Below are 128,132 nucleotides of genomic sequence, written 5' to 3' on the forward strand. Positions count from 1 at the left end.
TCACTGACACTTTTGTCCACTTGGTTAACAAGTACACTAACTTTTGAAAAAGCTTTATGGAGGGGCAAAATTGTTTGATTGTGGTTGAAATGATCATCATTTTTTTTAATAATTCTAGAAATCATTTTTCACACAATAAATACTGAAATGGTTTATGTTTATTTAACTATTTGTTTAGATGATCAAATATTTAAACGTAATAATTTGTATGTTTATAATGGATTTACATACTTTAATATTGAAAGTCTGGGTCTGGGACAAGGTTAAAAACAGTCAAATCTATTGAAAAAAGGACCTTTATATAAAAACAAGAAAAACATTTGAAATCTGTTTGTTTTAATAGAAATCAACGCTTTGAATATGAAAGTGTCTGAATTTGAAGAAACACCCATATAGGTCTCCTAAATACAATATGATAGTTTTGTGTGAGGACCAGAATTAAGTCATTATTCACTGAAAATTACACATTCTGATGAAAATGGCACATCCTGACTGGCTTGAACATTCTGCATAACATCTCCTTTTGTGTTTCACGGAAGAAAGTCTTACAGGTTTAGAAATGACTCATCATATGTTGAATGATGCTGAAACGTCTTAATACAATCTAGCACATCTGACTCAGTGACATTTCTTCATAACAGAACATTCTGTGACCGCTAAACGCCTCTGAAGCCGAAGTCTACGGTCTTCAATCCCAACAAGAAAATGCCATGTCACAGTCATTTGCTTTCTTAACACAATGGTCTACCTGTCACATGACTGAAACACAGTTTGATAAAACAGATCAAGGTGCAAGAAACCTTGATAACATGTGGACTATGTAAGTGAAGAATATGGCCCCTTTAAAGTCTAAACAGTGCTGTAGTGTTCGTGTATAAGAGACAGATGTGCTTATCTGTGGAAGGTCTTTCTCAACCTATTACATTACTGTGAGGTATTGTTACTAAATCAAGTGGAGTATCAATGGCATCAAATGATAAAAATCCCCCATTGCATCATGTCTATGAAAAATGTGATATCATCTGAAATTCATCTCTTAAAATTCATTTTTATTCCCATTGTCAGCTTTACGCTGCCTCTACCATTGTCATGATTTACCCACATATTAAATCAAAATCGTGCACGAATGTGCCGTATGTGAGGAATCTAGTGCGGATACCAACACAGAAGTGTGACCAGATGGCACATACATGTCTGACTCCACAGGACACACACACACAGGTACATATGCTCTCTCTCTCTCTCTCTCTCACACACACACACACACACACACACACACGCACGCACATGCACGGACACATGGAGTAATGATAATAGAGTGATAGAGAATCTACCCTCTCCATAAACAGTGTGGATGAACGGACCCTTTTCACTTTTCTGTGTTTGGAACTGGGAAGTAAACTACAGAGAGGGAGGAAATTTATTTTCTGAAATAGTTTTGCATTCCGTCACTATTATTTTAAGTTCCTCCGCAATACCTTTATCCATCCATTATGAACATTTTTACTACTGCATAATAAAAAAAGGTTTTACTACAGTAACCATATTTTAATCATGATATTCTTGGTAAAACCACAGTAATAATACAGGAAAGCCAAAATTATGGGGGAAAAAATCAATAAAAAAAAAAAAAACATGGTTACTTTAGTATTAAAACCATGGTTCATTTGTGGTTAAAATATTTTGTTTTTTAAACCATTGTTTCTACAAAAGAAATTCAACCATGGTTTTACTTAGGGGTGGGCTATATGACCAAAATCTTATATCACAATATGAATAATTTTATATCACTATATATGGTTCAATGATTTGATGCTAATTTTATTTCCAGATCTTTTAAATTATTCAAAAGTACATAAAATATGCAATTTACATTCACAGTTACTTGAATACACCTCTTCTGTGAAGCGCATATTTTACATTTCTGAGTTTAAAGTCATTTTTATATTTTTTCTGGGGTTTAAAGTAGAAACATTGCATGTGGTGTGACCGTCCAGAGACAGAAAAAAGAAGTCAAAGTATAATTAAATGCTGAAATTCTTGAAAAAAGAAATGCTGGCATGAGTTGTGCTGAATAATCTTTTATTATTATTATTATTTTAAAATAATAAGCAGTGAAACAATTGTGTTTTAAAATATGATTAATATTTATAAACACTTTTGTCCCTCAAATCAAGACTGAGAGTGAAGATTAAAAAAAAAAAATCCTTTTTTTTTTTTTTTTTTCTCCCAATTTGGAATGCCCAATTCCCAATGTGCTTTTTTTAAGTCCTGGTGGTCACATAGTGATTCGCCTCAATCCGGGTGGCGGAGGACAAATCCCAGTTGCCTCCACGTCTGAGACCGTCAACCCGCGCATCTTATCACGTGGCTTGTTGAGCGCATTGCCACGGAGACATAGCGCATGTGGAGGCTTCACGCCATCCACCGCGGCAACCACGCTCAACTCCCCATGTGCCCCACCGAGAACGAACCACATTATAGCGACCACGAGGAGTTTACCCCATGTGACTCTACCCTCCCTAGCAACCGGGCAAATTTGGTTGCTTAGGAGACCTGGCTGGAGTCACTCAGCACGCCCTGGGATTTGAACTAGCGAGCTAGTGAACTCCAGGGGTGGTAGCCAACGTATTTTACCACTGAGCTACCCAGGCCCCCCAAAAAATCCTTTTTGACGTTTTTAAGAAAAGAAAAATTTTGTTCAGGTCATGTGGTGTAACCCTGAGAAAACTTCTTGATATTTTGCACTTAAAAATGGATTTTTTTCCCCTGGAGAATGTGTCTGAAAACTTTTGCTGAAATTAATAATTACGTTTTTTATACTCTCATGTATTCAAGGTGCAAGGAAAGTATTTTAATAACTTTTACTTGATGGTTACATCACATGACATTTTTAAAGTCTTTATTTTATTTTTGTAGAAAAATTCTATAAAGGTGTTTTAAATAATTATGAAACCAAAATGGACACAAAGATTTAATTTCTAAGAACATCACACATTTGTTAAACTAGATTTTTATACTAGAATACCCTGGACAACCTTATTTGTCAATGACCCATATACGACAAAGTAATTTCTTCTGGAAAATCAATAAAAATTGATTTATATATTAATGACCATATTGTAATATCTATTTTTAGATAATCCAAGGAAGTGAATTAAATATTTTATAAATGAAAACTACTTCCTCTTATATAATTTCTCTTTATTTGGAACTTACAGTTTTTTTCAACTGCTTACATACAAAATCCTTACTTCTCACACAGTTTCTGAAACCTGACACTCAAACACCAGAACCACACACCAAACCTGCAAAACCATACACTAATTCTCAGCTTTCGACTCGGTTTTCAATTTCATAAAACACTTTTTGCAAAACACAACACGCAATTCTCTATGTAACACACAAAAATCTAACAGGAAGTATCTTGAGTTCCTTTTTCAAACACAACCAATCAAAATGCCACACTAATTCATCAGTGCCTCACACTAACTCCTCACATGTGCAAACACTCATTGCTTTACTTAACACCAACCAATCATGGCTTTAGAATAGGCCTATAAATAGGCCAAAGGTCAAGTTATAGGTTTTGAACAATGGATGCAATCAATGCAGACAGAGTAAGGGGAGTTGGAGGGAGAGCCAGAGGACGAGGAAGAGTTCGAATTAGAGGAGGAGGTGTTCAAAGAGGAGCGAGAGGAGGAAGAGGATGAGTCGGACGGGGAAGAGGAGGAGGAGGAGGAGGAGGACAAAGACCAGGAACAAGAAGAGTGGTCTCTGATGAGATTAGGGCTACTGTCATTGATCATGTGATCAACCACGGTTTAACAATGAGAGGCTGGACAGAGAGTCCAGCCTAATTTGAGTCGATTTACAGTGGCGGGTATAATTCGAACCTTTAGAAATGAGAACAGGTATGTAACTACTGTAATGTACACGTTCTAATGTACACATAATAGCTATTTCAGCATAACATACGGTATACTATAATACATATATTTTAGCACCCATGCATCCATTTACTGCAGTGCACTGCATGATGGGTTATCATACTGTACAACAGTACAGCTGACTGTAAGAAGACATTCTGACTATATTGTATAAAATAGTATATATTATGTTACAGTTTATGGCACACACTCTCACTGTTCTTGAATCTTCTACAGAGTGGAAAGGCGAAGGTTTCATGGTGGGCGAGGTCACATGTTCACTGAAGAGCAAGAGACCGCTATCGTGAATTTGGTTTTGACCAATAATGCTACAAATATTCGCCAAATACGCAATAATATCCTTAATGATGCCACAGTTTTGGCTAACATAAATGCTGTGAGCCCCTCAACAATACATCGTGTCCTCCAGAAAAATCAACTGAGAATGAAACAGCTGTACAGGGTCCCATTTGAAAGGAACTGTGACAGAGTCAAGAACCTTCGACATGACTTTGTGGATGTATGCATACCACACTTTCTCCAATATATCAGACTTGCACCTACCAAGTCAGGCTATTGGGTTGTGCATATACTGATCTACATATTCTTTTGTCTTTTACAGAGAATTTTGGAGATGGATGCCCATGCCATCGTCCATGAATACATTTGTGGATGAGGTGGGCTTCAATCTCAGCAAAACCAGAAGAAGGGGGAGAAATGTCATTGGACAAAGGGCCATTGTCAATGTCCCTGGACAACGTGGCGGAAACATTACAATGTGTGCTGCAATTACACAGAATGGTGTCCTGCACCATCATGCCACACTTGGCCCCTATAACACTGATCACATCATACATTTTCTGGATGCTGTTCATGATATGCTTGTTCAAGGTCTGCAGAATGAAGACCAGGCAAGATTTGTCATCATCTGGGATAATGTCAGCTTTCATCGCGCCCATCAGGTCCAAAACTGGTTTGTTACTCATCCCCATTTTTCTGTTGTCTACCTGCCTCCATATTCACCATTTCTAAACCCTATTGAGGAATTTTTCTCCACATGGCGCTGGAAAATATATGATCGTCGTCCCTATGTCAACATGACACTTCTCCAGGCAATGGAGGAGGCATGTGGAGACATTGACGCTGCCTCCATCCAAGGTTGGATACTCCATACAAGGAGGTTCTTTCCACGGTGTCTGGCAAGAGAGAACATAACATGTGACGTGGATGAAGTATTGTGGCCGTACCCAGGCCGGAGGAGAGATGGAGCCTAGATACACCCAACCATCTCACCCACCAACAAACACACACACACACACACACACACACACACACACACCATTCCTTTGGAATAATCACCTTTTTCAAAATTATGTTTGGTTTCTGTCCAACTACACATGGTTGATGTATTTCTTTTCTTTCATACTGTTTAATACTGTATTCACAACCACAAATGCTTTCAGTAAAAAAATGAATAGTTTGGTTTCAATTTGCTTTCGTGTTTACCGTGAATTTTTCAACCTCTCTCTGCCGGTTACTTTCAATCTTGTACAGAAATGTACATAGGAGCTCATGAAAGAAGAGCTTTAGGTTTCGAATAACTGTGTGTATATGATATATCCAAAAATATAATATTATGGCAAAGATGTTTGCAACGTAGGACAAATGTTTGCTTTTGAGATGTATTTGTGATATTTTGAATGCAGTGCTTCATTTTGCAAGAGATGTGAGGCATTTTATGTGTGCAATAAAGTTTTGAAAAAAGAGGCAAAGTTTTGAAAATGTAAGCAGTTGAAAAAAACTGTCAACGTAAAAAATAATAAATAAACACTCAGCTTGGTTTTAAATCAACCTTACCATTATTATACTACATACTTATACTACTGCACCGCGGTTTTTTTATGTAGTGTGTGAAACAGATTAACCTGCGTGAAACACAGATTCGCCCGTGTGAAACACAGATTCACTCGTGTGAAACACAGATTCATTTGCATGAAACAGATTAACCTGCATGAAACACAGATTCACTCATGTGTAACACAGATTCACTTGCGTGAAACAGATTAACCTGCGTGAAACTCAGATTCGCTCGCGTGAAATACAGATTTGTTCACGTGAAACAGATTAACCTGCGTGAAACTCAGATTCGTTCACGTGAAATACAGATTTGTTCATGTGAAACAGATTAACCTGCGTGAAACTCAGATTCACTCATGTGAAACACAGATTCACTCAAGTGAAACAGATTCACTTGAGTGAAACACAGATTAACTCACATGAAACACAGATTCGCTCGCTTGAATCACAGATTCACTTGCGTGAAACAGATTAACCTGCGTGAAACAGATTCACTCGAGTGAAACAGATTCACTCGTGTGAAACACAGATTCACTCGTGTGAAACACAGATTCACTCGAGCGAAACAGATTTACTTGCGTGAAACACAGATTCATCGCGTGAAACAGATTAACCTGCGTGAAACTCAGATTCGCTCGCGTGAAATACAGATTTGCTCACGTGAAACAGATTAACCTGCGTGAAACTCAGATTCCCTCATGTGAAACACAGATTAACTCACATGAAACACAGATTCGCTCGCGTGAAACACATTCACTCGCATGAAACAGATTAACCTGCGTGAAACAGATTCACTCGTGTGAAACACAGATTCACTCGAGTGAAACAGATTTACTTGCGTGAAACACAGATTCATCGTGTGAAACAGATTAACCTGCGTGAAACAGATTCACTCGTGTGAAACAGATTCACTCGAGTGAAACAGATTTACTTGCGTGAAACACAGATTCATCGTGTGAAACAGATTTACTTGCATGAAACACAGATTCATCGTGTGAAACAGATTGACTTGTGTGAAACACAGATTCACTCGCGTGAAACAGATTGACTTGTGTGAAACACAGATTAACCTGCGTAAAACACAGATTCACTCATGTAAAACAGATTCACTCGCGTGAAACAGTTTAACCTGCGTGACACACAGATTCACTCAAGTAAAACAGATTCACTCACATGATACACAGATTCACTTGAGTGAAACACAGATTCACTCGCGTTAAACACAGATTAACCTGCGTGAAACATAGATTAATTTATGTGAAACAGATTAACCTGCGTGAAACACAGATTCACACGAGTAAAACACACATTACCTCATGTGATTAACCTGCTTGAAACACAGATTAATTTGTGTGAAAAAGATTAACTTGTGTGAGACAGATTAACCTGCATGAAACACAGATTAACCTGCGTGAAACAGATTAACTCGTGTGAAACACAGATTAACCTGCATGAAACACAGATTAACTCGTGTGAAACACAGATTAACCTGTGTGAAACACCGATTTACTCGTGTGAAACAGATTCACTCGAGTGAAACCAGTGTTGGAGTCTTGATCTTGTGGTCTTGGTATCAAGACATCTTGAGACCACATAAACACGGTCTTGGTTTGGTTCTGGGTCTTGTTACTCAGTGTCTTGGTCTGGGTCTCGGTCTCAACACTTTAAGTCTTGGTCTGGATCTGGCTCTTGGTTTATGGTCTTAGTCAAGACCGCAGTGAATTACCAGTGCAATAAATGTGATAAGAATTTCAACCCCTAGTTGGCGTGGCATCTGAAACATTACTGAGAATTTGCAAGTACTTCTGATGGTCTAACAACACAAAGCAGTCATTAGTGATTTATGGTTATAACTGCCGTGTAAAGGCCATGATTTTACTCGCAGTAGCCGCGGGACCCAATAAGCGTTACGTTGTGGGAGTTGTTGGCGGGAGTAGGGCTGCACGATTATGACTCAAATTGAATCTCATTTCCCTTGATGTTGTAATATTGATCAGTTTTTCTCGATTGCTTAAACACATTTCTTGAAATTATGCCTCCTTTTCTCGAAACACAAATCCATAACTTCTCACCCAACTACCTATTTTCAGGTAAAAATGAAGCTCTCCACTCAAAACCATTCAATCTTGCTGAAAAACCAAACTTTGCCCTCAGACATGACACACAAGCCCTCAAAAACACACACACACTACAACATAGTCTTACACACCGGTGAGATACAATACACCAAACAACAACAAAATGATTCTGCCCCAGCATCCCGTCTTTGGTCTGGGACAGGCCAGAGAATCTCGTCAATATCACAGGCTATATTGGCCCTAGCCAGGCAGTGGGGGTAAAATCCTCTTGCATGCCTGATCCACCTCTGGCATGCATCAACTGAAATGTCTAGGCAGGCTTCTTCCCTGGCCTGGAGGAGGTGAACACGGATGTGAGGTTCTCGATCATACACTTTCCACCGCCATGCCGGAAAAAACTCCTCCATCGGGTTTAGAAAGGGAGAGTTTGCAGGCAGAAAGATGTTGGAAAACCTCAGTTATTGGTAAACCAGTCACGAACCAGAGCAGCGCGATGGAAGCTGACGTTATCCCAAACAACAACGTAGCGAGGCTGCTCTGGTTGTGCTGGCTTCCTCATAGTCATACCATGGACAAGGACATAGTCAACTAGAGTGGCACGAATTTCATCCGAGACTGCTTGTCTCTTTGCCCTTCCCCTTCCTCTTCCTTGTCGTCATCCTCCTCCTCTCTCTACTCCTCCTCCACCTCCTACTCTTCCTCTTCCTTCACCTCTTCCTCCACTCCCTACTGCTCCTCCTCCTCCTCCTCCTCCTCCTCCTCTCCAGTCTCCTCGACCTCTTCCTTCACGTCTCTCTGGATCCATTGTTCCAAAACTGAATGAACTGACTCGGGCCCTTTTATCTATCTATTGAAGGTTCTGATTGGTGTGTGATCAATTTTGACTCAGTGTTTCCACCTGGGTAATTGTGTGCTAATTGAGCTCAAGCTGTGCTGACTTGAGTGAACAATATTGAATGCTAGTGCTTTCTAAATGACCACATGATGTAGGCAATGAGAATTGAAGGGATTTGTGTTTAGAGTTTTGCAGTGACAGTTCAACAAATCTGACTCATGTGTCAAAACGGGAATAGTGTTTATAGTTTAGGGAAATGGGTGTGCTTTTTGATAAATGGTGTTATGGTTTTGAAATTTTAGTTCAAAAGCCTGGTTATAGTGTTTAAGCAATCGAGAAATACTGTAATATAAATGTATTGCATGCTGTAAAATGTATGTAGCTACACATCCCAAACAAGCTGTGAACTGTGTTCCTGAATTAGTTCATTGCTTTCTATAAATCAGTAAATCAAGACAGCGACTAAACGGTCAACTTCACATTGTTACTCTTAGTAGCATTAAAAACAACTGTTATACAAATTGTGATTATATTATATACAGAAAGTAAGCAAAGGATGCTCCCTTTATAATTACTGAAGCTGTTGATCACTTCAGTTCAGTGTGAACTCACTGGCTGAGTTCTGCACTCTCGCAAAAACTCCCGTTATAATTAATGAAGCTGTCTACACTGCACAATAAATGTCTTATTTACATCGTTTCTACCTTGTTGTTTATAATGTGATCATTCATGCAGCAGCAGAAGGATTTCTTCTGTGCCGGTGACTTATACGCCTCAGATTGGCTGTTGCTCAACAGACATGTCTGTGATTTTCAAAAATAAATATTGTCATTTTGTTGTATTAAAAATACATATGAAACACAATTCTCAGTTACCCATGGTTTTGGGAAGTCCGATTCATTTCCGTGAATCAATCCTTTCAAACTATTCTTTTCAATTATTGCGATTGTTTTACATCAACATTCGTCTTTCTTTATTTCGAGTAGAGATGGTCAGTGTTATTGTCAGTGAAGAACATTCTGTTTATGCATAGTTGTTTCAGTAGTTCGCAAGTTAATGTAATCCTGCCATCAGGATAGTGTAAACGTGTTTGGCTCTCTGTCCCTGGAAGAGGGCTCGAGGCTCGAGGCTTGACCCAAGCTTGAATACCCTCCCGAATTTGGTGAGTTAATAATGAATAGATGAGAGGAGTTGGGGTGGTGGAGGGATGCTGGAGGAATCGTCGCAGCATGGATGTAAGCATCTGTTTATTTACGCTTACTCTGGCGATGTGATTGGTCGGATTAAATGAACATGCTCCTCCTGAACTTTGTTATGAAACTCCATTTTGGTAGAAGTTTTCCAACAATAGTTTTCAATTAAATTTCCATCTCTCTTTGATTAGCAAAGAATAATTTGGCATTTAATGTTAACATGTGAAGCAGCCATCTGTGTTTTGAGAGTGCATATATGATGCAAAAAATCTTGAAGGAATTTTTCATAATTCTGAACCAATCCTAAAGCAATCAGATTAAGTATCCACTAAGAATACATTAAGATCCTATTGGATAAACTGAAATTGTATTATTTCTTTAACAATCTATTAGCATTCCTTTAGGATATATATATATATATATATATATATATATATATATATATATATATATATATATATATATATATATATATATATATATTATTATTATTATTATTATTATTATTATTATTATTATTCATTTTTTATTCCTGCAATAAAGAGCTATTTACAACACTTTTTTATGTACTCAGCTTTGACACCTGGGGTGGGGTGGGAATAAAAGGAATGGGTGTACATGCAGTGAATATCAGACCAATGCTATGCAGACCTCTACTGTGGTGGACAACCTAGGAGCTACATATTCTAGACTATCCACTACCCAATTCAATTCACTTCACTTTACAACTCCATTTCTGAAAAAGTTGGTACAGTACGAAAAATGCTAATAAAAACAAAAATGAGTAATTTGTCAATTATATTCACCCTTTGCTATATTGAAAGCACTACAACTACACATTATATCATGTTTTACCTTGTGAATTTTATTGTTATTTTGAAAATGTACAGTCATTTCAAATCAGATGATTGCAACTCGCTCCAAAAAAGTTGAGATGGGCAATTTAAGACTAATAACAATTTGACGAGTTAAAATAACATGGCAATGTGAAACAGGAGATGTTAAACAGGTGAGGCAATCGTGTCAAAGTATATAAGGAGCCTCCAAAAACAGCCTAGTCCTTCAAGAGCAAGGATAATTCAAGACTTGTCAATTTACCAACAGATGCTTCAGCAAATAATCCAGCACTTTGAGAACAATGTTCTCAAAAGACAAATTGGAAGGATTTTGGGCATCTATATAGTTAAACAATATAGTTAAAAGATTCAAGGAATCTGGTCAAATCTCGGTGTGTAAAGGGCAAGACAAAAACCACTTCTGAATGCGTGATCACTCTGATCCCTCAGACGTCACTGTCTTAAAAAACGCCAATCATCTGTAATGGATATCATGAACATGGGTTTGGGATCACTTAAGTAAACCTTTGTTAGTCAACACCACTCGCCGCTGCATCCACAGATGCAAGTTAAGACTTTACTATGCAAAGGAGAAGCCGTACATCAACACTGTCCAGAAGCGCTGCTGACTTCTCTGGGTTCGGTCTCACCTAAGATGGAAAGTAGAGCAGTGGAACTGTGTTTTTGGTCCACATTTCAATAGAAAAACACAGCTGTCGTGTTATCCGGGCCAAAGAGGAAAAGGACCATCCAAGCTGTTATCAGAGTCAGGTCCAAATGCCAGTGTCTGTATGGGCCAGGGTTGTGTCAGTGCCCGTGGCATGGGTAACTTGCACATCTGTGAGGGCACCATGAATGAAGACAGATATGTACAATTTTAGAGCAGCATATACTGCCATCAAGCACCGTCTTTTTCAGGGATGTCCCGGAATTTTCAGCAGGACAACTTCAAACCACATACTGGCCGAATAAGCAGAGAGCGTGGGCACTAGATTGGCCTGCCTGCAGTCCTGACCATCTCCAATGGAGAAAGTGTGGTGCATTATTAAGCACACCATACGGCAACGAAGACCCCGTACAATTGTGCAGCTGAAGACCTGCACAATGGATGAATGGGGGACAATTCCACTTTCTAAACTTAACAAACTTGTTTGTTAGTGCCTAAATGCTTAATAAGTGTTATAAGAAGAAATGGGGATGCTTCACAGTGGTAAACACTCAACTGTCCCAACCTTTTTGGAGTGTGTTGCAATCATCTGATTTGAAATTACTGTACATTTTCAAAAGACAATGAAATTCACAAGGTAAAACATCATATAATGTGTAGTTGTAGTGCTTTCAATATAGCAAAGGGTGAATATAATTTACAAATCACTAATCAACTATTGTTACTGTAGTAAACTCATGGTCAATTTTTGTAAGGATGGATAAAGCTATTGTGAGGGAACCCAAAATTGCGATAGAACACAAAACTATTTCAGAAAATAAGTTCCCTCCCTGTCCTCTAAGGGGTTCAATAGAATTTGAAACCCCATCTCAGCAGTAGTGACAAGTCTATCTAATTAATGCCAGGGTAATATAACACAAAAGATAATGTTATCATTTCACATTAAAGAGCACCTATTATGGTTTTTCAAATATTACCTTTCATGTAGTGTGTTATATAGCTGTTTGTGAATGTAAAAAAGTCTGCAAAGTTTCAAAAATCAAAGTGCACGACAAATGGAGTTATTGACTCCCAAAAGAAAGAACCGATTCTGAACACCTGAAACAAGTCGTTAGTAATTCCAGACTTACTTCCTGTACTAACCTATGTAATTTGGTAACAACAAACCCGCCTCTGGTCTTCACTGGCTGCTCGCGAACAGCTTTGACCCGCCCTCAAACACTACATTAAGCGGTAGACCAATCACAACAGACTGGGACATCTGACCAATCAGAGCAGAGTAGGCTCTCTGGAAGGAGGAGTTTAGAATGAATCCTTTAGAACGGATCATTGAACGAGTCGTTTTTGACACTGGGAAAAAAAGGTAATGCTGCAATTTAAATTATGAGCAAATTAAAGTGTTTTTTGACCTTGGATGCATGTATTGTTTGAGACCCTTAAAACAAAATTAGGCACGTTTAAAAACCATAATAGGTGCTCTTTAAATAATTAAAATACTAAAAAATATTAAAAAGTTAGATTTCTGTTGCTAAAAAAGGCAAAAAGGTGTCACCACAGTTTGTGTAAAGGGTCCGTAGAGAGTTGTTATTACGGTCACTGCAAGTTGTTGTGATGTCATTTCATAGGCGTTTCAAGAAACTGCCGTCGCATGACGCAATTCTTTCTGGCCATTTCTTATTTCTACCAACTAAAGTGCTCTGCCTTTGGAATATCATCTCCCTCTCTCTTTCTGTCTGTCTGCACGGTGTGTCAGTTTCAGGCCGCTGGCTGTTTCCATGTCTGACACTTTACACAGAGGCAGAATATGACAGGCACTTAAAGCAGAACTAGGAGCTGGTGAAAAAGGAAATTTTAAAGGGCTAGTTCACCCAAAAAATGGAAATTCTGCCATCATTTACTAGGGTTAAGAACCGAGAACCTTCCATTTTGAAAAGAAAAATATCAGAACCGAATGATTTTCATGACTTAACGGTCTCAAACGTGCAATTTTCCACCGATGTGGATGCAACACCGTGCTAAAATACTCTGACAGTGTCTTCTATGCTACCATTCAGTGTAACTGCCAGTGGCGGTCCGTGACGGAATTTTCAGAGAAGGCATATATAAATTAGTATCAAAAGATCAAACCAATAAAAGATTACAGTGGGACTAAATATAAAATATTATGATTTGTTTTGGGGGTTTTTGCTGGTAATTATGCTCCCGTATACATGCAGATGATGTAATCTCCCTAATATCTTAAAATAGTCTTGATAACTACAGATAACTCTTTCCACTCAACTCAACACTTGAAAATACATCAAACGAACAGAACAAATTATGCAGTGCCAGCTACAGACTACGATCAATGCAAACATTTATAAATAAATGGAGGGCCCCATTCCATGTACAGTAACATCTACTCACTTAATAGCCTACTGTATGTGTAGACGAACTCCATCCTCCACTGCTTCATTGCGTCAAATATATATATGATGTTTTTTAGATCTTCCAATAACTTTCAATCCATCGATATTTTGGCATATTTTGAAAGTTTCTCATCACCTGTCGCATTATCCACAAGCAGGCTTGATGAAACGTAAACGTGATACTGAAAGCTGATTGGCTTGAATGGCTACCTCTGATAATGATTGGTTATGAACGCGGCAGGAGGCAAATTTCATTTTGCCTCCGTTTGGCCTTTTTTGGACGCTTTTTGAACGGAAGCAGATGACGTTGCGCCATTTGAATTTCCATTTTGATTGGTCAGTTTACTAATGAGATGAGGCATTATGTCGTCAGCCTCCTCTGGCATTCATACCGATTCATACAGTAATTTAAACTCCCTTGTCTACCGCGCATGAAAGACAAAACATTAGAAAAACATATTTTTGCTTTAAAGGCATCTGAGTTGTGTATGTTAATAAGTAAACTGATTAAAACAATGCTTAGCCTCCATTGCCTCCTCTGACGAGCTGCTGCTGGGAACTGCAACACCGCTAGGGCTGTTACGATTATTAAATTTGGCTGACGATTCATTGTCAAACAAATAATTGTGATTGTAATGATTAATTGTCTGTTTGAGGGCTTTCACGATTAACTGTGTTACAAATGGTCATACTTCTTAAGGTGTCATTTACTCATATTTAACTTGGAATCATATAATAAAATAGGGATATGTGAATTCCTTCAAGGCTTTAAAAACTAATAATGATATATCAAAATATTTCCAAATACTTGAAAAAGTTGAACCAAAAAAATTTTTGGTCAACTTTAGTGCTGGTCCATTTTAAATTTACACTGTTGTTTTTGGAACCCAGCAAACCTGAATAGCTATTATACATGAACGTTAAATTAAACGTGAAACCGGAGCGCTTTGCGTTCAGTATTAAAATCCTTGTTCGTGTCTTTGCGGGTGTTTGGCGCGAACTTCCGCAGATGCCGCGGGCATCTCAGCACTTTCTTCATGTGCTCTTTAGGAGCTGCTCTTAGTTCGCTGTAGTGAGAACGTCGGACTTTAACTGAATGAAACACACAATGGTATTTCTATACTGTATTCGCTTAAAATTAACTTATTTGGACAGTAAAATGTGATTGGAATTTGAAGTGCACAATGGTCGTGTTTATCTACCGCAGATAGATAAACTATTTATGCTATTTATGTGTTTATAACCGCAGTTAAATCAAATTACCGCAATTAGGATATTTTTTAATAATCGCAGCAGGCCTAAACACCGCTAATGAAACAGCAGTGTGAAACATATAGCACAACCAGTGAAGCCAGATTCATGAAGGAATTACTCTAATTAATTGGTTCTTTTGAATCTAAAGTGCAAAACATAAAGTATGACCGGTATAGTCTGATTACAAGGATTGCTCTTATGAGTCGGTTCTTTTGAATCTACACCGCAAAATATACTGCGCAACCGAACAAATGAATCACTCCTTTTAAACATGCAGCGCTTCCTGCCAAACAAATACAGTAACTCTTATCAGCCTGTTCTTTTTAGTGAATCAAAAAACATTTTGCTGCAGTTTCCTGGTGAAATGAACACTAGAGGCGCTACAACAACTGTGCGTTTTATTAACTTTTACACAAATCACGGGTACTATGGCTGTTTAGGACTTTATAAACACTTATTTTTCACTCTATTACTCACACCCTGCTATGTTATTATATCATAGCACTTTTACTCTAACGAATCATTTGAAAAACAATACATTTTATCACTTGTATTACAGACCCACCTACTTTTATACACTTATTCCAATGTGAATAGACATCCACGGTAGCTCACCTGAAAGAGTGTTGGACTTTGGACTCGAAAACCGAGGCTCGAGCCCAGCAAAGGATGCTCGAAAGTGACACGAAATTATATTTTTGCTTCAGTAAATGTGCTTTTAATGTCGAATTTGCTTTTAGAACACTATCGTTAGGTTTAGGTGTTGGTTTAAGGTGATGTTTTCTGTTTTGTTCATCTCTCATTTGCTTTTAGAACACTATTGGTTAGGTTTAAGTGAAATTTTTAGGTTAGGGAGGTATGTTTTAACTAATTTAAATATCTATCTAATATTCACCTCAAAAATCTCCTCTGATTACAACATCATTTCACTAGCTTTTGGCACCCCACGCTGGACATTTCACTGGGAAACTGCAGCCAAACATGTAATGAAGCACGTCATTTTGGTTTGCAAAAATGTTACCATTATCATGTAAATTTCATGAGATCTCTGTCAATCACCATAAAGGAGGTCCACAGGACCCTGTTTCCACCTGGTATTAAGATGCATTTCGGGTGATCCGATCACATGTGGTCAAGTGAAACACATCACTGTTTACACCTGGTCACTTAAATGCGTCTTCTATGACCACCTGTGTTCGTATTTGGGGGGAGGGTCTCTGTTTCAAAAAGTGCAACAAAGTCAGAAAAGACAAAGAAAGAGTAAGAAAAAAAAACGGTGCACTGTTTCTCCCATATGCGGTTGAAATCTAATCCAATCACAAACGCAACATATCACGCAAAATTATCTGTTATTTTAGTGTATTATCTGTATTTAAGGAGCTTCTGGTGTTCAAGAAGCTCTCGTGTTTGCATATGTATCCGCTTTTTAAAACTTTCAGATCGGACGGTTATTTCATTTTTTTTTATCCCCTTTTCTCCCAATTTGGAATGCCCAATTCCCACTACTTAGTAGGTCCTTGTGGTGGCGCGGTTACTCACCTCAATCCAGGTGGCAGAGGACAAGTCTCAGTTGCCTCCGCTTCTGAGACCATCAATCTGTGCATCTTATCACATGGCTCGCTATGCATGACACCGCGGAGACTCACAGCATGTGGAGGCTCATGCTACTCTCCGAGATCCACACGCATCTTGTCACACACCCCATAGAGAGCGAGAACCACTAATCGTGACCACGAGGAGGTTACCCCATGTGACTCTACCCTCCTTAACAACTGGGCCATTTTGGTTGCTTAGGAGACCTGACTGGAGTCACTCAGCACGCCCTGGATTCGAACTCGCGACTCCAGGGGTGGTAGTCAGCGTCAATACTTGCTGAGCCGGTTATTTCCTTTTAAAGCCGCTTGTAATCGGCAAAGTTTAAACACTTGTTTTAGCGCAGCACTTGATTGACAGGTGAGGGGTGGTGCTTCACTGCTGCCAGGACGCATACAGGACAGATTAGCGTTTACACCTCAAATGCAATCTGGTCACATGCGTTTTTGACCACATTTGTATGTGGTTTCTGTGATCCAATCACAAAACTTTTAGACCCTGTTTAGACCTGTATTTGAGGCTGACCCAATGTGATCAAATCACCAAAACGCCTCTTAATACCAGGTGGAAATGGGGTCTTACGTTATGTTCCAAGTCTTCTGAAGACATACGATAGCTATGTGCAAGGAACAGAATGAAATTTATTCACTGATAATCTAACCTTCCGTCAAAGCTCTGAAATGGACTACAAAAATACTGCATTGATGCCACTGACACCAAACGTCATTGGTTCTCATGGCACCATATTTAATACTTTATAATAACTACAGCGGAGGAGAAGATTTCCAGTGGAATATTGACTTCAGTTTTTATCTGTTCTTCTCAGAAAGCTATAGATTGACTTTAGCAGACTTTTAATATAGTGTATAGTTTATGGTGCTTTTTTTTGTCATTTTTGAGCTTGACAGACCGAGTCCTCACGCATGAAAAGGAATGGCCAGGATATTCTTTGATAAAATCCTTGTTTTCTGTTCCACAGAAGAAAGTCATACAGGTTCGGAATGACATGAGGGTGAGTAAAAAATAATAGATTTTTCAGTTTTTGGTGAACTATCACTTTAATGAAGAATGCAGGATAAAATCAGGATACACCCACACACCTGTGCGCGCACACACACACACACACACACACAAACACACACACACACATTATGTTCTCTACAGTTCTTCTCTTGAATTAAAGGCATGATTATTTAACAGCGGTGAAGAGCTTTTCTTTTATCAAAGCAGAAAAGTGACTGGCTTTCCACTTTGATTAATTTCCACCAAATTTCCATACAAAAGTGAGCCTGTTCATTCAGTCTGATGGCAGAATGGCAGTTCAAAGACATAAAAGAGAGAAACAGCGGAGCGAGTGAGAGAGAGAGTGGGCAGATCTCCAGACCACTCTGAATGGTATATAGCTCAGGTCAATGCTACCGCAGATGGCGGTATTTTCAATTAAAGCCAAGAGAATTGAATAATATCCTAATAAACTTTACCGTTCTGCTAAATTAGTCACAACAAACTCACTTGAACCCAAACAACAAGCATTCTGAAGCACTCACGATTTGAGTTGCACATACTATTTTGATTTGGTGCGACATTTAGACATTACCTTGATGAAATCACAGAGTGAAGGCATTTCCTTTATGTGCGTGAGAACTGAAAACAGAAGTGTGAGGGAACCTTTAAAAGGGAAAGTGCACCCAGGGGGGCCTGGGTAACTCAGCGAGTGAAGACGCTGCCTACCACACCTGGAGTCGCGAGTTTGAATCCAAATTGGCCCAGTTGCTAGGGAGGGTAGAGTCACATGGGGTAACCTCCTCGTGGTCGCTATAATGTGTGGTTCTCGCTCTCGGTGGGGTGCGTGGTGAGTTGTACGTGGATGCCGCGGAGAATAGCATGAAGCCTCCACATGCGCTGCGTATCCGCAGTAATGCACTCAACAAGCCACGTGATAAGATGTGCGGATTGACACTCTCAGACGTGGAGGCAAATGAGATTCGTCCTCCGACACCCGGATTGAGGCGAGTCACTACACCATTACGAAGACTTAAAGCGCATTGGGAATTGAGCATTCCAAATTGGGGAGAAAAGATGAGAACCCCCCCCCCAAAAAAAGGGAAAGTGCACCCAAAATCTGCCATCGAGCTCCAAAAATGACAAAAAAGCCCCATAAGAGTTGTTAATATGACTCATGTGCTATATTCCAAGTCTTCTGAAGCCATTCGAAAGCTTTCTGTGAGGAACAGAACAAAATTTAGGTCACTATTCCCTGAAAATCTTCTCTTCTCTTCTCTCATTCCAATCTAATGCATCGCAAATGGTAATGACATACGCAACAACCAATGCTGTTCAGCATCACTGACATCAAACCTGCCGTGATGTATATTCATGCAAAAGTTCGCTCGTATGGCTTTAGAGGAATTGTAAATATAACATACAAGTCATCTGGACTACTTTTATGCCACTTTGTTCCAATACAGCACAGCCACGAGTGCATTTTTGCATGAATATTCTAGTGAACTCACCTCCCTGTTCTTCTCTTATTGTTTTTTTCTAGGTGATGTGTTCAGATGAGCTCAGAGCTTAGGCATCTATAGGCCAATTCTCTCTAAATGTTTGTTTTAAACGATTTTCTGTCCTGTTAAGTGGCTGAATAACTCGCTGCCTCCCACAAAACTGCTGATGGCAATAGTCAGGTGTGAAGACTCCATCGTATCCAATATGAAACCAAGAGTGTATTTAAATGCAGACATGACATTTCAATCTACACATGAAAGGACCCAAAATGTTCTGCTTTAAATTCTTTTGTGGAAGAAACTTTACTTTTCTCTTGGAAAAAGCTCTGCAGAGAAAATAAAGACATTCTGATACCAACACTATTGCTATGAATGAAAGTTGGAAGGGTGATTCACATGAAACCTATCAAGAAAATATCCTGGTCCAATTTTACTATAAAATCAAAATTTATATAGGTAATTATATTTTGCAAATAGAAAATGAAGCCTATTTTTTGGGTCATCAAGATTTTTAACATTGTGACATTATTTGCATGACAGTTACGCACATTTTAACCCCACAGTAATAAATAGAATAGTAATAGTAGAAAAACCAGACATGTTACAGAAATGAAAATTAGGGGGTAACATGTGCTAAAGTGTCCTGAAAAAAAATGGCACAATGCAAAAAATCTTTATGCTCTTTATACAGTAGGCATTAATGCAAAATTTGTTTAACGGCACTAATTTTTTTAACGCCGTTAACGCGTAATATGACCCTTTGAATAAACCGTAGTTCATGAGAAGCGAGTCAATTCGCGCAAACGCCGCTAAAGTCACATGCATTGACCGTTGGGAAAAAAGATGGTGGGAGACATTATGCTGATACCTGCGCCAAGGATTTTATCAAAGTAGCACAGCAGTAGAACGTGCCCGCAAAGCACAGATAGAGCTCGGAAATTTTTTACATGATTGCAGAGGCAAGACAGCTGCCATTTGAACACCTGCCTTGCACTGCGAGGTGCGGTAGGAAAATTGCGAGGCACGGTGGTTTAATCTCAAAACATTACCTACCCGTTTACGCGCTCAGTAGGTCATGATGCTGGTCTCGTCAGTGCCTTGTCCACAAATGTTTTGGCATCCCATTCAGCACACAACTGAATAAAACAGGCTGCATGACTAATATAAATGATTACTGCCAGAGCAATGCATATAGGTGTGAGGGACTTCAACATTTTACTAATTTTACACAAATAAAAAACATATTCCTCTCTCGCTTGCTTTTGCTTGCATGTCATTTATTACCCCTCCACCTGCGAATGATGCGAAGATCTATTTGGATTTTAATAAAGTGCATCGCTAAAAAGGTTTGCTCGCAGACTTAGTAGCATTAAACAGCACACGGAGCCTCATGAATGGACACGGAGTGGCTGTATCACACATTTCGTTGAGTGGAATATCGCACTACTGATATGCATGGTCACCAGATTACACAAAGTATAACATTAGGCAGAATATTTCCAATTTGTGCAAGTATAAATCTCACATCTATTATCTGGCAACCCTGAGCATAATAAACGCTTGTTGAGGCGCATTAGGTCCCAGTGATCTAATAAACAAATGTTTAGGATACATTTGCCTTGGTCTGCAATTGAGGGTGCTCTAATGTTGATTTGAGGGTGCTCATCGCCCTCAAGCACCCCCGTAGAACCGGGCCTGAAGCGGTGGTTCTGATTACCAGCTAACGGAAACCCTGCTGCTGTCTCCAAGTTTCTGTCACAGTGTTTCTATTTGATAGTGCACTAGCCAATGCAGAAGTTAGATACATTGCTGGAACCCTGCAGGTAATCTACACTGTCATTAACACATTTAATCCCACAGGTTACAATTGTGTCCAGGGTCTAAAAAGAGTTTTTGATGTATTTTGCACAGAGTTGTCAATTGTAAATGACTGTGTAGACTTTTTTGCATGAGTGATGCAAATAGTCACATGACCAGAGCTATTTAATTCCACTGTGCTCCTGGAAAGATTATATCTGTCAAAACTCCATAAAAAGAAGCAAATAAATCCTGTCATAATACACTTACAACTACCAAAGACATTGCGATTAGTCGCAATTAACTACAAAAAATAATGCGATTAATCACGATTAAATATTTTAATCATTTGATAGCCCTAATATATATATATCTATATATATGCGCCACAGAGCCACAGTGTTACTTACTGTATACTGTAGTTGACTCTGCATATTAAGAGGGATACGAGAATTTTAACATAGAAAAAAATTATTCACATAGGGCTCTATTTTCATGAGTGCACAAAGCGCAGCGCTATGTGCACAGACCATGATCTACATCTTATCTAATTTTTGTGAGAGCGCTAATTCTGAGTGCAATTTTCATGCCAGCACAAAGTGCAAGTTGGCATGGGTGGAAGTGTTTGCGCTATCTGTGGGTGTATTGTATGTTGATGAAGTGGCGCAGAGTGCAATTTGATATTTTCCTGAGAAATAGGTCATTGCACTAAGACGTTTCAGATGCACATCTATTCTCAGCGCAAAGCAGAGCATGTGAGCGGAGTGGAGCGAGTTGTCGCTCTGCTTAAATATTCCCACATGTGCGATCGCTCAACTCCAACAATCAAGTTCAAAAGTCAGCGCTCCGCTCCCCGCTCACGAGCGCTCATGAGCGAGAGCGATGTTGGAGCAGAGCAGCATGAAATGAGAAATACATTTCTTTGTCATCATTCTTGTTTATTTTTTTGCATCAGGTACAAACAAAATCCTGCTTATGACTTAAAGCATAGTGCTCCTAAATCAGCTTTAAGCTCATCTTTTAGAGTAGAATGTATTTTTACTGTTCTGTTCCAGAAAACATTTGTAGTGACCTGCCACTTTTTAGCCTCAAAAGATCCCATTATGGAAATTACTCATGGCTTAAATTAGAGTTAGCTAGAGGAAGGATCAGTCTCAACCCCAGCGTGGTGCGTCAAGAAGTCATCGTATGGCAAGAGAGATCAGAATAGATGTTTCTATGAATGCCACAGTGCATTAGTAGTTTTAGGATGACAGTAAACAGCCCACAGCAGATCGGGGTGTGAGATACCACACTTTGAAACAAAGTTTTATAATCTCATGAGGTTTAAAGATGGTGAGTCATTTTGACAATTAAAAGGTAAAAAAAAAAAAAAACATTCTCTGATGAGAATTTAACATGAAATCAAAATTGACCATTTAGTTTCTGAATACATTTTTCTTGTCTTATTCTGCAGGATTTGTCAATGCATGTAATTTAAGAGTCAAACTTTTACAATCTTTCATCAAAACGTAATGACTTTCTCTGCCTCTGAAACAAATTTTCTTTTGTGCTAATGTAATCATGGCTGGTAGAGCAGGAAAAAATAATATTGATAAACTAAACATTTGACATTTTCTAAGGTGTTCTAAGTTGTTGCTAGGGTGTTTAGGTTGGTTGCTAGGGCTTTGCTAGGGTCTTACTGGCACAAGTTGAAAGAATCCACCACCGGTCCCTCCTTCATTGTAAATCTATGGGATTTGTTGAGTGTTTTATTGTCCGCCAGGCAAAAATCATAAGTCTGATACTTTAGACAAGTAACAGCACACTTCTCCTCAACAAGCCGCATGATTAGAGGTCTCATTCATGTTCATAGTTGAAACATGCTTTACAAGTGGCTGAAGTTTAACACTAATGGTTAGAGGTTTGTCAGAAATAATGTCAAATTACACAAGTTAAATGCGTATTGTTTCATGTTGTCTTTAATATACACAGCAAAATAAATACAGTACACTAAAGGAATAACCTGGGTTCAATGCAATTTAAGCTTAATCGACAGCATTTGCGGAAAATTATTGATTACCACAAAAAATTATTTTGACTTGTCCCTCCTTTTCTTTAAAAAAAAAAAAAAAAAAAAGGAAAAAGGAAAAATCTGGGTCACGCGAGGGCGTGGCCGAGCGTTAGTCTGGGGAGAGAGAACGCGGTAAGGGTTTTCACCTGAGATGAATTGCTGCTGATTGTGTTTTCTATGTTCACGGTGAGAGGCAGGGAGATAAAAGGCTGCCCAAATCCCCAGAGAGGGAGAGAGAGCCGAGCCTGCATGTGTGTGTATGTGTCCGTGCAGCCCGTAGTGTCGAGTGTGACATTTTCTATTGTAATACTAAAATACCCTTTTGAGTTGGATCCGTCACCTCCCACTTCCTCCTTTCCCTCCTCCATGAACAAACCTATTACACTTGTACCGAAACCCGGGATTCAGAGGAAGAGGAGCCACTGTCATGTAGTCATCGCTACTGGAAGAAGTCTTCCGGTCCCTTCCCAGCATCCACCAAGGCTAACACCAGGCCCTCATGGAACTCAGAAGTGAGCAGCAGCAGCACTTTGAGGTGCTCCTTCGGGCCCAGGAAGAAGATCGGCAGGTGCTGCGGAGCTTGGTTTCCCAGGAGGGGGCAGTGTACCCCCATGTTTTGCTTACCAAGATGGGCCCCCAAGATGACCCAGATGCATATCTGGAGCGCTTCAAGCATACATAAGTCAGAAGCTCTCTCCAGCTGTCTCCTAATGACATCTGATGGCCTCAGAGAATTGACCCTATATAATGAAATACAGATATAATACTATTTTGTCGTGAAAGGTGGAGTTTTGGCAATTCAGGGCAAGACAGTCATACTTTGAGTCGGGTGACAAAGCAGGGAAGATGGCTAGATATATAAAGCAAAGAGAGTCATTTTCTACCATTCCCTCAGTGAAATCTGCTGGTGGTGAAATATAAACCTCAGCCATTGATATTAATAATGCTTTTAAAGAATTCTATCTTTATCTTTATAGTTCCACTTCTTCGTCTACTGATAAAGATATTAGACACTTTGTGGAACCATTAGAACTCCCTAAACTGACGACTGAGCAAAAACATTCTCTTGATTCTGAGATAACATTGGAGGAGCTTGGCGAGGTAATTAAGACCTTGCCTACAGGCAAGGGTCCGGGGCCAGATGGCTTTGCCGCTGAATGTTTTAGATCTTATGCTATGGAACTGGCTTCACATTTGTTGAAAGTTTATAAGGAATCATTAAAGAATGGAATTTAAGATTTTGGAAATATATGGGTTCGGGAATACTTTTATTGAATGGATTAAGTTACTATATAGACCTATTCGTCTTTGCAGCGGTACAAACAAATGGATTAATTTCAGATTATTTTACACTGAATAGGGGCACTTGGCAGGGTTGCCCTCTTTCCCATTATTGTTCTGTCTTGCCCTGGAACCATTAGCAGCTGCGATAAGAAAGGAAGATGATTTTCCAGGGGTGGTGGTGGGAGGTGTGGCGCAGATGATATTTTATTATTCGTCTCCATTATATTTATGCCTTGCCTCCACAGAATTATTAATTCCTTTTCTAAGTTCTCAGGATACATAGTCAATTGGCCTAAATCCGAATCTTTGGCTCTGACAGCGTACTGTCCAGTAACGGCTTTTCAGCCGGGTGCCTTCCAGTGGCCCAAACAGGGCATTAAGTATTTGGGCATTTTATTCCCAGAAAATTTGTCTGATTTAGTTACAGTTAATGGTGACCCCTTAATAAAATGTTTTTCGAGCGATGTAGGCAGGTGGGCTTTATAACATTTATCTATGATTGGGAAGATTAATGTAATTAAAATGAATTGTATTCCAAAATGTAACTACCTGCTACAATCTCTCCTTGTAGATGTCCCCCTCTCTTATTTCAAGCAATTTGATAACATAGCGAAGTCCTTCATTTGGAATGGTAAGCGTCCCAGATTACATTTCAATAAGTTACATAGGCCGATTGACAAAGGTGGGCAAGGCCTACCCAAGATTTTGTTTTATTATTATGCATTCGGTCTCAGACATTTGGCTCATTGGTCGCTTCCACCTGAGAGAGCCCCTCCCTGGTTTTGTATTGAACAGGAAGTTCTTGCCCCTATTTCGCCACTGCAAAGCCTTTCTATCAAACTAATCAGAGAAGTTAAGTTACACCCCATTACCTCGCATTTGCACTCGGTATGGACAAAAGTGTCCAGAGTGTTTAATTCGGACATTTATTTAAATGTTGCCTCAAGCATATAACAGAACCCAAAACTATGTATTAATAAGACCCCTATCTGCTGGTCAGAGTGGATTGTGAGGGGGGTTACTACACTCGGTGATCTATATGAGGGTGGAGTGTTGAGATCTTTTGAAAATTTGGTTCAACATTTTGGGATTCCCAGATCTCAGTTTTACAGGTATTTACAGCTGCGCCACCTGCTCTGTACTATTTTTGGGAGTAGCATACACCCCACTGAAGTGGCAGATACTATGGGAATGGTGATTACTGCTTTTGGAAAAGGTCATGAGGCATCAGTGTATTACTCTCTGTTAATTCAGAGTCTGGGGGACAGAGCTTTAACTTCTATCAAGAGATTATGGGAGAAAGATTTAAACTTGGTATTGGAGGAGGGAGTGTGGGCTAGGATTCTAAAAAACGTCAAGTCTGCATCTAGAGATGCAAGGGTGCGCCTTATGCAATTCAAGATTTTACATTGGACATAGATTACATAGATTTTATTGGACCCCCTCTAGATTGTATAGGCTTGGTCTTAAAGACACACCCACCTGCTAGTGATGTCAATCGGAGGATGGAGACACGGCCCAAGTTTTTTGGTGGTGTGTTGAGATCCAGGAATTCTGGTTGAAGGTTCAGAGTTTTGTGTGTGACGTGTTGGGCACTCGGGTTTCATTTTGCCCCAGACTCTGTGTTTGGGCGATGGGGCGGTCATCGATGTGGGGAATAGACTCATAGAGAGTTGGGTTCTGACCAGTGTGATGATCGCCAGGCAGATTATTTTGGGGGTTGGAGGTCGGCTGGGGCGCCCCCATTTCGTGAGTGGTGCACGAAGATGGGGAGGGTGGCGGCTTTTGAGGAAGTGTCATTTGGGGTAACTTGGATTTGTTTTTTGGGACATGTGGCAGCTATTTTGAGTTTCTGGAGGGCTCTCGGAGGTGACTGTGTGATTGTTGTATATATTTGTTTTTGTTTGTGTATTTGATTGTTTGATTGTTTTTTGTGTATATACTCATGTGTGACCACAGGGATGTTTGTTGGGGGTCAGGGCGGGGTTGGGGATTGGGAGGGGGAGGGGGAGGGGTGGTTGTGGGTTTTAATGTTGATTCTATGTATATATGTTTTGCTTTATTTATTGTAAGATTCAATAAAAAAAAAATTAATTACAAAGAAAGAACGCAATTGAGAAACAGCCCGGATCTCATGGACTAGATGTACGAGTTCAGACTACAACTAAATCCAAAACAACACATTACACATAACAGACTGTGGATTCCAGCTCTCACCTCTGTTTATTAAACAGGAAGTGTATGCTGCATGGAAAGCTATATCTACACACAAGCCAAATTTACACTAGAAAGGCTGTTTTTTACTGTAAAACTTGAATGAATCCGCCCTCTGTTTTCAAAAACTAAAACCTCTGGTTAAAATCACATGGGAAGAGATCTATGACACCTTACAGATTAATTTGAATGTCTCCACTCCTTCATATAAAACTCACACACAAACAAACACTGAAAAACAGCCCAGAGGCACAATCTCTAACATAAGACTACAGTATTTCTAGAACAAAAACATATCCAGGTCACATTTCACTCCAAATTCAAAAGGAAAAACATAAGAAATTATATTTGCATAAAGAAAATTAATCCTATTTATAGGACCATACGAGTTTTTTCACTGTGACATTATTTTCAAAACAATTAAGCACATTTCCCCCAAAATCATTAAATGGTAATGTATCTGGATGTTTACTTTTGCTCAATTTATATATACAATGGCAAGAAAAAGTATGTAAACCCCTTGAAATTAGCTGGTTTTCTGCATTAATTGGTCATAAAATGTGATATCATCTTCATCAAAGTAATCTTTCATGTCTTTATTGAACACATCCCATTAAACATTCACTGTTCTGTGGAAAAAGTAAAATAACCCTTGGATTTAATAACTGGTCGATCCTCCTTTTGGCAGCAATAACCTCAACCAAGCGTTTCTGGTAGCTGCTGATTAGACCTGCACAACGTTCAGAAGGAATTTTGAACCATTCTTCCTTACAGAACTGCTTCAGCTCAGTCATATTCTTAGGATGTCTGGTGTGAACAGCTCTCTTGGGGTTATTCCACAGCATCTCTATTGGGTTAAGGTCTGGGCTCTGACTGGGCCACTCCAAAAGGTGGATTTTCTTTTTTTGTAGCCATTCTGTAGTGGATTTACTTCGATGTTGGGTGCTGCATCACCCAACTTCTACTGAGCTTCAGCTGGGGCACAGCCCTCCTGACATTATCCTGTAGGATATCTTGATAAACTTGGGAATTAATTTTTCCCTCGATGATGACAAGCGGTCCAGGCCCGGAAGCAGCAAAGCAGCCCAAAATCATGATGCTCCCTCCACCGTACTTCACTGTTGGGATGATATTTTGTGGTGCTGCGTGTTCTTCCCAATCAATTCAACCTTTGTTTCATCAGTCCACAAAACACTTCCCAGTAGCGTTGTGGAGTGTCAAGGTGGTCTTTGGCAAACTTCAGTTGTGCAGCAATGTTTTTGTTGGAAAGCAGCGGCTTCCTTTGTGGTGTCCTGCCATCGACACCAAGCCTGTTTAATGTTTTTCTTATAGCAGACTCATGAACAGAGATGTTAACCAGTTCCAATGATTCCTTCAAATCTTTAGCTGTCACTCTAGGGTTCTTTTTTACCTCATTGAGCATTCTGCGGGGTACCCTTTGAGTCATCTTGGCTGGACAGCCACTTCTAGGGAGAATAGCCACAGTACTAAATCATCTCCATTTATAGAGAATTTGTCTAACTGTGGACAGATTAGTATCTAAGCTATTCGAGATAACTTTGTAAAGCAACAATTCTTGATCATAGGTCTTCTGAGATTTTGTTTTTGTTTTTGTTTTTTGCAGGGCATGGTCCACGTCAGCAGATGCTTCTTGTTAATAACAAACTCAAAATATTTTAGTGCTTTTTATAAGTCAAAGTAGCTCTAACCCACACCTCGAATCTCGTTTCATTAATTGGATGCCAGGTTTGCCAACTCCTGACTCTAATTAGCTTTTGTTGAAGTCATTACCCTAGGGGTTCACATACATTTTCCACAACACTGTGAATGTTTAATGGGATGTGTTCACTAAAAACATGTTTGTGTGTTTTTAGCTTAAGCACATTGTGCTTTGTCTATACTTGTGACTTTAATGAAGATGAGATCACATTTTGTGACCAATTAATGCAGAAAACCAGCTCATTCCCAAAAGGTGTCAAGATTATTATTCTGTTCTATTTTTACACAGAGATAGGTAGGTCTATTACTAAAATCAGTTGACTTCAGCACCGCTTGTTGCATTATATGCCATTGGCGAGAGTCCAAAAATTGGAAAATAAATGTTTTCTTTGTTTTTCCAAAGTTGGAGTGCAAATAACTTCAGTTTAAGTATTAAAGAAATCTTAATATCCTTTTAGATCCTGGTTTCTGAACAAACTTTTTTGTTTTGTATCTTCATTTTTAAGGCATTCTATATGGTAAAATTCCAGAATTTGGGGCTCTCAATGTGGCTCTGTGCATAAAGTTTAAAATTGTACACATTTTCAATAGTCAAAAACCAAATGTGTGTCACATAGTTTGAAGCTATTTTTTTTTTTTATCTTTCTCCAGAATTTTTTTTTTTTTTAACAAAATAAAAGATTTCAGCCTGTGAAGTTTCTGAAATTTGGTTAATTTGACATGAAATAACCCTGTTGAATTTTTTGTAATTCCCATTTTCTCTCACTATATTCTCTAAAATGAGATTAGATTAATCACTAGATTTTAAAATGTAAATGTAAGCATAAATTATTATGAAAAATATAGCAGCAAGCAGAAATACCAGGGTCAAGCCAATTATCGGCAGCATGAGCAGCGAAAGAAGCGTCGTGATACATTTTAAGTTAGAATTCTGATGAATGCTATAGGAGTTAAAGATAAAAAACAAACATTATGGCCATACTTCTCAAGATACATTACTGTTCTATTTCTGTGTACTAGTTGCACATTAAAATCTCTATCATCAGCAGAACAAAAGTGCTTGCTCTTTTGGCTATTAGTACATTGATAAAGAGCGTTTAGTCAAGACTGTGCAGAGGGTGTTAAGTGCAAGATTGCACACTACACATTGTTTTGTGCATTCTCAAGCACTTTGTAGGATTCTTTGGAAAAAATTGGCAACAACAAAACGTTTACATAAAATCAAATCATGGCCAACCATGGTATCATTGTTATCTGCATGACCCACACAATCTAACAAGACCAGTCTCACAAAAATGCAAACATACAGCCTCAAGTCCATTTTGGTGTGCTTAATGTCAAATTTGTTGATGATTGGCCAGTGGCTGCCATGTTTCTCAGAATATGCAACTGTCCTCATGATCAGTGATGGCAACTCCCACAAAGACACTGCATACAAATTTTGAAATTAATCAGACCAATGTTTCTATATTTAGAGCCACTTTCATATTGTTCCCTGTTATAGTGCCACCAAATGGCCAAACCCCGCAACTTTTTCTGTGTATTCTCAGGTTGAGCTCTGATATAAGTGTGTCAAATTTGGTGAAAATATCTAATTTCACTTAAGAGGTATATCAATTTACGTAAAAGCAGAGACCACTTTTAAAATTCATCTTAAAAATTCAGTTAAAAGAAATTTATTAATGACGCTTCTTATTTTGGTGGTTTTGTTCCGATTGGACGAACGGCTTTGAAGCAATTCGCTAAAGTATTTTTGGAACTATTTTCGAAGTGGCAACAGGCCATAAGGCGAACCATAGCAAATATGGTATCATTGCGCTCGGCAAGTCCTCCCGAACTTAACGAGACCAGCCCTGTGAAAATAGACCAACGCCACTAAAAGTTATAAGCTCACAAATTAAATAAAATTAAATAATTTTTTCACCACTAGGTGGCGCCAGATCCAAACTTCTCAGGCACCTTCAGGGCATGGTCCTGATGACACATACCAAGTTTCGTAATGATACGCCAATGCGTTCATAAAATACAGCATTTTGCACCAAAATTCAAAATGGCTGACGCCCAAAATGGCCGACATGGGAAAATTGGTTATCGTTTGACTCGGAATGTTTCACTGACTCTAAAGAGAACAGATTTATAATTTTTGGCCAAAGCATTCAAGAGTTATAAGCCAAAATAGCAATTTTTGCTATCTCCTGACCAGTAGGGGGCAGTGTGGCGAAACGCTGCAGGCACCTCAAGGCATGATGTCAATGACACATACCAAGTTTTGTCACAATCCGTCAAAGTGTTGCGGAGATACAGCATGAAGTCCATTTTGGCGTGCTTGCCGTCAACTTTGTGAAAAAAAGTGATACATTTTGTGTAGCTCTATCTCACGATCACTTAAAAAAAAAATGGTGGAAATCGGACAAAAATTGTAGGAGGAGTAGCGAAAAAACATGTTTCCTTAAAATTCAAAATGGCGGAAAATCTAGTTGGGCAGAAATCGAAACCAAGGTATGCATTCGACTTGGCGTAAGCTCAGGAGTTTCGTCTCTAGGACTTACAGTTCAAAAGTTATTAGCGTAAACATGAGTGAAACTTTGACCTGTTGGTGGCGCTAAAGTGTTTGAGTTACAGACTCCAAATTTCAGGGCTTGACCCCTAATAAAGTCACAATGCAAAGATTTTCTGTAAGCAAAATATATATATATATATATTTTTTTTTTTTTCTTTTTCTTTACTATTGTTTTGGTGGGGTAGGGTGAAATATGACCTGAGCATGTTCTTGACAGGTATTAGGGAAGGGACATTTAATTTGTAGAAAGAATTTGATTGGACAAAAATCTGAGTAGTCCAAGATGTGTCATCATTATTTATGGTCCATCTAAATGAGGTAGAATATTCTGCAGTCGGGACTCTGTTCTTTTGTGCTTCGGCCGGAGTCTGTTGTGTACAACTGTGCATGTCTTTGAAAAGGTTGCAAGACTGTGTTCCTCATAAAGGTTCCTCTGGCTTGTTAAGGGCGCATTCTGTGCCTCGTTAAGGTAGTTGTGTTCCTGCACTCATCAATGCACTGGCTGATAGATGAGACACGTACAAAACTTGCATCAAAAACTTGCTTTTATTCATGTTTGTTTCTCTCTCCGTCCACCCACGCAGCTCATCGTTTACAATTCAAATGAAAAGGACAAGAGAGACTGAAAGAAGGTAGAGAGGTTGCCATGGACAACATATTGGTTTTTCATTAACAATTATTCAAAATATTCTCATTCACCCTAAAATCGGAGAAACAAAGAGACGCAGCTCGTCTACAGGAGATGCGATATCAAGTGCGTAAGCAAGTGTTTGCAGGTGTGTGTGTGGATCAGATTTTGCCATTATGTAACCAAATGTCCCCATAAGCAGGGTTCAAGTTGAGGGGGGATGTGTTGCAAGAAATCCCCCATGTTGCAAGAAATACCAAAAAGTATCCCCCTTGTAAAACCACCATCCCCCCTTACATCCCCTTTAGATCAATTGTGTCATGTATTACTCAGAACTAATCATGCAAGTAAAATATTTTTTAATATTTTACATTTTTAAATAAAGGCGATTAGCCAGTCAGAATTAGAGTTCGGCATGTGTGGGTTGCCAGATTTCTATAGGTGAAATCCCTCAATTAGATCTTGACACTTGTACAGTTTGGAAATATTCTCCCAGGCTGACGCTTTAGTCACGCAATCTGGCAAACTTGAGCGCACGAGGTCTCTCTCAACAGCAAAAAGACGGCAGTTTTCTGAAAACACTGGCAAACAGGTATGTCGGAGTTTAGCGATGATTTGTCCTTTCTAGTGTTCACGTGAAACTTACACCACTGAAGGTAATACAAGTTTTCAAAAGTTTTGCACACTTTCAAAAATGAGAAAACAGTTCAAGAAAATATTTTGTCTTTCATTAAAAAGAAGAGAACAGAAGGTAAGATATTGCTATGACGAGTGTACAGTTACAACATGTACATTTTTTTAATTCAACCAATTTTCAGGGTTTTGCCCAGAAAACTCAGCTACTGGGTTTTCGTCTCACATTTGCTTTTGTGACACTATCGGTTAGGTTTAGGGTAGGAAGGTAGGTTTTATGCATTTAAAACTCAATAGAGCATTAACCTTAAAAACCTCAACTTTTTGGGAGCACATTAAACTCGCTTATAGCTCCCCTCAGTGGACATTTCACCTTGAAAACTATGGCGAAATGTGTAATGAACCATGTAATTTAATTTTGCAAAAATGTTGCCACAGTCACGTAATAATGGCTGTTAGAACGATAATCTGATGCTTGCTAAATAAAGTGACGCGCGCGATTCAAATCAAACTGTTTGCTAAAGGAAACTTCTGCCGTGACTCACGCAACACGTGCGCAGAAGATATGCAAGGAACAAAATCATGACAACGTATTTTATTTTTTCTGAGAGGTGCAGTTATACTTTACTGACATGATGAATAACCTGTACTGTTTGCAAAAAAATCGCTTAATTAATCCACTTTAATAGGAAGCAGAAATTCATAGATGTGATTTTAAATATGTTTAAAATAGGTTTTGTGTGTGCAGAAATTGCACGTAGACATTTAATCACACATTTAGGCTACTGTAATTACAAAAGCTTTTTGTAATATATTTGCAATGTAAACAATAATTTCTGACTTGTACATTCACAATTGACCAAAATACAGAAGTACCAGGTGTTTAGACTGAAGTTGAGGACAAAATCCATTAGTATTTTAATGCAGCCGAAGCTCAAACAGGATCCGAAAATGTCGCATCTGGAGATGGTCAGAACTCCACGCAGCCCCGAGCGACTCTCCGTTGGAAATTAATGACTTCCGGTCTATCGTCTGTCGTCTGTCGGATGCAGTGAAAAGGCTCAACCTGGAAATCCTCTCGTTTTAGATATCTTATGGTGACTTTGCCAACAAGAAAACTTGTAATTTTATACATGTATAATTTATTTTGTTAGTAGGCAGTGCTTTTTATAATTTATTGCTTGATTCAAAAATTATTTGTGTTTGAACAATAAAAAGTTGTGAATTACTTTATTACTTTATATTAATATTATAGCACTATTATAGTGTAGCACTGTTAAATATCCATCTAAAAACATTTATATATTAGCCCCACCACAAACCCAAATTGGTTAAGGGGCCTTAAAATGTTTCTGTGCCCAGGGTCCAACATTTGGTGCAACGCCCTGATCATCATGACAGAAAAACAAACATTTTATTACATTTTCTTTTTCTGCACTTCTCTGATATTCTTCTCCTAATCCCTCTGTTTTGCTTTCTCCATCTCTCACTCACTCTCAGCGCTCTCTCATACCTCTTCTGCCTGCTCTACAAATCTACACAAATTAGTTCAACTAATCTCTTCATAGCTGCTTATTACTGAGAGGAGACAAGAGACAGAGAGAGAGGGACAGAGAAAGAGAGACAAAGAGACAAGAACACTGATGCTGAAATGTGGGAACTGTATTTATGTCCTTGAGAACTTAAGTGAAGGTTACACTCCACGAGATATAAACACAGTCATTACTGAAGATGCATCTGTGTTTGCTTGTTTTTTCTGTTTATTAACAGGTAAGTCAGGGTGAAAATCTTCCTCTCTTCCTCTTTATGTACTGTATGTTTGTGTGTGTGTGATGTGTGTGTGAGTGTGTGTGTGATGTGTGTGTGTGTGTGTGTGTGTGTGTGTGTGTGTGTGTGTGAGTGTGTGTGTGTGTGTGTGTGTGTGATGTGTGTGTATGTGTGTGTGTGTGTGTGAGTGTGTGCGATGTGTGTGTGTGTGTGTGATGTGTGTGTGTGTGTGCGTGTGATGTGTGTGTGAGTGCGTGTGATGTGTGTGTGTGTGCGTGTGATGTGTGTGTGTGTGTGTGTGTGTGATGTGTGTGTGTGTGTGTGTGTGTGTGATGTGTGTGTGTGAGGGTTAGGTTTAGGGGTAGGGTTAGGAGATAGAATCTATAGTTCGTACAGTATAAAAATCAGAGTCCTCATAATGATAGCTGCACCAACATGTGTGTGTGTGTGTGTGTGTGTGTGTGTGTGTGTGTTAAGTTTTACACCATCTACCATCTTAATTAAGTCTGGGACATATTCCATGTCCACAGCTTTGGGGATGAGGCAGTAAAAGTGCTTACCCCCAGAACCACCAGCATCTGACACACACACACACACACACACACACATATACACACATACACATACATCCAAAATCCTCTCGAGGCTTCGAGATCAGACATAGAGTGGGGGTGGGGGTGTTTCTAGAGTCATAGAATAGAGTGGGATGAAAGGAGATCGAGTGGAGTGGGCGGTGTGTGTGTGTGTGTGTGTGTGTGTGTGTGTGTTTGATCTCAGAGGATAAGAAACACGTTAAGGTGTAAGAACTGAGACATAAGGCTGGAGTGTTAACAGGGCTATTATCGTTTACTAAAAACAAAAACGAAAGGGCGATAAAGGCGAAAACTATGGATTTGAAAACATTTCCATGACTTGAAATGAAGTAAATGAAAAGTGTAAAAAAAATTCAACTCCAATAACATAAAACAAAAATAAATAATAATTTTCATAATTATCTAACTATATGGCAATGCCGTCATCCTGCAGATGGCGATAAAGCATGTGGCACAGGTTAATTCGATGTTTGTGAAACTGATGAAAAGTGTAAATGATGTTGTGCAAAATCTATTTCAGTAAAAAGAAGCATAGTATATCAGTTAGGGCTGTCAATCGATTAAAAGTTTTGGTATGCCGATAAATTAATCGAATTAATCGCATACAAAAATATTCGCTGAGCGCCCCTCAAATATAAATAATTCAATATATAATGGTTAAAAAATTATAAATATTTATATTTAAATAATTAGAAATAAAAACTAATTATATAAAAAATAATAATACAGATAATTATTATGAATTACATTATTTTGGCACAAGTGAACCATTAAAAAAGACAATACAAAAAGTTGCTTTAAAATCCAATATATTGTTTATTAGCATATTATTGAACATAAGCCTATCATTGGTGTACAGTTCACAGCAATCCATTTTGCAACTGAATTTGTCAATCAGTCTGAGATTTATTATAACAGCTTGTCTAATGATGCGTCAATGTACACCTGCACCAGACGGATGCTTTTGGAGCATCTTGGTTGTGTCGCGTCATATACATACCGTTTTTAGGTCGCTGTGTCAAGTTAAACGAAGTCTGAAACTTAGAAAAACACGTTTTGAGATCCCTGCGTTTGGATTTGCACTCCATCGCGTGTTCTCATCTTGTGCTGTCTGTTGTCGGTAAGAGTGGTTTATTCTCTGTATAAGCTGCTCACTGCCTTTACAGCGAGTTTCGCTCACTGCACCCTGGAGAAAACAGGTGGTACACCATGCTTGAATTGCTCTGATGGAAAAAATATTCCTTATTACGGTCCGGTGACATGATTAATTGCGTTCATTGTTTTAACGCGTTATTTTTGATATAATTAATCGCACTGAATTAACACATTAAATCGACAGCCCTAATATCAATATATAAAAACGAAATCGAAATGAGTCCATTAAATGAGCAAAAAATTGAAACAATATATTGCTGAAAATAAACAAAGTAAAAAAGGGTAACAGAGAGATCGTACAAACACAGAGACACATAGTCCGTGATGTAAAAAAAAAAAAGACAGATGTTTTATATTCACAATCTTATATTTCTACTTTCATTTTTCCTCTTTACACACACACATACACACTTTGCAGACATCTTAACACACCATTCCCATCTGATACTAAGAGAGACCACACTGACAGAATTTATATGAAGCTTATGAAACAGACACCATGCACATCACACCTCTAAGCTGTCATGTGTGCGTATGTGTGTGCTTCATCACAACTGAATCTCCAGCGCCTCGGCAAAACAAATTATATTTGACCCGAGTTGTGAATCTGCATTTTGAATTAAATGCGATGAGAGAGAAAGACTGGGTGTCACGAATGATACAAAGACATTAAAAAGACAACACATCTTTCTATTGCGTTGTCTTCACTGGCTGCACACATAAAAGGGGGAATTCACTAAAAATGAATTGTGCCCAATAAAAGTGTGATTATCTGCGTGTGCTGCACCTGATTCACTAAAGCAATGTTTCCAAACCTTTTTTGCCATAAGTGTCCCCCCAGCACCATCAGTAAGGCTTAAGTACCCCTTCATATATATATATATATATATAGTTTATATATTAAAATAATTTATGATGTTTATTTATCAACAACAATGTGCATCTGGACATATTGCTAGGTTATAACAATCTTTTCCATCATTTGATAATTATTTGATTAATTAAAGTTGATATGATAAATCTGGCGGTAATATCGCAATCAGTGTTGGGTGTAATCCAATTACAAAGTAATCAGTTACTGTAATCTAATTACTTTTATTTTTAAAAGAAGTGTAATGCATTACATTTTAAATCATTGTAATCAGATTACAGTTTCTGGCTTTCATTTAATTTAATTACTTTTAAATACATTACAGGGTTAAATATATGATTTATGTAGAATACATGAATTATGGCCCCATAACGAGTCATTGTGAAGGAGAAATGTGCTGAGTGTACGAGTTCTGTTTAACGATGAACAAGAAAGAAATATAGACAATATTTTGAATTTGTTGAGCAGAAAAGAGTTTTAGAAAGCAACTTAAAAGTAAAGTAATTAGTAATGTGATTACTTTTTCAATGAAGTAATTAGTAAAGTAATATAATTACAATTTTAGTTAAATAATTTGTAGTTTGTAGTGGATTACTATTTTTAAGTAACTTACCCAACACTGATCGCAAGGTAAATAGCGCCAGGCAATTTTTGTGAATGAAGCACAATCTATAATAAGCCTAATTTACACAGAAAGAAGGCATGTTTGTGCGGAAAGGAATGACAATGATTTAATTTAAATACTCAAGATGCAGCGCAGTTTCAGTGCTGGCTGCGCCTGTTTAAACGCGATTGCGAGCGGTTAGTGAACGAGACACTGAAATACCACGTGCAAAAGTGCCACAACTGTTTAGTGAATTCGCCCCACAATGTGATCACAGTGCAATCCGATTCACGAACGAATGACTCTTATGAGCAGGTCAGAATGACTTACAGACTTCAGAGTTATTGGTTTGAATCAGTCTAACAAAATACTCACTAAATTCATCAGAGCGGTTACTGAATTAAAAAAAAATGGACTTACTGACTGAACGATTAAAAATTATGTGACTGGGGCAATATTTTTGCAAAATAATATTACATAGTTCCTTACCTGGGCATGACTGCTGTGTGCATTTTCCATTTCCCTTTTTGATTTGTAACTAAAAGCACTTAATAAACATGCATTATGTTTCCAGGAGTGTTGGTTATTCATGTTTTTGAGACGTTACAGACATTACATCAGAAATTAGCATAATTAATTCTGATTCAAAGTAATGTCCAGCATCATCCAATCACTGCCAACCATGTTAAAATAAAATGATACATTATAAATTCTGAATCTATGTACTGATTATCATTGTCTCATGTCTGTCAAACATGTTGAGTGATCCAAACATCATCTGCAGCCTGAAACTGAACTTTTGGTCGGATTTTAGGAGTGAATGAACTTAGCTGCATAGAGAGCTAGAGGATGCTCCCTTGCTCCCTATTTAGTGAATGACTTAACCTCCAGTGAGCTGTCTGTCTGCACTGGTCTCAGAACAGTTTGAAATGCACCTTATTTTCATCCTAACTCCATAAAAAAGCCTCTGAAAGCAAACTGTTTTAGCTGGATGAACCAATTGACTCTCAATGTGATAATGCACAGTAAATATAGGATTTTTAAGAAAAGAATGGGCTAAAGCACACATTAGTGTACATTGTGTTTAGCAGCATGGCATTTCGTGATAAATCACTCAAATTTTAAAAATGGCATATCGGATGAAACTACAGACTCTAATCTTTTGACTCAAATAGGTTTCAATGTAAAAACTTAATTAGGTTTCTTAACAGATGCAGTTTTGTTGGAATTTCTCCCAAAGACAAACTCCGCTGTGGTCGACGCTATGTTGTTTTGTCACATGACAAACCCTTAACACTTTACTGACAGCACACAGTCTCCTGAACTGAGATCAGTCAGTTTAAATTCATTTAAATATGTGTTGCATATAGCAAAGCCAAAATACAACGTCAACGCATCCCTACCCTAAACCCTAAAGCTAAACCTAACCAATTGTGTCATGAAAAGCAAATGTGAGATGAAAAACACAACCACGTAATTTTATGGTGCTTCTATGACACTTTCAGCTCATGTGTCGACTCACGTGCTCTTCAGGACTCTTACCACGGTCCCTTACATCACAAGTGTAACGCTCTATCAGTTAAGCTACCACGCAATTTGATGGCACTTGAACAAGCTTGTAAATGTAGTTGGTCATGTAATGCAAACGTTCAAACAACTCATGCGCTATAGTAAAAGTGTTTAGATGTCATAAGATAGCATTGTGTGAGGAACAGGGCAAAAAGTGTTTATGAACTGACAGTCTTCCCCTTTATTTGTGATTTGTGTGAAAGTGAATAAAAGTTATTGTTTTTGTAGCACCTCTAGTGTTCATTTCACCAGGAAACTGCCTCGATACGAACAACTAGTCATGAAAAAAGGATAATAACGTGTTTCTATGAGAACATGTACTCACCCTCTGTGTGGATGGCAGATACGTAGGTCCAGTTGTACCACTTCACTATGTCCACCATCGCTCTGGCCTGCTGGGCGTCTGATGGCACAACCCTCATGAAGTATTTATAAAGTGATTTATCACTGAGGTCCATGCTGGTGGCGGAATACGCAATCTGCGGAATATTAAACAGCTGCAGCAAATTCTGCACTTGAATGGCCACTGAGCTTGAGCCCGGACCAATCAGCCCCACGATTGGCTTCTTCCCTTTCATGGGCGTGGCTCCTGGGTCCGCACACTTGGTCCCGCCCCCACCTCCAGCCTCCTCGCTCTCATCGGCGGCGACGAGCGAGTCCCGTATGAATTCGATGCTCTGCTCCAGAGCAACTGCAGAATGCCAGCAGGAGTCTCGGATCTCACAACCGAGCGTGACGTTGGGAAGGATTTTTGGGTCTGCGTTGATTCGGTCTAGAGTGTGCATCATGGCCTCGACACGCTGGATGCCATACTGCTCCCGAACGGCCCCGCATTTCCGCTCATGCACTTTGTCAGCCGGAGGCTGGTGGTGCACTGAAAAGAGGGCGCCGATGATGATGTCACCGGGGATGTGGGCCACGACACGCCGCTCGTTGGATTGGGCCGCCGTCACCAGGGATGTCAGTCGTAATAGCAGCACAGCAAGACTGAGGGTGTACAAGGTGGTCATTCTGGAGTAAAGAAGAGCAAAAGGAGCTTTCTCTTTGTCTCGCTTGTCTCCTTTCCCGAAACTCACGTCCACTCACATTTGTACCAAAGTTACAATCAAGTGACAGTGATAATAAGACGAAGTACCAGCACCAGTTGCTTGCACCTGATGAAGTCAATGATGCTAAACATCTGCGGTTCCTCTAGCTCCTTTTCCAAACTTGTCGTACCTGACTACACAAATGGGAAATTGTAGAATCCTACAGCTTTGAACTGTTCTTTCATTTGTCCAAGAGCTTCTGCGATGACCCTGAGCAGGTTGCTGGGTCGTTGCCGTGGCAACCTCAGGCTGGGGACAGCATGCGATGAGAGGCCTCATAACCTTGAATGAGAGAGAAGATGGACACAGTAATATTATTATATACACACAAACACGTAAAATCTGGGAAATGTTGAGCCCTAAATCTGCCATTCATACGAGACAAATGAGCACTGTTGGGCGATTCTCATAAAACCTGTCAAGAAAATGTTCTGGTCCTATTTTACTCTAAAATCGAAAGAAACAAATGTTTGTGACATTATTTTTATGACAGCTACGCACGTTTTACCCCCAAATTTGGTGTATTACTGATCTTCCAAAGCTGTCTGATGGCTTGTGTGAGGAACTGATACAAATTTAAAGGGATAGTTCACCCAAAAATGAAAATTCTCTCATCATTTACTCACCCTGATGACATCCCAGTTGTGTATGACTTTCTTTCTTCTGCTGAACACAAGCAAAGGTGTTTAGAAGATTATCTCAGCTCTGTAGGTCCATACAATGCAAGTATATGGTGACCAGAACTCAAACAATCATATAAAGGCAGCATAAAAGTAATCCATACGACTCAAGAGGTTAAATCTATATCTTCTGTAGCGATATGATAAATGTGGATGACAAATTTTTTTTTTTTTTTACTATCAATCTCCACTTTCACTTTTAAAATGTGAAAGAATGTGATAGTGCAGATTTATAGTAAAAAAGGACATAAATATTGATCTGTTTCTCACCCACACTTATCATATCGCTACAGAATTTATATATTTTACCACTTGAGTTGTATGGATTAATTTTATGCTGCATTTTTGGAGCTTTTGGAGTTCACCATATACTTGCATTGTATGGACCTAAAGAACTGAATTCATCTAAACACCTTCACTTGTGTTCAGCAGAAGAAAGTAAGTCATACACATCTAGGATGGCATGAGGGTGTGTAAATGATGAGAGAATTTTCACTTTTGGGTGAACTATCCCTTTAAGTCTTTATTTAATGATCATGGTCCCCGTCTGCCGTAACACTCAAATCCTGACCCATGTTCATTTAAACATTCAAAATTGCCGCTTCAACAAGCGTTACCACAGCTTTGACGTCAGATATGTCAAATGCCATTGTCTCTCGTGTGCCTTGTGACCGATTGCGACATTCTTATGTTCTGAACGAGATGTGGTTTCACGGAGAGGAAGATTTTCAGTGATTAAAACTTTCAGTTTCACTCTGTTCCTCATACGGAGCTATCGTATGGTTTCAGAAGACATTAAATGTAGCATTTGGAATACTTTTATAGTGCTTTTATGTCATTCTTTAGAATAAATTATTGTGACTGTACTTTGATTTGCTTGTTATGTCTCTAATGGCAATTTTCCACTGCACGTTACAGTTCAACTCGACTCGACTCTGCTCGCTTTACTTTTCTGAGCTTGCTTTTCCACTGCAGTTTAGTGCCGCCTCAACCTGGGTGGGATTATAGGCTGATCGTCATAGTTGCGTCACCCCATCCAGCTCTCGTTGGATCCTCTCCTTGGCTACTAACGAGAGGAACATCTGCACCTCGTTTATTGACCACAGCGTGGTTTTGCGCACAGCCATTTCTTTTTACAATTCGAAAGTCGCGTGAACAAATGATACTGCTATCGCTGTTGCTAACTTTAATACTAGCGGGTTGATGTTCCATGTCGCAAATCCAGTGACGCTGGTAGTGACTATTCTCTCTGACCAATCAGTGATCTGCAGGGTTTTGATGTCACATTTAGTATCGTCTCGGCTCGCTTGGAACCTCGACCGAGGTGGTACTAAAAAAAGTACCAGGTACTATCCACAGTGGAAAACCCCCAAAAAGCGAGCAGAGTCGAGTCGAGCAGTACCGTGCAGTGGAAAAGCCCCATTATATTGTTAAGAATTAGTTAGGTTTAGGCATAGGGGTGGAGTTAAGTGCTCAAAAATATCTATATAGTGTAATGTAACTACAATTATTGTGGCTAAATTTACCTGCCTGCTATATGTTTTATATTGTTTTTATGTGGTTAGGTCCAGGTTCGGGGTTGGGTTAGGGGATCTAAAATATTGATATGCTAGTATAGCCACTATATTTATAAGTAGTAATAGAACGATATATCGGCCAGGCCGATTAATCAGACGATATTTGGCCGTTTGGCTTGGTTGATTAACAGAAGTGTTAACATTCCCTTTTGTCAGTTCCAAAATCAACCAATAGATTTGTCAATGGATGGTCAACACTTTCTGTTTTCAAGCTTTTTTCTTTTAAGTTTATGCAAATTTGAGTACATATTGCATAAAATGAGTGTACATATGATTTGCTATTTTAAATGTTTGTCGCATTTTTATTGGCCATCCTGCTCTCTAGATATCAGTTTGGGCATCGGCAATTGAAGCAATAAACCAGAAAATTGCTGAGCCTATGACAGAATCTTCCAAACTGAAGTTAGAACGAAATGACAAGGACGTTTTCACGATGCAGACTAAAAGTCCTACAGTGACGTCTGTGTCATGAGACTGCCCTAGGTTGACGTATCTTTTCTTGTTTATATCAAACGCTGTGTGTTATATTATTCTGTTGCAAACTCATCTGTCACTTGGTAGAAGTTCTCCAAATTAGGCAGATGGAAAAATGGACATTGCATGAAATGACCTTATCCTCGAAAACTGAAATATTAATATATTTCAGTGTTTCATTTTAACCCTCCTACTGCGTTTGGGTCATTTTTGACCAGGAAGAGGTATATACAAATTTTTAAATACCACATAGATTTTAGTATGTGAACCAAACTTTGTGACTTTGTCAAAACTATAAAAATACACATAATAATTTTTTTTTCAGATTTTGTAATAAATTTCAGAGATATAACTATTTTTTAAAAATCTGTTGCGTTCGCAGGTCAATTTTGATCAGGGCATCAATTGTGGCTTTACACGTGATATTATGTAGATTTTTTTGTATTTCTATGAATTAGATTTTTGCTTATAAACACTTCACTTACATTAAACCTCTTTCCCATACTCTCTCACACAGTTTTTTTGTCTCTCACTGGGACTACACATACAGTCACACACAGACACAAACACATTCCTGCACAAAACAGACATGACAGACATAACAAACATAACAAATAAACTAAACCAAATGTATTACTGTCTAAAGGGGGTGTGGTGAGAGCAAAAGTTCATGTACACATTAGTCTTAATAGGGCTTGAAAGAGGAAATTGTCCAGATTTTACTCTGCTGTCATCTGATGCCGAACCAGCTTACAGCAAACTCACTCATCAACATTCAGCAGTTAATACAAGTAAATAGAATACATTTTGCATTAAAAAAAAAAAAAACATCGTAAAGATGTATTAATGTTATATAGTTGAGTTGTAAAGTTGTTTTAAATGATGTTTAGTTGAAAAATAATACGTTGGTTTCATAACTTTTGACCACCAAGTTGTATTGAGCAGTTATGAGTAAATGGAAATTCATTCAAATTACTAGTAATTCTCATATTAGATGTTAATATAAATTGTATATTATGCAATATTTAGATACAATTTCCCAGAGATGTTGGTAAAAAAATATGTCTTCACATGTATCACACTGGTTTTGCTTCAGTTAATGTATATTTAGAAATGTCAAAGAATTTCTACATTTTATTATTTCTAAAAAAATATGGCATATTAATTAATAACCTTTGTATTTGTCAGTTAACATGCCAACAATATCAATATTTTTACAAATGTAAACAATTTAATAAAGAACTTATTAATGACTTACAATATAGTTTTGATGAAAACCATCAGGTTATAAATGATTTATAAGCTTGAATTGCACCGTGTCAAAACTGACCCGCGAATGCAAAAGGTGCAGATTCTGAACACAATAGGAGGGTTCTTTTACACATACACTTAGCACTGTGTTGGCTCGCCATATGATGTCAAATGTAAAATCTGCGATCTGTAGAAAGCCCAGTTGAAAACGACAGCATTGATGTCCTGTATGAGTGTGCACTAGGTCAGAAAGTGCAATTGATGTGACAGTGTTGTTACAAGGCTGTCAACAGAGGTTCAAGATTGAACGAATGAGGTTTCAACACCCCCAACACAAACAAACCCACACAAACCAGTTATATCGCCTGTCAGACTAATCCATTGCAGGTGCAGACCAAAGATGAGGCGACAATTACAAAAGGACTCTCTCTGTCTATCTCAGAACATTTACAGGATGAATAGACTAACATCGAGTGGTTTTTAATGAGCAACTCATTTGGGTCTCTTTAGAGCGATATCATCAGTATATATAAAGACCAGTCCCTTATTTAGCTGAATCTAAGGGACAGTTTTAAATGCCAAACCGCAGAGTGGAGCCCGGATCCTTGTTTAAATGTGTTCTGTGGGGTCCAGTAGAGACGGTACTCTGTCATGATGAAGCTGTTTCGCTTTCGAATGAAAGATAGGGACAAGAGCAATGAATGGAGGGGAAAATAACTAATGCATCATGGTGACCCATGCATAATAGAAACAGTAGGGGGGAAACAAACACCTTGCCAATTTCAGGCAAACATGGAAAGCACATTGAAAATCAGGCTGGTATTTAAGGAGCACTTCACTGAAATTAATCTGAATATCAGCCTGAAAGGGCAGAGAGAGCACCACTCAAACCCTCGAAGATAAACGGTAATCAAACGGGACGACCTTGTTGATAAACGGCAGCGCGAGCTGGAGATTTGCGCTGTCCGCGGTGCTGAAACGCATCTGACACTGCATTGGCCAAAGAACTCCATGTGCTACAATGCACCTAATAAATTACCTCCTTTACCCCCTCAATCTAATGCAAAGAGATTTTCAGACAGCCATTGCAAATGCAAGGCATAAAACACAAGCAACATTTCTAATAACTCATGTGCCATTGCATATTATTGCAATGCACTACATATTGTGCATTTGCAAATTAACATATAACATGCTCAATACGTCATATGGCATTGCATATTTTGCAATGCAATACGAACATAAAATCCCCAATAAGCCATATTGGTGAGCATGCAAACGAGATGCTCGCGCACTCGAAGTCGAGTTTGTAGTGGTTGATAATCTGCAGCGCGAGCAAAGAACTCTCGATCAGTCCTTCATTCCAGAACATCACAAACTCAAGCGGAGAAAGTGTGCTACCCGTTTCCATTCACAGGTTGTCTGTGGTGATGTGCGGGTGATGGTCCTTACCTGCCCGGTCCCCGTGCCACTATTCACTAAGGTCACGGATGGCGCGTGCCTCTCACAGGTGTAGTCTCGGAGATTTTGAGTCGGTCTAGCTCGGTAAACGGTGGGACAGCTACTGACACCGGAGAGCCACTGATCTAGTGTCGTCTCGTCGTCTTCTCACGCACTAACACTGCTGATGCGTGATCGTGCACACACACACACATCCTGGCGCCAGTCCGCGACTCACTCCCCCTCCCACCCGTGAACCCCGAGACTGGCTGCATCCAACCCGCCTTGGCACCTCAAAGTGTGCGCCTCTCCTCTAAACGCAAGACACATGTTCTACTGATGATTTCACTGATTATTATCTTATTGCATTTTATAGGTGCGCTTTTAATGGGCAAGTGACTGGCCGGTCATGCGCGCGCCTTTAGAGTTTTTGGAAGCTGTGCTGTTGTTGTGAATGAATCAATTAGGTTTGAGCCCCATACAGTGCAGGTAACGGCCCGTTAGAGAGTACGTGATTTAAGGACAACAGTTTCCATTTTAAATACAAACCCCTGCTGTACCCCACCTAGAGAGCTATAACCTCCACCAACAATCCAGGAGAAGACCACCACACCACCTTGTGGCATTTTAATCGGAACTGAAATTAAAGTAATCCAAGTTAAGATCACTCCACAGCATTTCTGGCATAATGTTGATTACCACAAAAAATTGTTTCGACCTATCCCTCATTTTCTTTAAAAAAACAAAGAAGAGGTCGTGGTCACAGTGAGGCACTTACAATCAGTGGCGTAGCCAAGGGCTAGTAGACCCAGGCCCACCCAGAATTTTAGAGATTATTCTTGGACTTCAAATATATATTTATAAAATAGTTTAAAAAATGCATAAATTCTGATTTCAGAAAGTGTGAAAAAACTGTTTGATTGCACCGCTTGTCTGGGGGGGGGGGGAGAAAAGAAACTGGGCAAAAACTTGGACCATTCATTTTTATTGTGGCCCACAGAAAAGTAATTTCCTGGCTATGCCCTTGTTTATAATGGAAGTGAATGGGGCCAATATTTGGAGAGTTTAAAGGAATATTCCAGTTTCAATACAAGTTAAGCTCAATCAACAGCATTTGTGGCATAATATTGATTACCACCAAAAATAATTTTGACTCATCCCTCCTTCTCTTTAAAAAAAAGCAAAAATATGAGTTACAGTGAAGCACTTACAATGGAAGTCAATGGGGCCAATCAGTAAATGTTAAAATAATCACGGTTTCAAAAGTATAGCCACAATACATAAACAATATGCATCTTAACGTGAATTTAGTGTGATTAAATCACTTACTAACCTTTCCTGGGTAGTTATATCCAATTTTAATACTTCGTTGCCATGACGATGTAATCTCAACAAACCCTAAAACCCAATATAACTGTAAAAATGAAGATTTAAACAACTTTACAGCTCAAATAATACATGAGTTTTAACAGAAGAATTAATGTAAGTGCTTGTATAAAATTATAAGCTTCACATTTCTGTCTTTAAACCCTCCAAAAATTGGCCCCATTCACTTCCATTGTAAGTGCCTCACTGGAACTTCCATTTTTGCTTTTTTTAAAGAAAAGGAGGGAGGAGTTGAAATAAAAAATTATTTGGTAATCAACATTATGCAACATATGTTGTTGATTGAGTTTAACTTGTATTGAACCCTAAATGTTCCTTTAAAAGGCTTATAATTGCTTATAATGGCGGAACGGATGCTTATAATTTTATGAAAGCAATTTTTCTTTTAGATCTTGTGTATTATTTGAGCTGTAAATCATTGTTTTAATGGCTGTTTTAGGGTTCAGGGTGTTACATCTTCATGGCAACGAAGTTGTAAAATTGGATATAACTACACAGAAAAGGTCAGTAAGTGATTTTATCACACTAAAATCGTGTTAACGGGCATATTGTTTGTCTTATGGCTATACTTTTGAAACAGTGAGTATTGTAACATTTACGGATTGGCCCCCATTCACTTCCATTGTAAATCCCTGACTGTAACCTCAATTTTGCTTTTTTAAAAAGAGGGACCAGTCAAAATAATTTTATGTATAACCAACATGAGTTTAACTTTTATCGAACTCGGAATATTCCTTATCGGAATATAACTCTATAAAATGTATTTAGTATATTTATACAAATTATAAATACATATATATATATATTTAGTTAGCCTATGTCTGAAAGAAAACAACTTCGGAAGGAGTTCACAGAGCCAAATGAAGGCTTTGAATATCTTTGAAAATCTCATCAAGAAGCTAATAAAGGACAACAATACATACATGTAAACTGTGTTATGTGGGTTGTGTATGTATATAGACATATAGATATACTATATATCGGCTATATCGGAAGAAAACGTTTTGCAGTGTTCTTTCACCCACCTCATCGGCAAAGTTTCTTTCTGGTGTATATTTCAGGCCAGCATGATGTTTCTGAGGCATTCCGTCAGGCGGCGATCTGGGAAGAAGAGAGCATCAATTTGATTAATCCACGTTTTACCATTGCAACAGTAGCGGAGTCCGTCACGTGCCGCCGCCCTCGAGCAGAGCGCCAAAACGGTGCTTAATTTTCCCGCGCTTTTTCACGTCACAGATTAAAACACCAAACGACGCAAGTAACGCGACTCGGTCATCGATATATCGTGTTTAAACACTTCTAGCCTTATCGTACATCATATGTGCGGGCACGGGTGGATATAGCGGTAGCCGGTTTACAGGATGGGGATTTTTAGCCAAAGTAGATTTGGGCTTCGCGCGGGATTAAGTGCCCGCCAACTGCCCACGGGATTAACGGCCATTAAAAGGGTAAAACCACTCGAGCAGCTTCCTGTGATGTTTACCAGGTCACTGAAAGCCTTTCTCATAAAACTATATCTTTGGCTTTCACACACTCAAAGACATAATTTATAACCTCTGTTTCTCACATATTCAAGATACACATTTATCCCTCAACCAGCGGAAAAGATCATATTAGACAAGCATAAATTCTCAAACTGGTCTCGGTTGGTTTGGTGCTCCTCTAGCCGATGAAAAAACTTGCCAAAAGATTCTTGTCAAAGACTTTCCTGTGGACAAAAATGTCATGAGTTTTGAATAATGTCCCAAAATGTAGACTAGCATCCAAAACACAACATATGCGACCAGCAGTGCTAATTCAGCCTAATTCAGTCAAGACATAAAATACGCTACTTTACCATTTATATTCTCTAATCTCACATTTATGCCAAGCATTTTTCCAAAACACATATTCATGTCTGACTACAGAGGTGTTTGAGCCCTGTATGAGATGGATTAAAGCAGAAAATCTGGCCCCATATTTGAATACGTAAACATCTAAAAGGAATAAACAAAATGCAGAACATTAAACCCATGCTAAACCCAACCAGCTTTCAAATCTTACCCAACAAAAACAAACAGTGAAGCCATGTGACGTAATGCCAATGAAAGTTAGCATGTTTAGCTTGAAAGAGGGGTTAAGGAAGTGCAATTTAAGATGGATAAAAACAGCCATTGGGATACATTTAGACAAGGGATATCTATATAATCAAAGTAGATGTTCAAGTGAAATGTTGAATTGTGTACTTAGGACAAAGGTATTTTTCATACATGTCAGGTTGGGCCAAAATTGACATTTTGTTCACATTTTTGCTGCTTTATAACTGTTTTACGCTTTACATTCTGCTTAAAAGACTATGATAGACTATTTAATGGCAGCTTAGCTAATATAGTATGACAACATGCCCCACTATTACAAAAAGTGTGATGATATTTACTCAAAACTTAAAATACAAACAATATTGTACAACAGAAAATATGTTGGAACTGACACACAAGTATTAACATGTACTCCATCTCAACTCAGCCCCTGTGGTGGAATGTTTATAACAGCATTATGCTCATTAATTACAGAATTAAAGCAAAAAGCAAAAATGGAGGTTCCAGTGAGGCACTTGGAAGTGAATGGGGGCCATTTTTAGAGGGTATAAAGGCAGAAATGTGAAGCTTATAATTTTATAAAAGCACGTGCATTATGTCTTCAGTTAAAACTTGTGTATTATTTGAGTTGTGAGGTAGAAGTACCTACCGTGTTATTTGTACATTTTAGTAGTCTATATACAGTATATAAGTTATATAAGTTCATTTTCAAATGTTTCCGTAACCATAACCAATACATATTAATGCATATTTTAACTTTCCGGCTGAAAAAGTATGCAACAGTACGCCAATACTGGGCACGCAACAGTGCACGGCCACTTTTTCAGCCATTTTGGTTTGAATGTGTTTTTCCCATTCAATTCTTCCACAGATATTTCTTCAAACCCTCCATGAAAGAGTTGTAAGCCATGAACCAAACCAACCAGCTCTGATGTGAATCACAACATCACAAACTTAGATTTGAAGCATAAAAGTATTCGGACAAAAAGACAAAGGTACAAGACTGTTTACTTAACATCTTCAACGAGGGAATGAACTACAATCCCTTGAGGCTTTGCTAATTATGTAAACAAATTATAAAATGATGGAAATATAATCAACAACTTCGATTGTTTATATATTTTAATATACACAAATACTGTATATAAGTGGTTTGAGAGTGTAGGGTGACTTGATTGCGTCATTCACAGTGCATCATGAGAGTGGGCGGAGCTGCAGAGCTCTTTTGCTGCGTTTCTGTGATTGGTTTATTTCTCTTCAGGATTATGGGTAGTGTAGTTATTCACTGGGAATTCTGCTATTTAACTTGTTTTGGGGGTTTGTTTAATGAAGAAAAAATTACTTGGACTGATGGCTTGAACAGATGCATGTACCATTGATTAACAACCTCGCAGCTCAATGGTTGGTCTGTATTTAAAGATTTAAAAGTTATCATAAAAAATCAATGATTACTATGAAGTAAATGTGTTTTACTGTTGCGCTCTACTAACAAGGATGTAACCACATATTCTAGATTGGGAGGGACCAAATGTAATAATTTAAGAGTCACACAATCTTTGATGAAAAATGAAAGAAAGAAAAATGAAAGAAAGAAAGAAAGAAAATAAGATAGACAGAAAAAGAAAGGAAAGAAAGAAAAAGGGAAATAAAGAAATAAAATAAGAAAGACAGAAGAAAAGAAAGAAAATAAGAAAGAAAGAAAGGAAAGAAATAAAATAAGAAAGAAAAAATAAAAAAGAAGGAAAAAGGAAATAAAAAGGAAGAAAAGAAGGAAAAAAGAAAAAGAAAGAAATTAAAAATAAAATGGAAAAATAAAGAAAGAAAAAATAAAAGGGAAATAGAAAGAAAGAAAGAATGAAAGAAAGAAAGAAAGAAAAAGAAATAAAATAAGAAAGATAGACAGAAAAAGAAAGGAAAAAAGAAAGAAAAGAAAGAAATATAATAAGACAGAAGAAAAGAAAAAAGAAAGCAAAATAAGAAAAAAAAGGAAAGACAGAAATAAAATAAGAAAGAAAGTAAAAATAAAAAAGAAGGAAAAAAGGAAAATAAAGAAAGAAAAAATAAAAGGGAAAATAAAGAAAGAAAAAATAAAAGGAAGGGAAAAATAAAGAAAAAATAAAAGGGAAATAGAAAGAAAGACAGAAAGAAAGATGAAGTACAGCAGTGTGCACATGCTGAGAGAGATTATCTTTCAACAAATACGCACGACGAAACCCATAAAAATGATTGTTAATCATGTTATTTTATACGTTTTAATATAACATTGACATAATCTCTGTTGCCATAGAAACACTGATGATATATAAAGATTCCTGCATGTGAAGTGCTGTTACCAATTAATGATGGTGATAAGGAACACAGCGATCTCATCCCTCTATTTCTCACCTTGTTCTACCTGCAACACTTTTATTTCATTTTAATTATTTCATTTTTCACATTTTTTCCCCTTTCCTCTTAAAATGTGGTGGCAGGGGCTAGTTAATATCAGGTCCGGGGCAAGCTGTCACATGTGTTTTACATTTGTTCATTTTATGTGAATTTCCCTGAAAAGTATTTTTAGGCTATTTAATGGCAGGATGTTATTGTGACAACTTACACCATGTAGTTTGACAATAGCAATACCTGCTATTAGGTCAACGTGTTTTTAAATATTTTTTTCCTGGGCAATAGCAGTGTAAATGTTCAATTGCATTTCGTAGTCAAAACTTTATGGTTTATGCCTATACAGAAATTAACTAAAAAACAAACCCACCCTAAGAAATATTCACTGGAGTAAAAAGTGTGACAACTAGCCCCGGTCTCTCTTATATACAGTAGGTATATTTTTATTGCCATATTAATATGTCTCTAAGCTGTAGTGAAGAATGAAGTTACATTAAGACCAAAGTTAAAAGTCACATAACCTGCAAGTTTCATTCAACCCACTGAACTAGTTTAATCTGTAAAGACCTTACAAAGGTTCAAAAACAAGTTCACGACAGGAGGTCCAACATAAAGGACTGTAGTAAGCTCTTGCGACCTTCTGTGTTTATTCTCTATGAGTTAGGACTATGGATGAAAGAGAAAGAGAGCAAGGAAATCATTAAAAGGAAATGAATGAATGAATGTCAACTCTATTCAGTGAGTATCTTGGCTTTTGTCCAGATAGCAAAAGTTCATCTCACACTGCCCACTGGTGGCCACTTAATGTATGAATTCAACTCAAATTTTGGTGTTATTCTTCCACCACTTGTTATTTGAATGTATCTTTTTTTCATTGGAGGAACACAAAAGGAGATATCAGGCAGACTGACAGCCTCAGTCACCATTCACTTTCATGCAATGAAAGTGAATGGTGACTGAGGCTAACATACGGTGAAAAGGCGGGAAAACGCAGGTTGTCCGATTCACTAAATCTTTATTTGTGATCTACACAACAAAATTCCATATCTCTTCTAAACTTGTTTTCTTTGCTTTTAATTAATATAATTCTCTTAAATATGCACTCAACTTGATGACATTATATTAGGGTAAATGTGAACCAAACAAGTCTATTCAACATCATGTATGCTTTGCATGCAAAACTTTGAAATTAAGTGTTAATTTAAGCATTTTTGAGCATGATAAGAAAAGGGGGAGACTTAATAGTGTTTAATGATGTTATTTTGGGATTAAGAACTGATTCTGTTACACTGGGCTACCATTGTGGTGAAGAGTACATCTTTTGCTTGGGATGAGGATGGGTACACAAACACTAAGCTGTGTGTTGCTTTACTTAGCATTTAGCATGCTAATGTTGCTATTGCTAACTAAAAGTTATCTAACTAGCATAATAACTTTAAAACATGAATCAGTAACATGACACAAAAAAACAATTTTTTTTATTTTTATTTTTTGGAATGCCCAATTCCCAATGCGCTCTAAGTCCTCATGGTGGCATAGTGACTCGCCTCAATCCGGGTGGCGGAGGACGAATCTCAGTTGCCTCCACGTCTGAGACCGTCAATCCGTGCATCTTATCATGTGGCTTATTGTGCATGTTACCGCGGAGACATAGCACGTGTGGAGGCTTCACACTATTCTCCGCGGCATCCACGCACAACTCACCACACGCCCCACCAAGAGCAAGAACCACATTATAGCGACCACGAGGAGGTTACCCCATGTGACTCTACCCTCCCTAGCAACCAGGCCAATTTGGTTGCTTAGAAGACCTGGCTGGAGTCACTCAGCACACCCTGGATTCGAACTCATGACACCAGGGGTGATAGTCAACGCCTTTACTCGCTGAGCTACCCAGGCACCTTGACACAAAAATATTAAGTAAAACTGAAGAAATAAACCATGTTAGGGACACGTATAAAATCTACTTAAAAAGGCTACTTAACCTGTTCAACTAAATTAAAACTAAAAGGGGGTGCTATATCGCAGAAAATGTTTATGCTTAAAATGCTCAAGTCTCCGAATACATAAGTCAGGCATATGAGGTATCATTTGAAAGCTTAGAATCTGAACTTTTCGTAGATAACCATCACTTCTACATTTATGTTACAGAAATTAACCCTTGTGCATCAATAAAAAAAAGTTACTCAGAGATCCTTAGAGGACAAAAATGTTCGTATATAAAAACTGCCACAATAATATTATATATTAATATTATTTTCTACTTTCAATGACTTAATTTTTTTAACCAACATCAGTTCTGATCATAACTACCAAATATTCATTCATTTCCAGGATTTTAACCCTTTAAATAGTTTGTTTACATAATGCCACTGTTGTTTTTTACACACACACACACACACACACACACACACACACACACACACAATTTTAGCTGCATCATTTATTCAATTGGCCTGCAGTGCTCTATAATACAGCAAACAGAAAATAGGGAAAAAGCATGTATTTGCTCCATAGGCTAAACATGAGAAAAATGGTGCCATCTGGTGGAAAATATTAAAAATATAAATTTTGAAGCCAGGGCTCTGGAATGAAAGCATAATATCATAGAATTCATGATTTTATGCATTAATAGCACTGCGATCAAATATTGCAGTTTTAATGGGTTTCAAAGGGGACATTTTTGTCCTGAAGGTCCTGAGTGTGACTGTTTTGTGTACACAGTGTATTATAGATGTATTATATGAACTGAGGTTGAAATATCAAAATTCCCCCAAAAATACACACCTTTGGCAAACTTATGCCAGTGGCATTAACACAGCCAAAATGATCGAAAAAACAAAAATGAAAAAGATAAAAATGTCCCGAAGGTCGCACAATGGTTAACAAAATAAGGCCTTAAAACATCCGCGTCACAAATAAGCGCCACCTAGTGGTTATGTGGTAGAAATATTAATATGACTATAAAAGTCTTTGAAATAGCACTTAAATAGACAAATCATATATCAAATTTTGTTTCACTAATAACACAGTTTAAAAGATTTTCAAAAGAATCACAAAGTGAAATACGATATTTGTAAGACATCAAATATGAACGTCTCTTTTATGCACCGATAACTGCTGCTGTAAACCCCAAATAGCTACAAACTTTATATCTGCTTTTACCTTAGGCAGTTCTCTAAAATAATGAGCCATTGTTTACTTGTCTGTGAGCTTGCTTGTGGGAATAATCCAATGTTATATCTTAGATGTCCAGAACAAAATGTGCATACTGGACAAATCATCAGAAATATATGTTACTGACTATTAATGATAGAATGTTACACATTATCACAAAGGAGAGGATCTCAGCTTTCTACTGACACCTAGATTGAGCTACCTAGTCAATGAACGAGCACATCTTTTAAGGCTAAAATGCATTAAGTGCCACCTACATTTCAGATTGGCATTTTGTGATGGAAGGTGGTAGAGGAAAAAGTCATTTTTCTAGCACTTGATGCCATCTAGTGGAATAAAATAAGACTATTTGGAGGGAGATGGGGTGAACAGAACCAGAATTGCATGCTTACAAAGTTAGGACAACAACAACAAACAAAAAAACATTTAAGTTTTTTTTATTCATCATCAGATTCTCAACTTATACAATATTATTTATGAATAATTTGAGTCTTTTTTTTATTATTATTCCTTAAACAATTAGACCAATTTTTGGCAGTTAGTCCACAGTATGTGTGAATGGTGAGCTTTTAAATTTGAGTGTGAAAAATTGGGGACGGCAGCCCAAAAAAACGTTATTCTTTTATGTTGAAATTACATGAACAAATTATGTTTTCTGACAAAGAATTAATGAGCTCATCCAACAGGAAAAATATGTTGATGTAACTTAATTGATACATGTTGAACTGATGTGGACTACATGATTAAATCATGTAAATTCAAAGCTTTTGTTTCAGCATACTGCCTAAAATCTCTTGTGTTCCACAGAAGAAATACAAGTTTTATCTAAAAGGTCTTGGCAGTTTTAACTTCCCAAAAAACATTTCCGATGTAGAAGAAAAGTTTGCTTTATTTTCTGAACCAATATAACAAAGAGGCCCCTGTAATTATATGGTGACACTTAAGTCACACTTAAAATGTATTAATGTCTATGCATTAGATCAAACCAAATTACATTTATAAAAAACAAAAAAAACAATGACAATAACAAAAAAGGGGGCCTGGGTAGCTCAGCGAGTATTGACACTGACTATCACCCCTGGAGTCGTGAGTTCGAATCCAGGGCATGCTGAGTGACTCCAGCCAGGTCTCCTTAGCAACCAAATTGGCCCGGTTGCTAGGGAGGGTAGAGTCACATGGGGTAACCTCCTCGTGGTCGCTATAATGTGGTTCTCACTCTCGGTGGGGCACGTGGTGAGCTGTGCGTGGATGCCGCGGAGAATAGCGTGAAGCTTCCACACGCGCTACGTCTCCGCGGTAACGCGCCCAACACGCCACGTGATAAAATGCACGGATTGACGGTCTCTGATGCAGAGGCAACTGAGATTCGTCTTCCGCCACCCGGATTGAGGCGAGTCACTACGCCACCACGAGGACTAAGAGCGCATTGGGAATTGGCCATTCCAAACTGGGGAGAAAAAAAATTACAAAAAGAAGTTAGGTTGTTAGGTTTCAAATTATGAAACCTGGTGTAGTTCACCTGAAATTTAAAAAAAATTAAAATTCCCAATCCATATTACTTTCTTTCATTCATGGAGCATAAAAGGAGTTGTTAGGCAGAATAATGCCTCAGTAACTGTTAATTGTCATCTGACTGAGACTGTCAGTCCCTAACATTCTACCAAACATCTTTTTTGTCATGTGGGTTTGGAATGACATGACGGTGAGTAACCAATGACTGAATTTTCATTTTTGGATGAACTATCTCTTTAACTATAGACATGTTCCACTAACGCTTGATAACCAGAAACTTAAAGTTTATAATTACTTTTTGTCTGTATGTCAGTATATATATATATATATATTGTTTTAATAATTTCAAACCTAACAGACTTCTTCTGGGAAATGTTTTGCTTGAAAAATGTGCTTGTGCCATATGTTTTTAAAATAAATACCATTTGCTTTAATTTTCTGGTTTCTAATGCAACAATCATACATTTTTAAGTGAAATGCACAAAATATTGATTTTGTAACAAACCCTGGTGTAGAGAGTGAGAGAGAGAGCCCACGGCAGTAGTAATCCTGTGACGCTCATTCCAGTGCTGTGGAATGGATTATCGGGACCTCGTGCCCACTATGCCAACATGTGATGAACTTATGATTCCCCAAACAGCACATGACACCAACATATGACACACACATATAAGCCAATAGGGTATATCACTCATAATAATACCAAAGTAATACCATAGTAGCACCATGTAAATGGTGATCATTCAGTCCATTTGATACCATCACTTTACCATGAGATCTTTCACAAAATAGAAATCTTGAATTCAATGAATCTCAATCTGCATTAATATAAAAGTACTGAATGGACATGACCATTTGCCTATAATTTTAAGGCTTTGCCTTGAAGAAAATGAGAATAAATAAATAAATTATAGCCCACTTTTCAATGTTTTGGTGACGATACATTTCTTTAAAAAATGCAGAATTCAGGTAGTAATTAAAACAAAGCATTACAAAGCAATGTTTCATCTGTCAGTTCAAAGGCCAACATTACTAACTCTGTTGACTTGGCTGATTTGTGTTGGTTAAAACCGATCAATTTAGAAGAAAAAAAGAGTTTCTTTCTGCGTTCTCTCCAAACTGTAAATGAAATTATCTGACGCTTCACTCAAGTGCATACATTCCACAGAGTCTCGAGACAGAACTCGAGCGGGATTCAGTGATTAGATCTCAAGCATGTGATACACTGAGTGTGTGTGTGTGTGTGTGTATGTGTGTGTGTGGGCAGGTTTAAGTGGTTTACGAGGACTTTTTCTAGGTTACAAACTGGTAATTACAAGGGTATTATGCTATAAATGTGGTTTATGAGGATATTTCTAGTGTCCCCATAATTCAAATTGCTTAAAAAAAAAAAAAAAAAAAAAAAAACATACTAAACGATGTTTCATTGAAAATATAAAAATGCAGAACGTTTTTTGTGAGGTTTAGGGGTAGGGGTAGGGTTAGGGGATAGAATCTATAGTTTGTACAGAATAAAAATCATTATGTCTATAGAGAGTCATCATAATGATAGCTGCACCAACATATATGTGTGTGTGTGTGTGTGTGTGTGTGTGTGTGTGTGTGTGTGTGTGTGTGTGTGTGTGTGTGTGTGTGTGTGTGTGTGTGTGTTTTGAGAGGTAAGAACCCAATTTAAGTGCTTAAAAAGAGCTCTGTTACTACATGTGTTACAAATTCTGTCCCCAAAAGTTGAAATATGATACATGTCCCTTTGGGAACATTTGGAAACATCTTCATAAAGTAAATGATTGATAAATTGGCCAAAATTAACTAATTTTGTGGCACTTTACCATAAGGCTGTATTAGTGATATCATTAGGTTTCATGAACCAACAATAAACAATCATTTTTAAAGCATTCATTAATCTTGGTTAATGTTAATTTATGTAAATACAATTGTTCATTGTTAGTTTATAATGCATTAACATAAATTACATAAAGGTGAAAAGTTGTGTTTTAGGGGTAAAGTTAGGGTTTGGGTCATTCTGGGATTTGGTAATATTTCAGTCCCCCAGACTTTTTAAAGTGGTGGTTCACTAAAAAGACACTGATATGTCCATTATAATGAATTACAAGAATTATTACATTAAAACAATCTTTGTCATAAAAGAATATCTTCTTTCTGTCTTAAATCAAGTATTTTGACGTCCCTGAGGCACTGAATTTGTACCTAGAAATATTTTTTTTAAATGTGCACACTTTTTATACTTTTTGTCATTAATGAAGACATGTATTTGTGCTCTTTTGCTGAGAAAGATATTTCACCCAAAAAAAAAAAAAAAAAAAAAAAATGCATGATTTTTTTTTTTTTTTTTTTTAAGTCTATGAAGTTTTGTCCCTCAGTTTGTCCAACTAAACCCACAATTTTCAGCACATTCAATTTTTTGTTCCACCCATATGTGACATATTTAACCAGAAGTGACATAATTTCAGCTTTCTTCAACAGCGTGGTCCAGGAACAGGTAAGCAATATCATAACTTGTATTCATATTTTCAAGTGTATTACAGTCAGATGGGTATTGTCAAGCTTAACATCTCAACCCCATCACATGAAATGAAGATATTAAATCAGTACTTTTCAAAATTATATTTTAATCCATAAATGTATATATAATTGATTAATTTCATGCATTCTACGTGGACTTCTGTACTACACTTCACAAGGAACAGTGGCTATTTTGAGCAGCAAAAAACACAACTCCATCACATTTTTCACTGCACACCTGTGATGGGATTGATTATGAATATTGTAACAAAAATATGGAATAGTCAATATATTATATATTACAAATTCTATATATTTACTTCAGTGAAACATGGTGTTAAAAATATGTGATTGCAATTGTGAGTGCAACTTGTGATGGGGTTGAGACAAGAGTGACAATATTTAATCATTAAAATGGGAACACAATTAAAAATCAATGTATTGTTTGCTGACATGTTGCATGACATTTTAAGGGCTAGCAAACAAAAATTGGGGTTTAGGTTAAAAATCTGAATTAAAAACATGTTTTACAAAAAAATAATGAGACCACAGATGAACAATTTGCCTATTTGTAGCTCCATCACATAAAAATAAGCAAATAATTCATAAATGTTATATTTAGTAGTCATTATATAAGGTATGAGGGACACATGAGTAGGCAGCTGTCTATTTTATAACCAGTATTATGTATAATCAATTTCAAACTACTGCCATTATGTCCGTGACGGGGTTGAGAACAAAAGGTGTCCAAATCACAAATAAATAGGAAATAATAAAAGGGCTTTGATGCCTGAGGTGGGCAAATATGATTTGTTGGAGATTTAATATGTGCCTAATATTGTGGATTATTTTGACAATTAATAAAATGTAGTTCATAAAAATATTACAGAATCCCAATAATGACCCAAATAAATATATAAATATAAACTGTTTATGTACACATATAATACAAGTCTATGGTATGTCCTTATTTAGACAAAATTGCCCCCAAAATTTAGCTAAATCTGACACAGTCCTTCCTTTTGGGACATTTGAAGAGGTCATCATTGAGGAAAAAATATTCATACATAAAGTAGTCTATTTTATTTTATTTTGTTATTTTTATCCCCTTTTCTCCCAATTTGGAATGCCTGATTCCCACTACTTAGTAGGTCCTTGTGGTGGTGTGGTTACTCACCTCAATCCGGGTGGCGGAGGACAAGTCTCAGTTGCCTCTGCTTTTGAGATAGTCAATCTGCGCATCTTATCACGGGACTCGTTGTGCATGACACCGCGGAGACTCGCAGCATGTGGAGGCTCATGCTACTCTCCGTGATCCATGTGCAACTTACCACGCACCCCATTGAGAGCAAGAACCACTAATCGCGACCACGAGGAGGTTACCCCATGTGACTCTACCCTCCCTAGCAACCGGGCCAATTTGGTTGCTTAGGAGACCTGGCTGGAGTCACTCAGCACACCCTGGATTCGAACTCGCGACTGCAGGGGTGATAGTCAGCGTCAATACTCAATGAGCTACCCAGATCCCATACATAAAGTAGTCTAAATGTTGTATAATTATTCTAAAAATGCACAAAAAAAATAACTTTTTATTTTAGTGTTAAAGGAATATTCCGGATTCAGTACAAGTCAAGCTCAGTTGACAGCATTTGTGGCATTTTATTGATTAACATAAACAATTATTTTAACTTGCCCCTCCATATCTTTACAAAAGCAAAACTCTGTGTTACAGCAAGGCACTTATAATGGAAGTGAATGGGGCCAATCTGTAAACATTAAAATACTCACTGTTTCAAAGGTATAGACACAAGACGTAAACAATATGAGTGTTTGTATGATTTTAGTGTGATTAAATCTCTTACAAACCCTTTCTGTTAAAAGTTATAGCCAATTTTACAACTTTGTTGCCATGACGATGTAGTCAACAAACCCTAAAACCCTAAAAACGACTGTAAAAATTACGATTTAAACAACTTTACAGCTCAAATAATACACGAGTTTTAACAGAAGAATTAATGTAAGTGCTTTTATAAAAGTATAAGCTTCACATTTCTGCCTTTAAACCCTCCAAAAATTGGCCCCATTGACTTCCATTGTAAAAGCCTCACTGGAACCAACATTTTTGCTGACGCAATAAATTTTTGTGGTATTCAACATTATGCCACAAATGCTGACGATTAAGCTTAACTTTAATTGAACCCAGAATATTTCTTTAAATACTTCACATTTATTCTGAATTCATAAACTTTACACAAATCAGTTTAAAGAGAATTTGTCATACAACTGAGTGCCTACAGTATGTTCTCTTTTAAGTGTGTGTATATGTGGTTATGTATGTGTGTAAGTACGTGTGTGTAAGTGTGTATGGGATGGAGAAAGGGTAGGACGCAGTGCGTAAAGAGAGAGAGAGAGAGCTGGAGAGAGTTTTCCCAACTCTCCACCTCAACTCTCCACTATGCGTTTTCGGCGTGTCTAATGTGTCTCACCCTCTTTAGATAGCTGTCATGAGGCTGCTGTCTGTCTCTCTGCTCTTTTTCTTCATTCAGTTTCTGAGTCTGTCTCTCCAGCAGTTCCCTCGGCCATGCACCACTCCAGAGGTCCTGCAGAGCAAGCAGTGCTGTCCGGTGTGGCCTCGTGACGGATCGGTGTGCGGGGTGAGCTCGGGTCGAGGCTTCTGCCAGGATGTCACGGTCTCCGACCTTCCCCACGGGCCGCAGTACCCCCACACCGGCGCGGACGACCGGGAACGGTGGCCTCTGGTGTTCTACAACCGAACATGCCAGTGCGCCGGTAACTACATGGGCTTCGACTGCGGCGAGTGCAAGTTCGGTTACTTCGGAGACAACTGCGGGGAACGGCGAGAATCCGTGCGCAGGAACATCTTCCAGCTGTCGGTAACGGAGAGGCAGCGGTTCATCTCGTACCTGAACCTCGCCAAGACCAGCATCAGCCCCGACTACGTGATCGCGACGGGCACGTACGCGCAGATGAACAACGGCACGAGCCCCATGTTCGCGGACATCAGCGTGTACGACCTGTTCGTGTGGATGCACTACTACGTGTCCCGTGACGCGCTGCTCGGGGGTCCCGGTAACGTGTGGGTTGACATCGACTTTGCGCACGAATCGGCGGCTTTTCTGCCCTGGCATCGCGTGTACCTGCTGTTCTGGGAGCATGAGATCCGCAAACTGACCGGAGACTTTAACTTCACCATCCCGTACTGGGACTGGCGTGACGCGCAGGACTGTCAGGTGTGCACGGATGAGCTGATGGGCGCGCGCAGCCCTCTGAACATGAACCTCATCAGCCCATCCTCGGTCTTCTCCTCGTGGAAGGTAAATAACTTTCACTAAACACAGTCTTTATTCCAAGTAGCTATATCTTGTGGTACAATCAAACGCATTTGTACATAATGTTAATTAATTACCTAAAAAAGAAAAAAAAAAATTGCGTTTATTTATAAAAGCTATTACAGTGAGGCACTTACAGTGGAAGTCTATGGGGCCAGTCAATTAAGGCTAAAATATATACTGTTTCAAATGTATAACCACAAGATGTAAACATTATACATGTTAGCACGATTTTATTGTGATAAAATGGCTTACTAACCTTCACTGTGTAAAGTTATATCTAATACTAGGTTTACAGGTTTACATGACAACAAAGTTGCAATATTGGATATAACTTTAGTAAGCATATAGCACACTAAAATCATGTTAACACATATAATGTTTACATCTTGTAGTTATACTTTTAAAATAATGTGTATGCTAACGTTTATGGACTGGCCCCATTGACTTCTATTGTAAGTGCCTTACTGTAACAGCAATTTCTGCTTTTTTGTTTTTTAATAAAAGGAGCGACAAGACAAAATTATTTTTGTGGAAATCAACATTATGCCACAAATGCTGTTAATTGAGCTTAAATGGTACTGAACCTAATACATTCCTTTAAAACATCGAAACAAGGTGTAAGCTTAAAGTCAAAAGGTAAATATAAACTTATATATACAGTACTGTGCAAAAGTCTTATATCTTCAGCTTTAGTGTGTCAATAGGAAATATAATTGTTAGACTCCCAAACATTACTTTTGCAAATAGAACAGGGAGCCCTGCAACAGATGTCATGGCCCCCACAGAGCCCCCCACTGAACATCGTGTCAGTCTGAGATTACATAAAGAGACAGAAGCAATTGAGACAGCCGAAATAGATAGAAGAACTGTGGCGAATTCTCCAAGAAGCATGAAACATCCTATCTGCCAACAACCAAGAAAAACTGTGTCCAGGTGTACCTAGGAGGATTGGTGCTGTTTTAAAGGCAAAGGTGGTCACACCGAATATTGATTTAGCTTTTTTATGTTTACTGGACTTTATATGACATTAAGTGATAAATGAGAAAAAGATATTTGTCATTATTTTTGAAGACATCCTCACTATGCAACATTTTTCACAAGTGCCTAAAACTTTTGCACAGTACTGTATGTATCTATATATATATATATATATATATATATAATGACAGCCAAAAGTTTGGAATAATGTACAGATTTTGCTCATATGGAAAGAAATTAGTATTTCTCATCAAACAAAATCCTCCACGTGCAGCAATGACAGCTTTGCAGATCCTTGGCTTTCTAGCTGTCAGTTTGTCCAGATACTCAGGTGACATTTCACCCCACACTTCCTGTAGCACTTGCCATAGATGTGACTGTCTTGTCGGGCACTTCTCACACTCCTTACAGTCGAGCTGATCCCACAAAAGCTCAATGGGGTTAAGATCCATAACACTCTTTTCCAATTATCTGTTGTCCAATGTCTGTGTTTCTTTGCCCACTCTAACCTTTTCTTTTTGTTTTTCTGTTTCAAAAGTGGCTTTTTCTCTGCAATTCTTCCCATAAGGCCTGCACCCCTGAGTCTTCTCTTTACTGTTGTACATGAAACTGGTGTTGAGCGGGTAGAATTCAATGAAGCTGTCAGCTGAGGACATGTGAGGCGTCTATTTCTCAAACTAGAGACTCTGATGTACTCATCCTCTTGTTTAGTTGTACATCTGGCCTTCCACATCTCTTTCTGTCCTTGTTAGAGTCAGTTGTCCTTTGTCTTTGAAGACTGTAGTGTACAGCTTTGAAGGAAATCTTCAGTTTTTTGGCAGTTTCAAGCATTGTATAGCCTTCATTAATCAAAACAATGATTGACTGACGAGTTTCTAGAGAAAGCTGTTTCTTTTTTGCCATTTTTGACCTAATATTGACCTTAAGACATGCCAGTCTATTGCATACTGTGGCAACTCAAAAACAAACACAAAGTCAATGTTACGCTTCATTTAATGAACCAAATAGCTTTCAACTGTGTTTGATATAATGGCAAGTGATTTTCTAGTACCAAATTAGCAATTTAGCACGATTACTCAAGGATAAGGTGTTGGAGTGATGGCTGCTGGAAATGGGGCCTGTCTAGATTTGATCAAAAATGACTTTTTTCAAATAGTGATGGTGCTGTTTTTTACATCAGTAATGTCCTGACTATACTTTGTGATCAGATGAATGCCACTTTGGTGAATTAAAGTACCAATTTCCTTCCAAAACAGCAAAATCTGTACATTATTCCAAACTTCTGGCCACCAGTGTATATTTATGTATATCTTTAAGATTTATGCGTTACAGTTGTATGACAAATTTCCATCAAATTCTTTAAAAAGTGAACATATTATAAATTCAAAATAAATGGGATGCATTTTGTTAAAATTAGTAAGTATGAACTTTTAAAACATAGTAAACAAAATGTATAAGCAGTAAACAATACTGTTTGGTAAATGGCAAAGTCATTTTTTTGTTTTGACATTACTTAAACTAACTTACATTTACATTTATGCATTTGGCAGACACTTTTATCCAAAGCGACTTACAGTGCCCTGGATCCCCCTGGAGCAACCTGGAGTTAAGTGCCTTGCTCAAGGACACAATGGTGGTGGCTGTGGTGATTGAACCAGTTCCGTGCTTTAGTCCACTACACCACCACCAACCTGATACTTCTGCAAAGTTATGCGTATTTAAATAGATCTAATTTAAACCATTTGTTTAAATCTTATCAGGGATATATATATATATATATTTATTTATTTATATTTTTTTTTGAGTGACACACTCCAAGTCACAACACAGTCCTGAGATTTGTTATTGAAGTTACAGTATTTTATGCAATTGTGCCAACCCCCAAATGGGGAAGGTTGGCACGGTGTTAAAAGGCTAGTTTTGAGAGGGGAGCAACAAACAGAAAATATCTTTTTATTTTTTTATTTTTACAAAAATAACCCATTTGTCTAGTTTTTTACTTTACTGTAATAATACAAGAATCCAGACATATAGCTGAAAGTGTTTGAGAAAGTTTTTAGAATTAAATGCATAAAGTTTTTAGTATTATTATTATTATTATTATTGTTCAATTAAGTTTTTTTGTAATGATTATTGGAAACAGCATTTTCAAAGCATTACAATAGTTTATATGCAGAATAAATACATAATAAATAAAAAAATCTTAAATCCTCTCTATACATTTCAGTGTTTGGTGACTTTTGAAAGATTCTTTCAATTAAAAGAGCTCATTAGCAGTCTTGTTTTGGGCATGTGACTGGGATTTGGTCCTGAGTATTTCATTAACTTCATCCAGGATCACACATCTTGTGCACTGAGCTCATAGCCGCGGGAAGTAGGGGTGCTGAGGGTGCTGGAGTACCCCCTGTCGGCATTCCAGCCCACCATGCGAAGTGCTGGCGAACAGTATATGCATTAAAAATGTATGACAATTCATTAATGTTATTTGAAAACCGTCGTATTCTGTGTTAATCTCGTTAACGAAAGGAATGTTTAGGTATAGACGACAAGAAAAGAAGATTGACAAAAATGCAATGATTTTAATTGAAACTTTTTTACTCTTTACCAAAATGTGAGGAGAAAAAAATAATACTGAAAGAAATTAACAGTGCACTAACAATGTTTTCATATAGAATATTCAAGAAAGAATGTATTAAGTAATACAGATATACTGTTCCCCGCTTGAGCTGCATGAACTGAGCTGATCACCAATCACCTGTCTAAAACACGGAAAATGAATAACAGTCCCTAAAACGATTAACAACACCATATCTTCTAAAAAGATAATGCTAATACTAGCTAATACTTTATAGTTTTTAAATGCTATTTCAGAAGCGCAGGTTTTCACAAGGACAGTTTTCATAGCCTATGTTATATATTTTATTATCATTAATCTAAATCTGTTCGTAGAAATATTTCAATACATTTTTATAATTTTTTTTTAAATGTATTAATAACTGGCTAAAGTTTTTTATATTTAACTGACACGTTTTTTTATAGCGGTTTAAGAGCTCTATAGGTATTATAGTGCAAGTTTGATTTTACAGTATGTCTCCAACACAGCATTCCCCCACCCTGCTCTGCACCTGACCTCCCTTAAGCAGTTCTGATGTCACACATTCCTTTAAGAACGTTAAGTTTGAGGAAGAAGCTCATGTGACGGAACAGTGACTTCACACACCCATGCGCTCATAAAGCTGTGATTGTATTATGTAGCCTCGAGCACGTAACACTAGTGACCTGAAGTGAGATCTCTGTCTCCTAAACCCCCTTTAACTTCAGCACTGACCTGCTTCTCTGAGCCACAAGACTCACACTTTAATTTCGTAAACCCCTCTCTGAACGGCATTTTGAGACTCTAGTGTCTTGGATTTTTAATTGTATTTTTTCCCCTTTTCGCCCCAATTTGGAATGCCCAATTACCAATGCGCTCTAAGTCCTCGTGGTGCCGTAGTGACTCAATCCGGGAGGCGGAGGACGAATCTCAGTTGCCTCCGCGTCTGAGATCGTCAATCCACACATCTTATCACGTGGCTTGTTGATCGTGTTATCGCGGAGACGTAGCGCGTGTGGAGGCTTCACGCTATTCTCCACGGCATCCACGCACAACTCACCACGTGCCCAACTGAGAGCGAGAACCACATTATAGCACCAACAAGGAGGTTACCCCATGTGACCCTACCCTCCCTAGCAACCGGGCCAATTTGTTGCTTGGGAAGCCTGACTGGAGTCACTCAGCACGGAGTGGTAGTCAGCGTCAGTACTCGCTGAGCTTTCCAGGCCCCCCTTGGATTTGGCTTCTAACACAAACCTTGCATTGGGCTATGTATTGATGTGTTTTCCACCCATATGTACTGATGAATGCTCACACACCTGTGCAGGTGATCTGTTCACAGCCCGATGACTACAACAATCGTGTGGTACTGTGTGACGGCTCGCCAGAGGGGCCGTTACAGCGAAACCCCGGTAACCATGACCGCAACCGCCTCCAACGGCTACCCACCTCCGCAGATGTGGAGTCGGTGCTGAGCCTAACAGAGTATGAGACGGGGTCGATGGACCGACGGGCCAACCTGAGCTTCCGGAACGCTCTGGAAGGTAACCCAACATAGTGTTTACATTGTTCAGATTTGAAACAACATAATGGTGAGTAAATGGTAACAGAATCTTCATTTTTGGATAAACTATTCCTTTAAGTTGGTACTTGATATCAGTTGCAATGGGATGAAATTACACAAGTGCATTGGGTAAAGAAGCTCAAATATGTAAGAACGTTCATTTCGTAAGGATTATTGTATGAATGCAGTACCATAATATCAGATAACTGGTTGACCAGTATGGGTTTTTCAATGGCTGATTAATATTACATTTACATTTATATATGGATCATGAAATTATTATATCAGAAAAACCAATATCTTTGGCTATAAAGGAATTGTTCACCCAAGAATTTAAATTCTGTGATTGTGACACACTTTAACCCTGTTTTTAAAGATTTTTCTGATTTTCTGTAATTAAAGGCTTATAACATTTATAACATTATATACCTCAGGGTCTAAATCAAGTGGCTTGAAAAACTGCTTTTGTTTTGTTCCCAATCATGTCACCTGTAACTGATTAAAATTTTGTGTTGATTCAACAAAGCAATCAAAAGTTATAGCATTGCAAATATAATTTAGCTAAGTGTCCAAAAGCCTCTCTAAACAAATAAAACATAATAATTGTACATATGAACTTATTACACATGCAAAAACAACAATGACTAAAGGTTTGCATAGCATGCAGACACGATTTTAGTAATGAGTTTCATTCTGTGCCATCTGAGTCATCATTGAGTCTGTATCATGTACTTGGTGCCATCTCCTGGTGGCCATATGTAATTAGAGTGACTGATCACATGACTTTCTGCCCAAATATGGAGGACTATCACCACTGGTTGGAGCAATCTGAGCAAACATTTGTTTTAGCGTTCCATGATGCTTCGTATGGGTTATCTAATGATCTCTGCATCCAATTACTTTGTGTGTGGGCTCATTTTAAAGATAATCGCCTCCTCTAAGCAATGGTGTGATATTTTATGTTGTTGTTGTTGTTTTTTCCTGAAGTTATAAGTGAAAACGCAGCATATAAGCAACACCTTACCGTCAAAGACACATACTTAGATATTACTCGCTAAAAAAATAGGCTGGTTGTATTCTACTCTTTAAAGGCTTTCCAACAACATATGACACATAGCTATTTGATGAGATGGATGTTTTTACCTATTACAATAATATGAAGAGTGCAACATTTTTCTTCTTATTTGTCTGCAAATTTCAAAGCACTTGTTCAGTTTTTGTCATAATGTGTACATATATTGTAAAGTACAGCTTCTAAGCTTTAAAATGACACCTATTTTGTGTTGGTCAATACTGTAGTTATTCATATTTTGATAATTATAATTTTTTCCACACAGGCCCGCTCCGAGCTTAAAGGGATAAAATATCTCCTTTTGTGTTACATCATACCCGTTTTGTACTGACAATAATGACAGTAAACAATGACAGTGAAATTATTCGGTAACACTTTCAATGAAGCCCATATTTATAATGCATTGTAAAGTTATTATAAAGTCACCTGTGTGTTTGTGGTTGCAGGTTTTGCGGATCCTGAGACGGGATTGGCAGTAATGGGTCAAAGCAGGATGCACAACGCCTTACATGTCTTTATGAACGGATCCATGTCTTCAGTGCAGGGATCTGCCAATGACCCCATTTTCCTACTACATCATGCATTTATTGACAGGTAATTTATCCACATTTCTTTTCACATCATTAAGGTTGCAAACATTTGAAGAAGGCGCACATCTCCTATTGGTAATTTACATATTTTGGAGTTTTTTCCTTGCCGAGTGAACTGACTTGACTTAAGGGACTTTGACTCAATGTTAAAGACATGTTTGTTGTAACAGAACTGCAAACACCCTAATCTTTGCATTAACTTTGAGATGAGTCATCATTTCTTGATGTTTGTCTTGTTGCGTTGTGTCTCAGTTGCATTTGTTTGTTTCAGTATTTTTGAGCAGTGGCTGAGGAGACATCAGCCTCCCCGGACACATTACCCAACAGCCAACGCTCCAATCGGACACAACGACGGATATTTTATGGTCCCCTTCATCCCTCTGTACAGAAACGGAGATTATTTCTTATCCACCAAAGCTCTGGGATATGAATATGCATATTTACTAGATCCCAGTGAGTTATTTTATTTTACATTTTTAATATAGTTTTTCTTTATGTTTTATTAGTTTATATAGTTTTAGTATGCCACTTTATGTTTGACCGTGACATTTTTCAGGGCCATTTAGTGTTTTCGCTATCTATTGACTTGTGAAGGCATAAAATTCTATAATATATTATCAAAATATACAAATAATATTAATTCATGCTCATTTTCTTTTCTTTCATTTTGGAAAATGTATTTAAGTTTAGCTTTTTTTCCCAATTGTGTTTTTGTGTGTGTGTGTGTGTGTGTGTTTGTTTTTCAGTTAATGAAAATGTTTATTTAGTTTTCTTTTTAGTTTTCATTTAAGAAGTGTTTTTAGTAAAAATGTGCTTAATCGCTTACTATGGAAGTGAATAGGGCCAGTCCATAACCATCAAAAAAAAAAGTTTACACAGAAAAGGTTAATACTGTAAGTGATTTAATCATACTAAAATCACGTTAACACACATATTGTTTATGTCTTATAGCTATACTTTTGAAACTGTGAGTATTTAAACATTTACGGATTGGCCCCATTCACTACCATTGTAAGTGCCTCACTGTAACCCAGATTTTTTTTTAATAATAAATAATAACTTTTTGTGTTGATCAACATTATGCCACAAATGCTGCCACATGAGGTTAACTTGTTTTGAACACAGAACCTTTCTTTAACGTAAATAACACGTTTTCTTCAGCTTTCTCTCGTCTTGCTCTGTGTGATCTCATCATGTATGTTCTCTCTCTCAGGTCAGCGGTTTGTGCAGGAATTTTTAACTCCGTATCTAGAGCAGGTGCAGCAGATCTGGCGTTGGCTGTTGGGAGCAGGAATTCTGGGAGCGCTCGTGGCAGGAATTATTGCAACAATTATTGCAGTGGCCTGTCGTAAAAGGCAGAGGAGGCAAAAGGTGTCAGCATACGGAGAGAGACAACCACTACTGAACAGCAGTGAAGAAGAAGGCTCAGCTTCATATCAAACAACACTGTGAACCAAACACACACACACACACACCACACAAGCGTGTGTCAGCAAGGACAGAGATACTGTACCAATGGGAAAAGACACAAAAGCCAGTAAACAAATGGGACTCAATTGTTTTGCCGCTAAGCTAAAGTCATGTGATCTCGTCCCAAACTCTGGTCAGGTGAATTTCACGAAAAACTTGTGCAGGTCATATTTCACCCAAAATATAAAAAGACAAAACAATACATAAATGAATTAAATAAACATAAATAAATAAATTAACTGTATTTTTCTGAGAAAAAAAAGGTGAAGCATAGACATTGTCATGATAATTAAAGGAATAGTTCACCCCAAAATGAAATTTCTCTCATCGTTTACTCACCTTATGCTATTCCAGATGTGTTTGACTTTCTTTCTTCTGCAGAACACAAATAAAGATTTTTAGAAGAATATCTCAGCTCTGTTTGTCCATACAATGCAAGTCAATGGTGGCCAGACCTTTGAAGCTCCAAAAAGCACATAAAGGCAGCATTAAAGTAATCCATTCGACTCCAGAGGTTAAATCCATGACTTCTAAATAAGAGGATTTTCATTTTTGGGTAAACAATTCCTTTAAGCAGCCCTCCTGTAAAACAGTTATGAAACTAATATATTTAATTAAATTAAATATATAATTACTTATTTTATTTTTTTGCATTACAGCAGAGAACATGGAGGGAAATAATATATATATTATTTCATTTAAAGGTGCAATACGTAACAATTTTCATGTAATATTCACCCTTTTTTTGCCAATGTGTGAACGGCTTGTAATGCAACTTAAAAAATGAGCCCTTCCCGGACTTCCTAGTTTGTCTATTAAAGCCTGTAGACTGATTTTCATGCGAAGGGAGTGGGTCGCTTTTGCCGGGAAAATCCAAAGGATGTGACGTTTATGCACGCTCCCGAGAGCCTTGCCTCTGTGCTTCTCTTCCGCTATTCAACAGCGATAACAAACTGTAACACTATGTAACTTTATCTTAGAGATGGAATCCAGCAAACATCCAGCTCCCAACACAACACCGACTCCTACACAAACTCTGAGTAAGCCAAAAACAAAAAAAACATTTATCTACTGAATCCCATCTGGCTAAACGGGAACGTGATTGTAGTCGAGTGAAAACTAGAGTGAATATCGGCAGGGCATTTGATGCCTGGAGGGACCTTTTGTTCGGTTTTGGGGATCAAAACTGACCCTGAATTGGCGTTCTTCTTATTGGACAGGTAAGCTTGCATAACTGCAAAGCATGTGAAATATAGTGCCATAAGGACTGATCTGTGTAATTTTAGCTAAACTACAATAACACATGAAATGAATGCTAGACAATGTTCAAGATAATGCAAATAGCTCCATTCATTCGTGTAACGTAACTTGGTTAAACAGAAAATATTTACAATCTATTATTATAAAACAATAGCGCATCGATATATCAAAATGACAGTTGTGATGGAATCACATCAATACTGAATTGTGTCAACATATTTATAATGTACAGTCTATTTTATAAACAGCTGCTGTCATCATCCACCAAATTTAGCTAACAGCTATTGATAAAGCTGGCTAGCTAGCTAACGCCAACATAGGCTATCGTATAAATGCAGTCAATGTATCATGTAAAGAAAAGTGATTACTTCAAACTACAGTCTCGCATAGTCAGACCTATATCCACACTTTGTTTTAGCCCTGTTCCAGCACTGGAGAATCAAATATAATATACAGTCTCAAAGTTTGTAGTAAAACAATCATAACTGTGTAATTTTAATTCATGATATCGGTGAATCACGTTCAGTCTCTTTGTACGTTACGTCATTGTTTTGGTCGATGTTCGCTCGCTCGTGTCCCTATGGAGTGTGTGCGCGAACACGAGCAACAGGTAGCTGGCTGCAGTTCACTTAACGGCCACAGGTGTCATTAATAACAAGGGTTTCTGAATCTTACAAACTGCACCTTTAATGGACTGAAGGATTCCAAAATAAAATATTAGTAGAACAGTTATGAAAATATTTAATTAAATTCAGTACAATGAATACATTATGTTTAACAAATGTATTTTACTATTCAAATATTTTTTGTTTGTTTTTTTGTTTTACAGCAGTAAACATTGGGAGACATTTTATTTTATTTTTTTACGAAACAACTTTTACAAAAGTGTCACAAAAATAATGGCACAATGCAAAACATCTTAATAATCGTAAAATATTATATAATATATTTATATACATTTTATAATATATATGGAAATACGACATTGTCACTTAAATGTGACAATGCAAAAAATCTTGATCCTGAAATATTTATTTATTTATATATATATATATATATATATATATATATTCAGACCCCGTCATTTTTTTTTTTTTCACATTTTGTTATGTTGTAGCCTTATGCTAAAATGCTTTAAATTATTTTTTTTCCACATCAATTTTCACTCCATACCTCATAATGACAAAGAAAAAACTGATTATTGATAATTTTTGCTATTGATAATCTTTGCAAATTTATTAAAAAGAAAAAACTGAAATATCACATAAGTATTCAGACTCTTTGCTATGACACTTGAAATTTAACTCAGGTGCATCCCATTTCTCTGGATCATCTTTGAGATGTTTCTACACTTTGATTGGAGTCCACTGATGGCAAATTCAATTGATTGGACATGATTTAGAAAAGGCACACACCTGTCTATAAAAGGTCTACAGCTGAAAATAAATATCAGAGCAAAAACCAAGCCATGAGGTCAAAGGAACTGCCTGCAGAGCTCAGAGAAAGGATTGTGTCAAGGCACAGATCTGGGGAAGGCTACAAAAAATGTTGGCTTCACTGAAGGAAGTTTGGAACAACCAGTCCTCTTCCTAGAGCTGGCCGCCCAGCCAAACTGAGCAATCAGGGGAGAAGGGCCTTGGTAAGAGAGGTGACCAAAAACCCGATGGTCACTCTGGTTGAGCTCCAGAGATCATGTGTGGAGATGGGAGAAACTTGCAGAAGGACAACCATCACTGCAACACTCCACCAATCTGGGCTTTATGACAGAGTGGCCAGACGGAAGCCTCTCCTCAGTGCAAGGACACATAAAAAAAGCACCTAAAGGACTCTCAGATTGTGAGAAACAAGATTCTCTGGTCTGATGAGACGAAGATTGAACTGTTTGGCCTCAATTCTAAGCGTTATGTCTGGAGGAAACCAGGCACCGCTCATCACCTGCGCAACACCATCCCAACGGTGAAGCATGGTGGTGGTAGCATCATGCTGTGGGATGTTTTTCAGCGGCAGGGACTGGGGGACTGGTCAGGGTTGAAGGAAAGCTGAACACAGCAAAATATAGAGATATCCTAAAAGAAAGCCTGGTCCAGAGTGCTCAGGACCTCAGACTGGGCTGAAGGTTCACCTTCCAACAGGACAATGACCCTAAGCACACAGCCAAGACAATCTAAGTGTGGCTTAGGGACAACTCTATGAATGTCCTTGAGTGGCCCAGCCAGAGCCCGGACTTGAACCCAATTGAACATCTCTGGAGAGATCTGAAAATGGCTGTCCACCGATGGTCCCCATCCAACCTGACAGAGCTTGAGAGGATCTGCAGAAAAGAATGGCAGAAAATCCCCAAATCCAGGTGTGCAAAGCTTGTTGCATCATACCCAAAAAGACTTGAGGCTGTAATCGCTGCCAAAGGTGCTTCAACTAATTACTGAGTTAAGGGTCTGAATACTTATGTCAATGTGATATTTAATTTGTTTCTTTTTTTGTGTGTGGATTTTTTCCCCCTTTTAAACCAATTTGGAATGCCCAATTCCCAGTGCACTTTTAAGTCCTCGTGGTGGCGTAGTGAATCCCAGTTGCCTCCGCATCGGAGACTGTCAATCCGCGCATCTTATCATGTGGCTTGTTGAGCGCATTGCCACGGAGACATAGCGCATGTGGAGGCTTCACGCCATCCACCGCGGCATCCGCGCTCAACTCACCACGCCCCCCCACGAGAGCGAACCACATTATAGTGACCACGAGGAGGTTACCCCATGTGAATCTACCCTCCCTAGCAACCGGGCCGATTTGGTTGCATAGGAGACCTGGCTGGAGTCACTCAGCATGCCCTGGGATTCGAACTAGCGAACTTCAGGGGTGGTAGACAGCTTTACCACTGAGCTACCCAGGCCCCCCTCATTTTTTTCTTTTTATTCTGGTTTTTGCTTTGTCATTATGGGGTATGGAGTGTAGACTGATGTGAAAAAAATACATAATTTATAGCATAAGGCTGCAACATAACAAAATTTGGCCTGAATACTTTCTGAATGCAATGTATGTATATTATATTATATATATATATATATATATATATACACACACACACACACACAAACTAATATTTAACATTTCGTTTATAAGACAAATCAAAGTATGAAAAAACTGTAGATCCAATGAAATCATTGGCAGTTGAAATACAATAACAGTGCAGTACATTTTGGACATTTACAAAAACTTTGTTCATAATAAAATATGAATGATAATAAAATACGTCCAAAGTAAACAGAAACCATTATTGTGCTACTTCTCAAAATACAAAAGAAATAAATATTTGAAATAAATGAGAAATTTGTAAAAAATACTTCAAATATGGTTGATGTACACTTTATGTAATGGGTGGATTTGTGTGGGATATATGAAAAAAATAGACCAAATCATTGAAAAACAAAATGGAATAGCCAATAAAACAGGTTAGGAACAACATGAGGGTGAGTAAATGCTGACAGAATTGTCATTTACAGGTGAACTATCCCTGTCAGAGAGGATAACAGGTTATGAATAAGTGTTAAGGTCTTTCAAGTGTTTGGTTTATATAGACAAACTCTGAGGCACAAATTTTCCCTGAATAAGACTGTGCAAGATTTCCCCTCTTGTTATACAGTTTACCAGCTTTCTGTCCCCTTTTTCGAGGATTTATTTTAAGATGATGCTGTCCATAAAATTCAGATGTTTATCTCTGGTTCTACAGTGTAACTGTCCTTTCTTGTCTTCATCCCTCTTTTGGCATTATTCATTTGTTTTTCGTTTGCAATACCTCAGCTGAACGATTCTTTGTTGTACTCGAAGGCAGTTCCTGAGTGTATGTTTGAATTGCACAGAGAGTGTAATGATTTAGAAATTCCTTTAGGTCCACAGCAGAACACTCCCACTCTTGTACTGCAGGACACACACATGTTTGAGTATTACAATCATTAAATTCAAACAACCAGCCAATAATGGCAACGTATCCTCCACACTCACATCCGATTGGCTCTCCCTATCTCCTGGAAAAGGAGTTTCCACTTTGGTCGACCGATCTGAAGCCTGGAGCTCAAGAAACGGTAACGTTCCTCACTGATGTTCTTCAAAAGACAAGAAATACTTTCAGATTAAAAATTAAAGTGATGAATGCACTGAAGTTTGTAACTTGGGTTTAAAGGTTTGTTCCAATCCCTAAACTTAAGTATAAAGAAAACTACTAATAACACAATGAAATGGTTTAAAAAGTCACCTGTAATCCCTGAGTGTTACTGAGGTAGAGCTGAACATTCAAGTAGTCTGGACGATTGTCCTGCCACAGCTACAGAGAGATTAAAAGTGGGATATTCATTATTAAATGTAAATATAAAGTATTAGAGAAACAGATGGCATTATACTGTAACATGTCTGCTGGGTTAAATCAGCCAGTAGGTGGCGATACAGACCTAACCATTTTAATTATTCAGTAGAGGGGTGTGTGTGTGTGTGTGTGTGTGTTTTACCCTCTCATGAAGGCTGCACAGTAGATCAGCAAACCAATAGAAGGACTGAAGTTCTCTGCACACCCAAACAAAATACAGCCTCCTCAACTTATACTGATGCCAGTTTTCACTGTAACACACACACACACACACACACACACACAAGACTATGCACATTAGAGAGAGCTGAATGTGTTTAAGACTCAGGGAATTGTATTAATCACATACACCTATATGAAGTCTGTGTTCTGAAAAGCAATACTTGCATACTGCATTCTGTACAGTACAAATAAATACTGCCTGCTATTAAACTACATTATATACTAAATACTGTCTACTATTACTGTAAATGATAGTATATGCTGCATACTGCCTATTAATAAACTACAGTATATACTAAATACTGTCTACTATTACTGTAAATGATAACTACAGTATATACTAAATACTGTCTACTATTACTGTAAATGATAGTATATGCTCCATACTGCCTATTAATAAACTACAGTATATACTAAATACTGTCTACTATTACTGTAAATGATAACTACAGTATATACTAAATACTGTCGATTACTGTAAATGATAACTACAGTATATACTAAATACTGTCTACTATTACTGTAAATGATAGTATATGCTGCATACTGCCTATTAATAAACTACAGTATATACTAAATACTGTCTACTATTACTGTAAATGATAACTACAGTATATACTAAATACTGTCTACTATTACTGTAAATGATAACTACAGTATATACTAAATACTGTCTACTATTACTGTAAATGATAACTACAGTATATACTAAATACTGTCTACTATTACTGTAAATGATAGTATATGCTGCATACTGCCTATTAATAAACTACAGTATATACTAAATACTGTCTACTATTACTGTAAATGATAACTACAGTATATACTAAATACTGTCTATTATTACTGTAAATGATAACTACAGTATATACTAAATACTGTCTTATTATTACTGTAAATGATAGTATAAACTGCATACTGCCTATTAATAAACTACAGTATATACTACATACTGTCTACTATTACTGTAAATGATAGTATATGCTGCATACTGCCTATTAATAAACTACAGTATATACTAAATACTGTCTATTACTGTAAATGATAACTACAGTATATACTAAATACTGTCTACTATTACTGTAAATGATAGTATATGCTGCATACTGCCTATTAATAAACTACAGTATATACTAAATACTGTCTACTATTACTGTAAATGATAGTGTATGCTGCATACTGCCTATTAATAAACTACAGTATATACTAAATACTGTCTACTATTACTGTAAATGACAGTATATACTGCATACTGCCTACTTTTAAACAACAGTATATACTGTTAGTAACGGTAATAGTAGACCATATTCAGTACAGCTAGTGGAGTTTAAAAGCTGGCAGTTTTCACACAAGAAACCAAGCACCCTCTGCTGGATGCTAGGGAACGACAACCGCATACTGCCTACTATAAAACTACAGTATGTACTGCATACTGCCTTTGCCAAATGTAGTACAGTAGGTAATATTTTATAATAATACATTTTATTGATAATGTGCTTTTCTCATACCCAAAGCGCTACAACAGAGTACAGATGTATATTAAAAGAAAAATGGAAAAATAATATAAATAAATAAAACTTTATGCACACAGACAATTCACATACTGTGCACAGTATAGGAACTACATATTTTCTTTCAAAAATAGCAGGTAGTATGCCATTCCGAGCATACCTGAAGTCTATTATAGTTAATGGGACTGACCGGTTAGTTGATCACTCACAAGAGAGCTTGCAGAACACAAGCGAATGGTGTGACTCCAATCCCTCCCGCCACACACAGGCTGACCTCATAATTAAACACGTCCTCTGACGGACTGCCAAACGGACCATCCACATGCACTCTGGGGTGAGACAACGAAGAAGTGAGAAACAATTAGATGAGACACGCTGTGTGTGGGCATATTGGCCATGTTCAGGATAGCGCACTTATTGCATTGTAAACTGTTTTTAATCTATTTGATAAATTTAAAAAAATAAGTCAACTATTCATTAAAAATATATACATAAAAAAAAAAAAAATTATATATATATATATATTTTTTAAAGGAAAATTTCACCCAAAAATGAAAATTCTTTCATAATTTATCCACCCTCACACCGTTCCAAATCCATGTAACTTTCTTCTATGCATCTTTTTTTTCTCCACAAAATTAAAGTGAATGGTGTCTGAGGCTGTCATTCTGCCTAACATCTCCTTTTGTGTTCCACAGAAGTCATACAGGTTTAGAATAACATGAGACTGAGTAAACAGTGACAGAATGTAAATTTTTGGGTGAACTATCCCTTTAAGAAGTATATATGTGAAATGGTATGCAGTATGCAATGATAAAATGTTTTGAACAGTACTATGCTCCATTTTCGTCACATGACCTCACCATGTTGCATTTTTGATTCAGTGGCATACAGTTATCATCTCAGAAATAAATATGATTTTTCCGTTTTAATCCAATTTTGTGTAAAAAAATAAATAAAGAGCTGTCAGAATTAATGTGTTAACGCATGCGATTAATTAAAAAAGTTTAATGTACATTTTTCTTAATCGCGATTAACGCATTTACCGTTAATACAGCATAAACACTTGCGTAAAGGGCGGAACCTTTGTAATGTGTCCGCCTGGAGTCATTACACTGATGCACATGCCACAAACAGACACAATGCCAGGGCCCTTCTACCAAGACAAGCCTACAAGCGTAGCATAAAACAGCACAACGCAGTGGTCCCATAGACATTCTATGGGCGATACTGTCGTAATACTCTCCAATGATAGAGCTGCGGAGGTTATTATCTTACAAAATAAAAGAATCTCTGACAGCGCTTCCCTGTCAGTGATAAAATGGAGAAAGGAGCTCTTAGTGCTGTATGATGTACAAAACAAGCCCAGATGAGACTTGTAAGGCGCATTTTAATTACCGCAGAAGAAAGTCTAGTCTTAACTCTCACCAAAACGCAGAATGAGACGCTTTTGTCTGGAAATGCTTTTCATGGGGAGTTCAAAGGGGCACTGACGCCCTGACGCGAATCATGAAAGCAGCTTCATGATTGCTGTAACAGTGCAGATACCCACAGTCTACCTGTGAGGATCCTGTCACATTGTCAGTCATGTTTATAGTGGTGACAGGATCCTGACACTCATGTTCTGTGTTTGTGTTTTCATGATTGAAGCACAGTGTCTGGGTCCTGACTCAGCCTAGTTTGGTTTATGTTCGGGGTCGGGATTCGGACACTCATGCTCCATGTCTTTTGTGAGCGCATGGCTTTGGTTTCGGTCCTCTTGCCATGCACTCTTCTGTCAGTCTTGTGTGATGTGTGAGGGCTGTGTTTGGTTCCCCATTACCATGTGCACCTCTTGTTTTAGTCTCGTGTGTCAGCACCATGGCTTTGTGTTTTGTCAGTCCAATCAAATAATCAAATCATGAGATTAAAATTGTGTGATATTGCCTCAGGATCATTCATCATTGCATGGCATAGAAGGATACAGTATTACTACAGATAATGTGCATACTGTGCACAGTAGTTATACTGCAAGTTACTATAAGTATTATGGTAGTATGCCATTGTTTTCTGACACATTGTATCAGAAAACACTACTGGCTGCAAAATTCACTTAAGGCGGTCAAATTTTCCAACCAAACAGATGCAAACTTTGTTACAACTCGTATAGGAAACAAGCAAACACACACTTGCATGCAAAAGCAGAAAAGATACACTCATGTACAGTAGATACACACATGCACAGACACGATATACACAGGATGAGGATGTGCAGTCATTTCCCACTGTAAAGACAAACATAAAAGAGCAGCTGCAAAACTGTGAGGAAATGATGTTTTAATTCTGATTGGACACAGAATGATGTTAAATACACCTGACACCCCACCCACACATGTGCACATTTGAAAAAACTGTTGTTATTACACGGTCAGAAGGTCGTGACATTTCACCTTAGTATATTGTGTGCTGGATACTGGGGGATCACAACCTAAAAAAGCTCTGACATTTTTTTTTCTTCACAAACACACAGCAGACTTACATGGGATATCTCCTCTGTGGCATCATGGGAAGGATTTCTGAGCTGTTTGTCTGTTGAAGAAGCAGCTGAGAAAATCTTGCTGATACAGAACAGAGAGAAAAACCACATACTAGAAACAGCTAGATATTGAGGTTTGTTCAAATCCATAATCCGAAGTATGAGCACCAGTAATAGCGAAGCATGCAAAGTCACTAAAGAAAAAAAAATGCAGAATACAGATAAAAGCAGACAGTGTGTCTGTCTCTGTGTGTGTTTGTATTGGAGGAGTATTGCTTTTGTAAAGTGTGTTTTCTTTCCAGGAACAGATCATGCCTGTAAAGCATGACATCATGGAAAGTGTATGATACAAGACTGAACTGAGCCAACAAAAATGTGTGTGTCAGCAGGACAGCCTTGGAAGTATGCAAACAGTGTACACATTTTTACACAAGTCTTTGAATTTAAATCTGGAACAAAGTATTTAATATACTGTGAGTGTGTGTGTGTTTGTGCTCACATGTCCAGTCTCCCAGAACCCTGAGATGAATACCAAATGTTTCATTCTTCTCTGTTGGACACTGCGGAACAACAACAGTTTAAAACAATGTAAGGAAACAACATACTGTAGATGCTTAAAGGGACAGTTCACCCAAAAATGAAAATTCAGTAAATGTTTATTCACCCCTGTGTTGTTATAGCCCTATATGTCTTTCTTTCTTTTTCTTAACACAAAGGGAGAAATTGCAAAAAAATTGTGCTCAGTGATGTCATACAATGGCAGTTTATGGTGACTGCATCTTCAAGCTTCAAAAGAATGCAAAAGTATAATTCAGAAGTCTAATAAATTATTCCATGAGATTTTGGTGTGAAACAAACTGAAATCTAATGTATTATTTAGTGAAATGTTCACTGACCGTTGATCTCCTGTGCGAGTTCATGATAGGGCACAAGAGCAACAGTACATGCAGCTCCCTCGCGACATTGGGGCGTTCAAGTGAAAACTCATTTTGTTTATCTAAAAACAGGTCCTCCATAGCAATAGCAACAACAGAACACAACACAGCTGCATGCAAAACAGAGAACAGAACTTACTAAACATGTCTGAAGAGTCTAGTAGAAGAAATGATACATTTCTATGCCCAGCCTTATTTATTTACTTTTTTTAGTTTTTGGACCGGTGCCAGTTCATAGTGGACGGAGTTACCCACGCAATGCCGTAAATAGACAAAAACTCTGAATAAACATAGGAAAAATACCATTTATCTTGTGTCATTTGCCTTCAGGTTAGGAAACGGTGTGACTGTGGGTGCCTGTAGCCTCTTTGTTTCGGAGTATTCCATTAAAAAAAAATAAGGCTGAGCATAGAAATGCATCAATTCTGCTACTAGAAACTCTTCAGACATGCTTATTAAATTCTGTTCTCTGGTTTTTGAGCAGCTGTGTTGTGTTCTGCTGTCGCCATCGCTATGGAGGACCTGTTTTAAGATAAACAAAACAAGTTTTCGCTTGAACGTCCCAATGTCGTGAGGGCGCTGCATGAACGGTTGCTCTCTTGCCCTATCATGAACGTGCACAGGAGATCAACTGTCAGTGAACATTTTCACTAATAATACATTCGATTTCAGTTTGTTTCTGGCCAAACCTTATCGTATGCTTTCATAACAATCATGATTCTCATAGAATAATTTATTAGACTTCTGAATTATACTTTTGTATTCTTTTGAAGTTTGAAGAGTTGGTCACCATAAACTGGCATTGTATGACATCACTGAGCACAATTTTTTTCACAATTTCTCACTTTGTGTTAAGAAAAAGAAATAGTCATATAGGGCTAAAACAAGACAGGGGTGAGTAAACAATGACTGAATTTTCATTTTTGTGTAAATTAATCCTTTAATACACATCTATGTATTATAGTTTAGACGATTTCACAGTAGGCGTGGACACCCAGTGCAAAAAAAAAAAAAAAAAAAAAAAAAAAAATCACTTTTTTGGACACACTTCACTTCTAGTTGATTTTGTCATAAAACTTAAATAATAATAAAAAAAGGTTTCTAAATTCAAATTACACTTCAAAGGAAACTTAAAAGTAATTAAAATAATGAAGTGGTCACAAAATCGCATACAATCACCTCCCCAAATTCCAAAATGTACAGACTAGCTCGACTTGTTGGCCCCTTTTGCTGTGACGTAAATATCGCAGTCTACAACAACAAATGAAAAAAATAAATAACAGATATAAATTAAGAACATAAATATCATAATAAATATTAGGGCTGAAACGATTAGTCGACGTTATTGACCATGTTGACAATAAAAAAATATATATATATATTTTAATTGTCGACAAAAATTTCCATCGTTGAATAGCCATTTGATCTCATTTAACGCAACATGAGATCACATTAAACTCTAATGATGGCGCGCAAGAGGAGCACCGACCAGCTTGCGCCTGATAGAGATCACACAGCTCACAGTCCAGACGCACTCAAAACTTTCCAAACAGCTTAAGGTGATGTATATCGCAAAGTATGAGGGAATTATACAAAAATACCAAATAAGTAAATTCAGAAGTACTCTCATTGTGAAATAAAGCAGAGCCGGAGCTGCCGTTCAACTGAAGCAAAACTTGCATGTCAGAGCATCTTAAAGGAAACACCCCGGTGTTATATCTTTAATGCATTCTTTATTAAAGGTCAAATAAGGAAGCAGGTCATGTAAATAAGTACAAACTCCGAAACTGGCATTTCTCTGTGCGGTCAGCGCCTCTTCAATGAGTCGCGTGAAGTGACCTGATCTAAGGGGAAGAGTTTGAAACTGCATCATTGCTGCAGCTAGATTATAACGTGATGGTTCACAATGTAGTGATTAGTGAATCATAAAATATGTGTCACGGTGTGTATCTTATAGTGAAGAAAATCTGCGATATGCAGCTTTATTAAGAAGAGAAAGGTTTGTTTTTGTAAGATAAAGATGGATCGAAGTGAACAAAAAAAGTGAGAGGGGGTATTCTTCGCCCATTATACACTGCAATAAAATAAGTTATTGATTTGTTGTTGTTTTGGCTTGTTTTAAAATATAAATATCTAAAACTCCTTTAAAATAACATACATTTACTTTAGGAGCTATACTGCAGAAGAATGTTGAATATAGTATTAAATATTTTAAAATATCTAAAAATCTTTAAAACAAGATACATTTACCTAAGAAGCAACATATAGGATATTTATGCTTGCTTTCAGAGAATCTTGAATATAAGTATATTTTGATAGTATATTTTACTGCACTAGTAAAAAAAAAAAACACTTATTCACAGACGCTTATATTCAAGAGACATTCTTATGTTGCTTCTAAAGTAAATGTATCTTGTTTTAAGGATTTTTCTATATTTTTAAATGGAAAACAAGACAAAACACTTGATAAAGATTTTTTGCAGTGAATTCTTTACTGAATTAAACTTAATAAAAAAAGTGTTTTTCCCCCTTTAATTCAGTGAATGTCATTTAGAGGTATTTTTAAATATGATTTTGTCCTCTTTATTGTTAGTAAGCACGTTTAATACAACCTTTTAAGTAAAGGCACAAGCTGAATAATCGATTAAAGAGCTAATGATTAATCGGTGCAATAATCACCCGAATAGTCGAATAATTGTTCTAATAATCGTTAAATTAGTCAATTATCAAAATAATAGTTTGTTGCAGCCCTAGTCAATCCAATATCATTATATCACAATACTTTTTCTCATGATCTTGTATTGATACTTAAAAGGTACATTCAGTACAACTTTTATCTTTGTGTCATCTTGGACTTTCACAGTCAGCCACGTTTACTTTAATCAATAAGTGAAAGTGTCAAATAACAGGGCGGTTACAGAGATTAAGTAGTATTTGGCTGGTCATGTGATTCTAAAATGGCAGCCCCCAGGTGCGGACCCTCTCCATGTAGATTAAAACAGCTTTTAAAAGGTTACCGATATGACTCGACTCTTCATTTTAATGTGACGGTATCAAATTTTCACATCACGATAGTTGCTGAAGCTTTTATCACGGTATACTGCATCATCACGGTATTGAATTACATTACAAAAATGGGTAAACAAACTTTGTTGTTCTCTCCATAACAAGTTCAAAAACTTTTTTCAATACCAAACTGGCCTTATAAATTAACAGATAACAAAGAACTTTGAAAAGAACCCTGAACAAAGCTAAATGAACAATTAATTACACAAAAAAAATATATATTATATACAGTATAAAATGAACAAATGTACAAAGTAAACAAATATTTGAAAATAAATATTAAGTCAAATAGTCAGTCACCGTCTTAAAGTGCAAAGCTGCAAACATGCAAAGTCCCTTATGAACAATCACTGTTTAATTATTTATTAAATTTACAAATAAATTCAAATTGTGATTTATCGCAATATATCGAATCAAGATGTGTACTGCAATACGTAGGTGCCAGGCGATACCCAGCCCTAATAAATATAAACATAACAATAATAATAATTGAAATGTTAATAAACCATTATTTTCAGAAAGTAAAGCACAAATACCATAAATTTTTAGTTTGATATAACGACTGCAACACTGGTCGTTGCAGATTAGTTCGGACAAAAACTAAAAATTCACACACAATTATTTCTTGTCGCTTCACCGCATTTTGTCTGGTTAGGACACATTGTAAGCTAACCCAGAAAAGGAAATCTGACAAAAGTTTTGCTAACTGTTCTAAAACTATAGCTAAGTAAAACACACACAGCAGGGATTGTGTGAGGATTAGGTGCAGTCATGCATTTCACGTAAACAGACCCCTGGGGGCAGAAATACTATAAGCACATGCGGCGTGTGTGTAAAAACAGAGTTCCAATAAAAAGGACTTGGCAAGAAATGCAAACTTTGTAAATCTAAATGTGTTTTGCGTTGGAGAGTTCTTTTGTTAAAATTCTAAATCAAAACATTTCTCTGGGCAGTTCTGAAATGACTTTTTGGAAAAGAGTGCAAGTTGATACTACAACAACATTCATCACATTACATCATCAAATTTCCTTCAACCCTGTGTGAAGACAAAAAAAAAAATGACAGTACATGTTCAAAAAACACATACACACCGTGGTGAGAGTGAAGGGATGGTTTTCGAATGAGGACACACTCGGGCAGTTCAGCAGGATGTACTAGAGGAAAAACCACACAACACACAATTAAATACACAAAAAGCCCACAAATGCACATTAACATTCCAAAAAAAAAAAAATAAAAAAAAAAAAAAAAAAAAAAAAAGTGTCCTGCATCATAAACAGTCATAATTGAATTTTTTGAAATCATTTTACACTAGTGCTCTCAGTCGATTAAAATTTGTAACCACGATTAAATCGCAGATTTTACAAGTGCTGAAATTTGAAACTATATATACACTTTTCTTCTCAAAATTAATTTATTTCCATCTTAGGAAAGAAAACTAAACAATATGTAACAATATAATGCTTTATTAACATTTTCCAAACAAAGCCTTCCACAATATAAAGCTAGAAAGGCACTAAAATAGCACAAATTCAAGTAACATTAAACGTTTCCCAAATTCTAAGTGGGAGTTTGACTAATTGAAATAACTAGTTTCCCCATAGGTTGCATATGAATCACAATGGGCATTAAATCTCTTAAACTGTCATCCTCCACAAAATTAATCTGCCATTAGACTGTGGCTATCCGCTTACCTACAGCAATCGTGAAGCTGCGTTCATGATTCATGTCAGAGCATTAACACCGCTTTGAACTCACCATGAAAAGCTCTTGCAAACAAACACGTCTCATTCTGCATTCTGGTGATAGTTAAGATTTGGTGTGCATCTTTGGTAAATTTATTTTTATTTGTTTTATTTATTTCTCCCCAATTTGGAATGCCCAATTCCCAATGCGCTCTAAGTCCTCGTGGTCACGTAGTGATTCGCCTCAATCCGGGTGGCGGAGGATGAATCTCAGTTGCCTCCGCATCTGAGACCGTCAACCCGCACATCTTATCACGTGGCTTGCAGAACGCGTCGCCACGGAGACATAGCGCGTGTGGAGGCTTCACGCCATCCACCGCGGCAACCATGCTCAACTCACCAGGTGCCCCACCGAGAACGAACCACACTATAGCGACCACGAGGAGTTTACCCCATGTGACTCTACCCTCCATAGCAACCGGGCCAATTTGGTTGCTTAGGTGACCTGGCTGGAGTCACTCAGCACGCCCTGGAATTCGAACTAGTGAGCTAGCAAACTCCAGGGGGTGGTAGCCAGCGTATTTTACCACTGAGCTACCCAGGCCCCGCATCTGTGGTTATTAAAACATGCCTTAAATAGAAATCAAGTATTTTTCAGCCTATCACAAGTCCCATCTGGGCTTGTTTTGTACATCAACTAGTGTTAAGAGCTCCTTTCTCCATCATTTTATCACTGACAGGGAAGTGCTGTCAGAGATTCTTTTATTTACAGAGATAACAACCGCCACAGCTCTATCACAGGACAGTGCATAACAGTCAACTAGCGTGTTACGACGGTACCGCCCATAGGATGTCTATGGGACCGCCGTGTTATGCTATTTTATGCTAAGCTTGTAAGCTGGTAGAAGGGCTCTGGTGCTGTTGTGTATCTGTTTGTGGCATGTGCGTCAGTGTAATGACTCCAGGCAGACACGTTACCAAGGTTCTGCCCTTCACACAAGCATTTATGTTGTATTAACAGTAAATGCATTAACTTTAATCACATGCGTTAACGTGTTAATTCTGACAGCCCTATTTTACACACTTTCTCTAGCCCTTAGAATGAAACAGGCTGTTTCACTACTGTTCCTTTAAGACTTAAATATGCAGATGAGCTCTGTTCCAACTGGCTAAGCTCTTTGCACTTTGCTGAATAGGAAATGTGGGTGGTTATAAGTTCATGGTCGTGATGTCATAATTATGATGATTTCTGATTTAGTCGTTTTTGCAGTTTTGAGTTGTGAATGTTGCAGTAAGTCTCCATAATACATCTAAGTTTTTAATATAAGAGACCCATTTATTTGTAGCTGTTCCCCAGCTGTGGTGTCTATGGTAATGATGTGAAGGTGGAACCAAAGACCCTTTCAAGCCAAGTCAGTCCACTCAATGTTGGTACTATTTAGCAATCTGATTGCGCTGGGAACAAGTTATAGACTACCAAAGATTAGGAGTAATTGTTACAAATACTCGTTTGTTCCCAGCACAATCAGATTGTTAAACAGTCATATAGGAACTTTTTAAAAAGTTAAATGTTTTTATATTTATATGTTTGTATATATATCTACTCTTATCTATTTAGAAATGGTATTGTGTGTGTGCGTGCTATGTGTTGTTGTTTATCTGTCTGGCTGTTATACTGCAAACAAATTGCCTGTAAGAGATCCTTATAAAGACTGAAATGAACTGAACTCAGCAGCCATCATGAGAACACTCCCAGGAAGCAGTTTTTTTTTAGATGCAAGCGGCATAAAAGTACAGCTCTTATCTGCTTGAACTGGGAAAGTATGGAAATCTCCAAAACGGTTGGTCAAGATTACAATTAAATTATATTTTAAATCAGCAGCTAAATCTGGCAATGTTGGTATCATAAATTGTGCTTCCTCATCTCAGATCACGCTACAGAACGCTATTTTTCAAGCTGATCCAGCTAATGCCCATGTGCGTTCTCGAGTTGATTGACAGGCGATGTCTGTATCTACAAGGTAATTGGCCATTTTACCTCTAAGTAAACTAAGTTCTAAGAAGTAAGCGGGACTTCCTTTTCTATACCCGCCATATTGGGTGTTCCAATTTCTCCCATTCATTTTAATACAAGTGCTCCGTCTCAGCCTAAATAGTCTCTAGTGGAGCTCACCTGTCCAGGGCGGGGCTTAAAGCAGCTCTTCAGCATGCGCACTTCTATGACATCACATGGATGGCTAACGACTGAAACTATGGTAACAGGAGCTGCGCTGCTTCTGATGTAACGATACAACCGCTCTGCACAGTACAGACAGAGAGGGGCAGAGACCCACAGCCATGTCTAAAAAACAAATACACAATCGTCATGTTATGTTCATGTACATACAAAACTATAAAAACAAAAACATGCACAGAATAAAGGAACAAACAAATGATCGACCAATCAACGGATAGAATAAAAGGCTAGAACACAACAAAAATGAAGAACAAAAACTAGAAAGATTGCTAGATAGTGTGCTAGACAGAACGAACGCTAGAAAGAGTGCTAGATAGTGTGCTAGACAGAACGAACGCTAGAAAGAGTGCTAGACAGAACGACAGAACGAACGCTAGAAAGAGTGCTAGACAGAACGACAGAACGAACGCTAGAAAGAGTGCTAGACAGAACGACAGAACGAACGCTAGAAAGATGGCTAGATAGTGTGCTAGACAGTGTGCTAGACAGAACGAACGCTAGGAGTGCTAGATAGTGTGCTAGACAGAACGAATGCTAGAAAGATTGCTAGATAGTGTGCTAGAAAGAACGAACACTAGAAAGATGGCTAGATAGTGTGCTAGACAGTGTGCTAGACAGAACGAACGCCAGAAAGAGTGCTAGACAGAACGAACGCCAGAAAGAGTGCTAGACAGAACGAACGCCAGAAAGAGTGCTAGACAGTGTGCTAGAAAGATTGCTAGATAGTGTGCTAGACAGAACGAACGCCAGATAGTGTGCTAGACAGAACGAACGCGAGAAAGATTGCTAGATAGTGTGCTAGAAAGAACGAACGCTAGAAAGATGGCTAGATAGTGTGCTAGACAGAACGAACGCAAGAAAGAGTGCTAGACAGAACGAACGCGAGAAAGATTGCTAGATAGTGTGCTAGAAAGAATGAACGCTAGAAAGATGGCTAGATAGTGTGCTAGACAGAACGAACGCTAGAAAGATGGCTAGATAGTGTGCTAGACAGAACGAACGCTAGAAAGATTGCTAGATAATGTGCTAGACAGAACGAACGCTAGAAACATTGCTAGATAGTGTGCTAGACAGAACGAACGCTGGAAAGATTGCTAGATAGTGTGCTAGACAGAACGAACGCTAGAAAGAGTGCTAGACAGTGTGCTAGACAGAACGAACGCTAGAAAGAGTGCTAGATATTGTGTTAGACAGAACGAACGCTAGAAAGAGTGCTAGATAGTGTGCTAGAAAGATTGCTAGACAGAACGAACGCTAGAAAGATTGCTAGATAGTGTGCTAGACAGAATGAACGCTAGAAAGAGTGCTAGATATTGTGTTAGACAGAACGAACGCTAGAAAGAGTGCTAGATAGTGTGCTAGACAAAACAAACGCTAGAAAGATTGCTAGATAGAACGAACGCTAGAAGGAGTGCTAGACAGAACGAACGCCAGAAAGAGTGCTAGACAGAACGAACGCTAGAAGGAGTGCTAGACAGAACGAACGCTAGAAAGAGTGCTAGATATTGTGCTAGACAGAACGAACGCTAGAAAGAGTGCTAGATAGTGTGCTAGACAGAACGAACGCTAGAAAGAGTGCTAGACAGAACGAGCGCTAGTACGAGTGCTAGACAGAACGAGCGCTAGTACGAGTGCTAGACAGAACGAACGCTAGAAAGAGTGCTAGACAGAACGAACGCTAGAAAGAGTGCTAGACAGAACGAACGCTAGAAAGAGTGCTAGACAGAACGAACGCTAGAAAGAGTGCTAGACAGAACGAACGCCAGAAAGAGTGCTAGACAGAACGAACGCTAGAAGGAGTGCTAGACAGAACGAACGCTAGAAAGAGTGCTAGACAGAACGAACGCTAGAAAGAGTGCTAGACAGAACGAACGCTAGAAAGAGTGCTAGACAGAACGAACGCTAGAAAGAGTGCTAGACAGTGTGCTAGACAGAACGAACGCCAGAAGGAGTGCTAGACAGAACGAACGCCAGAAGGAGTGCTAGACAGAACGAACGCCAGAAGGAGTGCTAGACAGAACGAACGCCAGAAGGAGTGCTAGACAGAACGAACGCCAGAAGGAGTGCTAGACAGAACGAACGCCAGAAAGAGTGCTAGACAGAACGAACGCCAGAAGGAGTGCTAGACAGAACGAACGCCAGAAAGAGTGCTAGACAGAACGAACGCCAGAAAGAGTGCTAGACAGAACGAACGCCAGAAAGAGTGCTAGACAGAACGAACGCCAGAAAGAGTGCTAGACAGAACGAACGCCAGAAAGAGTGCTAGACAGAACGAACGCCAGAAAGAGTGCTAGACAGAACGAACGCTAGAAATATTGCTAGATAGTGTGCTAGACAGAACGAACGCAAGAAAGATTGCTAGATAGTGTGCTAGAAAGAACGAACGCTAGAAAGATGGCTAGATAGTGTGCTAGACAGAACGAACGCAAGAAAGAGTGCTAGACAGAACGAACGCGAGAAAGATTGCTAGATAGTGTGCTAGAAAGAACGAACGCTAGAAAGATGGCTAGATAGTGTGCTAGACAGAACGAACGCAAGAAAGAGTGCTAGACAGAACGAACGCTAGAAATATTGCTAGATAGTGTGCTAGACAGAACGAACGCTAGAAAGATTGCTAGATAATGTGCTAGACAGAACGAACGCTAGAAAGATTGCTAGATAATGTGCTAGACAGAACGAACGCTAGAAACATTGCTAGACAGAACGAACGCTAGAAAGATTGCTAGATAGTGTGCTAGACAGAACGAACGCTGGAAAGAGTGCTAGATAGTGTGCTAGACAGAACGAACGCGAGAAAGATTGCTAGATAGTGTGCTAGAAAGAACGAACGCTAGAAAGATGGCTAGATAGTGTGCTAGACAGAACGAACGCAAGAAAGAGTGCTAGACAGAACGAACGCTAGAAATATTGCTAGATAGTGTGCTAGACAGAACGAACGCTAGAAAGATTGCTAGATAATGTGCTAGACAGAACGAACACTAGAAACATTGCTAGACAGAACGAACGCTAGAAAGATTGCTAGATAGTGTGCTAGACAGAACGAACGCTAGAAAGAGTGCTAGATAGTGTGCTAGACAGAACGAACGCTAGAAAGAGTGCTAGACAGTGTGCTAGACAGAACGAACGCTAGAAAGATTGCTAGATAGTGTGCTAGAAAGATTGCTACATAGTGTGCTAGACAGAACGAATGCTAGAAAGAGTGCTAGACAGAACGACAGAACGAACGCTAGAAAGAGTGCTAGATAGTGTGCTAGACAGAACGAACGCTAGAAAGATTGCTAGACAGTGTGCTAGACAGAACGAACGCTAGAAAGAGTGCTAGACAGAACGAACGCTAGAAAGAGTGCTAGACAGAACGAACGCTAGAAAGAGTGCTAGACAGAACGAACGCTAGAAAGAGTGCTAGACAGAACGAACGCTAGAAAGAGTGCTTGACAGAACGAACGCTAGAAAGAGTGCTAGACAGAACGAACGCTAGAAAGAGTGCTAGACAGAACGAACGCTAGAAAGAGTGCTAGACAGAACGAACGCTAGAAAGAGTGCTAGACAGAACGAACGCTAGAAAGTAGTGTGCTAGACAGAACGAACGCTAGAAAGAGTGCTAGACAGAACGAACGCTAGAAAGAGTGTGCTAGACAGAACGAACGCTAGAAAGAGTGCTAGATAGTGTGCTAGACAGAACGAACGCTAGAAAGATTGCTAGATAGTGTGCTAGACAAAACGAACGCTAGAAAGATTGCTAGATAGTGTGCTAGAAAGAACGAACGCTAGAAAGAGTGCTAGACAGAACGAACGCTAGAAATATTGCTAGATAGTGTGCTAGACAGAACGAACGCGAGAAAGATTGCTAGATAGTGTGCTAGAAAGAACGAACGCTAGAAAGATGGCTAGATAGTGTGCTAGACAGAACGAACGCTAGAAAGATGGCTAGATAGTGTGCTAGACAGAACGAACGCTAGAGAATCAGATAGTGCTAGACAGAACGAACGCTAGAAAGAGTGCTAGATAGTGTGCTAGAAAGAACGAACGCTAGAAAGAGTGGCTAGATAGTGTGCTAGACAGAACGAACGCAAGAGAAGAGTGCTAGACAGAACGAACGCTAGAAAGATTGCTAGATAGAACGAACGCTAGAAAGATTGCTAGATAGTGTGCTAGACAGAACGAACGCTAGAAATATTGCTAGATAGAACGAACGCTAGAAATATTGCTAGATAGTGTGCTAGACAGAACGAACGCTAGAAAGAGTGCTAGATAGTGTGCTAGACAGAACGAACGCTAGAAAGAGTGCTAGACAGTGTGCTAGACAGAACGAACGCTAGAAAGATTGCTAGATAGTGTGCTAGAAAGATTGCTAGACAGAACGAACGCTAGAAAGATTGCTAGATAGTGTGCTAGACAGAACGAACGCTAGAAAGAGTGCTAGATAGTGTGCTAGACAGAACGAACGCTAGAAAGAGTGCTAGATATTGTGCTAGACAGAACGACAGAACGAACGCTAGAAAGAGTGCTAGATAGTGTGCTAGACAGAACGAACGCAAGAAAGAGTGCTAGACAGAACGAACGCTAGAAATATTGCTAGATAGTGTGCTAGACAGAACGAACGCTAGAAAGATTGCTAGATAATGTGCTAGACAGAACGAACGCTAGAAACATTGCTAGACAGAACGAACGCTAGAAAGATTGCTAGATAGTGTGCTAGACAGAACGAACGCTAGAAAGAGTGCTAGACAGTGTGCTAGACAGAACGAACGCTAGAAAGATTGCTAGATAGTGTGCTAGAAAGATTGCTAGACAGAACGAACGCTAGAAAGATTGCTAGATAGTGTGCTAGACAGAACGAACGCAAGAAAGAGTGCTAGATAATGTGCTAGACAGAACGAACGCTAGAAACATTGCTAGACAGAACGAACGCTAGAAAGATTGCTAGACAGTGTGCTAGACAGAACGAACGCTAGAAAGAGTGCTAGACAGTGTGCTAGACAGAACGAACGCTAGAAAGATTGCTAGATAGTGTGCTAGACAGAACGAACGCAAGAAAGAGTGCTAGATAGTGTGCTAGACAGAACGAACGCTAGAAAGAGTGCTAGATATTGTGTTAGACAGAACGACAGAACGAACGCTAGAAAGAGTGCTAGATAGTGTGCTAGACAAAACAAACGCTAGAAAGATTGCTAGATAGTGTGCTAGAAAGATTGCTAGACAGAACGAACGCTAGAAAGATTGCTAGATAGTGTGCTAGACAGAACGAACGCAAGAAAGATTGCTAGATAGTGTGCTAGACAGAACGAACGCTAGAAAGAGTGCTAGATATTGTGCTAGACAGAACGAACGCTAGAAAGAGTGCTAGACAGAACGAACGCTAGAAAGAGTGCTAGATAGTGTGCTAGACAAAACGAACGCTAGAAAGAGTGCTAGATAGTGTGCTAGACAAAACGAATGCTAGAAAGAGTGCTAGACAGTGTGCTAGACAGAACGACAGAACGAACGCTAGAAAGAGTGCTAGATAGTGTGCTAGACAAAACGAACGCTAGAAAGAGTGCTAGATAGTGTGCTAGACAAAACGAACGCTAGAAAGAGTGCTAAACAGTGTGCTAGACAAAACGAATGCTAGAAAGAGTGCTAGACAGAACGACAAAACGAACGCTAGAAAGATTGCTAGATAGTGTGCTAGACAGAACGAACGCAAGAAAGAGTGCTAGATAGTGTGCTAGACAGAACGAACGCTAGAAAGATTGCTAGATAATGTGCTAGACAGAACGAACGCTAGAAACATTGCTAGACAGAACGAACGCTAGAAAGATTGCTAGATAGTGTGCTAGACAGAACGAACGCAAGAAAGAGTGCTAGACAGAACGAACGCGAGAAAGATTGCTAGATAGTGTGCTAGAAAGAACGAACGCTAGAAATATTGCTAGATAGTGTGCTAGACAGAACGAACGCTAGAAAGATTGCTAGATAATGTGCTAGACAGAACGAACGCTAGAAACATTGCTAGACAGAACGAACGCTAGAAAGATTGCTAGATAGTGTGCTAGACAGAACGAACGCTGGAAAGAGTGCTAGACAGTGTGCTAGACAGAACGAATGCTAGAAAGAGTGCTAGACAGTGTGCTAGACAGAACGAACGCTAGAAAGATTGCTAGATAGTGTGCTAGAAAGATTGCTAGACAGAACGAACGCTAGAAAGATTGCTAGATAGTGTGCTAGACAGAACGAACGCTAGAAAGAGTGCTAGATATTGTGTTAGACAGAACGACAGAACGAACGCTAGAAAGAGTGCTAGACAGAACGAACGCTAGAAATATTGCTAGATAGTGTGCTAGACAGAACGAACGCTAGAAAGATTGCTAGATAATGTGCTAGACAGAACGAACGCTAGAAACATTGCTAGACAGAACGAACGCTAGAAAGATTGCTAGATAGTGTGCTAGACAGAACGAACGCTGGAAAGATTGCTAGATAGTGTGCTAGACAGAACGAACGCTAGAAAGAGTGCTAGACAGTGTGCTAGACAGTGTGCTAGACAGAACGAACGCTAGAAAGAGTGCTAGACAGTGTGCTAGACAGAACGAACGCTAGAAAGAGTGCTAGACAGAACGACAGAACGAACGCTAGAAAGAGTGCTAGACAGAACGACAGAACGAACGCTAGAAAGAGTGCTAGATAGTGTGCTAGACAGAACGAACGCTAGAAAGATGGCTAGATAGTGTGCTAGACAGTGTGCTAGACAGAACGAACGCTAGGAGTGCTAGATAGTGTGCTAGACAGAACGAATGCTAGAAAGATTGCTAGATAGTGTGCTAGAAAGAACGAACACTAGAAAGATGGCTAGATAGTGTGCTAGACAAAATGAACGCTAGAAGGAGTGCTAGACAGAACGAACGCCAGAAAGAGTGCTAGACAGAACGAACGCCAGAAAGAGTGCTAGACAGAACGAACGCCAGAAAGAGTGCTAGACAGAACGAACGCCAGAAAGAGTGCTAGACAGAACGAACGCCAGAAAGAGTGCTAGACAGAACGAACGCCAGAAAGATTGCTAGATAGTGTGCTAGACAAAATGAACGCTAGAAAGATTGCTAGATAGTGTGCTAGACAGAACGAACGCGAGAAAGATTGCTAGATAGTGTGCTAGAAAGAACGAACGCTAGAAAGATGGCTAGATAGTGTGCTAGACAGAACGAACGCTGGAAAGATTGCTAGATAGTGTGCTAGACAGAACGAACGCTAGAAAGAGTGCTAGACAGTGTGCTAGACAGTGTGCTAGACAGAACGAACGCTAGAAAGAGTGCTAGACAGTGTGCTAGACAGAACGAACGCTAGAAAGAGTGCTAGACAGAACGACAGAACGAACGCTAGAAAGAGTGCTAGACAGAACGACAGAACGAACGCTAGAAAGAGTGCTAGATAGTGTGCTAGACAGAACGAACGCTAGAAAGATGGCTAGATAGTGTGCTAGACAGTGTGCTAGACAGAACGAACGCTAGGAGTGCTAGATAGTGTGCTAGACAGAACGAACGCAAGAAAGAGTGCTAGACAGAACGAACGCGAGAAAGATTGCTAGATAGTGTGCTAGAAAGAACGAACGCTAGAAAGATGGCTAGATAGTGTGCTAGACAGAACGAACGCAAGAAAGAGTGCTAGACAGAACGAACGCTAGAAAGATTGCTAGATAGTGTGCTAGACAGAACGAACGCTGGAAAGAGTGCTAGACAGTGTGCTAGACAGAACGAATGCTAGAAAGAGTGCTAGACAGTGTGCTAGACAGAACGAACGCTAGAAAGATTGCTAGATAGTGTGCTAGAAAGATTGCTAGACAGAACGAACGCTAGAAAGATTGCTAGATAGTGTGCTAGACAGAACGAACGCAAGAAAGAGTGCTAGATAGTGTGCTAGACAGAACGAACGCTAGAAAGAGTGCTAGATATTGTGTTAGACAGAACGACAGAACGAACGCTAGAAAGAGTGCTAGACAGAACGAACACTAGAAATATTGCTAGATAGTGTGCTAGACAGAACGAACGCTAGAAAGATTGCTAGATAATGTGCTAGACAGAACGAACGCTAGAAACATTGCTAGACAGAACGAACGCTAGAAAGATTGCTAGATAGTGTGCTAGACAGAACGAACGCTGGAAAGATTGCTAGATAGTGTGCTAGACAGAACGAACGCTAGAAAGAGTGCTAGACAGTGTGCTAGACAGTGTGCTAGACAGAACGAACGCTAGAAAGAGTGCTAGACAGAACGACAGAACGAACGCTAGAAAGAGTGCTAGACAGAACGACAGAACGAACGCTAGAAAGAGTGCTAGATAGTGTGCTAGACAGAACGAACGCTAGAAAGATGGCTAGATAGTGTGCTAGACAGTGTGCTAGACAGAACGAACGCTAGGAGTGCTAGATAGTGTGCTAGACAGAACGAATGCTAGAAAGATTGCTAGATAGTGTGCTAGAAAGAACGAACACTAGAAAGATGGCTAGATAGTGTGCTAGACAAAATGAACGCTAGAAAGAGTGCTAGACAGAACGAACGCTAGAAAGATTGCTAGATAGTGTGCTAGACAAAATGAACGCTAGAAAGAGTGCTAGACAGAACGAACGCCAGAAAGAGTGCTAGACAGAACGAACGCTAGAAAGATTGCTAGATAGTGTGCTAGACAAAATGAACGCTAGATAGTGTGCTAGACAGAACGAACGCGAGAAAGATTGCTAGATAGTGTGCTAGAAAGAACGAACGCTAGAAAGATGGCTAGATAGTGTGCTAGACAGAACGAACGCAAGAAAGAGTGCTAGACAGAACGAACGCTAGAAATATTGCTAGATAGTGTGCTAGACAGAACGAACGCTAGAAAGATTGCTAGATAATGTGCTAGACAGAACGAACGCTAGAAACATTGCTAGACAGAACGAACGCTAGAAAGATTGCTAGATAGTGTGCTAGACAGAACGAACGCTAGAAAGAGTGCTAGACAGTGTGCTAGACAGAACGAACGCTAGAAAGAGTGCTAGACAGTGTGCTAGACAGAACGAACGCTAGAAAGATTGCTAGATAGTGTGCTAGAAAGATTGCTAGACAGAACGAACGCTAGAAAGATTGCTAGATAGTGTGCTAGACAGAACGAACGCAAGAAAGAGTGCTAGATAGTGTGCTAGACAGAACGAACGCTAGAAAGAGTGCTAGATATTGTGTTAGACAGAACGAACGCTAGAAAGAGTGCTAGACAGAACGAACGCTAGAAAGATTGCTAGATAGTGTGCTAGACAGAACGAACGCTAGAAAGATTGCTAGACATTGTGCTAGACAGTGTGCTAGACAGAACGAACGCTAGAAAGAGTGCTAGATAGTGTGCTAGACAGAACGAACGCTAGAAAGAGTGCTAGATAGTGTGCTAGACAGAACGAACGCTAGAAAGATGATGTGCTAGACAGTGTGCTAGACAGAACGAACGCTAGAAAGAGTGCTAGACAGTGTGCTAGACAGAACGAACGCTAGAAAGAGTGCTAGACAGAACGACAGAACGAACGCTAGAAAGAGTGCTAGACAGAACGACAGAACGAACGCTAGAAAGAGTGCTAGATAGTGTGCTAGACAGAACGAACGCTAGAAAGATGGCTAGATAGTGTGCTAGACAGTGTGCTAGACAGAACGAACGCTAGGAGTGCTAGATAGTGTGCTAGACAGAACGAATGCTAGAAAGATTGCTAGATAGTGTGCTAGACAAAATGAACACTAGAAGGAGTGCTAGACAGAACGAACGCCAGAAAGAGTGCTAGACAGAACGAACGCCAGAAAGAGTGCTAGACAGAACGAACGCCAGAAAGATTGCTAGATAGTGTGCTAGACAAAATGAACGCCAGAAAGAGTGCTAGACAGAACGAACGCTAGAAAGATTGCTAGATAGTGTGCTAGACAAAATGAACGCTAGATAGTGTGCTAGACAGAACGAACGCGAGAAAGATTGCTAGATAGTGTGCTAGAAAGAACGAACGCTAGAAAGATGGCTAGATAGTGTGCTAGACAGAACGAACGCAAGAAAGAGTGCTAGACAGAACGAACGCGAGAAAGATTGCTAGATAGTGTGCTAGAAAGAACGAACGCTAGAAAGATGGCTAGATAGTGTGCTAGACAGAACGAACGCAAGAAAGAGTGCTAGACAGAACGAACGCTAGAAATATTGCTAGATAGTGTGCTAGACAGAACGAACGCTAGAAAGATTGCTAGATAATGTGCTAGACAGAACGAACGCTAGAAACATTGCTAGATAGTGTGCTAGACAGAACGAACGCTGGAAAGAGTGCTAGACAGTGTGCTAGACAGAACGAACGCTGGAAAGAGTGCTAGACAGTGTGCTAGACAGAACGAACGCTAGAAAGAGTGCTAGACAGTGTGCTAGACAGAACGAACGCTAGAAAGATTGCTAGATAGTGTGCTAGACAGAACGAACGCAAGAAAGAGTGCTAGATAGTGTGCTAGACAGAACGAACGCTAGAAAGAGTGCTAGATATTGTGTTAGACAGAACGACAGAACGAATGCTAGAAAGAGTGCTAGATAGTGTGCTAGACAGAACGAACGCAAGAAAGAGTGCTAGACAGAACGAACGCTAGAAATATTGCTAGATAGTGTGCTAGACAGAACGAACGCTAGAAAGATTGCTAGATAATGTGCTAGACAGAACGAACGCTAGAAACGATGTGCTAGACAGAACGAACGCTAGAAAGATTGCTAGATAGTGTGCTAGACAGAACGAACGCTAGAAAGAGTGCTAGATAGTGTGCTAGACAGAACGAACGCTAGAAAGATTGCTAGACAGAACGAACGCTAGAAAGATTGCTAGACAGTGTGCTAGACAGAACGAACGCTAGAAAGATTGCTAGATAGAACGAACGCTAGAAAGATTGCTAGATAGTGTGCTAGACAGAACGAACGCTAGAAAGAGTGCTAGACAGAACGAACGCTAGAAAGAGTGCTAGACAGAACGAACGCTAGAAAGAGTGCTAGATAGTGTGCTAGACAGAACGAACGCTAGAAAGAGTGCTAGATAGTGTGCTAGACAGAACGAACGCTAGAAAGAGTGCTAGACAGAACGAACGCTAGAAAGAGTGCTAGACAGAACGAACGCTAGAAAGAGTGCTAGACAGAACGAACGCTAGAAAGAGTGCTAGACAGAACGAACGCTAGAAAGATTGCTAGATAGTGTGCTAGACAGAACGAACGCTAGAAAGATTGCTAGATAGTGTGCTAGACAGAACGAACGCTAGAAAGATTGCTAGATAGTGTGCTAGACAGAACGAACGCTAGAAAGAGTGCTAGACAGAACGAACGCTAGAAAGATTGCTAGATAGTGTGCTAGACAGAACGAACGCTAGAAAGAGTGCTAGATAGTGTGCTAGACAGAACGAACGCTAGAAAGAGTGCTAGACAGAACGAACGCTAGAAAGATTGCTAGATAGTGTGCTAGACAGAACGAACGTAGAAAGATTGCTAGATAGTGTGCTAGACAGAACGAACGTAGAAAGATTGCCAGATAGTGTGCTAGACAGAACGAACGCTAGAAAGCATGTGCTAGACAGAACGAACGCTAGAAAGATTGCTAGATAGTGTGCTAGACAGAACGAACGCTAGAAAGATTGCTAGATAGTGTGCTAGACAGAACGAACGCTAGAAAGATTGCTAGATAGTGTGCTAGACAGAACGAACGCTAGAAAGAGTGCTAGATAGTGTGCTAGACAGAACGAACGCTAGAAAGAGTGCTAGACAGAACGAACGCTAGAAAGAGTGCTAGATAGTGTGCTAGACAGAACGAACGCTAGAAAGAGTGCTAGACAGTGTGCTAGACAGAACGAACGCTAGAAAGAGTGCTAGACAGAACGAACGCTAGAAAGAGTGCTAGATAGTGTGCTAGACAGAACGAACGCTAGAAAGAGTGCTAGATAGTGTGCTAGACAGAACGAACGCTAGAAAGAGTGCTAGATAGTGTGCTAGACAAAACGAACGCTAGAAAGATTGCTAGATAGTGTGCTAGAAAGATGCTAGACAGAACGAACGCTAGAAAGAGTGCTAGATAGTGTGCTAGACAGAACGAACGCTAGAAAGAGTGCTAGATAGTGTGCTAGACAAACGACAGAACGAACGCTAGAAAGAGTGCTAGATAGTGTGCTAGACAGAACGAACGCTAGAAAGAGTGCTAGACAGAACGAACGCTAGAAAGAGTGCTAGATAGTGTGCTAGACAGAACGAACGCTAGAAAGAGTGCTAGACAGTGTGCTAGACAGAACGAACGCTAGAAAGAGTGCTAGACAGTGTGCTAGACAGTGTGCTAGACAGAACGAACGCTAGAAAGAGTGCTAGACAGTGTGCTAGACAGAACGAACGCTAGAAAGAGTGCTAGACAGTGTGCTAGACAGTGTGCTAGACAGAACGAACGCTAGAAAGAGTGCTAGACAGTGTGCTAGACAGTGTGCTAGACAGAACGAACGCTAGAAAGAGTGCTAGACAGAACGACAGAACGAACGCTAGAAAGAGTGCTAGACAGAACGACAGAACGAACGCTAGAAAGAGTGCTAGATAGTGTGCTAGACAGAACGAACGCTAGAAAGAGTGCTAGATAGTGTGCTAGACAGAACGAACGCTAGAAAGAGTGCTAGATAGTGTGCTAGACAAAACGAACGCTAGAAAGATTGCTAGATAGTGTGCTAGACAGAATGCAGACAGAACGAATGCTAGAAAGAGTGCTAGACAGAACGAACGCTAGAATAGATGTGCTAGACAAAACGAACGCTAGAAAGAGTGCTAGACAGAACGAACGCCAGAAAGAGTGCTAGACAGAACGAACGCCAGAAAGAGTGCTAGACAGAACGAACGCCAGAAAGAGTGCTAGACAGAACGAACGCCAGAAAGAGTGCTAGACAGAACGAACGCCAGAAAGAGTGCTAGACAGAACGAACGCTAGAAAGATTGCTAGATAGTGTGCTAGACAAAATGAACGCTAGAAAGATTGCTAGATAGTGTGCTAGAAAGAACGAACGCTAGAAAGAGTGCTAGACAGAACGAACGCTAGAAATATTGCTAGATAGTGTGCTAGACAGAACGAACGCTAGAAAGATTGCTAGATAGTGTGCTAGACAGAACGAACGCTAGAAAGATTGCTAGATAGTGTGCTAGACAGAACGAACGCTAGAAAGATGTGCTAGATAGTGTGCTAGACAGAACGAACGCTAGAAAGAGTGCTAGACAGAACGAACGCGAGAAAGATTGCTAGATAGTGTGCTAGAAAGAACGAACGCTAGAAAGATGGCTAGATAGTGTGCTAGACAGAACGAACGCAAGAAAGAGTGCTAGACAGAACGAACGCTAGAAATATTGCTAGATAGTGTGCTAGACAGAACGAACGCTAGAAAGATTGCTAGATAATGTGCTAGACAGAACGAACGCTAGAAACATTGCTAGACAGAACGAACGCTAGAAAGATTGCTAGATAGTGTGCTAGACAGAACGAACGCTGGAAAGAGTGCTAGACAGTGTGCTAGACAGAACGAACGCTAGAAAGAGTGCTAGACAGTGTGCTAGACAGAACGAACGCTAGAAAGATTGCTAGATAGTGTGCTAGAAAGATTGCTAGACAGAACGAACGCTAGAAAGATTGCTAGATAGTGTGCTAGACAGAACGAACGCAAGAAAGAGTGCTAGATAGTGTGCTAGACAGAACGAACGCTAGAAAGAGTGCTAGATATTGTGTTAGACAGAACGACAGAACGAACGCTAGAAAGAGTGCTAGATAGTGTGCTAGACAGAACGAACGCAAGAAAGAGTGCTAGACAGAACGAACGCTAGAAATATTGCTAGATAGTGTGCTAGACAGAACGAACGCTAGAAAGATTGCTAGATAGTGTGCTAGACAGAACGAACGCTAGAAACGAGTGTGCTAGACAGAACGAACGCTAGAAAGATTGCTAGATAGTGTGCTAGACAGAACGAACGCTAGAAAGAGTGCTAGATAGTGTGCTAGACAGAACGAACGCTAGAAAGAGTGCTAGACAGTGTGCTAGAACGACAGAACGAACGCTAGAAAGAGTGCTAGATAGTGTGCTAGACAAGAACAGAACGCTAGAAAGAGTGCTAGATAGTGTGCTAGACAGATGCTAGACAGAACGAACGCTAGAAAGATTGCTAGATAGTGTGCTAGACAGAACGAACGCTAGAAAGAGTGCTAGATAGTGTGCTAGACAGAACGAACGCTAGAAAGAGTGCTAGATAGTGTGCTAGACAGAACGAACGCTAGAAAGAGTGCTAGACAGAACGAACGCTAGAAAGAGTGCTAGATAGTGTGCTAGACAGAACGAACGCTAGAAAGAGTGCTAGATAGTGTGCTAGACAGAACGAATGCTAGAAAGAGTGCTAGACAGTGTGCTAGACAGAACGACAGAACGAACGCTAGAAAAAGTGCTAGATAGTGTGCTAGACAGAACGAACGCTAGAAAGAGTGCTAGATAGTGTGCTAGACAAAACGAACGCTAGAAGATGCAGATGTGCTAGACAGAACGAACGCTAGAAAGAGTGCTAGATAGTGTGCTAGACAGAACGAACGCTAGAAAGAGTGCTAGATAGTGTGCTAGACAGAACGAACGCTAGAAAGAGTGCTAGATAGTGTGCTAGACAGAACGAACGCTAGAAAGAGTGCTAGATAGTGTGCTAGACAAAACGAACGCTAGAAAGATGGCTAGATAGAACGAACGCTAGAAAGATTGCTAGACAGAACGAACGCTAGAAAGAGTGCTAGATAGTGTGCTAGACAAAACGAATGCTAGAAAGAGTGCTAGACAGTGTGCTAGACAGAACGACAGAACGAACGCTAGAAAGAGTGCTAGATAGTGTGCTAGACAAAACGAACGCTAGAAAGAGTGCTAGATAGTGTGCTAGACAAAACGAATGCTAGAAAGAGTGCTAGATATTGTGCTAGACAGAACGAACGCTAGAAAGAGTGCTAGACAGAACGAACGCTAGAAAGATTGCTAGATAGTGTGCTAGACAGAACGAACGCTAGAAAGATTGCTAGATAGTGTGCTAGACAGAACGAACGCTAGAAAGATGGCTAGATAGAACGAACGCTAGAAAGATTGCTAGACAGTGTGCTAGACAGAACGAACGCTAGAAAAATTGCTAGATAGAACGAACGCTAGAAAGATTGCTAGACAGAACGAACGCTAGAAAGATTGCTAGACAGAACGAACGCTAGAAAGATTGCTAGATAGTGTGCTAGACAGAACGAACGCTAGAAAGAGTGCTAGATAGTGTGCTAGACAGAACGAACGCTAGAAAGAGTGCTAGACAGTGTGCTAGACAGAACGAACGCTAGAAAGATGTGCTAGATAGTGTGCTAGACAGAACGAACGCTAGAAAGAGTTGCTAGATAGTGTGCTAGACAGAACGAACGCTAGAAAGAGTGCTAGACAGTGTGCTAGACAGAACGAACGCTAGAAAGATTGCTAGATAGTGTGCTAGACAGAACGAACGCTAGAAAGAGTGCTAGATAGTGTGCTAGACAGAACGAACGCTAGAAAGAGTGCTAGATAGTGTGCTAGACAGAACGAACGCTAGAAAGAGTGCTAGATAGTGTGCTAGACAGAACGAACGCTAGAAAGAGTGCTAGATAGTGTGCTAGACAGAACGAACGCTAGAAAGAGTGCTAGATAGTGTGCTAGACAGAACGAACGCTAGAAAGAGTGCTAGATAGTGTGCTAGACAGAACGAACGCTAGAAAGAGTGCTAGATAGTGTGCTAGACAGAACGAACGCTAGAAAGAGTGCTAGATAGTGTGCTAGACAGAACGAACGCTAGAAAGAGTGCTAGATAGTGTGCTAGACAGAACGAACGCTAGAAAGATTGCTAGATAGTGTGCTAGACAGAACGAACGCTAGAAAGAGTGCTAGATAGTGTGCTAGACAGAACGAACGCTAGAAAGATTGCTAGATAGTGTGCTAGACAGAACGAACGCTAGAAAGATTGCTAGATAGTGTGCTAGACAGAACGAACGCTAGAAAGATTGCTAGATAGAACGAACGCTAGAAAGATTGCTAGATAGTGTGCTAGACAGAACGAACGCTAGAAAGAGTGCTAGATAGTGTGCTAGACAGAACGAACGCTAGAAAGAGTGCTAGATAGTGTGCTAGACAGAACGAACGCTAGAAAGATTGCTAGATAGTGTGCTAGACAGAACGAACGCTAGAAAGAGTGCTAGATAGTGTGCTAGACAGAACGAACGCTAGAAAGATTGCTAGATAGTGTGCTAGACAGAACGAACGTAGAAAGATTGCTAGATAGTGTGCTAGACAGAACGAACGCTAGAAAGAGTGCTAGATAGTGTGCTAGACAGAACAAACGCTAGAAAGATTGCTAGAAAGAGTGCTAGATAGTGTGCTAGACAGAACGAACGCTAGAAAGAGTGCTAGATAGTGTGCTAGACAGAACGAACGCTAGATAGATTGCTAGATAGTGTGCTAGACAGAACGAACGCTAGAAAGAGTGCTAGATAGTGTGCTAGACAGAACGAACGCTAGAAAGAGTGCTAGATAGTGTGCTAGACAGAACGAACGCTAGAAAGATTGCTAGATAGTGTGCTAGACAGAACGAACGCTAGAAAGATTGCTAGATAGTGTGCTAGACAGAACGAACGCTAGAAAGATTGCTAGATAGTGTGCTAGACAGAACGAACGCTAGAAAGATTGCTAGATAGTGTGCTAGACAGAACGAACGCTAGAATAGATGTGCTAGACAGAACGAACGCTAGAAAGATTGCTAGATAGTGTGCTAGACAGAACGAATGCTAGAAAGATTGCTAGATAGTGTGCTAGACAGAACGAACGCTAGAAAGAGTGCTAGATAGTGTGCTAGACAGAACGAACGCTAGAAGAGCGAAGCGCTAGAAAGATTGCTAGATAGTGTGCTAGAAAGAGTGCTAGATAGTGTGCTAGACAGAACGAACGCTAGAAAGAGTGCTAGATAGTGTGCTAGACAGAACGAACGCTAGAAACGAATGCTAGAAAGAGTGCTAGATAGTGTGCTAGACAGAACGAACGCTAGAAAGAGTGCTAGATAGTGTGCTAGACAGAACGAACGCTAGAAAGAGTGCTAGATAGTGTGCTAGACAGAACGAACGCTAGAAAGATTGCTAGATAGTGTGCTAGACAGAACGAACGCTAGAAAGAGTGCTAGATAGTGTGCTAGACAGAACGAACGCTAGAAAGAGTGCTAGATAGTGTGCTAGACAGAACGAACGCTAGAATAGATGTGCTAGATAGTGTGCTAGACAGAACGCTAGAAGTGTGCTAGATAGTGTGCTAGATAGTGTGCTAGACAGAACGAACGCTAGATAGATTGCTAGATAGTGTGCTAGACAGAACGAACGCTAGAAAGATTGCTAGAAAGAGTGCTAGATAGTGTGCTAGACAGAACGAACGCTAGAAAGAGTGCTAGATAGTGTGCTAGACAAAACGAACGCTAGAAAGATTGCTAGAAAGAGTGCTAGATAGTGTGCTAGACAGAACGAACGCTAGATAGATTGCTAGATAGTGTGCTAGACAGAACGAACGCTAGAAAGATTGCTAGAAAGAGTGCTAGATAGTGTGCTAGACAGAACGAACGCTAGAAAGAGTGCTAGATAGTGTGCTAGACAGAACAAACGCTAGAAAGATTGCTAGAAAGAGTGCTAGATAGTGTGCTAGATAGTGTGCTAGACAGAACGAACGCTAGAAAGAGTGCTAGATAGTGTGCTAGACAGAACGAACGCTAGATAGATTGCTAGATAGTGTGCTAGACAGAACGAACGCTAGATAGATTGCTAGATAGTGTGCTAGACAGAACGAACGCTAGAAAGAGTGCTAGATAGTGTGCTAGACAGAACGAACGCTAGATAGTGTGCTAGATAGTGTGCTAGATAGTGTGCTAGATAGTGTGCTAGATAGTGTGCTAGATAGTGTGCTAGACAGAACGAACGCTAGATAGATTGCTAGATAGTGTGCTAGACAGAACGAACGCTAGAAAGATTGCTAGAAAGAGTGCTAGATAGTGTGCTAGACAGAACGAACGCTAGAAAGAGTGCTAGATAGTGTGCTAGACAAAACGAACGCTAGAAAGATTGCTAGAAAGAGTGCTAGATAGTGTGCTAGACAGAACGAACGCTAGATAGATTGCTAGATAGTGTGCTAGACAGAACGAACGCTAGAAAGATTGCTAGAAAGAGTGCTAGATAGTGTGCTAGACAGAACGAACGCTAGTAAGCCAGATACAACGAATAATCGACAGATAGAACACACGCTAGAACACATGCACAAACGATAGATGGTACGATAGATCCTGTAGATGGACAAATAGATAGAAAGAAAGAACACTAGATAAAATGCTTGAAAAAAACAATATACATAGATAAAACGATATTTAGATAGAATGAAACAACAAATGAACATTTGGAATGAACAAAAGATATAGTATGCTGGATAGAACACTAGAACAAATTCTAGAACGATCAAATGATAGAGATATAGATAGAACACGCTAGAACACACGAATGCACAAATAATAGATAGAACAATAGATAGTGTAGATAGACAGACAGATAGAAATTATGAACGCTAGAGAAAATAAACAAACGATATACATACAATGCTGTGAAAAAGTATTCATATCCTGATTTTTGTGTCATTTTCATACTAAATTGTTTTAGATCTTCAAAAGAGATATAACATAAATCAAAAGGCAACCTGAGTAAACACAAAATACAGTTTTCAAATTTTTTTTTTTTTTTTTATTGAAGCAAAAAAGTTATCCAACACCTAGAGTATATAACCCATGTGAAAAACTAACTGCCCCCTTAAACTTAATATTAATGAATGTTACATTTATATAGCGCTTTTCTGACACTACACTCAAAGCACTTTACACAGTGAAACAGGGGACTCTCCTCAACCACCACCAGTGTGCAGCATCCACCTGGATCCACCAGTCCCATCCAGGTACTGACCAGGCTCAACCCTGCTTAGCTTCAGTGGGCAACCGGTCTTGAGCTACAGGGTGATATAGCTGCTGGCTGATGCCTATGTTAATAGCTGGTTGTGCCACCTTTAGCAGCAACAACTGCAACCAAACGCTTCATATAACTGGAGATCAGTCTTTCACAACGCTGTGCTGGAATTTTGGCCCACTCTTCTTTGCAGAACTGCTTTAGTTCAGCCACACTGGAGGGTTTGAGCATGAACTGCCCGTTTAAGGTCCTGCCACAACATCTCAATCGGGTTCAAGTCAGGACTTTGACTAGGCCACTTTAATTTAGCTTCTTTTGAGCCATTCAGAGGTGGACTTACTCCTATGCTTTGGATCATTGTCTTGCTGCATAATCCAGTTGAGCTTGAGCTTCAACTCACGGACTGATGACCGGACGTTCTCCTTTAGGATTTTCTGGTAGAGCAGAATTCATGTTTCCCTCAATTATTGCAAGTCACCCTGGCACTGAAGCAGCAAAACATCCCCACACCATCACTCTACCACCACCATGCTTGCCCGTAGGTATGATGCTCTTTTTGTGGAATTCTGTGTTTGATTTACACCAGATGAAATTGGATCCCCGTCTTCCAAACAGTTCCACTTTCGACTCATCAGTCCACAGAACATTCTCCCAAATGGTTTGAGGATCACCAAGGTGTTTTGGCAAAATTTAGATGAGCCTTATTGTTCTTCTGGGTTAGCAGTGGTTTTCGCCTCACCATTCTTCCATGGATGGCATTTTTGGCCAGTGTCTTTCTGATAGTGGAGTCATGAACATGCAGTTCCTTGGATGTTGTCCTTGGCTTTTTTGTGACTTCCTGGATGAGTTGCCGCTGTGCTCTTGGAAGAATTTTGGAAGGTCGGCCACTTCTGGGAAGGTTCACTACTGTTCCAAGTTTTCTCCATTTGGAGATAATGGCTCTCACTGTGGTTCTTTGGAGTCCCAGAGCCTTTGAAATAGCTTTGTAACCCTTCCCAGACTGATGTATTTCAATCACTTTTTTCCTCATCATTTCTGGAATTTCTTTCGACCTTGGCATAGTGTGTGTTACTGGGTGAGACCTTTTAGCCAACTTCATACTACTGAAAAAGTTCTATTTAGGTGTTGATTTGATTGAACAGGTCTGGCAGTAATCAGGCCTGGGTGTGTCTAGTCCAGCTGAACCCCATTATGAATGCAGTTTCATAGATTTGGGGATTTAGTAACTAAGGGGGCAAATACTTTTTTTACACTGTTTTTACTTTTTTGCTTCAATAAATAACATCATTTAAAAACTGTATTTTGTGTGTTTACTTTGATTGCCTTTGTTTTATGCTAGATTTTGTTTGAATTTTGTAACAATTTAGTATGAGATATACACAAAAACAGAAGAAATCAGGATGGGGCAAATACTTTCACAGCACTGTAGATAGAATGATATATATAACGAATGATAGATAGAACAATACAACACATGAACAAATGGAATGAACAAAAGACAGATAGTATTCTGGATAGAACGCCACATAGAGCGAACGAATGATCAATCGATCGATAGAATGCCAGATATTGAATGATCGAATGACAGACAGACATAACATATGAACAATAGATAGAATGCACAAAAGATCTAATGATCAAATGGATGAACGACAGACAGGAAGACCGACCTGAGGGAAATGAGGTTGAAATCGGGCCTCTTCTTGACAAACTGTCAGTGGTCCACCTGAATTCTCCACCTCCTTCTCTCCAGCTGCTCTGTGATTGGTCAATGTGTCTGAACTGATATTTGTGTGCATACAGCCAGGTGGGTGGGCCTCCACGTTCGACTGATATTTTAAAGCTCCCCTATTGGATAGAGAGGTGTCAATCATACTGAATCAAGCATACAGATTTTTTTTTTTTTTTATATATATATAAAATCGCTGCATCCCAATTCTCATACTATGTATTTCAAGTATTTACTTTGTGCTGATTGGAATATACTTTTGAGAATGTAGCAAGACAGTACAACCACATAAAATCACATCTTGATTCTACAGACCCCCATAGTTGCAAACTGTTTACATTAGCATCTGGCTAAATGGGTTAGTCTACATTAAAATGTATTTTTCCATTTACATTTGGGGCCGCAAGTAGCGCAGAAATTATACACTTCACCTTTAAACGATTTAAATATCATGCCAACTCAGAAATGTTTTTTTACGCAATATTGAGTGTGTGTGTGGGTTTGTGAGGGATATGTACTCACCCTAACACATGGACCATCAGAATAATGTAGAACACAATGAAGAGGTTGTGAGTGTACCAGAATATCTCATAACTGGAGACTCTACAGAGAAACACAAACACAATTTAAACAGCACCTGCATGCACTGCTACTCACAAAAAGACTGTGAGGCAGTCAGGTGTGTTTTCTGTCTCTTAAATGAGATGCTCTTGAAGAGAACTCACTAAAAGAGCCACTAAAACACCCAATTACAACACACAAACACAAAGGACGGCCTAGCCCAGATTAGACAGTGTCTCAGTGAGTGTCTACGGTGAAGTGTGTTTGTCTATGTGTTTGTGTAATTCAGCCTAGGGGATGAGGCCAGGGTCAGAATAAGGTCAAATAGCAGTTAAAGAACTAGTTCACCCAAAAATGAAGGGTGAAGACGCATCACACCAGGTTTGATGTCAATGATAATAAACACTATTTATTTTTGCACATCTCAGTTAACACTACAGCCATAAAATCCCCAAAAAAATCATTTTGCACTACAGTATATCGCTACTTAAACTATTTTAACGGTGCAAAGCAGAGATGACAGCAGATGAGCAGAGAATGTATTTAACAGGGCTTTGCTTATAACCGTAAACCAATGATTATGCAATCATCGACTATGCAAAATGATACGTATGTGTATTTGACACCTATCCTGAGTCTTGATTGTTACCATGTTTTTGTACATGCAACAAAAACCTTTTAAGTCAAACAGTGTTATTACACTGTATATTGTATACACTATAAATATTTTCCAGGACAAATAATTTTTTTCCAGGACAGTTAGGTATTTTTCTAATTTTCCATGACTACCATGATTGTAAAACTGCACTGCAAAATTCAAGGTTTTCCAGGATGCTTGGAAACCCTAAAGTTGAAGGGACTAAATTTAAGACGCTTTTATGGTGCTGTCTGCTTATTCTAGGAGCTTGTCATCATCGTCACCATTTACTTTCATTGTATGGTAAACAGCAGCATGATCTTTCTGCTAATGATCTTCTTTTTGAAAGAAAGAAAAGTCATACAGGTTTGGAATAACATGAGGGCAACAGAATGACAGAATTTTTATTTTTGGGTAAACTATTAATTTAAACACCAGAGTGACTTACCTAATACTGTAAGAAGACGCTGTAAACATCAGAAACAACACCAAGACCAACAGGACACCAGTAACTCCAGGAACTAAGAGAATTAGCCAAAATCATGAGTCCTCAACATGACATCAGAGACACATCTGTCAATCAATCAATCTATCTGTCTGTCATTATATCTCTCTATCTACAGTATTTATCTATCTATCTATATATCTATGTATCATTATATCTATCTACAGTATATCTATCTATCTATTATTATTATTATATTGTTCTATCTGTCTATGTATCATATCGTTCTATCTGTCTGTCTGTCTGTCTGTCTGTCTGTCTGTCCATGTATCATTATATCGTTCTGTCTGTCTTGTAATTATGATTGTGTAGAGCTGATGTGGAAATGGTGGAGAAAGAATTAGTAATGTGAAGCACCTGTGCTTACGATGAGAATTCTGGGATCCTGAGGACACAAAACATCACACTGTTTCAGATAAAACACACTGCAAATTAAATGAAACCAGATAAAAAATTTACTTTTTAATTTAGAAATACATTGTGTATTTTCTTTCCCCTCTCTAAACACGTTTTTAGGTAGCCACATATTATAGAAATCTTGATTTTTGAGCATATTTTGTTTGTGAGTGAGTTCTGTTTAACTTCAGAAAAACAATGGCAGTTTATAGGAAAAATTTGATTTAAGTACATTTTGCTTTAAGGTGTCTATTGTGTGACTTTAGCAAATGGTCACTTTCAAAATGCATTTTTCCTACCAAAACTACAGTTCAGAGAGTCAGCTACTATTGTGTGCAGTTTTCACTATTTTTAATTTAAAAAATAGGTCTTGTTAAATTGCTGTAAACAAACTTTTCAGTTTTGCTACACAGGGTCTTTGAGGGTCCTGAATTCAAGTAAATATTTAAAAGGTATAGTTTACCCATAAATGAAAACTCAGTCATTGTTTACTCACCCCTGTGTTGTTATAACCCTATCACTTTTAGTGACAACAGAACACAACACAGCTGCACACAAAACAGAAAACAGAACTTACTAAACATGTCTGAAGAGTTTGTAGTCGAAGAATTGATGCATTTCTATGCCCAGCCTTATTCTTTTGAGAGTTTTTGTACCAGTGCCAGTTCATGGTGGATGGAGTTATCCGTGCAATGCCAAAAATAGAAAACAAGCGATCAATAGAATGTACAATCGCTCATCACTGCTGGTTAGGACAAAAACTCTCATTACCATAGAAAATATACCTTTTAGCACATGTTGTTTGCCGTCATGTTAGGACACGGTGTGACTGTGGCTGCCTGTAGCCTCTATGTTTCTGTTTGATTTACGAGTACGCCGTTCAAAAATATAAGGCTGGGCATAGAAATGCATCAATTCTACAAACTCTTCAGACATGTTTAGTAAGTTCTGTTCTCCGTTTTGCGTGCAGCTGTGTTGTGTTCTGTTGTCACTATTGCTGTGGAGGACCTGTTTTTAGATAAACAAAATGAGTTTTTGCTTGAACGCCCCAATGTCGCGAGGGGGCTGCATGAACCGTTGCTCTCGTGCTCGATCATGAACGTGGACAGGAGATCAATGAACATTTTCACTAAATACATTAGATTTCGGTTTGTTTTGCACCAAACCTTATTGTATGCCTTCATAACAATCATGATTCTCATAGAATAATTTATTAGACTCCTGAATTATACTTTTGTGTTCTTTTGAAGTTTGAAGAGTTGGTCACCATAAACTGCCATTGTATGACATCACTGAGCACAACATTTAACAATTTCTTCCTTTGTGTTAAGAAAAAGAAATAAAGTCATATAGGGTTATAACACAGGGGTGAACAATGACTGGATTTTCATTTTTGGGTGAACTAATCCTTTAAGATTAAAGACCCCAGTCATAATTTGTAAGGAACTAATGGTATTTTATAAACTAGTAGCATGTAAACACTTTTTAAAATCCAGAAATGCTTGATATAAGATGTGTGCTGCCATGTGTGTGTTACCTGTCCTCTGTAATGAGCGACATTAAGTGCAGGGAAATCCTCTGAATATGTAACAGAGAAACTGAGCATGTTCATGAGGTGAGCGCTCACATGGACCACTACAGGAATAAACATGAACAAACAAAAACATGACATAAACAAACACGTTATATAACAAACATACACACTAACACACTTATTCATGTTCTGTGACTACTTCAAGTATGTGTGGAAGATAAAATTGTTGAATAGAGAATTGTCACTTTGTATGCATGTGTGTTGTAGCATGTGGGTGTGTTCTAGCTTTTGTTGCACAGTTGTTGTGGTAACGGGATGCCTCAGCGCTCTGTAATTAGAACAAGACCACAATGCCATGAGACAGGAAATGCGAGGGGGCTGGGAGGCGGAGGACTCAGACAACAAGATAAAACTAGCCGGGAGTCCCTCAGGATATTCCTCTGTTCCTACCACACACACGTCGGCAAAGCCCAGCTGGTACCTTGATACTGCAACACTAGACGGAGTTATTTAGCCAAGAGAAACTCAGAACCTCTGGCTACATACTTCACATGCACACACACACTTGAGTGCTTTCAGTGAGGCTAGTGACTCTTCCTAAATTATCTGTCGTCTACCCCCTGAATTGAGTAGAATCAGCTGTCTGTTTGCTTTAAAGTAGACTCTCAGACAACATTTCCACAGACCGTTCTCAGACTATCTCATGCATATTGCACTGAAAAACAGCAATATCTTTCTTAAATCTGATTAAGTGGTTATATGCCATTTCTGTAAGTCAGGGTGCACAGGTTTTTTTTTGTTTTATTTTATTGAGAGCTTCGGAGAAAGAACTAGTCTCTGGATTTGAAAAAGTTTGAAAAGAATTTTGTTTGAGACACTTAGAAGCAGGTAATTGTGATATCCTTCCACATACGTGTTTCTCATCTGATTATCCCGCTTTGTTTACGGAGATGTATCCCATTTCTAATTGAGCTAAATGTCAAGTAAAACCCGGACTTTCAATATTAAACAAATACAAATAATATTTATTGTGTGAAAAAAAAAAAAAAAGAAAGATCGCTGGGTCATTGACAAATAAGGATGTCCGAGGTGATAAAAATTAGAAATATTTTTAAAAATCTAGTTTAAAACACGTATCAAGTTTGTAGACATGTAATCTTTACTAATTTTTGAAAAACAAAACATTTATAGCATTTTCTACCAAAACAAAAAATATTTAATGACTTCAAAAATGTCATAATGTGCAACCATCAAGTAAATGTATTAATGTATTAAAATAGTTTCCTTGCACCTTGAATACATGAGTACACATCTTTATAATTAATTTCAAAAAGTTTTCAAACATATGTTCATATGTACATTATTTTTTTTTACACATATCATGAATTGGTGAGTTTACGGTCACACCAAATGACCTGTAGAAAATTAGCATTTTCATAAAAATATCTAAATATTGATATTTAATGATATGACAATATAATGATTTGTCTTGCTGGTCTAAACAGATCTTCTCTGTTTTATGATTTTTGTCACATGACAACAAAATTACTACCAACATGTTGGTTACACCACATGACTTTGATTTGGTGGACAAAAGGTTTTCAAATATTCATCATATTTTAAAATAAAATTGTTTCACTGATTATTTTCTTACGAAATGATAAAATATTACTCAGGACAAATCATGCCAACATTTATTTGTTTTAAGAATTTCTGCTTTTGAGACTTATCATTTTTGCTGTCACCAGACGGTTACACATGACATTTTTTACTTTAAACCCCAGAAAAAAATATTAAAATGACTTTGAACTCACAGAAGAGGTGTATTCAAGCCATTGTTTTGTGTGAATTGTGTTTGTAATGTAATTTTGAATAATTGAGCATCACGTCATTGACCCCTCTATCAATCTTTCAATAATTACGACTGACACACACTTGTGGTGTAATTTCCACCACACCAAACAACTTTGCCCCAAATTAAGTTTAATTGTTAGTGTACTTGTTAACAAAGTGGACAAAAGTGCCAGTTAAGAGCATGCTTGAGATGAAATATGAAACAAGTGAAGTCAAATAAAAATCAATATGAATAAATATTACTTGTGTGCAGAATAGTTTTATTGGCCATCATTTCCAATCTAGCTGTAATTTTGCAAATTACACAAAAAGTGTGAAAATATTATTTACTTGCGTGTACTTCGGATACATGTTTTATTTAAAAAACGAATTCTATTAAAAACAATACAGAATTTGAGATGTGCTGGAAATGATACTGTAATAAATGACAAAAATGATGCATGTACATACACTGTTGGACTTTGTTAGTAGTGTGAAAAAAATGTTTTAATGAGACTTTACTTTCTAGAAGTCTACAGTGCAAAACATGCCCGAAGTTGAAGCACCCAAATGTGGTTGGTCACTTTACATGTCAGTCAGATGGTCTCTTCCTAAGTGGGCGGTTCTTGGCCAGACTTATCTGCGGTGTCAAAAGACTACGTTCTCTGTTAATGTAAGTGTTTCTGATCACAGATCAGTTCCCTTACCTGAGAAGACACATATAGTGATTCCACATGTCACGTGAAACATCTTACTCTTATCCAGCAAACGCCGAACTCGTCTACCAGTCACCTGAGAGAAAAAGATGGTATAGACTGGTTTTCAAAACAACATTTATTCCTATAAACTCATTTATCAAGGCAGTAAAACCCTTTTGAATCTTTGAGCGAGAGAGATGGAACATTTTTTCAATCTCTGCGTCTCACCTGCTGGGATCCTCTGAGGAGGGTTAGTAGAGATCTGCACATTGGCAGAAGCACCAAACTACAGTTGAAGTTTAGCACAGATGCAGACGCTCGACTGATGCAAAGACCCAGCTGAAGAAAGACACACAGGGAAAACCCAATATAGCATAAAACACCATCAACATCAGATGTTATTCAGTCGAACGACTGACAATCATAACACTTGCAAAGTTCTTCAGTATGGAATAGTCATTTCTTGAGTTACAGCTGTCAGGGTTCCCACTCCAATGAATCTCCATAACTTTTCCAGATGTTTCTGATGGATAAGGATTTGTTTTTTTACTTTATAGAGATTGAATTGGAGTTATGGCATAACTAGACACATTTATAAGGTAGACCAAGGCTAGTTGTCACACTGTTTTACTCTAGACGCACCAATGTATCAGATGCCGATATTTATCGGCCAATTATTGATCAAATTAAAACCATTAACATATCGATTATAACCATGAAAACGCTGATATGAAAAACTGATGGGTTTTTATAACTAATTAGTAACATGTTGTAAAAACTGTCAATTCAAATGCACAATCAAGAAATAATAATAGCCACAATATGTAGAAGACTTTGACTTTTAAGACATCAATATGATATCCATTAATGCTGCATGACTGACTGAATTAAGTTTGAAATTGCAATTTGGCTTTGCACGATTACAAAACTTTAAAAGGCTGCGTTTCTGCATTCAGCACTGTGTGAGCAAGTGGCACCCTCTAGCGGTCTGGACGGCATTATCTTTTGTCCATTATACCACTATAATATAGAATATCAAAAGGAGTTTTGTTCCTTTGGTTAAAACTTTTTATTTCTCATTATGTGGTTGACACTTCCATGGAATTACCCAACATATGCATAGTATGAATTTGTAATGTTTTATTGCTGTTGTATTAAACTGCAAAAACAGCAGTGCTAAAAGGTTTAAGAAATACAAAATAACTTATTTTCATTTCAATCATCATGTTATCATAATTAGTTATTTTTGTATCTTCCATGTTCAATGGACATTATTATTAGAACAGTAAAAAAAGGTTTTGTTCCTCTTTGTACATTTTAAAGCATAATTTCAAAGTAAAATCTGATGATAAAATAAGGTAAGTGGCAAACAAATCGGTATCGACCTATAGTTTTTTGTTAAAGTTGATATCGGCCAAAAATGTTCATATCGGTGCATCCCTTCTTTTTACACCAGTGAATATTTCTCTGGGTACGTTTATTTTTGAAAGCCAATTTCTGCATAGCCACTTACCTTAAAGCTATGTCTACAAAAAAGCTAATGAAAATAATCACCGATATTGCCCAGGAGAACTAGGGGTGGGTAAAAATATCGATTTTCAGATGCATCACAATCTTCATTTGAATAATCTCAATATTGATTCTTACATTCCAAAATTTACCTTTTACTCTATGTGCAGTCCTCCACTAAAAAGAGAGGAAATCACTCGCATTCGCAACCAAATTTCACACTATACGACTAGGCAACTGGCTGGTAAATGTTTTGATTTCACTCACCAGTAATTGGGTGGCATAGTGGGAGTATTCAGTAGCGAGATCCTTTCACTGCATGTTGAGAGTAAAATTTGTTCCATGTAATGCATCTAAAGACGAGATCCACGTGACCCATTTGTCATTGAATAATCTCTTTAAATACCCTTTCTGTTCATGAGTCAGTTATTGTATTTTATATTTATACAAAATATAAACATTTAATTCTAATCATGCATAGCACAGATGATTCAAGTCTCTCGTTAACATGCGTTCATTTACAGACGCTGTTTACAGAAATGCCAGTTTTCTTAAAGAGACAGTACCAGTTTTATAGCACGTGTTCAACAAATCAATGCAAATACTTGTAAATAGTACATTTATGCAATTAAACAATAAAGATGTAACAAAATATTATATTTGCAATATAATATCATATTTATTGATTGAATACATGGATTTGTTCATTTTTAAAAAGCTAAAATGTGACCAAAATTAGGTAAAACTAATAAAATATCGTTAGTAAAATTTATATTTTCATATTGTACCTAGTTAGAAGGTCCACTGTATAATTAACAGCATTAGCAGGGAGAGAATTTCTTTCAACTAAGCAAAAGGGACATTATAACTGAAATATATCAATATGAATCGATATCGGAATCGAAATCTTGTTAATCGGAATCTAATCAAATAGGGAAATCTATATCGATACCCAGCCCTACTGAACACACGCTGACCTTTTGTGACAACTTGCCCCAACTTGCCCATTAAACCAGTGGCGTGGGTTTCATGTGAACATTGGAGGCGATGCGTCCCCCTCATCACCCCCAATCACAACCACAAAACAAAATCTACGCCTCTTTAAATCTACGCCTGAATTAAACAGCCTTTTAAAAGCTTTTTGTCTCAATTTAAAAAGTATGAAACAAACAAAACATTGTTTTGGCCGACAAATATTACAATTACATTTTTTTAATAAACTTGTGATATTTAAAACACACGTCAATACAGATCATTTTTTAAAGATTTTATTAATGTCTATGACTTTCCCTGATATTTCCAAGTTTTCCCATGAGTGAGGAACCCCAAACTATTTTTAAAAATGTCACACCTCTTGTACTCACCTGTCTTTCATTGTGCTATTTGATCCTGTGCAGAGGTTTGGCATGTTGTTACACGTCCGTACAGCTCCATACAGACACACAACATCCCAGCTACATATTACTGTATGTAAATGCTCCATTTACTGCAAGTTATTAAGTGAGGAGCTCCATCTCTTTTAGCAAACACAAGCAGTCTGTTTTCAGAATGTATGTGTTCCTGTGTAGCATCTTTCCAGGACATTACACAATGGCTTGTGACAACAATTACCCTGATTCACACTAGTGTGTTGTGTTTTTACACTACAAACAACAGCGGTAAGAAACGGTTGAAATCTTCACTACACACAAGCAAGGGTGTTACTTTTGGGTGGGCCTCCATAAAAATGGGTGGGCCAAGTTTTTGCCTAAATATATTTTACCAGATTTACTTAACAACAGAGAAGCGGCGCAATTAAACAGTTCTTTCACACTTTCAGAAATCAGAATATTTAAATCATTTTATAAATATACATTTGAAGTCAAAGAATAATCTCTAAAATTATGGGTGGCCCAGGCCCACCCAGGCCCACCCTTAGCTACGCCACTGCACACAAGTACACAATACACCTTCCAAACTGCACACACTCTCTACACAAACTTAAACTCTATAAACTTTTCTTGTGTTCATTTGGTGTTCATGTGGTGTTCGTGTGGTTTTTGACTTACCCCCAGCATCTTGTGTAGATAATAATATTGTACTCCACTGCAGTACAACATGAATGTTCTCCAGAAGAGCCAGATATTCACTCCAACCCAAACCATCTGTCCAAAACATACACACAAAGTTCAATCATAATTATCTCACCTGCTGCAAAACATAAACATTTCAGTGGACATTTCCATATGGATCGTGTCAACTGTATCTTAACTGGAAGTCCATCATCTCACCATGATGAAGTGTTTGGCTCCTTCATTGGCGCTCCAGCTCCTCAAAGCTACACCCATGACGGATTCTGCACCGGTTCTCTTGCTCACACTCGCTCTTTACGCGCGAAGGTGACTCCGTTTCCACTGACCGCAAATCACCGTCAACCATCACCGGTAGACCGGCAATCCTCTCAGTCTCATGATGTTGCTCGAGCGCAACAGAGGAAGACTCATTTATATTCATGAGGAAAGCCATTCCTGATTGGACGAATTATATTAATCAGGAAAGCGCTACCTGATTGGTTGGAGAGACTATAACCCCACCCCTAAAGCTAACTCCAACCAACCAGGTAGCGTTATCCTCATAAATATTAATTAATCTTCCCCTTCCATCCACGTTTCGGAAATCCGCTGCCCGGCTTGGGAATTAACCCATCGCACACACACACACACAAAAAAAATCATTACAAAGTTTTAAATACTATAAATGTATGAGAGACAATAAATAATAAATAATAAATAACAATAATACCTATTATTATTATTAGTAGTAGTAGTAGTAGTAGTAGTAGTAGTATTAATTTATCATACTTGAACGCAAGTAGTTCAAAGGGATATACAGAAAAAGTAAAATAATAATAATAATAATAATAATAATAATAATAATAAATACATGAATGCATACAAAAAAATAATATTTAAAAATTAAAAAAGACAGAAAACAAATACCTTCTTGCAAATCACTTTGCAGTGTACAATGAAAATAAAAATATTAGGCTAATTCTTAGAGTCCTGTCTTAAAATGAAATAAAAATAAAAATAAATGTAATATAAATTGAAAAGATGGCCCTTTAATTGTTTTTATACCCAGTAAATAGCCATTAGGCTTTCCAAGAATAGAATGTGAGCAAATGGGCTTATGTTTTATAATTAATGTGTTTTTATCAGGAACTACGATTTGTGAAAAATTCACAGTGCCACTAAAAAAAAACTAAAGGATCCATATGAATTATCAATGTTTTAATTTTAAAAATCTATTAAATTAATAGCTTTTTAAAACAGACAAATAAATAATAATAATAATAATAATAATAATAATAATAATAATAATAAATTATTTTAAAAAACCATTTAAATGTATTGTATTCAGGTTTAAGAAATATAGTTACATATAACAATAATTTTTTTAAATAATATTTTTTAAATGCAAATTTGATATTGTATTTGAAACAGCATTTAGCATTCCCCCTATACATTTACAAATCGAATTAAAAGGCTATTGAACAATAAAAATTTGGACTGAATTTAACCCTAAAAAAGAGAAAGATCATAATGACACCACGGAAAATTAATATTAGGGTCAAATTTAAGAAATTTCCATGTTTATATATATATATATATATATTATTATTATTATTATTATTTGTATTTTATTTTTTTACAAAAATTTTGCCTTTGGCCCTTGACTCTTAAATAAACAAACCAACAAACAAGGTAAAGGTAAAAATAAATAAATAAATAAAAATAGGGTAAAGACAAATTTAAGAATGTTAGGATTGATATTTGGTGAGCTACTAACAATATCAGGCAGGTTTTGGAAGTATGCCTAGTCCATAGCGCCATCTAAAGCTGAGAATTTAAAGTTTTGCATTATTATTTTTTTATCTTTTATTTTTTATTTTGCACTGTATATACGCAGCCATGCAGTAAATACATTTGCTATACAAACGTACCGTTACCTGTCCTGCCAATAAAGTGCATTAAATAAAAAACTGATACAACAATCACCCACCCCCACACATACCTCCCTCCGTATCACCCGCTTCTGTCTAAATAATCTCCGACTAATAAAACATCCGTCGCATTCCTCAACTCCCCGTGCAGCTGCATCCGGAGCGAACCGGCTCTTTATTACTCTTAAAGGAATATTCCGGGTTTAATACAAGTTAAACTCAATCGACAGCATTTGTGGCATAATGTTGAGTACCACATAAATGAATGTTGACTTGTCCCTCCTTTTCTTAAAAAAGAAGAAGAAGAAAATAGAAAACATCTGTTACAGTGGGGTAACGATTGGAAATAGAACAACTTTACAGCTTAAATAATATAAATATGTTTTAACAGAATTATTGATGTAAGTACTGAATATTATAAACTTCACATTTATGCCTTTAAAACCCTTCAACAATTGGCCCCATTCACTTCCACCATAAGTGCCACACTGTAATCTAATTTTTTGCTATTAAAAAAAAAAAAAAGGAACGACTGGAAATAATTTTTGTGGTAATCAACATTATGCCACAAATTGAGCTTAAAAAGCTCACTTGTGTTGAACCCGGAATATTCCTTTAGAATCAGAATCAGAATGAGCTTTATTGACAAGTATGCTTACACATACAAGGAATTTGTCTTGGTAACAGAAGCTTCCAGTACACAAACAATACAACATCAAGATAGAGATAATAAAAAAATTGAATAAAAATAAAAAGCGAATAGAAATATAAGTATATATAGAAATACACAATAAGACAATATATATATATATATATATATATATATATATATATATATATATATATATATATATATATATATATATACATATGTATAAATACAAATACAAATCTGTTATATACAGATGCAAGGGAATGTATGTTGAATAAATATAAATAGACTAAGCTGTGTATTGCACATCATTATTGCTCAATGGGGCAGTTTTAACCGCTCATGAGATGGATAGTCTGAGGGAAAAACTGTTCCTGTGCCTGACGGTTCTGGTACTCAGAGCTCTGTAGCATCGTCCAGAAGGCAACAGTTCAAAAAGTTAGTGGGCAGGGTCAGTGGGGTCCAGAGTGATTTTTCCAGCCTTTGTCCTCACTCTGGAAGTGTATAGTTCTTGAAGGGAGGGCAGGGGGCAACCAATAATCCTCTCAGCAGTCCGAATTGTCCTTTGTAGTCTTCTGATGTCTGATTTTGTAGCTTAACCAAACCAGACAGTTATTGAAGTGCAGAGGACAAACTCAATGACTGCTGAGTAGAACTGTATCAGCAGCGCCTGTGGCAGGTTGAACTTCCTCAGCTGGCGAAGGATGTACAACCTCTGCTGGGCCTTTTTCACAATGGAGTCAATGTGGGTCTCCCACTTCAGGTCCTGTGAGATGGTAGTGCCCAAGAACCTGAATGACTCAACTGCTGCCACAGTGCTGTTTAGAATAGTGAGGGGGGTCAGTGTTGGGGTGTTCCTCTATCATCTCCACCGTTTTGAGCATGTTCAGCTCCAGGTTGTTTTGACTGCACCAGTGAGCCAGCCGTTAAACCTCCCTTCTGTATACAGACTCATCGTCATCTTGGATGAGGCCGATGACAGTAGCGTCGTCTGCAAACGTCAGGAGCTTGACAGAGGGGTCCTTGGCGGTGCAGTCATTGGTATACAGGAAGAATAGTGGTGGGGAGAGGACACATACACGGGGGGCACCAGTGCTGATCGTACATGTGCTGGAAGTGAATTTCCCCTGTCTCACAAGCTGCTGCCTGTCCGTCAGAAAGCTGGTGATCCACTGACAGATAGACATGGGAACAGAGAGTTGGTGTAATTTATTCTGGAGTATAGCTGGGATGATGGTGTTGAAAGCCAAACTGAAGTCCACAAAAAGGATGTCCCTGGTCTGTCCAGATGTTGCAGGATATGATGCAATTCCATGTTGACTGCATCCTCCACAGACCTGTTTGCTCGACAAGCAAATTGAAGGGGATCCAGAAAGGGTCCAGTGATGTTCTTCAGGTGGGCCAACACCAGTCTCTCAAATGACTTCATGACCACAGACGTCAGAGCGATGGGTCTGTAGTCATTAAGTCCTGTGATTTTAGATTTTTTGGGACAGGAATGATGATGGAGTATTTGAAGCAGCAGGAAACTTCACACTGCTCCAGTTATCTGTTGAAGATCTGTGTGAAGATGGGGGCTAGCTGGTCAGCACAGGATTTTAGACAAGTGGGTGAAAAACTGTCTGGGCCCTGTGTTTTCCTTGTCTTTTGTTTCCGGAAGTTATGGCACACCTCTTCTTACAGATCTTAAGTTCAGACTGAGTAGCAGGAGGGGGGAAGAGGGGGGTTGCAGGAGGTGTTGATGTTTGTGTGAAGTGAGGGTCAGAGTTGGTGTGGGGTGTGAAACTGTGCCTTTCAAATCTACAGTAAAACACATTCAAGTCTTCAGCCAGTTGTTGATTCCCTACAGTGTTGGGGAATGGTGTCTTGAAGTTAATAAAGTCTTTCAGGCCTCTCTACAATGATGCAGGGTCACTAGCTGAAAACTTATTTTTCAGCTTCCCAGAGTAGCTTCTTTTAGCTACTCTGATTTCCTCATTCAGTGTGTTCCTGGCCTGATTGAACAAGATTTTATTCCCACTTCTGTAAGCATCCTCTTTGGCCTGACAAAGCTGCCTGAATTTTGCTGTAAACCGTGGTTTGTCATTGTTGTATGTTAAATAAGTCCTAGTAGGAATGCAATGCACATATCCTCACAGAAACTGATATATGATGTAACAGTATCTGTGAGCTCGTCCAGATCGGTGTCTGCAGCCTCAAATACACTCCAGTCAGTGCAGTCAAAGCAGGCTTGTAGTTCCAGCTCTGCTTCATTGGTCCATCTCTCTACAGTCTTAACTACAGGTTTAGCTGATTTTAGTTTCTGCCTGTAGGTTGGAAGAAGATGAACCAGACAGAGAGTCCCAAAGCTGCTCTAGGGACAGAGCGATATGCAACCTTTATTGTTGTGTAACTATGATCCAATGTATTTCTGTCTCTGGTGGGGCATGCAATGTGCTGGCTGTATTTTGGCAGTTCAAGGGTGAGGTTGGCACTGTTAAAATCGTGAGTCCGGGTTTGTTGTTCCGTGCTTGTGATCTGATAAGCCAGCTGTTACAGTGTTGCATTCACACATGCATGTGGAGAAATATAAACACTCACCGGAATTAACGAGGAAAACTCCTGCGGCGAATAGAAAGGCTTAGAGTTGATAAAGAGCACTTCCAAATTAGGACAGCACATCTTCTTTAACATTGTTACAACTTTCAACTTTCATTGATATAAAAGCACATTTCCCCCGCCTCTTGTTTTCCCCATTAACTCAACAGCTGAAAACCCGGCAGATGTAACGTGCTATCCAGAATGGCTTCACTGAGCCAGGTTTCTGTGAAGCACAAGGCAGCAGAGTTTGAAAAGTCCTTGTTTGTACTGGTGAGGAGATGTAATTTGTCCGTTTTGTTAAGAAGAGAGCGGAGATTCGCTAGATGAATACTCGCTGTTCAAAAGCCACACTGATAGAATCTGACCAGCGCACCGGCTCGCATCCCTTGCCTGCGTCTCATAGTGTGCCTGAACAACACATCTGCGCCTCAGACTAAAATGTCCAGCAAAACGTCTGAATAGTCCAAAACCGGGAAAAGATTGTCTGGTATGTGCTGCCAAATGTTCAGCAGTTTGTGCCTGGTAAAACTGGTTGGAAAAAAATTACTAAACACAGGACAAACAAACAAAAACAACAAAAGAATTGGAGAGCTGCCACACCGAGCACACAGAGGCTGCCATCCACGGTGCCATCTTGTTGAATAATTCTAAAACTAATGCTTAAACAGCAATTTAAGAGTGAATATTGAATTTTGCATTCAATGCACACTTACATCTTACATTCACTTACATCAACAGAGATTATGTGCAACTTCTGTTTTTCTTTGATCTGTTCGTAAGTGACAAGCGAACAGCCAGATCCGGTGATGTCCGAATCGCCAGTGAATTGTTCTTTTGAATCGGTTCTTGTAAATGATTCAACTGAAACAATTCTCTAAGCGTTTGCAAATCACCCGACTTTGATAAGTAAACTATGCGATGGGAAACATGTTGAAATCATTACAAAAATACGTGACTTCTGAAACAATGTATGTAAATGAAAACATAAACAGAAGTCCCAACCTGAAGTTAGGGGGTTTGGGCACTTGTCAGCTTGGTAAGGTACATTAAACACATAAACCAGCTACAAACAGCAAAGGTTAAGGCAAAAATATATGTCACTATGAGGAAAGATCATGTAAAGTACAGAGCGGGGACTGATCTGGGAACATGCTGAGTGAGTGATGACTCAAATGATTCATTTTAAAACTTGTTAGAATGAACCGATTCGCTGAAGTGAATCATTCTTCTGCAGACCAAGGCTGCGTTCCACCTCACTTTAAACCAAAGATTATTTAGCAGAGATGGGCCACTTCTATTAAAATGAATGTCAGAAATTGGAACACCCAACGGTCAATGGATGTAGAAAGGAAGTCCCGCCTTACAGGTAAAAGAGCCAGTCACCTTTTAGATACAGACATCGCCTGTCAATCAACTCGAGAACGCGCATGCGCATTAGCTATACAAGCCGGGAAAATTGCATTTTTTTGCGTAATCTGAGGTAAAGAAGCACAATTTATGATACCAATGTTGTCAGAGTTTATTGATGATTTGAAATATGTTCTTTGATCGTAATCTTGACCAGACGTTTAGGAGATTTCGGTCTTTCCCTATTCAAGTAGATAGGAGCTGCACTTGTATGCCGCTTGTTTACATAGAAAAATTGCTAACAAAGTCATAATTATGAGATACTACGTCAAAATTATGTGATGTTAAATCATAGTTATGAGATGCTATGACATTATAATGAGATTAAAAAGTCAAGACTATGAGCTAAAAAGTCATAATTATGAGATAAAGTCAAAATGATGAGAAAAAATCATAATTATGATATAAAAAGTCATAATTATGAGACACTAAGTCATGGTTATGAGATGCTAAGTCATAATAATGAGAATGACAGTCCAAATTTTGAGATAAAAAGTCAAAATTATGACATAAAAAAATCACAATAATGATACAAAAAGTATTAATTATGAGATTAAAAATCATAAAACATAATCTCATAATTACAATTTAGTATCTCAAAATAATGGCTTTTTATCTCAAAATTTTGATTTACCAAAGCACACTTTTTTCATCTTATTATAATGATTTAGTATCTCATAATTATGACTTTTTATCTCAAAATTATGACTTTGTATATCATAATTTTGATTTACCAAAGCACACTTTTTTTTCCTATGTGGCATACATGGGCTTCCATACAGTAGTGAAGTAGGGCATACGCCTATGGTGTCATATTTATATCACCAGAACTTGAATTTGAAAAAGCCTCCGAATGTAGATAAGTGTAATCTGATGTTATTGAAAAAATGTTGCTGTTAATTTTAAATATTTGAAAATATTTTATGTGAATTCACCTTAAAAAAAAAAAAGAAAAACCAGGTTGTGAAATTCAAGTTTTTATTATTCAATAGGTGGATTTCAGGTCATGAAATTCAGGTCTCAGTATTCAGGTTGTTGAATACGGGTTGAGAAATTCAGGTGGCAAAATTTGAGGATGACATCCGGGAATGCAAGGAAGAGCAAATGAGTGTTGATGTAATCCATCTCTCTCAGACAATCGCAAAGTGATGGAAACAACTCAAAAGTCATTTTAAATGTATATATTGTCGCTGTCTGATGAAAAACATGTATCTTTAAAAAATGCATTTTTCAAGAGCATGGAAAAACTATTTTTCTCATAAACAATCTTACGAGATACTTGTTAAACAGACAGCTGATTAAACATCTTTTCAATGGTCATTTCTATGCACAATTCAAACAGAAGAGGTCATTCGGTGTATTCCGTCTATGGTAAAAAGTCAAAATTGCCAAAAGTGGAGATTTGTGTTTTTCATTGGACAGTGATGATATATATATATCAGAATCAGAATCATTATTGCCAAGTATGCTTACACATACAAGGAATTTGTCTTGGTCAGTGTGTGTGTATATATATATATATATATATATATCCGCCAGGGGAGCAGCCGCAGCCATATGCTTGGGGACGGAGGGGTCGCTGCCGAGAGCCGAGAGCCGGAGTTGCATGGGTGTCTGTGTTTGTTTATGTTTGTTTTATGTTGAGTTTTTTATTAAACTTTATGTTTACTGTTCAGCCGGTTCCCGCCTCCTCCTTCCTTGCCCATCCTTACCTGTTACAATATATATATATATATATTTATATATATATACGTAGATATATACAGTATATAGCCTATATATAGCCTACAATTTTAATAATATTCAAAACGTCTTTTCTTTGCTCCTTGGCAGTTCACATTGAACGAATCTGCTGAAAAGGCAAGTAAAATGATTCACGTGCACGCATACATCACCAGATAACACGATCCCCAGATCCCCAGCATGGTCATACAGTGATGTCACATGAAACAGGTCAATATGCTCATACATTACCGTGAATTATCTTTATTTTATTTTATTTTATTTTTTTTGTATATGTACGAATTGAGTGTTTTATAAAGGAAGTTAATATAATAATACCTTATTAATAATAGCCACAGGAAATGACAAAAAAATACTTTATAGGCCTCTGTATTATTATTTAATACTTATAATGTGAGTAGCTAAAAGACTGACATTTAAGGTTAAATGACTCGTGTAATGATCACTTTTCTATTTTGATCTTTCACGTATGCATTATATGCAAGACAAAAGAAACTATAACGGAATACTGCTGTCTGATTTTAGTAAGGGGTACAATGCAAATGCACATATTACAGAACATTTCTGTAAAGTATATACTGTAGATGAAGCCCAGTATTATCATGAAGGTAACGTGATCTGCCTGAAAATAAATATAATAAATAAGAGACTGACAAATCATCAATAGTCTACAAATGTAATACATATGAGGTTAGACTATCCAGATATTTTTTTTTAATTATTATTATTATTTTCTCCCCTTTTTCTCCCCAGTTTGGAATGCCCAATTCCCAATGTGCTCTAAGTCTTCGCGGTGGCGTAGTGACTCGCCTCAATCCGGGTGGCGGAGGACGAATCTCAGTTGCCTCCGCGTCTGAGACCGTCAATCCACGCATCTTATCACGTGGCTTGTTGAGCGCGTTACGGCGGAGACCTAGCGCGTGTGGAGGCTTCACACTATTCTCCGCGGCATCCATGCACGACTCACCATGTGCCCTACTGAGAGCGAGAACCACATTATAGTGACCACGAGGAGGTTAACCCAACCTGACTCTACCCTCCCTAGCAACCGGGACAATTGGTTGCCTAGGAAGCCTGACTGGAGTCACTCAGCACGCCCTGGATTCGAACTCGACTCCAGATGTGGTAGTTGGCCCACAACTTTTAATTACACTGAGGTGATGCCGCAGCACCATTGAGTGAATTGTGATTCTTATTATTATTGTTATTTTTAATAAGTGTACAGAGATTCTCTGCACAGAGCAGCGGGAGGCAGGACCGCAACTGAAGGCATGGGCGAAATAGATAGTTCGACCAATCAGAACGTTTGTTTTAGACGCGATTGGGTATTTTTTTAACCAATCATATTTTCCGTTTCAATAAGGGACATTTCTTATCTCTACAATGAAATGCTGATGTGCCCACAGTGCTGGAGGCTCTATTCATTATTTTACGCTGTATATTTACTTCGTTGCTAAAAGTGAAAGTATTAATGCATTTAAATAAAAACTTTTGCTATTAAACCTCAGGAAAATACTGAGTGTCACTGCACCCGTGCAAATTTTATTTATGCTCTTCGCAGATGACAAGTTGTCCCGTAATGGAATCAAATGTCATTTTTTTCTGTCTTTTACTGCTGTCAGTGGTGCCAGTTTTTCCTTGATAAAGTCACAGTATGCCCACCTTTTCAGTCACTACCTACCACAGCTTCCATACTACATCAGCCCTCAATGAGCTCTAGGTGGGTGTGCCAGTTGCACCCATAGCACCTGTTCCGCCAGTAGTGGGCACTCGAGCTAAGAG

General features: G+C 38.5%; 3 protein-coding genes across 3 annotated transcripts in view; 1 reads left to right on the forward strand and 2 right to left on the reverse strand.

Moving 5' to 3' along the window:
* The window catches only part of LOC127422185 (metabotropic glutamate receptor 5-like), a 108,378-nt gene extending 62,641 nt beyond the window's left edge, over positions 1–45,737 (reverse strand). Inside the window, exons 1-3 of the mRNA XM_051665517.1 lie at positions 45,661–45,737; positions 40,211–40,254; positions 38,927–39,544 (exon numbers count right to left, since the gene is read on the reverse strand). Of these exons, the coding sequence (XP_051521477.1) occupies positions 38,927–39,544; positions 40,211–40,254; positions 45,661–45,737 (739 nt within the window). The remainder of the gene's footprint in view (positions 1–38,926; positions 39,545–40,210; positions 40,255–45,660) is intronic.
* A 14,878-nt stretch (positions 45,738–60,615) lies between these two features.
* tyr (tyrosinase) lies at positions 60,616–70,462 on the forward strand. Its single transcript, XM_051666261.1, has 5 exons — positions 60,616–61,504; positions 66,421–66,637; positions 68,176–68,323; positions 68,591–68,772; positions 69,533–70,462. Exons 1-5 carry the CDS (start codon positions 60,674–60,676, stop codon positions 69,769–69,771), a joined length of 1,617 nt encoding a protein of 538 aa, XP_051522221.1. The 5' UTR covers positions 60,616–60,673; the 3' UTR covers positions 69,772–70,462.
* Positions 70,463–70,641: 179 nt separating this feature from the next.
* On the reverse strand, positions 70,642–118,371 carry LOC127422595 (NADPH oxidase 4). Its single transcript, XM_051666255.1, has 18 exons — positions 118,257–118,371; positions 118,035–118,130; positions 114,706–114,816; positions 114,487–114,571; positions 111,950–112,047; positions 110,374–110,401; positions 109,960–110,032; positions 108,836–108,916; positions 108,255–108,432; positions 87,511–87,678; positions 84,744–84,806; positions 80,151–80,211; positions 79,655–79,733; positions 77,346–77,465; positions 75,546–75,654; positions 75,296–75,364; positions 75,046–75,146; positions 70,642–74,961 (listed from the first exon to the last, which is right to left on the reverse strand). Exons 1-18 carry the CDS (start codon positions 118,311–118,313, stop codon positions 74,841–74,843), a joined length of 1,698 nt encoding a protein of 565 aa, XP_051522215.1. The 5' UTR covers positions 118,314–118,371; the 3' UTR covers positions 70,642–74,840.
* Between the last annotated feature and the right edge of the window lie 9,761 nt (positions 118,372–128,132).

Source organism: Myxocyprinus asiaticus, chromosome 31, assembly GCF_019703515.2.
Source record: "Myxocyprinus asiaticus isolate MX2 ecotype Aquarium Trade chromosome 31, UBuf_Myxa_2, whole genome shotgun sequence".
Taxonomy (NCBI): Eukaryota; Metazoa; Chordata; class Actinopteri; order Cypriniformes; family Catostomidae; genus Myxocyprinus; species Myxocyprinus asiaticus.

Bases quoted from the DNA above. Each gene is read 5' to 3' on its own strand.
- tyr (XM_051666261.1), top strand. From the start codon at position 60,674: ATGAGGCTGCTGTCTGTCTCTCTGCTCTTTTTCTTCATTCAGTTTCTG. The intron at 61,505-66,420 runs GTAAATAACTTT...ACACCTGTGCAG, and splicing joins CGGTCTTCTCCTCGTGGAAG to GTGATCTGTTCACAGCCCGA. The intron at 68,324-68,590 runs GTAATTTATCCA...TGTTTGTTTCAG, and splicing joins CATCATGCATTTATTGACAG to TATTTTTGAGCAGTGGCTGA.
- LOC127422595 (XM_051666255.1), bottom strand. From the start codon at position 118,313: ATGGGTGTAGCTTTGAGGAGCTGGAGCGCCAATGAAGGAGCCAAACAC. The intron at 108,433-108,835 runs GTGAGTACATAT...TCTATCCAATAG, and splicing joins CTGATGGTCCATGTGTTAGG to GGGAGCTTTAAAATATCAGT. The intron at 75,365-75,545 runs GTAAAACACACA...ATCTCTCTGTAG, and splicing joins TGTGCAGCCTTCATGAGAGG to CTGTGGCAGGACAATCGTCC.